At 37.8% G+C, this 144,179-nt stretch overlaps 2 protein-coding genes across 3 annotated transcripts; both read left to right on the top strand.

Moving 5' to 3' along the window:
* Positions 1-14,316: 14,316 nt before the first annotated feature.
* ehf (ets homologous factor) lies at positions 14,317-29,067 on the top strand. Of its 2 annotated transcripts, none has more exons than XM_022672163.2 (9): positions 14,317-14,410; positions 21,094-21,235; positions 22,718-22,984; positions 25,189-25,248; positions 25,366-25,422; positions 25,527-25,595; positions 27,679-27,723; positions 27,934-28,129; positions 28,232-29,067. In XM_022672163.2, the coding sequence occupies exons 2-9, from the start codon at positions 21,127-21,129 to the stop codon at positions 28,329-28,331; spliced, it is 903 nt and encodes a 300-aa protein (XP_022527884.1). In that variant the 5' UTR covers positions 14,317-14,410; positions 21,094-21,126; the 3' UTR covers positions 28,332-29,067. The 2 variants fall into 2 exon arrangements, with proteins under 2 accessions (XP_022527884.1, XP_007228212.1); XM_007228150.4 differs by having other exon boundaries at positions 14,318-14,410; positions 25,363-25,422.
* A 16,454-nt stretch (positions 29,068-45,521) lies between these two features.
* Positions 45,522-123,624, top strand: pdhx (pyruvate dehydrogenase complex component X). The gene is made up of 11 exons (XM_007228153.4): positions 45,522-45,823; positions 56,741-56,824; positions 65,329-65,429; positions 77,710-77,882; positions 84,991-85,089; positions 100,891-101,080; positions 104,334-104,481; positions 108,961-109,019; positions 113,231-113,389; positions 116,848-116,912; positions 120,113-123,624. The coding sequence occupies exons 1-11, from the start codon at positions 45,688-45,690 to the stop codon at positions 120,381-120,383; spliced, it is 1,485 nt and encodes a 494-aa protein (XP_007228215.3). The 5' UTR covers positions 45,522-45,687; the 3' UTR covers positions 120,384-123,624.
* Positions 123,625-144,179: the final 20,555 nt, after the last annotated feature.

Here is a 144,179-nt window from a genome sequence, read left to right as displayed (position 1 = left end):
TCTTTCATAATGTTCCACACTGTTTTTTTACAAGCATACATGTGTATGTAAAACAAACTTTACCTTGTACTTTAAAGTTTCCTCACACTCACACATCTTTTTACAAACGTGCTTCTTCTATGACACTGAGCAAATATTCCTTTGAAGCCCCTTTATTTGAGGAATCTATAACAGCTTTCATTTTTTTCAGTTTTTGAACAAATCTGCAGGGAGATATTTTCTACCCTATCAAAGGTAGATCTTAGAAGCTGGAGAATTTTCTATGTTCCTGCTTCTTTCAGTGTGGAAGTCTGGACTCTTGGGTGGTCAGTTTATTGTTTTGAGAGCACCCGCAGCTTCAGCAGTTTGATCTGAAAAATGTCTGTTTACTTTTCTCAGTGAGGGCTTCTTGATCAGCTCTACGTGATTTCAGACTCACAGAGTTGAGTTGTCTTCTCACAGTGGAAGAGCGGACAGAAACACCTGAGGAGTTTATGATCTGAGGCGAGAGTGGAGCTGTGTGTTTTTTTTTTTCGCCTTATTTCTCAGATATGAAAGCTACAGCAACTTGAGACCAATGAGAAAATATTTGCTATTTATCCTGTTTTATCTGCTGTTTCCCCGTCAGTAACCTGATTTCACAGCAATGTTCTTCTAATCATTTTGATATGCAATAAATGTGATCCAGTAATGGAACTTTTTTTATTATTTCTTAAGTGTATACAGTTGCAAGAAAAAGTATGTGAACCCTTTGGTATTACTTAGATTTCTGCATAAAGTGGTCAACAAATGTGTTCTGATCTTCATCTAAGTTACAACAATAGACAAACCCAGTCTGTATAAACTAATACCACTCAAATGATATGTTTGCATTGTTTTATTGAACACATGTTAACATGCACAGTGCAGGGTATGTGAACCCCTGAACCAGAGGTCACTAATAGACGGGTGTTGTCAGGGTCGCGGTCCCGCTGCTCCAGCTATTGAATTGGAACGCGGCCGAGAAAAACACGCTTATAAGGAGATAGGGAGCCCGAGAACGGACGGAAACTAAAGTCACGCCAAGCACAACAAAGATAGGGAAAGAATGCACACAAAATCTGGCCATAGAGGCATTTTTATTATTATTATATATTTTTTTTTTCACCATAGTTCAAACAACCTTACAGGATACAGTACTGAATCATAACACAAGTTAAAAATCGGTCCGGGCCTGTCGAAATGTTCTCTAACTGGACCATACTGAATTCTAATTAAATACCCCTGCCCTAGACCAATGACTTTTCCAAGAGCTAATTGGAGCCATGAGTCAGCCAACCTGGAGTCCAATCAATGTGATGAGATTGGATGTGTTGGTTAAAGCTGTCCTGCCCTATAAAGACACACACCAGTTTTGAGTTTGCTGTTTTTACAAAGAATTGCTTGATGTGAATCATGCCTCACACAAAAGATCAAGCTCTCAAAAGACCTACGTTCAATAATTGTTGACTTGCATGAAGCTGGAAAGGGTTACAAAAGTATCTCTAAAAGCCTTGATGTCCATGTGTCCACGGTAAGACAGACCCTCTACTAATGGAGAAAGTTCAGCACTGTTGCTACTCTCCCTGGGCGTGGTGGTCCTGTAAAGGTGACTGCAAGAGCACAGCGCAGAATGATCAATGAGGTGAGGAAGAAACCTAGAGTGCTGCATATTTGAAGTTTGCAAAAGAGCACCTGGATGTTCCACAGCACTACTGGCTAAATATACTGTGGACAGATGAAACAAAATTGTTGTTTGGAAGGAACACACAATGTGTTCCCTATGTGTGGAAAAAAAGCCACAGCATCATCAAAACCTCATCACAACTGTGAAATATGGTGGAGGGGGCATCATGGTTTGGGGCTGCTTTGCTGCTTCAGGACCTGGACGGATTGCCATCATCAACAAAAAAATTAATTCCCAAGTTCAGTAAAACCATGCAAAGATTTACATACTTGCAACTGTAAATGTGCCTTAGAAAAATGCTCCCTGTACAGATATTTGTATTAGAACTATTTAGTATTTCGTATTTCATGTTTAATTTCTTAATTAATCACTTGGTTTATAAACAATATAGAGTAAAAATAACATTGTCTAAGTAAACTAAACAGTGGTGGATCTGTTGTTTCTCCCATCCCATGAGAGCCAAAGTCAAACCCAGATAGCCAAAACTTTCACTGTGAACAGACAAATATGCAAATTAGTGCATACTAACATATATTGACATTTAACAACTTTTCAATCATGATTTAGCTACATTCCTCATTTTTTAAAAAGTTAGTAAAACATTATAAATTATTTCAAAAGTCATTCTATTGTGTGTCCTTGTGTGTGATTATGTACAGAATGTGACATAATACACAGATTTTATATATTTGGTATGTTCAGCATAAAATAGCACTTTCAGCATAGCCAATATATTTTTTCCATTTGCCACAATCTCTGGGCAAGACTTGTATGATCCACTCCTAAGGGATTATTATTTATTTTGTCTGCTTTATATAATACATCTTATATAGCTCAATTCACCCACCAAAATCATCTTACATGACTTATTTTGTCTAGTCAAACTCTAAACCACTGATTGCATTGCTTTATTTGACACCAATGGCTTTTTGAACAGGCAATGCAGTGGAAGGAGAACATCCCTGACCTCATATTGAGGCAAAGTGTTCTCTACCGATTCTGATAGGTGATTTAGTGTTTATACAACATCCTGACTCTGAATTGCTAAAGGAAATGAATCAAATCCTTATAGCCATGTTGTCACGTCCTGGCCCTGTCTCATGTCTCTGTGTGTTTTCCCCACGTGACCTGTGCTCCTCTGTGTCTCCTGTCTCAGTAGTTTTTCAACACGTGTCTCATTTGTAGCTCCGCCCTTTCCCAGGTGTTCATTGTTTCCTGTTTATATAAATAGTCTTCCTGTGGCACTTTGTCTTCGTCGGTCTTTGCACCTTCCCATGTTCTTTTGTCTCTCTCAGTGTTTCATTTGTTCTCTTAGCGTTTCTCTGTTCTCTGTTTTTTTGCATAGCCGTAGCCCTAGTCCCTTGTATATATCCGTGCTTTGTGTTTAGCTGTTTATTTCTAGTTTCCCTGTTATTCTCATGTATATTTTTCCCTAGCCCTGTTAGTTTATTTATAGTATATCTTGTTTGTTTAGGTTTATGTTCTTTTGTTTCACTGGTTTATTTTGGTTATTGGTTTTTGGTTTATCTTTGTTCCGTGTTTACTTGTCTCTTTGTTTATCTTTGTTATATATATTTATTACATTTCTTTCTCACCTGCACTTACGTCCGCCTCCACGTCCTCCCTGCACCTCATCATGACACATGTTTTAAAATTTAGTAGAAAGTCTGTCTAGTTTTTTTTTTTTTTTTCATTACAGTAACTGACAGTAGAGACAGGTACTGCAGCAAAAGCAAGATAAACAACAAATACCAAACCTTTTGTTAGTAAGTTTGCTTTACTTTTTAAATAATTACACCTAATTTAACCTTGCAAATGAGTCTACTACATTTTGTTTGTTCTACTATAATTCAGTATAATAATAACTAATGACTTTTTTCACTGCTTTGGCATTTCTGCCTGAATATTTTGGAGTTCTCTTTTGATTACTGAATAAAATCTAATGAAGTAATTTGCTACTTACTTTTGCTTAAATCATATATGAAATTAAAAATAATTATTTAAAAAAAGAAACACCTCAGTTTTTGGCTACTCTACACATTACTGGTTATTACATATCCTACTGCTATATGTATAATACATATACTTCGTGTAGTGTAGTGGATAGGGATGCACTGAAATTTAATTTTTTGCCTAAAATGGCAATCATTCAAAATTTAACATTTGGCCAAAAGACTGAATAACAAATACCAAACCAATGTTTTTTTCAGGTTTTCATTCATTTAGCCACTTTTTTTTATGAAAAGGAAAAGCTATCATAAAACAATATATTAAAAATATATAATATAATATATATAATATATTAAAATATATTGAACACGGGACATTTGTAACATCCCTGCAGACATATTAACACAGTCCCATTTTATTTCAAATAAATGAGTTACTATTTGGTATAATTTATTCTGTCTTTTTTTTTCAGTTTTTGACCCTGTTTGGATGAAAATTTCAGTTGCCAAATATTCAGTGCATGCCTAGTAATAAGTTCCAACAAAATATGCCCCATGGCAGACCACACTGCACGAATATAACTCTGTGGAAAGGTTTATAATGCTGCATGCTCCCTGTGTAACATAATTCAGATGTAAATCACTCTGGATAAGAGCATCATACATATACAGGTATACAGGTACCCTTTTTCTTGTGTGTGTGTGTGTTTGCAGGATATGTTTTCTGTGTGTATTTGTGTGTGTGTGTGTGTATACCTGTGTCTGGGTTATATCTGTGTGTTTGTGCTTCTTGTAATCCTGTAATCCACACAGTATGGGTTCCAGGTAGGTTGTCCTTGCTGTAAGTCTGCGCGCTCTCTTGCCTGCGTTTCCCCCGGCACTGTGCCCGTCTGTTTGCCTCTGCACCTCAGGCCGTCTGCCTGTACCGCAGCAGAGGAGAGTGTTCTGATTCGGGGCTGGTGGAGGGCAGGGGACGAGCTGGAACACAGTGCCCAGCCACAAGGGCTTCATCTGGGCCATTGCCTGCAGGCTGCTGGGCTTCTACCAGATAAAAGACTTATGGCTCTTCTGAGAGCTGTGTTCATTTAAACGCAAAGGGCTGGAGGCACCACAGAGAGGCCAGCCTCATAAAACCGCATTCACAGTCCACAGAGACCACGACTTCACTTTAATTAGAAGCCTATACTATGCTATACTCTTCCTACAAATCTACAAGACTGGAATCAAATCAGTTGTTTTTACATGGATTGTGCAGGGGTTGGACAATAAAACTAAAACACCTGGTTTTAGACCACAATAATTTATTATTGTGTTGAGGGGCAGATTGAATTCTGCGTGATTTGATCAGCCGTGGTTTTATGTTTTTTTGGATACAATCCGGGTTAGCACCCGAACATCCCTTTCAGACAGCTTCCTCTTACAGCGTCCACAGTTAATCCTGTTGGATGTGGTTCATCCTTCTTGGTGGTATAAGGACATTACCTACCGTAATACCGTGGCTCTTGATACATCACAAAGACTTGCTGCTGTCTTGGTCACAGATGCGCCAGCAAGACGTGCACCAACAATTTGTCCTCTTTTGAACTCTAGTATGTCACCCATAATGTTGCGTGCATTGCAATATTTTGAGCAAAACTGAGCTCTTACCCTGCTAATTGAACCTTCACACTCTGCTCTTACTGGTGCAATGTGCAATTAATGAAGATTGGCCACCAGGCTGCTCCAGTTTAGCCATGAAACCTCCCACACTAAAATGACAGGTGTTTCAGTTTCATTGTCCAACCCCTGTAGTTCTATCTTTCACAGTGACTGTAGTCCTTACAGACTGTAGTTCTTCTGTTTCTCTAGATACTTATACTATCCTCCTGTCACACCTGCCCATGTGCTCCATGTGAAGCACATGGCTCTGTTTTGTGTTTGGCCTTGTGTCCGCCTTAGCCCCACTATGTCATCTGTAACCCCTTTTGTCTCATTTAACCTCTCCTCCTTGTTACTTTCCTAGGTGTTCCTTGTCTGTGCCTGTTTATAAATACCCAATGTTCTAGCCTTTGTATTTTGACCCTTTCTTAGTAGACCTAGTCTTTTGTTTGATTTCTCTTTGTTTAATCCTCTATCCTGCTGTTTTGTGTAAGTTTAGTTTCTGGTTTGTTTTCTTTAGTTTATGTTTCTTTGTTTGATTATTCTGCTTGTTTGTTTATTAGTCTCATGGTCAATCCTTTGTTTTATAGTAATTATTTCAGTAGCCTTAGTGTTTGTATCATAGACTGTGTATAGCTGGACAGAGCATCGTCTCTCAAAAGTGTAGCCACCACAGGTGGGGCACCCCCTGCTGTTCGGTTGCAGAAAGCTGTGTAACCCCACCCATCCCCATAGGTTTCAATGGCAAAACAGACAACTTTCAATCACGTTTTTTTCCAATATTATGTAATTCTACCTCTATTATTTAAATGCAACAGCTAGTGTAACCTCTGCTTATATTGTAATTTTTTTATATCCCCACAGAATTTGTTTTTTTTTTTATGTTATTCAGCTCTATTCAAAAAGGTGTGGTTATTGTAAAAGGGCTGGGTTACACCTAGCCGGGGTGGGACCAATGACTGTATGGGTGGGACCATAGACTGTGTGAGCTCTGTGGAGGCAGCTCTCAGGGGCGGGGTTATTTAAATGAGTAGGCTGTCTCTCCACAGTCTTTCTCCCTCCTCTGGTCTCTACTGCGCAGACTCGGGTATCAGGATCGCCAACACGGCAGAAGATTTTGGCTTCGTTTTCATTGAATGAATGGGAACGGCAACACGGCGTCCATCTTTTTTTACAGTCTCTGCTTTGTATTGCTTCCCTAGTGTTTGTTCTTTTTTTTATTATATAAAATATGGAAAATAAACGAGACCTGCATTTGCATCCTGCCTCCACTGTGTTACATAAAGCACGGCCAACTGAGGATGCAGCAAGTCGACTTTTGGCAATAGAGGTGCAACAGGAGTTTTTAAGAAGCCTAGTCTCCTAGTTACAAGATGGTCAACCACTCTTATTACCCTCCTTGATGTGAACCCCCCCAGTAAGTATGATGGTGAACATGGCACTTGCAAGGCCTTTATTATGCAGTGCTCCATCTACTTTAAACATTTGTTGGGCCCTAATCCTCCAGATCTTATAAAGGAAAGACACGAGACAGACACAGGCTAAGGTGTGACATCTCCTTTTACTCTGTTCTTCAATGGTCAGGACCACCGCAGGACATTTTCATCGTTTATGTTTATGCATCAAAACACTCTTATTGCAGAGATAGATTATTTTATATATTGTTCCCAAGGGCCTAAAATCTCTGCAAAGTGATATAGATTATATTGTCCTTGTAACATATTTTTTGGCATGTTTTTTGCTTCATTTTCGAGATAAGTCTATCTGTTTCTCTACATACTTTTTTATTCTACTTTTACCCTGATCTTCAATAGACAGGACCACACAGGATAGAAAACAACAGATCAGCTTTTATTATTTGGGTAGTTGGTCATTAGTCCTAGTACTGCTGGAGGACTGATATAGTGGTAGTGTGTGTTAGCAGTGTGTGTTGTTCTGGTACAATGAAATCAGAAACAGAAGTGCTGCTGGAGTTTTTAAACACCACAAATAAAGAACTACAGTAGAAGATGACCAACACAAACTGTGCAGCAACAGATTCGGAGCTTCTGTCTCTGACTTTACATCTACAAGGTGGAGCAGCTACTGTAGGTAGGAGTGTCTAATGGACTGGATACATACAGTGAGTGGACACAGTGTTTAAAAACTCCAGCAGCACTGATGCTGCATCTGATCCACTCAAACCAGCACAACACATATTAACACCTCAAACACACCACCACCACCATGTCATCATGTCTCTGCAGTGCTCAGAATAATGACCCACCACCCAAACAAATATAGCTGCTCTGTGGTGGTCTATCCTGTGGGCAACTGACCATTGATGAACAAAGTAAAAGGAGGGTAAAAAAAAAAAAGTATGGACTTAGTAACAGATGGACTTGTCTAATAAAGTGCCAAAAATGGAGGTTTTTGTATGACATGGACAATATTCAGTACATGACTTTGAAGAGGTTTTAGCCTCTTAATAACATTATATAAAATAATTAATCTTTTATCTCGCCGTTTCGTGGTTGGTGTGAGTGCAGTGGATAACACCACTACCTGCTAGTGAGCTACCACATCATGTGGGAGACTTGGGTTCAATTGCAGGTCTGGGTGAGTATGCTGTGCTACACTAATAACAGTCCCTGGGAAAGACTCCTAACACTACATTGGTCTACCTCTGTAATAGGAATAACATTGTAAATCACATTGGATAAAAGTGTCAGCTAAACGCTATGAATGTAAAAATGTAATGATGTAATGTAATGTTTTCATTACAGCATTACAGCATTGTAAAGTGTTATTACAGTGTTATTACAGTGTTGTGAAGTGTTACTCAGATTAGGGCTGTACAATAGGAGAATTTTTGTGTGTTAAAACAAAATGTCAGATGCAGGTAAACATGAACACATTCATTTTTAAGAAAGTAGGTAATACATTGTGAGCTTTAACACCATCAACAATAAGCAATTAATAATATTTATTTGACTCCTTTGAGGATAACTTTTTTGAGAAACACAGAGATGTAAAACTTCTACTTTTTTGCATTAAAGTTGTTTGCATCTATTCTAATATTCAGGTTTTAGTGAGCAAATAAACACTTACTGCCCAAAAACTGGATTTTGTTTTTCACAGTATAAAAATATATATTCCAGTGTCCCTTTTGCTTGCTCTTTGCTCTTTTATTCCCTGTATCTTTTTATTCCTCATTCCGTTCCCTCGAACATGCTGTACGTTCTCTTCCCTCTGTCCATGCCTTTCTTTTACCCTGCACATCCTCTTCTTTTACTCCTTCTTTTTACTATCTCTTCTCCTTCACTTCTGATGTTGTCACCAGTTATTTATGTCAGTTCTTTTTTTACACTTGTAGCAGCAATTCAAATGCATGTGCCCCCAAAATACACAACCCTGCTCGCTCTCACAAAACATTTGCTTACTAGAACATTTTCAGAGGCGGGAACTTTCTGTAGGTTGGTGAGGTAAGAGTGCCACCAAGTGGGGGCGGGGAGAGGGGCAGGCCGGCAGGCTCCCGCTGTCCTCCCCGTGTGCTGTAGACATGGCCGGGGGGAGGTGGGCAGGTTTGTAGAGCAAGAAATCAGACACACAGAGCATTGCACTCAAGCATATGACCTCCCAGTTCAACTCGTGTAATTAGATATGATCATGTAATTACACAGAACTGTCGCAAGCAATATTCAACAAATAGACAGCCATAGAATACGCACACACACTCCTTCTCTCTCTCTCTCTCTCTCTCTCTATCCCACACACACACACACACACATAGAAATACACACACATACACACAAATACACTCACATATACACACAGAAAAAACCCTCATTTGGCATAAATCAGTCCTCTGTTGTTGTGCTCATTAGAGTAATTACATACCCATTGTTCTCTTGCAAAAAGAATGTAAAATTGTAATTTAGCCTGAGAAATTGTCATTTGTAGCTGTAATTGACCCTAATAAAATCATACCCCTCTCCTTCTCTCTCTCTCTCTTTCTCTTTCTTTCTTTCTCTCTCTCTCCAGCTTCCAAGCTCCCTCCTCATTGGATCATATGCTAATCAGCATGTGAAATATTAAAGATGACAGTCAGGAGAGTGGGGATGAGAGTGTAGGGAGTGAAGGGATAGCTGCAGAATGAAGGGATCGAGAGAATGAAGGGATTTGGCTACCATTATAGACCTGGGCGTTGTGTTGGTGCTCTTCAAGAGGGTTTCAAGCTTCAGGATTGGTGGATCTTCCATTCAGTCACAGGCTGCTGGCTCATATATGAGTATACAATATATTTTTACAGTAAAATTCATGTACACAAGACTTTCACACCTTAAAGGAGTAATCCAGCATTTTCCAACCTCACTCTGGCTCATCTGCAACTTCATAAGTCATAAATTACTGCAGGCAATACTTTGGATACCTCTGGGCTTAGAATATTACAGAACTCATATTGACTCCAAATCCACTTATAACACACTAATAGAAGCTAATGGGCCATTGCTGAATTCCATTTCTTTCGAAAACACCCAAAGCTCCACAGTAGTTCTGGGAACCTCTGCTTTTCTATTAAGAATGATTTTGTAGAAATTAGTATTTTTTTACTCCTGGGATTTTAGCACATGATTTACACATGCATTTCTGGACAAGCTGAGATATATAAAATCGTCACTGAATACTGTTTGGTTTCTTAGTTTTACACAGTTCTTTTAGTTCACAAAATATTAAGCTTAGGCTTAAAAAAAGCATAATTACTCAATGTATTAACCAACCTGGAGTCGCAATAACAAGACAGAATTCTCACTACTACAATTGAGGGTGCCACTTTAACATAAGACTACCTTTATAAAGGGTTTATGAATGGTTTATAAAGGAGATTATTAATGGTTATTAATTAGGCGGCAAATACTTTAAAACTCATTAATAAGCAGTTAATAAATAAATAAATAACAACATAGATAGAAATGACAACATTAAATTAATTGATCTTACTTTGTGTTTTCCATCAATTAGCATTAAACTTGTCATATTAATATATTTGTAAGTACGTTATTGTACTATTTACTATAAATTAAATGACTAAGCAAACAACGGATCCCTGTTGCCTTTTTAATTGATGTTTTGTACCTGCTTATCAATGGTTTTAAGACATTTACAACCTAATCAATAATACTTAATAATCTAGTTTATAAAGCATTTATAAAGCATTTATAAATGTAGTCTTATTTTAAAGCGGTACCCAATTGAGTGTATTATCAAAATGATTTAATGTAAATTTGCTACATAATGCTGCTTTAATGTATCAATTATTCAGGCAGGAATTTGAAGCTCTGACCACACTACTACATCCATTATTACTGATGTAATTGCAGGATTTCCGAAAGTGATATTTTTGTTTTATACGAATATTTATAGACAAACCTTAGCAACCTCCGCTGGCAAGTCAACAGCCATTTCTCAGTCTGTGTTCCTCTCTGTACTTGTGTTTTTGTGGACTCTGCAAATGTCATCAGTCTGTAACCAACTGGCTACATGTATTTATTTTAAATAATAAGGTTTGGCTTCCCTGGCACTAGGGGGACCTGTTTTTTTCTTATGCTTTGGCTACATATTTGGGAATTCTAGTGTGTAGAGAGAAAGAGAGAGAGAGAGTTGTTTGGATGAACACATTGTACTCTGTGCTGGTTCTGCCTGGGAGGAAACGTCTTGGTTTTATGCTTCTAGGGAGATTATTTATGGCTGTAAATCCCTGTGATGCTCAGGCCTGGTGTGAAGTTGAGTCTAATACAAAGACTCAGCAGCTTCTATCAGCAATCAGTTATTAGGAAGACTGCTAACCTGTCTCAAAAAAAAACTCCTAAAGACTCTGAATAGACTGGTGGGACTGCTCGAAGACACAAAGGACTACTTTTATTGTTTGATACCATGGTGTTGTACATTGTGTGTGTTTTTTTTTGTTTTTTTTTTTGGGGGGGGGGGGTGTTGGGTTGAATAAATGGGAATACTAGAAATACTAGACTGAGCTGATGTGATGTTTTTTTTTTTTTGTTTGTTTGTTTTTTTTTTTACAGTAAATATTATATATATTAGTAGCTAGGGCATACAATGAAAAAAATGATGAGTAAAATATTACCTAAAATGAGCATACAATATTACCTAATTACAATTACTTAATTTATACAATATTATTACATAACAAATTTTAGTTAAAACACATTCAAATATTTACATAATCACTGTCTCAACACATGGATGGCATGTAATACATTCCTTTAATATACTAATAAGAATGTATTACATGCCATCTATGTGTTGAGACAGTGTAATATGTGTGTTTTATCTAAAAATATTTACATTTTAGGAAACATAATATATCTTATATCATAAATTATTTAAGTAATATTGTATAAATTAAGTAATTGTAATTAGGTTCTATTGTATGCAGAAATTAAGTAAAGGTTATGAAAAGAAAGGATTGATTCAGCAAAAATAACTTAAGTAAAGTTTACTAAAAGAAAGGATTGACGGAAGTTCAGTTCACTTATTTACTCTATGTAACATGTAACAAGTCTAGAAACCGAGTTGAAGTTACTTAAATTTATCTGAAATTAAATTTACTAAAAAAAAGCAAATTCAGAAAGTTGCAAAACTTTTTAAAGTACATTTTACTCATCATTTTTTTCAGTGTAGGCAGGTCTCAATCCCCCCCCCCCCCCTTAGATTTATGTAAGTTTTTTTTTTTCTGGTTTCTTTTTTCAAATACTGTTCCATTCTAAAGTCTGAAAATAGAAATAGTCTCGAAAATAGATATAAAAACTAGACAAACTTAATGAAACTAAAGGTTTGGAGGACATGAAATGTTTGATTTATATTCAGGAAAATATTGATTTTTAAAATGAGGTTTAGGAAAGAGCCAATATTATGATTGTAATTAATTATATTTTTAAAGTTGCAGACTAACTTTTTAAAATTTTTTAACATAATTTCTAAACGTAGTTTGAAATGAGTGTGCTATATCAGCGAGAAAATTTACAAAAATGCTGGCCTCTTAAGAGGTTAAGTAAAAAAAAAAAAGCAAATTCACTTACAGTTTGTGTAGTGAAGGTGTGTGATCGTATAAATATAAATTAAAAGAAAAGAGGCTTAATAAGAGGCTTTTTTTTCTATTTTTAGTCAGTGAATTTCTCACCCCGTTGAACTGTTCTGTAGCTGTACTGAACACCGCGCCTCAGCAAGTTAACACGACAGTTTAATCCATTGATCAGAGCCGACTCTCAGCAATAGGAAGAGGAGGAGAGGAAGACCCCTGTGTGTACGGTCCTGATAATTGCGTTCGTTCACTGATGCAAATGAAGCAAAGTCAGACAGACTCAACCAGAGTGAACTCCCCTCCACGGAAACTGCGCTGCTCTTTTACCTATTAGCTGACTCAGTGCTTCACAGAGCCACTTCAATCAACAGCATAGCATCATTACCAACTCCCTCCAAGTACTGCTGAACACCCCCAACAACCCCCCCACCCGCCTGCCTGTCTGTCTGACTGCCTGACTACCAAGAGCCGGCATCAGAAGAAAGATCAAGAAAGTCGTCCATTTGTCGTTGGCATAATTGGACAAAACTAAAAATAGGACACGCTGTGCTTTTTTTGATCTTTGTGAGGGGAAAAGTGGGTGGAGGAGGGACTGGGTGTGTGTGATGTGTGTTGGACTGTTTGAAGTGAACATAGTTTGATACTGACTGATATGTGTCCCTCCTCTTTTTTAGTCTTAAATAATAAAAGTGGTACCTCCAACCTTCTCAGGTCTAATGACTAGAGTGTAGCACTTTTCTGGCTCTTTTTTTTTTCCTTCTAAAGTGTATTTCCTTTAGGGGATGCTAAAGGAGCACTGTGTTAGAAATTATGAACACCATGTGTAAATATACTATATCTGTATGATTGTCTATGGTTTGTTATTCTTACAAAAAACGGTTTATGAACAGAGAACTCATTTTCAGTTCCTTTTTTCCCATTATTATCCAGACAGGAAGGAACACATAAGGAATCATAAAGCAAATTTAAAAGTGCTGTTAACTTGTGTTTTCTGAGGCTTGTAACTCTGATAAACTTATCCTGTACAACAGAGGAAACTCTTGCTCTTCCTTTCCTGGGGTGGTCCTGCTGAGAGCCAGTTTCATCATATTTTTATTTTTATGTCCTTGCCACTGCACTTGAGAACATTTTCAAAGTTCTTAAATTATTTCTAGAATTTTGACTGGCCTTAATTTCTGAAAGTCATGTTATTCTTTATTTAGTTGAGTAGTTTTTGCCATACTATGGATTAAAACGTTACTCAAATAGAGCTACTCACTGTATATCAACTCTACCTCTTCACAACTTTACAACTGATGCTCTTAAACACATTAAGAGGCAAGAAATTTAAGTAATAAACTCTTGACAAGTTCAGCACAGCTGTTAACTGAAAACCTTTCCAGGTGACTCTACCTCATAAAAACGACTGAGAAAAATCAGGCCAAGAAACAGTGCAAAGCTGTCATCTAAGCAAGAATTGACTAATTCACATGAACAATCTAAAATATAAAACATATTCAGGTTTGTTTAACACTTATTTTTTATTCATATTTTTCTTCATAGTTTAAATGACGTTAGTATTAATCTACAATGCAAAAATAAAATAAAAAACACTGAATTTAAGGTGTGTACAAACTTAACTGGGACTGTAAATAAATGAACGATTCAACTTTACTAATATTGTGCATTCAGTGCTGAGTTCACGAGAGCGTGGGTGTCACTGTGTAGTGTAGGATTACAGATAAGCTAAAAAGATTACTATACTGAGGAAAAAGAGAGAGAGACACAGAGAGAAAGAGAGAGAGAGAGAGAGAGAGAGAGAGAGAGAGAGAGAGAGAGAGAGAGCAACAGGTATGTATTTTTTTTTCTTTTCCTGTTTAATATGCAAATACTCACCTGTCACAAATATCCAAACCAATCCTGCGAGGAGGAAGCAGAAAGTGTTAAATCCTCATTGGTGGAGAGGTTCTCACATTCTGCATTATAGATTCTTGAGAGCCAAAGTCACTCCAAAACACACGTTCAGGACACCTTACATCTCGCCAGACTCCACAGCACTGGGCCTGGACCTCAGCATCTCTGGTGAGTGCTACACGCTGCTGCAAAGGGTTCTCAGACTGATATATAAATGCTGTAGATGAAACATGTTTGCTTCCATTAGAAAAAAGAAAAATCTGAGAGATATATGAGATGTTTAAGATATATATGTGTAGAAAACTAACTCTTTTAAAGGTTTAAAGAAGTCAGTGCAAAAGTTCCTTTACACAACTTTACAAAAAATAGTTGTTTAAGGGAGCGAAAGTGCTGCTTTATATATATATGTCACAAATAACTATTTGTAACACAATTTATATTAGGAATCTGAGGGGAAAATATAATCAATTTCTAAATATTTTGACTCTGATATTTGCTCCTGTTGCATTATATTGTGCAACATGTTTGTAAAAAAGGAAAAACAATAACACGTAACAGTTCTGTATGAACTCCAGCTACAGTATGGATTTGTTCACCTGATTTACCATAGTGAAGCACAGATTAGATAAACTAGTGGTTGGATGATAACTCTAATTATTTGGTTTCTTAAAGAGAGCTTTGCAAATATGGTAAAGCTAACTCACTCAAAAAAAATTTAATCACAATACATTGTTTTTTTGTTATTTTATTGTTCATTTGTCTAATATAAGCTAATAAACAACTTATTTCCCAGATAAAAAGCTTTACATGTTATTCCCAGCTTCCTGAGTTCTGTAAACAACTAAAACGTTGAAATCCAAGCTGAACAGACCATGCTTTTTTCTTTTGTATCACTACAGCAGATCTGTTTCAGTTTCAATAAAGAATCTGAGCGTGTGGTTCTGAAAGAATGAGCATTTAGCAAAAGTCTCTTAGGCATAATTAGTTTTGTTCTGGTTGGATTGAAAGGATAATAATTCAGCTGCTGAAGCCTCACTGGGCCACATTTGAGAGTTATTCCGCAATAATTACTCAAAAGTGGAGCTAATTCTCAGGTTTGGTCCACTGTTCAAGTTCCATACAAGTAAGATGAATCCATTTCAGTTGTCTAACACTGCATAGAAATGAGGTGGAGAAAGCAATCAATGCATTTAATATTTGTGTTGATTTTAATAGTGAAGAGATTTGACTGTAATGGAGTTAAAAAAAAACTGCCTTCAGTGTTTTCTAATGGATCCAGCATCAGAAAGCAAAAACTTTCTTTAGACTTTTTTAAACAGTATAAAGATCAACATCTGTAGTTTTCGGAAAAAAGCAACTTTTTTTGGTCTCAGGTCAGAACCACTGTAACATGCACTATTCAGTAAAATATTCTGAAAAATTATAAAACCTACCTAAAATTATATCTTGGCATTCTTCTGATGAAATTAAATCTCTGTGACTGTTTGGAAAGAACAGTGAACAAACTGATGGGAAGCAACACACACTCAATATAATACAACATATTTAAGCAATTTCAGCATTTATTGTGTTATTAAAAAATGGCGGGAGAAGACACAAACAAACAAATCTTACAAAGTATTTTCTCTTCAGCTTATGTAATAATATTTTTACGTTGCCACAACTTTAAATGTATTGTTAACCTAATAGTAATGATGCAGAACTGAAAAACCTCTTTGAGTTTTGCTGATTTAGCTGAACTTTTGACTTAGTGATAGGCAGTATGACAGTATTATAATACACTGAATACTTTTCTGATCATATTGTAAATATGAAATACTGAATAGCTCTAGAAATATTGATATTGTACTTTAACAGCAGTCTGTAGATATAAAATAACGAAATAAATATTGCGTATTGTGAAAATGCTGATGAAAATGTTTTAATAAACGATTTGTTAGAATACTGCCTACTAACTATTGGTTTGATTAGATAAATTAAATTTACTCAAAAAAATGTTCTATAATCAGACACTTAATAATTAATGTTTAAAAGATCTGTTATTGTATTTGTATATTTTTTAAAGTGCATATTGTCGCTGTTCAACGAAAAAAAAACCTTTTTGTATTTTTTTCCTTTTCCACAAAAAATAAATCTCAAACTGTCCATTACATTGTGTCAAAATATCTTGATGATTGGACCAAAAGAAATTCTTCAAAATTACCAGAAAAAAATTTTTAATTGGAGATTTTTTACTTGACAGCACCAATATTTACTATACATGACTAACCTTAGGTTAACTGGAATACTGCATAAACTTTCTCTGCTTTTTGGGCCTTAAGTTTTATCAATATGTTTAAGTATTGTAACAATCAGGCAATGCTTTACATATATCCACTCAGCATCCTTCTCACTGGAAACAATTCATATTCCAGAGAATTCCCTTCCCCATCCATTAATAAGGCCATCACTGCAAAAACAAATCACAACAATGTGAGGAATATTTGTCTAGGTCATCAAATCTGAACATTGAATCCAGTTGCCAGTCCTGGATTTAGTTCTGAATGAATGTTAAGGGAACAGATACTGTAACTGATTGGCCACATCTACCAAGGATTACAAAGTCCAGATTTAAAGACTTTTGCTTGGAGTTTTAAGGATGTTGGCATTCCTGTGACTTACAGGTTTTCCAGCTAAAATGATTCAGCTGTTGTTTGCTTCACACAGTCGTGATTCAGGACTTCAGAATAATTGAGGATGAACAATTATTTTCGACAGTCGTACAGTGCAAAGTTTTTTTTTTTTTAAATAAGTGTGCACTTTAAAGTTCATAAAGTCATATCCACATGTACTTTTTTACATTCACAATTAAACACCAGTCAAATATTTGGATACACCTTCTAAATTATTGTTATTATATTTTTTCTTACATTGTAAATTAGTACTGAAGTCATCCAGACTATGAAGGAACACATAAGGAATCATGTGGTAAACTCATGTAGGAGCTTCGGTTTCTGAGGCTGGTGTAACAAAGCGAACTTTTAGAGCCCTATTTTAGTGATCCTTAGTGCACCAGCTAATTGCGTATCGCGCCACTGTATTTAGGGCGTGTCGGTGTGTCTTTGGTGTAACGTAAAAACAAGCCAATCAGTTTGTCACTTGCCATTCCCTTTAAGAGGCAGGTGTGCTCTGATTTTGGCGCATTCTTATCTTAACAGCGGGGCACTTCGTGCATCTCAGCAGAGAATACAGACCTGCGAGTTCACACTGTGAAAGTACTCCAGCAAGCAAAGAGCATTGTAAAGAGCATAGCAAAGAGCCATGCGTCACACCTTGCTCAGGGTGTATGATAGGGCCCATTATCTTCCTCCCCTAGAGTGGTACTGATGAGAGCCAGTTTCATCGAAAGGTTTTTGATGGTCTTTGTGACTGCACTTGAGGTTATTTTTAAACTTCTTCAATTTTTTCGGATTGACCTTCATCCTTAAAGGTTTTTTTTTTCTTTATTTTGAGTATTTCTTACTATATAATGGATATATATAAATAGAGCATTACTCAAACAGGGCTGTTCACTGTACTAATTCACTGGGCTACTACCATTTCTGCCTCTTCATAACACAGCACTCAAACACATTAAGAGGCAAGAAATTCAAGTTACTAACTTTTTACAAGACACAACTGTTAAGAAAGAAAAATGCCTAGAAAATTAAAAACTATCATGTTAGCAAGAGTTGCTACTTTGAAGAATCTAAAATATAAATATATTCTTGTTTCTTGTTTATATATACACTTTTTGTTCACTTAATAATTTCATATGTTTTTTTTTTTATTTAATTACATTTCATTTAAATTGCAATGTCGGGAATGTGAAAATAATAAAATAACACTGAATTTAAGGTGTGACCAAACTATTTTCTGGTACTTTATGTTAGTTAGGGACAGCATGAGTTAAAGAGAAGGACATGAAAACTGAGAAACTGAGAAATTGCTTTATTTAGGCTAAATTATCTCTACAGAGGAGTAGAGATGCTTAGGTGTGTCAGGCAATTCAATGGGCCTATAAGTGTAAACCTAAAAAAGTGTGGCCTAAAAAACTTAACTTAACTTTATGGGCTTTTTGAATGAATTCATTGGTATGTTTGGTGCAGTAAACGCAGTATCAAATCTAACTGGATCTAATTCTGTTCAGTGTTGTCAGAGCTCCAGTTCTATGGCCCTCTATAAAGTCATTATAGCCATGCGTGGTAATGATCAATAAACACTGAATATAGGTCAGATTAGGCCATAAATAGAGCGTCTGTTGTTTGAGTTGTAATTATAACGTCATTCCAGTCTACTGCTACAACATATAGGAATGCCAGTAGCAGTGCAGCAGGATCAGAGTTCAGCAAACTTTGATGATTTCCTGTGTAAAAGAACACACCTACTGATGGGTTGAGTCAGCTGTGTTTGACGAAGTTAATCAACAAACCGCAACTGCAAAAATTGCTCATTTTTATCATTGTATTAGTTGGTTCTTTTGTAAATACATTTTTGGATTCTGTGCATGGACAATATAACCTGGCTTCTGGACTTTTAGTTGTAAATCACTTTTTATCTGTTAACTGATTTATTTATCTTAATGTATTTATTTTAATTGATTTAATACGAAAACACGTTTTGATTCTATACTAGAACACATTTGGGTTCAATACAAGGACACTTTTTCTTTTTATACTAGGACTAGGAAAATGGTTTGTCATTATGTTTAATGATTCTGTCATTCTATTATTCATTACACGATTGTCACTATAGTAACACACTTTGTAATTTTTTTATAGAGGTTATTTATGCTCTTGTTCTATTGTGGGTCAAACTGTTTAATTAAAAAAAAACAGCAAAATATTAAATATAAAATAGTTTGGGGAGCATAAACCTGACAAAGAAGTGATGCCACAATACCCACTACGTTTGGTTCCTTTTACATTAAATAGAGTTTAATGAACTTTAAAAGGTTTTATTTTATAGTGAAGAAACTTTTAACCAGACAAAGATCCATCTAAACCCATAGAGTCCCTTCAAATTGTGTTAAAACAGTGAGACCTATTCCATTTTTTCTGCCTTAGACAAAAAACATTTGGGATTAATATTAAACAATGAATATCAAAAACGACAAAAGGTCAACATTTCAGCTTTCATTCCCAGGTATTTACATCTGTAACTGATACAAAGTATAGAAAATAGCACCTTTTGTCTGAACTCAGACCTTTTTCTTGTGAGCAAAAATATCAGAACACAAAATGACTGTGTGGTGTTTTTTTTTTGTTCTGGTGTGTCCTGGTACAGTGATTTTTCAAACAATAAATTGTGCTGTGTGAATGTCTATGTTCAGTTTTTGGGGACGGTTTGTGGAAGGATTTAGACCGGCCTAGCCAAGCACCAAACTTAAACCCTATAGAGCATGCATTTTACCTGCTAAAGAGGAGACTGAATGGATTAACCCCTCAAATTAAAGCCTGGAAAAGCATCACAAAAGAAGAATGCAAAAGTTTTTTGATGCCAGTGGGTCACAGGATTGATGCAGTTATTGCAGCCAAAGGAAATAAAAGAAATTAAAAGCAAAAATTAAGTTAAACAAATATTAAGTTGTATTCACTTTAACCCTTGTGTGGTGTTCATATTTTTGTTACTCGTTTACTTTGTTACTTGTATTTAATTCAGCAAAATTAAGCAATTTTACATTAAAATGCTTTACACATGCTTGCTTCACCTAAATTGCAAGCAATATAAACAGCTTACATGGTTAATATTTGCCCTTTACCTTTCTTATGTTACATTTCTTTCAAAAAGTGCTACTCTTTTTTTATTAGTTTTTTAATAAAATGTAAAAGAAAATGAATTAAACTCAAGATATGAGTAGAAAATTTGTTTAGTTTCAAATTTACAAATGAAGCAATGTTTATTAGCCCTTTATTAGCCCAAACATACTGTATGTAATATAAATGTGTGTGTGTGTGTGGGGGGGGGGGGGGGGGTGTACAGTGTGTGTTTATCGAAAATGTGTTTTGATATATGTTTTTCACAAAAAATGAGCCAATGCCAATGAGTTTGAGTTTTATATTATAAATATTTTTTTGTATCATTTGATGAAAAAATTTAAACGGGTCCCACAGACCCGAACACCACACAAGGGTTAATCTAATCTAAGTTTATCTGTTCTAATACTTTTGCTCACAAGAAAATTGTTTGGGTTCAGAAAAAATGGCTTCTAAGCTGCTATTTTTTTTTTAAATGTCAATCCCAAATGTTTTCAGTCTACAGCAGAATTAAAGAGATCTGATGACAATGATCTGATTGTTGCAATACTTTTGGAGGGGACTGTAAATCATTCTTGAAGCATTGATCTTAATAATTCTTGGCTAAAGGACGATTGAAGAACCCCTCTTATTAAATGCGGACTCATTTTAATAAAGAGTCCAGGCATCTGCATAGAAAATATATTCATGTATCTCTAACTGTTTCAGAGACAGTAGCTCATACATTAGACACAGGGAGGCTATGACTACAGCATTGACTGTGTTGTTAACTGAAGCTTAAGGTGAGCCTTTATTTATGCAAACCAACTGCCGCCATTCCTGTTCCAATGCGGTTTTGTGTGTGCGGCTGGGCAAGGCACGAAACACACCCACGCGCCTCGCTCTCCTGGTCCGTGTGCCTCGTTGGACATGGTATAATATACAGGTTCTCTTATCTTTAAATCATTGTGATGGGACGTGACACACAGCAGATGTGAGCTGGATATTTGACTAGCACGTTAAGTAGTGAGCGCAATCGGATTAACTGACCGTTCGTGCTGTGCGTAACGCATGCTTTGCTTTGCATTTGACCTGCAGTGACGTCCCTGACCGCACCTGTAGCTCTGGACCATGGTCCTTCATAGCGGCTGCAGCATGAGTGCCAGTACCATCCCTGCCAGTGTGAGTGCTGAGAACCAGCTGCCTGCCTCCTGGAGCCCCCACTACAACTGCCCAGATGGTACAGTCCATCCTCATCCTCACTCACACTCATTCACTTCTATGTCATTATACTGTACTTCCATATTATCTTTTAATAATGCATTCAAAAGCATAGAATATGCTGGATTTGCTTGATTCCTTGATCTGTACATCATTTTCTAACTTTCCAACTTTGATAACGAGTGCGAACTTTTGTCGAATAGCTCACCTCTGTTCACCCACAGCATTCTGGACTATAGTGTTTCTAGCTGATGTTCCCAACAGGCTTACAATGCAGCAATAGGAGCATTTCTCCTTTAAAGGTCTCCTTCTGCTAAAATCTACATTTTCGTGTACCTTTTGAAATACAATAGGTCTCTCTCAACTGTTCCTTAACCTCCATCGACTGCAGGAGCTAGAAAAAGAAAATCTTTTTAGAAACGAGTCGCTCAGGAAAAACACCTATGTCTATGTCAACCCTTAAATTAGTATTCAAGGCCTTAACCACCTTGGCCTTCCCACAGGCACAAGGCTTTTTAGCACTAATTAAAAGTGGATTTTTACTTTCTGGACCTGGACTACCCACATCTGTGTGTTTACATAGGATCTCCGGTGGATTTTGTGTTTTACAGGGACTCTAAGACTAGGTCAGTGGCTAAACTGCACAGTTGTTGTTGTCTGTTTTCCATTTAAGGTGGAATGGGAAATATAGCCAGATGTACTACTAGCGATTTGTTTATGCTTGTTATGAAGAAAATGGCCATAAAACATTGAAACTTCACATTAACCTATGGTAATATAGTGGTATCGTAATTTTTAAAAAGGAAAATATTTAAAATTGTGGTGTTTTTTGGTCTTTTCTTCCCAGTGATTCGCATAGCCCTCTATTTGTGTGTGACTCTAAAAAAAATCAGTTTAAAAGACCATGTAGCCCTAACATTTCACCCTACCACTTCAGCCTAACAAGAATCGGAATACCCTACCCCTAGGAATACATGTACAAAACTGAGGGCTATGGCCACGGGGTGAAATGGGATTGTGCCAACATATAAAGCACATTTGTAGCACCTTTATTAACAATCTGAATGTCAAGCATATTAGAAATTGATCAAATCATTCTAGATAATGGAAAAATTCTTTAAATTAAAGCAATTACTCCAAATAATTTTGTATATATCTGTCTATACTGTACAACTTCTGCTGTTACCATGTATAAAACAGTATGAATCATTAGTACAACCAGTGATTCCCAGTTGTATTGTGTTTCATGGTTTTCAGAACAGTTTAGACATTACAGAAACACTAGATGTTAGACATTATTTGCACTAGACAGCTCTGCTTCAGGTAATCTGTCACTATTTGCTCAGCTTGAAACACCCACATTATTAGAAAATGTAAATATAGATCAGGATCCTGCCCTGTGGTACTTTCAACCTTGGCCAATCACAAGTGTCTGAAAAGATTGATAAACATCAACCAGGCAAATAAAGTAAACCCACTCCTATTACCTTCTGTTTTCCAGTTTCCATGATGACGTCTGGCTACGCTGGACGACTATGGTCTCAGGACCTCCATCCACAGTACTGGTCCAAATATCAAGTGTGGGAGTGGCTTCAGCAGATGCTGGACATGCACCAGATAGATGCCACAGCCATACCCTTCAATAACTTTGATCTGGATGGGAGGCAGCTGTGTAGCATGACCTATCAGGACTTCACCCGCCTGACTGGATCCTTCGGGCCTATCCTCTACCAGAGTCTGACTGACCTCAGTCAGTCCAAGTGGACCGGTGAGATTAGCTTGTGAAGGCGTTCATGCACCAATGCTTATCTGAGACCATTTCTTTAATTGACACATGCCGCCACAGTGTTTAGAGATGGGAACAGATGGGTAGAGATGGGCCTAAACTAACACATAGTAAAATGTAGCATGGTTCGGTCCTTTCATTGGGAGATCATTGTCAATTTAATCCCTGGTGATGCCACAGCCACCCATATCTGGGAGTCCTTGAAAGAACAGTTTGCCTTATTCTCTATGGGTAGCTAGAATGGCCCTCTCTTTTTCCCACCAGTCAATATGGTGCTAGTCATACAGAATCAGACAGTTAGTGTTCTCCTCCAAGCGTGTTTAACTGTTTAGTGATATTGCTCACACATGCTAGCCTTCAGCCTCACAGTGCGTGCTGGTAGTGGATTTTCATTGGAAAAGACTCAATTGGGGAAAAAATTAGGGACAAAAGCATGATTTTGGATATTGTCTTGTATGTTTCCATAGTGATGTCATCTCTGAATTTTGATATGATTCAAACAGATATGTCTTCACCCTTATCAAGTCATTGCGAATGGGCTGAATATGTCATTACACATTTCTTCAACCAAATACAAATTAACCCAATCAGTTTGCACAGAAATCTTATTATGTAATAAGCCTTGGAGGGGTTAAAATTCCTCTTGTGTAAAAGTAACTTTTTTTCATTATATGGTTTTAATGAAGCTGTGTGTACAATTCCCAGAACTCGCATATACAACTCTGAAAAAAAAAATAAGAGATCACTTAAAAATGATGAGTTTCTTTCATTTTACCAAAAAACACCTCTGGAAAATAAGCAAGAGAAAGATGGATGATCACAAGCCATCAAACCAAGCTAAACTGCTTGAATTTTTGCACCAGGAGTGGCATAAAGTTATCAAAAGCAGTGTGTAAGACTGGTGGAGGAGAACATGCCATGGTGCATGAAAACTGTGATTAAAAACCAGGGTTCCACCAAATATTGATTTCAAAACATATACATATAAATAGCAAAATCAGAGAAACTGATTCAGAAACTGAAGTGGTCTCTTATTTTTTCCAGAGCTTTATATACTGTAGTTGTTTGTACAATTATAAGTCTGGTACTGCCTTCGCACAAGTGGGTTAGTTGTAATGTGCAAGTTATAACCAAGCTTCCACTTAAAATTGTTATTTTAGAAAAATAAATTATTGTTTAGTCTTTTTGTCATATTAGTAGTTTTTTAATAGGTATTTAAGTTGGAAAAGTTGTCTGGATTTAAACAACATAAAATGTACCTTTACCTTTAATTACTTTAATAGTGTTTACATTTTAGTTACATGCTGTATGAGACTAGCTTGAGATAAGTAATAAAAATGATACCCACAATGTAAAATGTCAAACACTTCTAGTATCACTTGTCACTTGTTCAGCTCATGTTTTATCTAACTTCTTCATTGTGCTGCCTTTATTTGAATCATTTTTTTTAATATAACAACCGACTTCATTCAGTCATGTAGATATGAAAATTATGATACTTTTCCTTGTAGAGAGTAAACTTTTCTGACCCCTAATAATTAAAGAGTTTATTCAGTCGGAGTTGGAGAACAGGACATACGTGTTTTGCTAGTTTGAAAGTTTATGTTGGTGGGGATGAAGGAAATCAATGCATGGCCATGAAACACAGAGTTGGTACAAATACTAAAAAAACAACTTCTGCTGATCAGGGAATTAAAAAAATAAATGTTCACACTGCAGAAAATCCATTGGCAAAAACTAGACAAAATATATGTAAATTGAGACATAAATGCTTAAATTAAGCATTAAAAAATCTGCCAATGGGGTGAACAAACTTTTCAGAACAATTTTTTTTTTTAATTAAGCAATCACAAAGTTTCAAAATGAGTGAAATAAGCTTAATCAAGCAAAAATTCTTTATTTTGTGGCTTACATTGTACACAAGAATCAATATAACTTGACTAGTTACTTTTTGTGCTTATTTTGAGTCTAAATTACTTTTAAAAAGGTGAAAATTCTAAGTGAGACTAAATAAGATCAGATTAAACAATCTCAGTAAAACAATCTTACACTTATGATGCTTGGTAAGACCTTAGTAAGAGAAAAAAAAAACGATTTATTGCCTTAAAACTAGTTCATTTCACTTGGTAAGAATAATGTGTTTGTTCTATTATTGTCTAAATGTTCTCTCCTTTAAACTTGGACAGGTCAGTATGGCTCTTCAGCAGATATGTTCACATCAGGGGATATTAAAACAGAATTAGATGGTGAGTTTTGAAGCTTTGCATTGCCTTTTGATTCATTCATTCATTCATTTGTTCATTTATTGTACGCCCTGTTATGTTGAGTATATAAAATAAGCATTAATTTTAATTTATTAGCAGATCTTCCTTGCACAATCTTGTCTTTCAAGGAGGAGCCCAGCTTTTACGCCACTTCAGGTAAGCTGAAATTAAACTTTACTTTTGCTTCAATTACGGGTATTATCAGGACTCCTCAGTGTAGCTGCCGTGCACTAATTGTCTGTACAATGGTTCTTTAACAGAGCTTTTTGACATTAAAACCCCATTTCAACCTTCTACCATGATGACCTCTCCAGCCCCCTCAAGTCCCGGTAAGAAACATAATCCTGTTCAAAACCAGCTTCAGCACGCTCCTCCGATGATACATCCAAACCAATTATACGCTCCACAGGTGCCGATCGTACCGTAGTGTGGATAAGTGAAAGCAGAGGAACTGTTGCCAGCTTACGCTTCTGTCTGAGGTCATTATTTAAGGCAGTGGTAATGAGGGCAAGGGAGACAGAGCAGTGCTGACTCTGGACCAGATTACACTCATTTATAAAGCCATCGCCAGCCTAAAGCACTTAAATCTAACACAAGATGTATAGACTGTCATTTAACTATATGGGTAGGCTCTATTATGAGCACCATGTCGAATCCCTTTTGAGTCATTTAGCTTTACTCAGAGACTAACCTATATTGGTGCTTCAAATGTACATGACTCATCCAATGAATCAGTTGGCTGCACATGAATAAAATATGTTATGAATAAAATATGTCTTACGTCTGACTTCCCACTAAAACAAATTAAAAACAGCATAGACCAGTATACCAACTTGGTCTCCAACATTGACAATCTTCTTAAGAAGTTTCCCAAATTTGTTCTTGAGAAAGGCTCTGACAAAAGGGACACACTGTAAAATAAACTACAGGCTTTTCCCAGTAAATTCTAATGTATTTTCCTTTATAGGAAGGCATCTCCAGAAAATAATCGTAAAATGACAAGAATGCACTTTTTTAAAACAGATTTTAGCTGGAAACTGCATGAAAATTAACTAAAACAAATTAATGCATTAGTAACCATGAACAAGACATGAGGTAATACATTAACAATGCTTAGGTCATGTTAATTAAACACAGAACAACAGCATTAATTAATGGTACTTTCACATGAAATGTTAAAGAACTAACATTACAAGTGAAGCATTTGTTAATAAACAGAGCGATAATAAATCATGTACTTTATTAATAGTATTAACTAATGTTATGTAAACAAGTAACAACTGCATCAGTTAATCTTCTTGTCATTTGCTACTATATTGCAGTTATGCATACGGTAATTGTTAAATATTTATTACCTACATATTAATTATAAATATAATTGACTGGGATGACACTTATGCAGTGGTAGTTAGTTACTTGTTTTATTTACTAATGTGTGTTAACTAATATAATATATATATATATATATATATATATATATATATATATATATACTGTATATATATATGTTTTTTTTTTCATTTTATTACATAATTAATAGTGTTGTTCCGTGTTTAATTAATTAATTACCTAAGCATTGTTAATGTATTACCTAATGTCTTGTTCATGAAAAATAATGCATTCATTAATGTTAGATAGTCAACCAAGTTTTCTGTGTTAAAAAAAAAATAGGAATATGTTTTAAAATGTTACAAATTTTGTTTTGTAATCTTGTAAATTCTTCTGTTAAAAAATAGTAAATTTTTATTAGATATGATCAATTTAAATAGTTGTGAAAATAAAGTGCTCCCATGATGCTTTGGGATTTTGAAAAGTCTAGGTGTAGGTCACATTCATGGGGCCATATTGTTCACCCTGCACAAGGCACATTGCAATGCTCATTATTATCTTACACCCTGTCAACAGTCTAGTTTCACACCTTGCGCCTGCATCCTATAAATAGCTACTGGCGTTCTGCAATCTTGGCAACTAAACACAGGTACACCACTGACTGAATACAACCTAGGCAGACATCAACCATCAAATGTTCATTGCTATCTTGGCAGCAAATTGTCAACACAGATGCATCCCCATCCCAGGATGAATGAGCGCTGAACACGTCCAGGTAGCTGCGCCCCTGAAAAAGCAATGCGACAAAGTCAGAGTGCGCCTAGCTCTTAGAAAGAATGGCAAGGCATACGCTGATTGGTTTATTTCACGTTACGCCCAAACATACCCACGATTAATTAAGAGAATTAGTACATGCCTTTTGCAAGTTTCGAGCTGCGCAAGGCATGCTTTTTCAAAGTGCATAATATGACTTCATGCTGGCTAAGAATTGCAATGCAGTAACTGTACATCCATACATTATGCTCATTATGTGTGTTTTTGATTGTCTTGACTGTAACCGTCACTCGTTTTCTGTCTCCTCAGACACCAAAAGGTCCCACAGTCGTTCCAACCAAGTCAAAAAACACAGTGAGTGAACACTTCTTATCTCTGTTTCAGTACATTTTAGGAGTTTATTTCCTTCACCCATTCCTGCAATGTATCACATTATCTCATGTTTCTATCATAAGACTAATCTTTACACCATCTCTGGGCAATGCTCGCTCACTCTACTATCTGATCTGTATCAGGTTCAAGCTATGTGTTCTCATCATTCCTGTTTTTTTTTTTCTTATTCAGACCCTCGTGGGACCCATCTGTGGGAGTTCATACGCGACATCTTGTTGAACCCAGAGAGGAACCCAGGCCTCATTAAGTGGGAGGACAGGTCCGAGGGGGTGTTTCGCTTTCTAAAGTCGGAGGCAGTAGCACAGCTCTGGGGCAAAAAGAAGAACAACAGCAGCATGACCTACGAGAAGCTCAGTCGAGCGATGAGGTGCATCAACCGTTCTTGGCCGTGTTTTCCTTACTGCTATAGATACACATTACTTTCAGTAGTACAGTACTAAAACAACCTGTTGTTCTTGTTGCAATGCAGGTATTACTACAAACGGGAGATTCTAGAGCGTGTAGACGGGCGCAGGCTGGTCTACAAGTTCGGAAGGAATGCTCGTGGTTGGAGAGAAACTGAGAAGTGAAGGAGTAAGAGCTGAAGATGAATGTTTGAAGATGTGAGAATCTGTGAAGACTTATTTATAGCATTATGGCCATTACAAAAAAACGTATGGCCTTCATCAGCTGTTTTTTTTTTTCTTTTTTGATGTTATCTTTGCTTTTTATTTGTTCTATATCTGCTTCCAAAAGGCTGGTATGATGCACTGACCTCACTGAAGTTTGAACGATATTGTTGTTTACCTGAAAATAGCTTTTTTATTATTATTATTAATTATTGCACTGTTTACAGGTCAGATTTGTGCACATAATTTTTTTTTCTGTACAACCATGAACCCACCATAAGGCATAATCTGCATTTGTAAATATTCAGCACTCTTTTACAGTATGTCGCACAACAGGCGTTCTATAGATAGAAGACTTAACACTGTATATATTTGCTTCACTAGTGATTTTTTTACACTTTCCAGCAATTAATGGCTTCCAGGTCTGAAATGACTTTTATTTAACCCACTAAAATAGATTTGCAGGAAAAACGAAGATTAAGATCAAGATTAAGAAATTAATGTAATTAACTTATGCAAAATATTTTGTTATCATTGTCATTGCCACTTCTGGCCCAGAATGCTCACTACTGCACTATGTATAATCATGTGACAAAAATAGGACACGCTATGAAAACCTGTTTGTTAACCTTTTTGAAAACATATGGACATTTAAGCCTCATTTTTAACAATATAGAGAGATGGAGGTAATATGACTTTAATATACTGTAATTATCAATAGTGTATTAAATTACCCATTTATTACTACATAAAATGTTTATGATTAGAATCAGATGTAGCACATTAGCTGCAAATTATTTAAATGTCATTAAAGAAGGTTTTTGGAGGATCCTGTCGTTTTAAAAAAATTAACTGAGCTTTTATTTTTTAATATTATTTTACATTTGCTATATAGAAGACTCTAAAAACACTGAACATAATTGCTTTACTAGTGAAGTAAACACAATTCAGCAATTAATGGCTTTCAAATCTGAAATGTCTTCGAATATTTTACAACTAAATATGTCCAGTTTAAAGCTTTTTGAACCGACTCAACTTTTCTAGATTAAAAATTCTTTTTAGACTGCTGTTTCCAGATTAAGAAATTGAAGCAACATTATGTAGAATTCTTACCTTAAAACCATGGCTGTCTCCTTGCCACTTCAGACCCAGAAAGATAACTGTTGAATTATGTATAGTCATGTGAAACAATTAACATTAAATGCTCATTTGAACGATGCTGAGAAAATGAGGTAACATAACTAAGCATTCAAAACTGAAGAAATGTCTTTTAAAACGATTTTATACCCCGTATTTAATTGAAATATGCTTGAAATATGAAATTGAATATAACACATTTTTTACTACTTCAAATCTCCACCATTAGAATTTAGATGTAGCACATCAGCTGCAAATGAGCACAACGTCATTAGAGAAGGATTTTGGAGGAGCCTGTCTTTTTTTAAAACCTTAAATATATATTATTGTTTGATATGCTCTTGATGTTTTTGCTTGTGATTACTTATTGCACTGTTTACAGGTCTGTGTACAGATTAATATATATTTTCTTTCATTTTCTGTACATTAGCTCCTGTTTTTGTAAATCTTTCGTACTCTTAAAAGTTGTGTGGTTGACAGGCTATAGATTGATAGAAAACCTAGAAAACACTAAAAATCTTTGCTTCACTAGAGAATTACATATGTTTCAGTGATTAATGGCTCTCAAGTCTGAAATGTCTTCCATTGTTTCCCAACTAAACAATCCCACTGGAACATATTTGCTGAGAAAGTTGCTAAAAACCACTGTCAACAACTATTTGGAATGCTGAATCAACACCAGGCAGATAAAGACAGATAGTGATTTATAAATGCCAGGCAATTGCAGAGTTTCCTTCTATCAAGAGTCAGTTTTACAAGCAGGAAAAAAAGAAATTAGATTCCAGGTAATGAGACAGATAAGATAAACATCCGTCTGCTGGTAGTGTGTTTATAGAATTTCAAGCACTTATTGTTGGTTAGAATAACACTATGAACCACAAATGCCAATCATTAAAAAAAAGAGTTTGTTGTATATAGTCTATAGATTGTTACAATGCTGAGGAGTCTGTTTGGGGCAGTAAATGAGTAATGTGTTAATATATCATGTTTTGAACGTGTATGTTATGATAATCTGTATAATAAAATGTCTTTTTCAACACACTAATGTTATCTGCTCATGGATTTACATATCAAATGTGTTGTGCCTAAAAATATGTCCTAAGCTGATGATTAAAACCTGTTTAAATGTGTTATAAGAGATTCAACCAGTCTGTGCACTTAAACCAACCATTTGATAGATCAAAATAAAATCATTACATCTTATTAAAGAAAGTGTTGAATCTTGTGCCATCGCTACCATTCGGCAGACAGACATATGTTAGGATAATGAAATCTACTAGAGGTCCTTTGTTTTTCAGTAGTTTAAATTTTTATCTTTAAATCACCTCACACATGTAAATTGATTTAAGTAGAAAATATGAAGAGGAAAATAATTATTATATATTATTATATATTATATCTAATTTTAGCACGTTACATTTTAACTTATATAAAGATTTCAGTGAATAATATTATGTAGCTATATTATTAATTTGTATTTATCATTAATTTTCCTATTCCTTTTCCTGTTCCTATCGTTTATCACTATAAATTATAAGGATATATACTTTAAAAAACTGTGGTCTTTAAAAAATGAGAAAATTAAAGAGATAACATAAGAAAAAAGGAAAATGGATATTTTAGCAATTCATATGAAAGTGAGTAAAGATGTAAGTAGCTCAAAAACGTTGAGAAAACTAAACAAAATTGAAGAAATGTCTTTTAAAACGATTTAATACCATATAATTAATAATAATATGTTTAATTACACATTTATGACTACTTAAAATCTCTAAAATTAGAATTCAGTTATTGCACAACAGCTGTAAATGATTACAACGTCATTCATTTATTACAAACTTTTTTTTATTATTTTATTGAACAATCTTTCTTTGGGTTCTCATTAAATGAGGTCATTGAATGATTAAAACGATAAAAAAAAGAATATTCTACCAAGAATGTATGAGAGTGAGTAGAAATGTAAGTAGCACAAAAATGTTGAGAAAAGGAGGTATCATAATTAAATCAAAACTGAAGAAATTATGTAATACCAGGTAGTTAAAGGTAATATGTTTAACTACACATGTATTACTACTTAAAATCTCTAAAATTAGAATTCAGATGTAGCACATCAGCTGCAAATAATTACAACGTCATTAGTTTATCACAAAAGTCTTAAAAATGTATTATTAAATGTTTCCTTTGAATGAGGTCATTGAAGGATTAAAACAAGAAAATAAGAAAACTGGATATTCTACCAAGAATATATGAGAGTGAGTGGAGATGTGAGTAGTTCTGCCCTTTTTGTTTTGCACTGCATTGTGGGACAGTTTGTGTGCTAATCATAACTACATAAAAAAAATCTGGATCTGAGTATGTATTGTGAATTCTTAAGTTATTAACTTTGACGTTGTTATCTACATTACAAACTTTACACCCAAATGTAATTATTGTTAGTATTTAGTACACAATGAATGAAGGTTGTACTACTGGTAAAGTTGCACAGGCTATAGGGGTTGAGTAGTATTCCAGTAGATACAGCCATGGGCGTGGTAGTGGGGGGAAAAGTGGACCTGACTACCCAGGGCCCGAGTAGGGAGAGGGGCCCATGAAAATCCTGATTTTTTTTTTCGCTCACTTTCCTTTGTTTACTGGCATGGATAGGGGCCCATTAACATAGAGGGTGTACAGGGCCCAGAATTTGCTGCTACGCCCCTGGATACAGCAAATACAGATCTATGGGTAAGATCACCCTAAACAGTCATTGCCCAGCAGTACAATGGAATTTAGATTAGATTAGATTAATTGACTGGTTTAACATGGCCGTAATTGTGAGTTTGATATGTATCAAACAGCCAAAATAGATTATTCAGCATTAGAAACTATAAAACAGGAAAAGTTTTTTATATATATTTTGGTTTGTTCTGTAGTTAAATAATATCTGAATTTGTCAGTTTTTATTCCAGTTTTCCTCTTTCGTTGGTATCAGTTTTAATCAAATGAAACAACATGGAGAAATAAACAGCAGCCAAGTAGCCAGAGGCCGTTAGCATCAGAGCACCTCTGCAATATTGAAAACAATCTGTGTTTAAAAAAACGCTGTATTCCATTAATAAACACACACCCACCAATAAATGCATTTGCACTCAGCTGTTAAAAGCAATTTGGCTAAATGATGACTGATTACAAATGATGTAAGCCTGGTAGTTATTAAGTCAGGAGCCCCACACACTTCTACTTATGGATACTGTTTTGCAAAAGGAAACATTGGTTTTACATTGATTAAAAAGTGCAATTAACTAAAACATATGTAATGTTTGGTCTGTCATAAATCGGACCTTTTTCTGGCAGATTTTCGTCATAACTCATTCAACCCTTTTGGGAATTCTAGTTTGAAAAAGGTACTAACTTTATTGGAGACAATGTTTTTCCAATCATCTGTTTCCCATATAGAATGAAAAAGGTGCTAAAGTGTGCAGCCATCTACTGTAGGCCTCTTTCTGCTTGTCTGATACACACATTTTTTTATATAGTAACTCAGGGCAGTGAGATGAAATCCACTGTTGTTTTGTCTTGCACTCGTTTATTTGTAGTTTTATTTTCATCACTTAATACTTTCATTCATGTTCTCCCCTACCTAATACCAGTCTCATGTTTATCTGACTGTTACCAAACTGCATGTGTTCCTTCATGGTATTTCCTCAAACTCTACTCCACAGTCATGTTGACCAATGCTCCTCCCATTCTGCATGCATCCCTTACAGCACTTTGTCCCTCATTTGAACTTATACAAGTGTCACAATACTTAACATCCTGAGAGCATCACATGAATGTGTGAACACTCTAAAAACAGAGGTACGATAACAGTTCTTTCTTGTACTCAAAGGTGCACTCTTCATAATTGTACCCTCAAAGGTATAATATTGGTCTTAACAGGGTCAGATTCGTCCCTTCTGAAGTACAAAGTCATTCCTAACAGCCATAAATACAGATTGTACCATTTAACCAGCCAAAAGGTACATTCAGTATTCTGTATCACTGTACTAATAAACAATATATATTTTAATTGCACATTTCTTATTTGAAAGCCAGGCAATTTTGGATTATCAATTTCTTGACACATATTCAGTTGATGATAATGTTTGTAATCTTTATAATCTTTACTGGTACAATAAACATGGGTACAAAAAAAAGACTTTCACTGAAAGGTACCTTTTTGTACCTCAATATACGGTACAGCCCCAGCGACAAGCTTTATACTCTATATGTACTATATATTTATTTATACTATAAGTTCAAATCTGTACTTATTTTTCTAAGTATGAATGAGGGCTCTTTGATCTGGATGTATTTAGAGAAAGTAAGATAAAACTAGTTTATTTTAAAAGTGTATTTTAGCTTCTGTTCAAGGTCTGTTCAAATGATTTTTACAATTCTAATGCTTCAATCAAATGTTTTAAGTTCTACATATAATAGCTGTGGCATGATGTATAATAGATACAGAAGAAAATGCTAAAATCTAAGTTATTAAAGTGATTATAGACTTCTTTTCTAATTTTTATCCTGTTTTCTCCCCAATTTACAAGGCCAATTTCCCAACTCGCTCATTAGGACTCCCCCTATCACTAGTAATGCCCCTTAACCAGAAGGGTGAAGACTAGCATGTGCCTCCTCCGATACATGTGAAGTCAGCCACCACTTCTTTTTGAACTGCTGCTGATGCAGCATTTCCGAGTAGCATCACAGTGCACTCCGAGGAAAGCGCAGCGACTCAGTTCTGATACATCAGCTCACAGATGCCTTATGCTGATCGACATCACCCTTTGGAGTGATGTGGGGAGAGAGCGCCATCCACCCAACCAGAGAGAGAAAAGCCAATTCTACACTTTCTCACAGCTGATGGCAAGCTACATGACCGGGATTCGAACCAGCGATCTCCCAATCATAGTGGGAGCGCCTCGGAGTCCAAACATATACATTATTTACAGTTATTTACTGAATTTGTCTGATTCAATCAGCATGTTTTTCTATATTCCTGAACTCCCTTTCATTTATTTTAGCCTGTACTGGTAGACTGTTTAAAACTAAACAATCAAAAAAACACAAAGAGAAACATTTCTGCAGATCATTTAGATTTTTGATTGTCAGTATAATTAGCCAAGCAAGCTGAAAGATAAAATCTGTCAGTGCAGCGTCAGAGACAAACGCTTTCTTTTCTCCTTGTCATCGGTGTTGTGCTGGCCAGCCTATGAGCTGTTCCCAGCTTTCAAGCGGAGATCAGTCCGAGCTGACTGATCTCTGATAAAGCCAAAAGCCAGCCAGTTAACTGTCCTCTGATGCGTGACATGGCCACCACGGCGGCACCTCTGGGCGATAGACAGCCTCTCGCTCTTGGATGCTGTCGGAGATAAGCCTCTCATCACGTTATGCCTCTGCCCACTGCTTTTTCCTCCTGTCCAGTTTTTCACAGGCAAATGCACCCCTCCCCCTTCCTCCATTCAGCCCTCCTCACCTCTGTCTCTCCCTGGATTAATAATGCCTTATCATCTTTCCATTCCAACTGTTAGCGCTGCATACTGAGATTGTTTTGAGTTGTTTTAATCTTTTTTTATCTTTATTCAGTGTCTACAGGTGGAGAATACAAGCATTTTTTATAAGTATTGTACTTTGCTTGTGTTTACTTTAACTTAAGAGTTTTTAGGACTTGTTCTGTACACTTGAAAAAATGAATCTCTACCTTCTACTATGCCAGCATTGGGTTTAATGGATTAAGCCCCACATTTAATTTTATAGTATCTGCTTTTCCATTTACATCTTTGGTATTTAACAGACATCATTATTCAGACTGATATACCAAAAAAAAAAGCTGTCTGAACTATTTCTGAACTATTTGAATATGATAGAATATTATTATAGAGATCCTTTAACCAGACACAAGGGTGATAAGGCTGATTAAAGGCTGATTAAAGTTAATTACAGGACGCTGCCATCAATTCACTGAATTCAAGCCAAAAAGAAAGACAATAGTTAGCACTGCCATTGTGTGATGCCATACAGCACAGGCAGTGGCATGTATATACAGTATACAGCTCTGGAAATATTTAATATTTCAGTTTCTGAATGAGTTTCTCTGATTTTGCTATTTATAGGTATATGTTTGAGTAAAACGAACATTGTTGGTTTATTCTATAAACTACAGACAACATTTCTCTCAAATTTCAAATAAAATAGTCATTTAGAGCATCTATTTGCAGAAAATCAGAAATGGCTAAAATAAAAAGATAATGATGCAAAGAAAACAAGTTTATATTTTTAAAGTTTTAAGAGTTCAGAAATTAATAGTTGGTGGAATAACCCTGCTTGTTTTCCATGGCTCTTTCATGGCATGTTCTCCTCCACTAGTCTTACAAACTGCTTTTGGATAACTTCATGCCACTATATATATATATATATATATATATATATATATATATATATATATATATATATATATATATATATATATACTCTTTATTTAGAACATGCACAAAAAGTAAGGACTTTTTTGTGTGCGTTTGGTATTTCTTTGTTTTAACAATGCAACTTGACAATAAATCTTTCACCATTGGAAAGCCTATTAATTTCCTTTTTTAAATGGTGACACATTTAAGCAGCTTTTTCATTGTGTCCATTCAAAAGTTGCCAAATTTTCTCTGCCATTTCCAAACAGCTTGTTGTGAGCTTCTGGTACACCCAGGTGCTGCCTGATTGGCACCTGATTGGCAGCAACCTGTGAGTATGTGCCCTGCTGCAGTGGTCAGTAGGTGTCTGCTCCAAATACAGGCATGGCACCTTTGATTGATCAGGATAGGACCCGTGTGATTGGGCAACTTCATCCCAAGAAGACGGCACCCCAAAAAGATTGTCAAACACCAAACTAGTCAATGGTAGAATAAGCTGTTTGGCATTGGCAAATATGACTTGACTTTTTTTTAAATGGGCCAAACATGCTCAGCTCTACCGCTCATCCAAAAATGCATGTACCTTACATATGTGGCCCATTTAAAAGATGATTGAACAGGCTTTCCAATGGTTTATTGCCAAGAAGAAGTACTGTTACAACAACTTTTTTGTGCTAGGATTTTATGGATATATATTTATATATTATTGTTTTTTGTCAGATTCTAACTCTTACATGATAACCCTCTCAAATGAAATGATATATGGTCAGGACCAGCATTAGCAGTTAGGCAAATCACTAGACATGACACAAGCTCGCTTTTGCTCTGAAGCATCCATCTGATTTTCCTAACTGGCCACATTCCCAAACATGCAAAAGAGAGGCTGGGGGGTGTGATAATGCTGGAACAGTAAAGCTGATGGGGCAATGTACTTTTGTATCTTCAGCAGAGATTTCTTCACTCAGACATGCTGGACCATCTCAGACAGTCCTGAGGAAAGAGTAACACTATACAGTACAGCCTAAATATCTGCTTGGAACTGTGGTTGAATTGCAGACATACTGCACTACAGTTGAATAAATCAGACACAATCATCCTGTCCTGTCACATACCAACACAGGCAGATCATCTGAGCCATGTACTTGCATTACTGTTGTCTAAACTGACTGGATAAAGAATGTTGACGTAGCAAAGGAACTGTTTTATGCTGTCTGATTATTGTTTAAAAAGTTATAAACACTCATTTTTAAAAAAAAGTCAGTGTGTCACTTGCCATTCCTATTAAGAGGCAGGTGAGCTCTGACTTTGGCACGTTCCTATCTTAACAGCAGAACACTTTGTTCATCTCAGCAGAGGATACTGACCTGCGGATCACACTGTGAAGGTAGGCCAGCAGCTCACTTAAGGGAACAGCAAAGTTATTATATTCTTTATTTTGTTTATTGTTGAGTTAAAAGTCAAGTTTGCACTCTGCACCTATAGAACTAGACTTTGACTGCTGTCAGGGTTTTAATCAGTCAGTGGCACAGCTGCGTTTTCCACCACCAAAATAGCAAGACGGCAGAAATTTACCTGAATACACCTCACTTCCAGACCACCACGCCCATTAGTGTACATTTTTTCTGATTAATGCTATGATGCTATATTGACGGCACGGGCACAAGGCATGAAAATAGACTGTTGACAAGGTGTATAATAGTTAAGAGCATCACACCGTGCCTTGTACAGTGTGTACAATAGGGCCCTTAGTCTTCATTATAGGCACTGGGACAGCCCAGCATTATGAAAACATGGTCCTTTCTGAATGCACACCCTTATTTGAGCTATTTCAGAAGACATGCTGATCCACATACTGCTGCCATCTCAAGAGCTCGCCTTGAAGACAGCTGAATCCCCAAACCTACTGAAAATGTATGTTTTGGACACCTCTGGACACACTATTTACAATCCTCGGCTACCTAAATCTATTCAAGATCTGTGTTAATATTTGAGCTGCATGGGATTGATGGATTAATGCAGGACACCCTTAGGAACCTCTACAACTGTCCATAATTTGCCCATATCTGTCTCGGTTTTTAGTCATTTATAAAGCCTGGTAAACTTCCCTCCAATAAATTGCCACTCTGGGTGCAGCTATTCTTGCAACCAGAAATGATAGAAAAAAGCATGAAAGTTCAAATGCTGCAGACACACATAGAGTCTATAAGTCAGACACACACACACACACAGAAATACAAAACGTTGGGGTGAGGGGTGGGAGGGCACACCATCTTAGCAAATGAGTCGAGGCAAATCTGCCTAACTGATGTCTACCATCAGGCACCTCAAAGGGTTTTTGACTGTGGGGTGCAGTGATAAGAGGCTATGATTCAATATCTGCAGAAAGAACACAATGGCTCCTCTGAACTCCAAGCAGCTAACAGGACGGCCATCTGCAATGTTGTCTTTACTGCTATCTCCCATCACTTCCCTGTTCTCACCACAGCATCTGATTGCATTGATGCCCTCTCCCTTAAGTGATAATTTTCTGGGAACAATGCACATCGTACATTCAAATGGGAGCCTAATGTGTTCCATGTTTTTACACACACCACGTAAGGTCAGTGGGGTCATATTTTATCTTTAACTTATAGACTTTAGTGCTTATTATTCTATGCTTAGCATCTATTTTTCTTAGAACTGGTTTCTCATTACTTTTTCTCTTAGTCAAGCCAAAAACACTATATCTCAAGAGAGCAATGGATTTTATCAATGCTTGATATCATTTCACATTTCACCATATGCATAATGCAAAGCCGAGAACTGCTATAATAAACTGTTAAGATAAGAGATAAGATAAGGGGGCACTGAGTGGTCCAGCAGGCTAAGCACTGCCACTAGGATAAAGAGATTGCTGGTTTAAATCCTGGTCATACAGCTTGCCACCAGCTGCCAGAGCCCTGAGAGAGCACAATTTGCCTTGCTCTCTCTGGGTGGGTAGATGGTGGTCTTTCCCCTTATTACTCCTAGGGTGATGTCCATCAGCACAAAGGGTCTGTGAGCTGATGTATCGGAACCGAGTCGCTGCGCTTTTCTCCATCAGAAAAATAGAGCACTTTCCTCCGAGAGCCCTGTAATGCTACATCTGCAGCAGTACGAAAAGAGGCGGTGGCTGACTTCACATGTGCCAGAGAATTGCATGTGCTAATCTTCTCCCTCCTTATGTTGTGACATCACTAGTGATGTGAGATATACAGTTTATGGGCAGCTGAAAGGGTTGGACAATGGGCCTAGCTAAATTGTGGAGAAAATAGAAGAAAATTTTAAATCAATCTTAAAAAGAAAGAGATAAGATAAGCCTTTATTAATCCCACAGTGAGAATATTTGCAATGTTACAGCAGAGGAGAAGACAGAACAGAAGTGTCAGGAAATTATACAAAAATATAAGATGGAATCTACATATATAAAACAATACAAAAGAAAACAAAAGAACGGCATTTTAATAAATAGATCTAGAAAAAGTAACATTAGAGGTTCTATGGTACCTCAGCATGTGTATCACATATGCTGACAATAAATATGTGTGACACATAGGTTGACAGTAAGTAAATAACAATAAATATTAGTATAACTGTTGATATTGCACATTTTGTTGGCAAACAGATTATGCTACACATTTGTATTATTATTATTTCGCTGTTTTATCATGTGGCCACATTATATTTTTGCTAACTAACTATTCTGCTCCTTTTCCAGCATATATTTTTATGTTATTATACTATTTTAAAGTCTATAATCAACCAAAACCAATGAAACAATTGTTCACATAAATAGATATATAAATGCACCATCCATAATGCAAAACATGCATTGGATGACTAAAAAATTCGATTAGTGAACAAAACTTGTAACTTACATTGGTAGAACAGAATTTACTGAGTTACATATGCAACGTAATTGAAAACAGTGCTATTCAGTGAATAAATAGTTTTTTTTTAATCTCAGAAAGTTCAAAATTTGTCAAATTGTCAGTAACTGCATACCTGGGGACTGTCTCACACATCAGAGCAGAGTTTTAACTTTAAACTTTGATCCTACTCTGAATCTAACACCCTTAAATCTCTAAGCATAGCACCAAGATGTTGTATTTCTTATGGAGTTGGTTGTGTGAAGTGAGGGGGTTATCCTGCTGGCAATCAATGATGTAAGTGTGCTTTCAATCATCTATCTTGCTGGTAGACACTGCCCCTCCTGCTTTGAAAAAGTTCGCTATTCCGCTTTGAGTGTATTAACGAGGTTCTTAGCATGGAATATTCTCTCACATGCAGGTTTCCTGACACTTAATAAATCAATGTCAGAAGCCAGTGGTTTTGCTCAGTGGTGCTGAGCTGTTAGAGTGAAGCGCAGCAGTGGTAGTAGCTATCTTTAACTTTGTCCAAACCAAAGTGTATAAGATATGGATACAATTTTAAAAAGATTCACCTCTTTCAAAGAGTTTTAAACTGTATATGTGTTTTTTATATGTTTATTGAAGTTCTAATATTTTAATCATGCATGGCATTCAGAATATTTCTTCCACATTAAAGCATCATTATTCATTAATTGGCATTTTTGTTCAGGGCCTTCCCCTTCTGTCAGGAAGTGTAATTCTTGCTTTGAATAAGGGCCATGCTTTACACATGCATTTCTGGACAAGCTGAGGAATGCAGTTAATGAATGCTGTCAGTGAAAGTGAAAGAAACATGTGGGAGGGGTTGTTAGAATAATGTTTCAGGGCTTTACACAAATATGACTTGGGTGACTTGACTTGAGACACAGTCCCCAGAATTATTATCATGTCAAAGTTAAGTAGCGCAGTTAGCAGCATGCTGTGCATGGAGTACCAATGACAGAGACACCTTTCTTCCTATATGAAAATTATACTGAAGCAATTATTACTTGTGAGAAAATACTTACAAAATGTGCATTGTGGTGCAGTCTCTTTTCAGAGTGGATTAATCCAGTAGTTTTAGCAAGAATTCTGTTGTGTTCTGTTTAGCTTGTGGTCTGTCGTGGTCTTGTTTAGCTTGCCAACTTTCTTTAGTTCTATTTCTGTGTGTATTTGGTTAGGCGATGTATAAGACTACATTTTTGTTTTTTAATTTCCCCATGTATGCAGTAGCTCTTGTATCAGAACCATTAGCAGCAGCATGGTTGCTCCGGTAACCAGCAAATGCTGTTATAGCTATAAAGAAATGTACTGGAACCTACCAGACACCCTATTATTAGAATGATATACAGTTTATCTGGCTTTACACAAATGTAGCACATTGAAGCAAATTGATGCCATTTATTATAATTATTTTTTCTTATTCTCACCCAGGACTATTATTGCTTTCCATTTAAAAGAAAAAAATATTAAGGACTGCTGCTTTAAGATAAAAATGCTACATTCTTTTGCTTTACCTGTTGCTGTCATCTATTGCATAGAAACAGAATCATCTAGATACGTAGATATGTTCTTTTATATTAATGTTCTTTTATACAAAAACCTGAATTTTTAAATACTTAACTTACTTCATTTCTCAAATCTGCTAACTGCCCTGCCACTATAATCAAGAGATCGCCGGTTCGAATTCTGTTCATGTAGCTTGCCATTTGCCACCGCAGTTGTGAGAGAGCACAATTGGCCTTGCTCTGTCTGGGTGGGTAGATGGCCCCTCTCACCCCACATCACTCCAAAGGGTGATGTGGATCAGTATGAGGTGTCTGTGAGCTGTTGTATCAGAACCGAGTCGCTGCACTTTTCTCCAAGTTTAATGTGATGCTACTCGGAAATGCTGAATCAGCAGTTTGAAAAGAGGTGGTGTCTGACTTCCCATGTATCGGAGGAGGTATGTGTTAGTCTTCACCCTTCTGGTGTTGGGACATCATTAGTGATAGGAGGAGTCCTAATGAGCGGGTCGGGTAATTGGCCTTAATTAATTGGCTGTAAATTGGGGAGAAAATGGAATAGAATAAAATGTAATCAATGAGCACTAGGTAGCAAGACAGCTCACTGGTTAAAGAGTTAAATAAAAATGTCAATATAACCTACAACAGTATCTGACAGTAGTGATTTGCCTCCTTTGGGTATAATCATAGTAAAGTTATATCAGGCTGCTGCCCAACACACAGCAGAGTATGGAGGACATGCTAATGCATTCATTATGAAAAGGCCTACCTGACAGACATATCAGGAATCTTATAATGAAGTGAATCACTGGCTCTTCAACAAACACGAGGAAGTAAAGGTTAGGCACTATTCCCTTTCATTCTCCACACAACTACATTTCTGAGTTTTAGCCCTAAGCTATGCTGTAGTTTCCTGTTATGGTCACATACCTTTGAGAGGGGTTTCCCCTTGTGGGCTAACCCCCCCCCCAATGCAAATAGCATGAAAGCTGCTTCCTGGAGCAAAATTAGATGTGTGGTTAATAAGATGTTTGTTTTTTAATATTATGCTGTTTTGTTTACCTGAGAAGAGGTAAAGGATGATTCAGTGTTTCATTATTAAAGGAAATACAGTTAAATAGAAAGTGTAAAATTATCTGTTAAACAGTTGAACTGAACATTAATCCAGATACTGTAACATATCGCCCCACCTAACTACAATGTAAAAGCCCCTATTTTTGTATTCTACATTGGAATTAATTCATATATTAGGTCAGTTAACTCTATGTAACACTCATCAGATTATTTGTTAACTTACATCCTGACACTCTCCCAAAAGTTTAAAGCAGTATCTATGGAAAACAGAGAAATATATGCGGCACTTTAACATTTTTAAAATTAAATGGAAATTGCAGGTACAAAATGGCAAAATTACAACCAACAAACAAGCAGTGGCACCCTCATAAAATGGTAGCATGCCACTGGAGGCCCTTATTTACTATTCAGCTCAACACTAGGAGGGTGAATAATGCTCTACCAGAGGAATCACCACAACTAAGTCCCGTCTATCCATCTATAAACCCATATAAATATAACACACATACATTATAACCCACTCAAACAACATACAGCAACATCCCCTGATAACCTCAAACAAAGAAGAAGGGTGGTGTAGCTTGTGCCCTTAATTTGTTATTTCTGACAAATAGCACCAACTGATAACAACAAGGGAGTCAATAATGTTTAAACTTCACTTTTACAATGCTTGGAAAGCATTTTGTAGATTGTTTTGTAGATTTAGAATCACTGAACACTTTATTAGGTACACATCTACACATTCTCATTCAGGTGGTGGTATATCATTGTGTTGAATGTATAACTAACTCAGTTTTTGCCCGTTAATGCCAAACCCACAATTTACCCATCGTCTAATGGCTATATCCAGCATAATGATGCATGATATCATAAAGCAGAAGTCATATAAAACCGGTTTTAGTTTTGTTCATGCTCTTCAGACTTATTGGATCCAAAAACATCTACGGGACATGGTATTTAAAACAGTTTTTGCTTAGTGTTCATAATAAAGTGGCATGAATAGTTACAGTGTAGAAAAAATCTTCTCAAAATAGTGTTTAGAACCATTTTAGCAAGTATATTTCTTTAAGAATATCAGTCAGTTTAAAAATACACAAACAAAGTAACAGGATTAACTTTAATACTTGTGTGCAAATCATTTGCAGTCAGTGACGGATGCAGCGTCTTACTGTAAAGCAGAATGTGCAGCTCTATTCACTTAAGAACTGATCCTGCTACTTTTATCAGCATTAATAAACCCTATTGATCCTGTTCTACTAACCATGTGCTATTCAGCTCATACAGACTTGTATTCATTATCATACTCATGCCAATCTTGGTTTGATCTGTTTACAGAATCTTGCTCCAGAAGTGGATTTTTAGATGATTTCTATCAGTATAACCAAGTTTTTTATTCTTGAGGGTTACCATTTTTTCCAGTTTATTTACTTATCACACTGGTTTAGTGTGTGGGAGTGTGTGGAAAGAAGAGAAACTGAAAGTAAACAAAGTAAGTTATACTGTATGTGCTTACCCATATTTCCCCCCCCAAGGCCTTTTTATGTATAAGTCATACTTTACCAACCTTATAATGAGTTTCTCTTATGTTGTTGAAAACAAAACATTAATGGCAAGCAGTCTATATATCATACATCTTTAAATGTGGTTATTTCATACTCCACTTGTGGCAAACTCTAGTCACAGTGTTACTTCATTTCATCAAAAATATTGACATTGTGTAATACATTTTGATTAGGAACCATGACTCAAGTGTGCTTTAAATAATGTTCTTAAACTATGTGGAATACAGCTTGTGACCTACAGTTTAAAATTTATTCAGTTAACAAACATGTGTTATACAAACCAGAGTATGTTTTACATATTTTATATTCTTCAAATGAAAGCTTTACACATCTTGGAATTCTCTCAGTCAGTTCTATGAGGTAGAGTCATCTGGAATGGCTTTCAGTTAACAGCTGTGCTGAACTTTTAGGGTGCCTTCATGTCTATGTCACCTTCTGGCGCTCGCCCTTTAGTTTCACTGTTTTATTCAGACCTGCAGGAGTCGTTAGCCACACTCTGATAATATTTCATATTCTCTGTTCTCCACACATCCAATCAAAACCAATACCATCTTTCTGCTTCCTCCGAGTTATTGACTGCCCACCTGTCTGACCTGTGTGATCAGCAGCCCAGCATCCAGTTTTCGCAACATGCCTCGGACTAGCTGCTCACCCTCCACTACTGATTACATTAAAGTTTACATGAACTCTAACTGCTTTCATCGCTGGTGTTGCTATACCCTTATATATTAGACCTGTGTGGATGTATAATGACTTTTTAATTTTTTTACTGGGGGTTCTGCATTGTATTTTCAATGTTTTTTTTTTTCTGATTCTCTGACCTGCGATCCCATTTCTGTAAAGCTGCTTAGTGACAACATCAGTTGTGCTATATAAAGTGCTATATAAACACATTTAATATAATTTGATTTGATTTAAACTTGTCAAGAGTTAACTGCTTGAATTTTCTGTTATATTAATGTGTTTGTGAGCATGAGAATTGTGTTGCGAAGAGGCAGAGTTGGTTTACAGTGAATAGCTCTATTTGAGTAATGTTTTAATCCACATTATGGCAAAAACTTAGTAAAGAAAGAAATGACTTTAAGAAAGTATTTCAATTTCAAAAACTTTGACCATACCCTTAAGTGAAGTTGCAAAGACATCACGCACAGTATGATGAAACTGGCCCTCATCAAGTCCACGTCAGGAAAGGAAGACCAAGTTGAGTTACCTCTGGTGAACAAGGTAAGTTTATCAGAGTTACCAGCCTCAAAAACCACAAGTTAACAGCTTCCCAGAGTATTTTGGTTTGTTTAACACTATTAAGTTATTATATAATTCCTTGTGTGTTCATTCAAAGTCTGTATTACTTAAATATTCATTTACAAAAATAAAAACATTGAATGAGGAGTACATTATTCGTTCTATACTCTACAGCAGTACAGCGCCTGCGCAGTCTCTACACTAGATGGCGCTGTTTACACAGCTCCATGGCTCCATCTCATTGCTTTTTTACTTCAAGGACACAAACTACTTATATTTTATTTAAACTACTTCTGTTATAAGTCGTTCTGTTTAAAATATGAGGTAAAAACGGATTCTTCTATTTTATTTACTATTTTATAATCAACTGCGGCCCCTCTAAATCGGAACAGGAGCTCTGTTCATGTAGTAGGAGCTGATTTCTCAGCAGGCAGAGATTTGAACACACTGCGCTGCTGGAGGACACAAACATGGCGGCCTCCTTGCGGCTGGGGCGTCAGACGGTTTTAACCGGGTTGAGGATTATTAAAGTTAAGAGGTGTCAGTGGAGCCCGCAGGTATGCGGGGGTTTGGTCAGGCAGCTGTTTCAGTCCCCGGCTGTTTTCGGTGAGTGTTTCCTCTGGTTCTGTCCTTTCTGCTGCTGAGTGAGAGCTGTGGTTAGCGGAAGGGCTAAAGCTAACGGTGGGGATATAAGCTAACAGCTACCTGTCAAAACTGAAGGTAACACAGGTTAACACAGGTCAGAAAAAGCCAGCTAGCCGTCCTGTTTAGGTGCGGGAATGTGTGTATTATAGCTACGTTTTAAAGAGTCGTTTAGTTAATACAGTTAATAGTAACAGTGCAGAAATGTGCTGCAGTTTGCTGGGCTGTGATGGGAGGTCATTTGTAGGAGCTCAGTAATACAGTAGGTTAGCTGTGTTAATTTAGCTAGTCTGTACAGTAGGCTGGTAACTACAGTAATCAGCTGTCCATCTGCTGCTACTGTTTAACTCAGGGCTGCACTCTATGCTGTGGTCAGTGGTCTCCAATTACTCCCTCTAATCAGCTACTGTCTTAAGGTATTTTAGGCTGTAACCGGTGGCTCACACAGGTGTTTAAAAAACCCTTAACAGGACAGGATTTTTGTACATTTTCTGCCTGACATTACACCACTAAATCTTGAAGAGTTTATTCAAGTGTTACATAAAAAAGCTTTCATGTTTGATAAGGAACGTTACTGAAATCGTAACTGTAATTGTAATAGAAAGTGTAGAAAAATAGTCAAGTAAATCTGCAGCTGTCAAAATATAATGAATAAAATTATAAAATTGGCCCCTTTCTGAATCCTGAATTCAAATAAAACAGTTCATGCCCTCCAAACATTTTGCGTCTATTTTCAAGCCTGCAGAATTTGGGTTGATTCCTGTTACTGCTCTGAAATTATTAAGTGGAGCAGAGAAAAAACAGGCAGCTTCTCCAAGTGTCCTGTAAGAGATTTACAAGGGCATAAGCCCTCAAATTTTCAGATTGTAAACAACTTATTTTACTGCAGAGAAAAAGGGTTTTGTATCACCTGTAAGTCAAGACACAGGTCAAGGCATTTTAATAGGTTAAGTACACACACAAAAACACAACATGTAACTAGCTTACCAGAACACTGGTTTATTTAGTTGAGTACTTCCTGCCATAATATGGATTAAAACATTCACTGTATACCAACTTTAACTCTTTACAACACAAATGATGCTCTCAAAGACATTAAGAGAGCAAAAAAATCAAGTAATTAACTCTTGATAAGTTCAGCACAGCTGTTAACTGAAAGATATTCCAGGTCACTCGACCTCATAAAGCTGACTGAGAAAATGTGCAAAGCTGTCATATAAGCAAGTGATGCTACTTTGCAGAATCTAAAATATAAAAAGGTTTCAGGTTTTATGGCACTTTTTTGTTTACCAAGTAATTCTATGTTTGGATCACTTCAGTAATAATCTGCAATGCAATGGAATGAAAGAATGAATGAATATAATAATAATAATCATAATAATAATAATAAATAATAATCATAATCATAACAAATAAATAATGAAAAAAACACTGAATTTAAGCTGTGTCCAACTGGTACTTTATGTACTTGACTTAAAGTAGAGATGTACCCAAGGTAAAATATTAGTCCTCCCTTTAGACCTCTGCTTAAGTAAAGGTACAGAATTGTTGCTTTGAAACTAAAAGTATCGATCTAATATGACTCTAATGTTCAAATATCATTTTTGATAATCACAATTTTCAATGCATTTGCTTAAGCAACTAATTTTAGATGAAAGCGCCAAGACTCAAGTGTCATGTTGGCCACACCAACCCTTTAATATAAATATACTGTAGAGTTAATCTGACACTGTTGTCTGTTAAAATACAACAAACAACAAAACACTGGAGTTACAAGTTGAATAAAATCTTGCTTCAAAAACAGGTTCACTGTTGAGTTGTCCTTTACCATACTGCATATACTGTATATTCTATTAATTCTATCTTTTAGCGTATATTAGCGTAGAAACTCCCAAAAAAGTTATATTTTTTATGCTGATGCTGAACTTTATACTGTCACTGGGTTAAAAACGAGTGTACTCTGATTGTAGGGTTGCAGCTAATGATTATTTTAATAGTTGACTCACATGTTCATTATTTTTTCAATTTCACAGTGATTATTTTTGTCATGTTTGACCCTTCTTCCTACATATGTTGTTAATATTGTCAATTTGATAATTCCTAGTTTTCACCAAAATAGACTAGACTTTGTGTAGATAAAATGACAAAATTCAAAATGCAAGCATGTGGATGCTTGTGGACAGTGCTTAAAGTGTTTGTGTTTGTGTGTGTGTGTGTGTGTGTGTGTGTGTGTGTGTGTGTGTGTGTGTGTGTGTGTGTGTGTGTGTGTGTGTGTGTGTGTGTGTGTGTGAGATAGTCCATTGTTGCATAATGTATAATTTGGAAAGTTGGTATCACAGTACTTGCTGTAAGATATGACAAAAGGTCAGACTATGCAAATGTTTGGTCTGTAGAAATCACGTCTCCCTCACATGCTTACCGATGAGTGATCTACGGTTGTGTTATCAAACTCTGACAAAGTATTTTTCATCTTTAATTTATGTCCTAAGGTTTGCTAATTAGGTGGTTCTTACATGACATATAAATAAATGAACACACACATTTTATATGTGTCAATTATCAAACATTTTCTAAGGATGCCAAGAGTGTGCAGCATCTACTGTTTAAGAGCATGCCTGGTAGCCTCTAGACCGTAATGGCCTGCTATGGATGTCAGGAGAGGTGATATGAGTCTGTAATGCTTTATGGAGTTCTGTAGTTTAGTTTCTGGTGTATGCAGTTCAGCAATAACAGTTCTATTTTAGAGGATAGTTTGAAATGTTAGAAAAGTATTTCAGTGGGTTTTACTCAGTTTAGCTTTTGGATTGGCTTTTGGCTTTTTTTTTTTTTTTAAGATTACTTAATCCAAACTACCAAAGGTGCAGCACCTTAAAATTGTTTCATGTGACTGATATCATATATAAGAATGCAATATGAACACTGTCCAATAACTCTGTTTGGATATCCACTAGGGGGCAGCAGAACACTACTGTGTGTTTATTAGGTGCCTTCAAATGCTAACACAAAGTGATACTGGAGGCTTAATTCTCTCAAAATTCTTATTATTTATAAAAACAAAAAATCTTTTTTGAAAAACTCTCATTAGCTACAAAGGGATTGTTTAGATATCCCTGGCTTAAATTGACCTCAGCTCTTTCGGAGGACAGTAACAGATTGTGCAAATTTAATCCATTTGCTTGGATAAGGACTCATCTACTTTAAAGATATTTATATTTATCAGATATCAAAAGATGTTACATAGACTGTTTGAAGTCTCTGGTACACTCGTTTCTTCTCCAAGGGTGGCAACATGTAGAACATCACAGATGACCAAACGTATCCTACTGGATTGCCTAGCATTCAGTGACTCCAGACTAAAAAGCTTCCCATTAAAAAAAAATAAATAAATATATATATATGTATTTTTTTTGTTTGTAACATAACACTGTCAGCAAAGTGACTGGAATTATTACTAATTTGAGACATTCACACCAAACTACAGTCATGACTATGATAATTGTGTAGACTGAAAACTGTGTTATTATGAATGTCTCTAGTAATTATCAGAATTATGCCATTTATATAGCCTCAGATGCATTATGCTGCTTTATGGCATTAAACAGTAGTATCATTTGTAGTGCAATAAATGTCAAACATATGCATGTTTTATTAGGAATCTTCTAATACCCTTATGATTATAGTTGTCTTGCCAAATGCATCACTGTTAGATGAAAATTGGGTAGAAAAAAGGTGTTCAGACAGTAGAGTATTCTGTGTAAGTACACAGAATAGTTTATACTAAACTGTGATTAATTAATATTATTAGATCACAATACAGTGTTCCAAAAAAAAAAAAAAGAGTCAAAACAATTTCGCAGTTAAGCGTAAAACTGTCATGAGCAATGGTGGTTTCCCTAGAATCACTTGACAGTTAAAACCATGGTTACTTGGGTTTATGTCATTTTTCAGCTAATGATCCACCTTAGAAAGTTAGTTAGCATTGCAGCTAAACCGCTTCAACCCAGCCAAGGCCAGCTTCTGTGACTGTTACCACTGAGGCTTTTAACCCAGCTAAGCCTGCCTGTTAGCAACGCAGCTAACCCAATTAAAACCAAGTCTAGTCGGTTCATGTGTCTGTTAGCATGGGAGCTAACCCAGTTGAAACCCAGTCGAGACAGTTGATGTGTCTGTTCGCATGGGATTCATCCCAGTTAAAACCAAGTCGAATTTGTTAATGTGCCTTTATCATTGGAGCTAACCCAGTTGAAACCAAGCCTAGTCACTGATGTGTCGGTTTCAACTGGGTTAGCTCCCATGCTAACTAAGTCAAGTCGGTTGATGTGTCAGTTAGCATGGGTGCTAACCCAGTTGAAACCAAGCCTAGTCGGTTTATGTGTCAGTTAGCATGGGAGCTAATCCAGTTAAAACCAAGTCTAGTTGTTTGATATGTCAGTTAGCATGGGAGCATGTGTCGGTTTCAACTGGGTTAGCTACCATGCTAACTAAGTTGGTTGATGGGTGTAGTAGCATGGCAGCAAACCCATGTGTCTGCTGTCTCTGTTATTAGTGTGATTGCAGTAATGCAATCACAGTATTGTTCTTCTTAAGTCTTATTCTTCTTCTTCTTCTTATTATTATTATTAGTGTGATTGCAGTAATGCAATCACAGTATTGTTCTTCTTAAGTCTTATTCTTATTATTATTATTCCACCTGTTTTTTGTCCGGTTAACTAGTGCCGCAGTTTTCGAAATATCGACTTCGTTCAAAAGAGAAAACGTGCGTCCATATCGGGAATGGTGGGCTTGTATACAGCTTTCCGATCGGACTTACGTTTTTCGTAAAAACTTCGTAAGTACGCGTTTTTTTGCCCATAGAAAATGAATGGGCAGAACTTTGCACGTCCGTGGACGTCGCAATTTTTGAAATACTAAGATGAAACCAATTGAGGACCTGTAGAACTTATTGAGCTCTTTCCGAAAATATGCGTTACGAAAAGTTACGACGTACGGATTTCGTACGAATGTCGTACGAAGTGGCCCCATTGGAATGAATGGGGCCAATCGGAGGACGGCAGCTAGATCGAAGGACAGGTAGCTAGAACTCCAGTACTGTGAGTGTATGGAGCAGCTATGGGATAAAACAGCATTAGGTCAAAAGTTTGGACACCCCGGCCCCCCAGTACTGTGTGTAATGGAGCCACGGGTCAAAAGTTTGGACACCCCGGCCCCCCAGTACTGTGTGTAATGGAGCCACGGGTCAAAAGTTTGGACACCCCCGAACGGCCAGAGCAACCTAGCGTGCATAGCTGATTGATGTATTTGCACGTTGCGTAGCAACGTGCAAACACCATTTAATCTAATTTATGCATATAAATCACCTAGCAACCACCTAGAAACACCATAGCAACCACCACAGATACCATAGCAACACCTTAGCAACCGCCTAACAACACCTTAGCAACCACCTAGCAACCACCTAGCAACACCTTAGCAACCTCCCCGGATACCATAGCAACACCTTAGCAACCGCCTAGCAACACCTTAGCAACCGCATAGCAACCACTTAGCAACACCTTAGCAACCACCCCGGATACCATAGCAACACCTTAGCAACCGCCTAGCAACCACCTAGCAACACCTTAGCAACCACCCCGGATACCATAGCAACACCTTAGCAACCGCCTAGCAACACCTTAGCAACCACCTAGCAACACCTTAGCAACCACCCCGGATACCATAGCAACACCTTAGCAACCGCCTAGCAACACCCTAGCAACCACCTAGCAACCACCTAGCAACACCTTAGCAACCACCCCGGATACCATAGCAACACCTTAGCAACCGCCTAGCAACACCTTAGCAACCACTTAGCAACCACCTAGCAACACCTTAGCAACCACCCTGGATACCATAGCAACACCTTAGCAACCGCCTAGCAACACCCTAGCAACCACCTAGCAACCACCTAGCAACACCTTAGCAACCACCCCGGATACCATAGCAACACCTTAGCAACCGCCTAGCAACACCCTAGCAACCACCTAGCAACCACCTAGCAACACCTTAGCAACCACCCCGGATACCATAGCAACACCTTAGCAACCGCCTAGCAACACTCTAGCAACCACCTAGCAACCACCTAGCAACACCTTAGCAACCACCCCGGATACCATAGCAACACCTTAGCAACCGCCTAGCAACACCTTAGCAACCACCTAGCAACCACTTAGCAACACCTTAGCAACCACCCCGGATACCATAGCAACACCTTAGCAACCGCCTAGCAACACCCTAGCAACCACCTAGCAACACCTTAGCAACCACCCCGGATACCATAGCAACACCTTAGCAACCGCCTAGCAACACCCTAGCAACCACCTAGCAACACCTTAGCAACCACCTAGCAACACCTTAGCAACCACCCTGGATACCATAGCAACACCTTAGCAACCACCTAGCAACACCTTAGCAACCACCCCGGATACCATAGCAACACCTTAGCAACCGCCTAGCAATCATCTAGCAACACCTTAGCAACCACCCCGGATACCATTGCAACACCTTAGCAACCACCTAGCAACACCTTAGCAACCACCTAGCAACCACTTAGCAACACCTTAGCAACCACCCTGGATACGATAGCAACACCTTAGCAACCACTTAGCAACACCTTAGCAACACCATAGCAGATACCAGCCAGCTCTGCAATCACACTCGCAGTTTCTGTAGGAACTGCAATCTAGTTCCACCTGTTTTTTGTCCGGTTAACTAGTGCCGCAGTTTTCGAAATATCGACTTCGTCCAAAAGAGAAAACGTGCGTCCTTATCGGGAATGGTGGGCTTGTATACAGCTTTCCGATCGGACTTACGTTTTTCGTAAAAACTTCGTAAGTACGCGTTTTTTTGCCCATTGAAAATGAATGGGCAGAACTTTGCACGCCCGTGGACGTCGCAATTTTTGAAATACGAAGATGAAACCAATTGAGGACCTGTAGAACTTATTGAGCTCTTTCCGAAAATATGCGTTACGAAAAGTTACGACGTACGGATTTCGTACGATTGTCGTACGAAGTGGCCCCATTGGAATGAATGGGGCCAATCGGAGGACGGCAGCTAGATCGAAGGACAGGTAGCTAGAACTCCAGTACTGTGTGTAATGGAGCAGCTATGGGATAAAACAGTATTAGGTCAAAAGTTTGGACACCCCGGCCCCCCAGTACTGTGTGTAATGGAGCCATGGGTCAAAAGTTTGGACACCCCGGCCCCCCAGTACTGTGTGTAATGGAGCCACGGGTCAAAAGTTTGGACACCCCCGAACGGCCAAAGCAACCTAGCGTGCATAGCTGATTGATGTATTTGCACGTTGCGTAGCAACGTGCAAACACCATTTAATCTAATTTATGCATATAAATCACCTAGCAACCACCTAGAAACACCATAGCAACCACCCCGGATACCATAGCAACACCTTAGCAACCGCCTAGCAACACCCTAGCAACCACCTAGCAACCACCTAGCAACACCTTAGCAACCATCCCGGATACCATAGCAACACCTTAGCAACTGCCTAGCAACACCCTAGCAACCACCTAGCAACCACCTAGCAACACCTTAGCAACCACCCCAGATACCATAGCAACACCTTAGCAACCGCCTAGCAACACCCTAGCAACCACCTAGCAACCACCTAGCAACACCTTAGCAACCACCCAAGATACCATAGCAACACCTTAGCAACCGCCTAGCAACACCCTAGCAACCACCTAGCAACCACCTAGCAACACCTTAGCAACCACCCCGGATACCATAGCAACACCTTAGCAACCACCCCGGATACCATAGCAACACCTTAGCAACCGCCTAGCAACACCTTAGCAACCACCTAGCAACCACCTAGCAACACCCTAGCAACCACCTAGCAACCACCTAGCAACACCTTAGCAACCATCCCGGATACCATAGCAACACCTTAGCAACCGCCTAGCAACACCCTAGCAACCACCTAGCAACCACCTAGCAACACCTTAGCAACCACCACAGATACCATAGCAACACCTTAGCAACCGCCTAGCAACACCCTAGCAACCACCTAGCAACCACCTAGCAACACCTTAGCAACCACCCAAGATACCATAGCAACACCTTAGCAACCGCCTAGCAACACCCTAGCAACCACCTAGCAACCACCTAGCAACACCTTAGCAACCACCCCGGATACCATAGCAACACCTTAGCAACCACCCCGGATACCATAGCAACACCTTAGCAACCGCCTAGCAACACCTTAGCAACCACCTAGCAACCACCTAACAACACCTTAGCAACCACCCCAAATACCATAGCAACACCTTAGCAACCGCCTAGCAACACCTTAGCAACCGCCTAGCAACACCTTAGCAACCACCTAGCAACCACCTAGCAACACCTTAGCAACCACCCCGGATACCATAGCAACACCTTAGCAACCGCCTAGCAACCACCTAGCAACCACCTAGCAACACCTTAGCAACCACCCCGGATACCATAGCAACACCTTAGCAACCACCTAGCAACACCTTAGCAACCACCTAGCAACACCATAGCAGATACCAGCCAGCACTGCAATCACACTCGCAGTTTCTGTATGAACTGCAATCTAGTTACATTAGATTTTTCCACACATTTAGTTTGTGCCTATATTCTTTTTTAGGCAAAAGAGTATTGTATTCTCTTCTTTTTGCTTCCTAGTTTTCTCCTGCATCTGTCAACTGTCAACACTACTTTAGTAGTGCTATTCATATAGACTCATATAGGAATTGTCTTTCATAGCAGTTGTTTTGTTTTCTGTTGCTATGTCATTCATAACTTAGTTTTGTATAAATAAAGAAGACAGCGAACAGTGAATGTCTAGGCCTATAGATCCTCAGTGGATATGGCCTAGTCTGAACTGTCTCTGTGATGGTCCCTAGGTCATGTGTGAGTAAGCGTGTGTGTAAGCGTGCAAGAGTTTGATGGGAAGGACAGGGGCATATGACGCATATAGTGCTTTGGGGATTTTACCAAATGCATGCTTGTTTTGTCAACTGAATAATGCTAAAGGAATGATAAATATTCTGAAGGAAAGAATTGTGCCTCTCTCCCTCAGGCTGCAGTGTGTGTTAGAAGCAAAGTGTGTATCTGCTCTTTTGTTAAGTTTTAGTTGTTGTAAAATCTGATTTCCAGTAAACTTACATTGTAAGATAGCCTCAGGCACAGGAATCCAATCTGATTCTAGGTGGGATATGGAATGAGGTAAAAAAGCAGGCCTACAAGTGGGAAGCAGTCTGTCTGTTTTTTTTTATTATTTAGAAAAATAAGAATACAAAGTATTGAAAATTCTTGGATTATTGTGTAGTGGCTTGCATGACAACTCTGGGCTACACCACTGGCTTAGGCTCACAGACTCTTGTTGTAGCATAGTTTTCAGACAAACTCTTAATACAGTATTTCCGACTGTTAGTCATATAGTGTTTCTTGTTGGCTTTCTAGAGTCTTACCAGCAAAAATACAATCTTTATCTGTATTTAGCTCCAGTTTGTAACAGCCAGTTGCATAGCAGCAGCTTTTAGCCTAGCACAGATACTTCCTGTTTATTTCCCCTTTGTTATGTGCTGAATTTGATCTCCATTGCTCTATCGCAGCTTTCCAAGATCCAGCAATTTTGTGCCTTTTGCCCAGCACACTTTATAAAGTGTGCTTACCCACTTGCCCCTGCAGAAAAATCGCTTTTTTCAGACTCAGAATAGCTCCACACCTCATTGGTAGAATCCAGAGAGCCCTGACATTTCATATGATGCATTAATAACTTAAAAAAGTACACAAGAAGCTTATTAAAAAACACTGTTTAGAACCCATAGCATAGCCTAACCTCTGGGCTACTTTGAGCCTGGATAACGGTGTGAAAAGCGATTTATCCGCAGAGGCAAGTGGACGCCCTGAAGCGCTGATTGTAAAGAGTGCTGGGGAAAAAGCACAAAATTACTGGATCTCGGAAAGCTGTGGAAGAGCGGAAGTGGGCTATTTAACAAAGGATAGTGCTCTTTATCATGTTTTACTACACCAAAAGTAAATTTTACACTGTAGTTCCCCTTTAAAGAGTGCCCAACGTTTGCATAAGTATGCATTATTTCATGCCTTTGAATAGTTATGAGTTATCTCTCCCCAAAAGGCAATTCTAATTATTCCTCTTTGTTAATTGAATGCACAATGGCCCGAGTGTTTGGGATGACCTCTTTATGACTGTGTGCGCTGATGTATGAGTGTCTAACACTCTGCAGTAATTGCTTATGAACTGGACTTCATAGATGTTCTTTGTCTCTTTAAGTTCTCCAGTGATGTCACTGGGTTTGTAAACAGTCCACTCTTGTGTTGTGTTCAGATTTAGACTGATCAGTATCATCACTGCTCGGGCAGATGAAGCATACACACACTTGCAAACACGCATTCTACCTCCAGCGCTCTGGTGCCCTTTGGTCTGTGTGATGGCAGCTGTGTGCTGGAGCATGAAGCCTGTGGCTCTGAGCTGGTGCTGCTCTCCCGCTGCCCTGCAGCGTGACACTGATGCATTCTGATTCTTTTATTGTCTGTGTGCATTTGCTGTGCACTTTGTGGTGGTCCCAGACATTTTTTCCCTCAGCCGAATCCACACGGTGCAGCGGCTGCAATGTTTCTAAGCGTAATTTAATAGCAATATCATTTCCCCTCCCTCAGCAGGAGACCAGATAATGTAAGAGGTTTGCCTGTTTTCACCTGGGACAGATTCTTCTATATCATTCCACCAAATGATCTTGTGCAGCCAAATGTGGAATATTAACCTAATTAAAATCTCGCCCTTTTCTTTGATGCGCTCTTCTAATGCTGTGTAATTCTGTGTCTCTCCTGTAGGGGCCGCTCCTATCAAGGTACAGATGCCAGCGCTCTCCCCTACCATGGAGGAGGGCAACATTGTGAAATGGCTGAAGAAGGAAGGTGAGAGTGAGCCACTGGCTCTTTGTTATACTGAATTACCAGTTACACTGTATATCCTAATATTTGTGGACACCACTGCTAATAAAAGCATTCAGCTTCTCTTAGATTCGCCCGTTGTTGACACTCATGTACACAGGGTGTGTATTCTTTGTAGAGGAGTATTTCCATTTAGGTATGGATGGTATGGTGAAAAATATTATATCGTGATTAGGCCTGTCACAAAAATTACATTATTATCAATTTATCGTACAATAAATGGACACACTCTCAATATTTTATTTATCAGAGAGAGTCCATTAATTTGAAAATGCATGTCAACTTAGTTTTCAAACGCAATATTTATTCGACTATTTCTTATATTCGGAGATAGTATAATACAGCACAAAATGATCTAGTCTGCCAGACCTAAACCACAATACACTTTTATTACTGTCCCCTCACAATAATACTGGGAAATTCCAGCATTGAAAAAATTATCATGATTTTAATTCGTTTTTAAGTGATTGACACCACTAATATAATTTACTTTTAACAATCTAATGCTGAGATTTCTTAAAAAGGACTCAAACACCAACTGTACTGAAAATGTACTGAACCAAAAGTGTGAACCGAACTATTAATTTTCTTTACTGTTACACCCCTACTTATTACATAAATGACAAATCACACTATTTACAGAGAAATGTTTGCTGACCTTGCCCAGAGTATCAGCCTTTCTTAAAAACACAGCAGTTCTATTTTATTTCATATTATAACTATTAGGATGATTCATTAATGTAGTATTTCAATACTCTATGCTTTGTTAAACTATATAATTATATTATAATATTTAATCATTATTTCAGCAGAATAAAATGGTCTTAAAATTATAATAAAATCCATTATCACAATAAATTCTAGGACAATGTATAGTACACTCAAAAATAGTTATTGATACAGGCCTAATTATGATATTTAAAGGTATTTTCTCAATGTGAGTTATTAATCACATTATTTTGACATGCAGGGAAAAATGCGAACAAATATTTAATTAAAATTGTCATATTGCCCACTCTAACAACCAGAAGAATAGGATTCTTTGGAGTAAATAAGCATGTACCTGTTGGCACTCCATGCCTAATGTCAGGTGTGAGCTAGAAGAGCGGAAAAAACGGCAATGAGCTGTGGAGTAATGGGGTTATGTGTTTTGGAATGATAATTGTCTATGGATGACTTTTTATCAAGAGCACTTGACTGCATTTAGTGACAAAAACATCCGTGTGGTTAGGGTGTTTGGTGATCTCCACCTCCCCCTCGCCACTCATCCCCAAAAGTATTGGATGGAGCACCATCATTCTTGAGAACTAAGGGTGTGCCATATCGTATCGTACGCAATAATACCCCCAACATTTTTGAATAACATGAAAGATATTATACCCTGAAACATCGTGCCACCCCTTGTTTTACTTTTTAAGTTCTCATTTCCCATTTATACATACTAGAGACAGATTATATCTGTGTTCAGTATCGTTTATTTTTCTCCAGTCCAGGTTAACATATTAAGATATTTGAAGTGCATTATTAGTATCATGTTACAAATCTGAAAAGAAGAAAAAAAAAAAAAAAAAAAAAAAAAAAATATATATATATATATATATATATATATATATATATATATATATATATATATATATATATCTCAGTTAGGGGTGTGCCATTGTATGCAAAAATAAAAAGTGTATTTTTGAAATTATTCCTTTTTAATTCAGTGTTTTGTCATATCGCCAAGAGTATTGTTATTGCGGAAATACCAACTGTGAGAACACAGTTCAACTTCTTCACAGCTCAACACTTGTGGGCCTTACTTCCCTCTAGCCCACACCTCCACACCTGGCATCAGGCATGGTGCCAAAAGGTTTGTGGTTTAACTGTCCTGTTCTATTGGCAGTACCTCCCTGCAGGGACTAGATAAGCTGTGTGTACATTTGCACACGGTATTCCTCATTTAACAACCATGTAAAAGTACTGATCTGAGTTCACCTCTCATCAGCTGTCTATTCGAATTCAGTAAAATCAAAAATTATACTGGATCAGTATTCTTAATGAGAAGTTATATATGGTCTATATATAATATAGACCATTGTCCGCAAAGGGGGCAACTTAAGTAACTGCATGTGTTCATTAGAATCTGTGTCCACACACATAATAAAAACATGTTTTTATGCAAGTGGTTCTTTTGTTGCACAAACCATTGAATGTGGACAATCCTGGACTTTGTGATCCTTGATGGGTGTAATACTGCATGACCAAACAATTGCATCAGCTGTTCCTATAATTTCCAGTGATTACAAAATTCAGATCTGGAAAATAGATTAAAGACCCATTCACCCACATGTACACACATATTTTAAAATGTCTTTAATCCATCAAACAAAGGTCAGCAAAACATAAGTACAGTACATTTTAAAATACAATTCTGGTTTTATTTTCCAAAATTTAAAAGCATGTTAACTTACTGATTTAACAGCGATGTGAACTAATACCTATGGCATTATTTATGTTTTGCATGAGTGCTTTTGTAGTTACATTAAATCATTGCTTTTAGTTACTATTAGGTAATATTTGCTTTTGAATAGATGGTAATGTAGATTTGGGTATGTGTAAATTTAAAGAAAACCAGTTCGATTTTAGACAGCATTTTACGCTGGTTTTGTTCATACAAAACTGTATTTATGTGTGTTGAATCTTCAGCTTTCTGTAAGGTCTTTATAATTAATGCTGACCTTCATTTGTCTCTGAATGGTTAAAACATTTTTTCAAAAGACTTGATTTCAAAATTGTGTTTCCTCATACCAGCAGATGCCCTGATTTTAAAGGATAAATAAATAAAACAGTACTGAACTGAATTCATTCATTGGTACAGAGATGGTATAGTGTTGTGCAATAGCTCCAGCCCTCAGTAATAAAAGCAATGAGGTGCACGGCCTTGCCCATTACTTGGTTTCATTATTATATTAGCGTGAGGTCAATTCGGCTGTGGTTATTACTGACGGAGCTCTATTTCAGCCAGTTACGGAAGATAATTTACTCCAGAGTTGTTGCTTGCCAGTCTAGTCAGATTGGTGAACATTAACATCACAAATCTTGTTGGAAATCACTTGCATTTCAATACTTCCTCAGGTAAGACTGTCGGACCGTACGCCTCCGCCTCCTCTCTCCTGCATTATTAAGACTTGAGACTCTCTACATCTCTACAGCGGGGTCTGTTGACCCATGTAGGCGATAACTGAGATCATCTTCAATTTGAGGGCAAACGACTCCACTCCAGATCACAGAGCAGCCGGGAAGCCCTTTGCAGCCCATTAGGCTTACAAGCAAGGCAGAGGGCTCCTTTCAATTAATCACACAGAGCTACAGACCCGCTCGAGCTGGGGCGCTAAGCTCTGTGTCATATATCACAGGCTTACCCCGGGCTGCTTACAGCATGGCTTAATGTGCCGGCATCTGCTTTTTTCCTCCCCCCCTCTTCTTCTTCTTCTTTGGCTCCAGTAAACAAGCACATACACAGAACAGCCAGTCAGCCATTGTGCATTTTTTTTTTTGCATGCGCACACACACACTCAAATAAGCTTAGTAGCAAGGTTTTTGCTTCAGTAAACAGTCGATATTAGAGGTGGCAGCAGCAGGCTTTGAGTTAAATGCAAAAAAGGTGAGAAAATAGATTTTTTTACTCCCGTTAATAGAGTCATACTGGACACAAATGCCAGTCAAACGATCTCGGAAGACCTTTTCCCCACTCTCCACATTGGATTTCTTTTTTTCCGCCAATTACTCCTCAGTTTTTGTCGTCTCCAGTTCCAGCCTTTTATCTGAATCCGGTCTATTGTACAGCTCTGAGTAATGGAAGTGAGAATGTTAAAGCAAGCATGTGCTTTCCTTGAAACAGGTCAGGGGCCAAGCCATCTTTTCAACCTGCTGCTCACACAACCTTGAACATGCACCTGGAAGAGGATACTGAGAGCCCAAATCTGTCTTTGTGTGCTGGCAGACCTCCACAATTCAGGCTAAGCTGTTCTTCCCACCACAGACAGCAAGTTTTTTGCTCTTGGACTGGGATCACGATGCAGCTTTTGCAGCTTTCGTAGCCACAGGGGTGTCCCACATTGGATTACTTTGAATTTAAAAGGAGGGCGTAATTTACAAGGGCTTTTAACGAATTAATGAGACCAAATTCTGAACAATATGTATTAAATAAAAAAAACATGTTAAATGCTTACCACCGTCCAATTTTAAAACACTCAGTTGTCTTTAATTTTGAAATGACATGAAATACCCATTACCAAATAGAATTTGTGGTATATTGCCTCACTAAAATTAGCTAACTTTACGCTGAAGCTCAGTGCTTACCTGTTCAACCGAAAATGTAGTTGAAAGTTCTGGATGCGACTTGTAGTCCTTCTGGGTTCTCACTGTCTCCAAAGAACAAAAGTATTGTCAATATCTCATATTTTACTGCTGCTTACACAACCTTAAATATACTCCTGAAAAACAATACTGAGAGCCCAAATCTGTCTTTGAGTGCTGGCAGACCTCCACAATTCAGGCTAAGCTGTTCTTCTCACCACAGACAACAATTTTTTTTTCTCTTGGACTAGGATCACGATGCAGCTTTTGCAGCTTTCGTAGCCACAGGGGTGTCCCACATTGGATTACTATGAATTTAAAAGAAGGGAGTAATTTACAAGGGTTTTTTGGGGTCGAGTAAACAAATTAATGAGACCAAATGCTGAACAATTTGTATTAAATACAAAAAAAAGCGTGTTAAATGCTTACCACAGTCCAGTTTTAAAACACTGAGTTGTCTTCAATTTTGAAATGACATGAAATACCCATTACCAAATAGAATTTGTGGTATATTGCCTCACTAAGATTAGCCAACCTTAGCAGAAGCTCAATGCTTACCTGTTCAACCAAACATCTGCCAGTTCTGGATGCGTCTTGTAGTCCATCTGGGCTCTAACTGTCTCCATAGAACAAAAGTATTGTCAAAATCTCATATTTTACTGCAGCTCACACAACCTTAAATATACTCCTAAAAAAAAGACAAAACTGAGAGCCCAAATCTGTCTTTGTGTGCTGGCAGACCTCCACAATTCGAGCTAAGCTGAGATCTTCCCACCACGGAGAAGGAGATTTTTTTTCTTTTGGACTCCCAGGATTGGCATTGTTTGCCATGTCCTAGGATCACTGTGCAGCTTTTGCAGCTTTCTTAGCCACAGGGGTGTCTCACATTGGATTACAAACATTTTAGGGCTTTATATTAAAAGGCTTTTGATGGTTAAGGAAGCGAGTGAATGAGAGCAAGTACTGATGTTTAAAGCTCATTCATACTCCATTTACATGAGCAAAAACAAAAGAAATACACCCTTTTACAGTCTCTCCTGAATGTTACTACACATCCTTTATGTTGGCATGGATATCAAGCAATACATCCACTGGTGGGCAGTTTAGATTAAAAGATTCTGGCAACAGCAAACATAACAATGGAGGAAGTTATGATATTGTACTTACTATAAAAATGATTAATCAGAATGTGTGTTTTTTTTTTTTTTTGCATGCTGTTTGTTGTGGATAGCTGTCTTTGTTACCTTGCTGTGTTGCTGTGCTAATATCTACTCTCTCTATGGGCAGAATGTGGCACTCTTACAAGGGGTATCCTGTTAATGGCCTTTATTCTGCTTCCTCCAATACATTGCTAAGCAGTTTTTCAATTTGGTAACAAATATTAAAAGCTTAAACAAGTTTCACTGTATCAACAAAATAATTAAGTCTATTAAAACTAGAGGGCACACATTCAACCAGCTGGCACCTCTTTACAGTTATTCTATTGCACAAATAAAACAATAAAGATTGCTGCTTGGCAGTTGCTAATTAAACCTAGAAGGGTTAATGGATCTGTGTCCTCCTCACATGTTTACACACAAACACATGCTTTGTGCTTTGTCTTGGATTGATGGGTTGACCCATGACTCTATGCTCCTCTCCTGATCTTCCCTTGCTCAGTAATGAGGAGTGTGCAGACGCTGCTACACAGAGTTAAAGACACACACGGGATGAAACTTCTGCCCTCAGTCTCATTCCTCTACCTCTTGTTCTTCCCCCATTTATTTCCCTTTCTTTTGTTCATTCTTCACCTTCACACCTTCTCTCATTCTCTCTCACACACACATTCTTCTGGTTTTGCTGCTCTCTCTTGCTGTCAATCAATACAAGACTATAAATGGAGTTAGATTGAATTCCAGCATCCCTAATGGAAAGGGAGAACGTCAATATAGGTAATCCCTTGTTTCAGACTGTTCTCTGTAAGCGTGTGTTGGCAGAGCTGGCTGAACTGATATTTCACAAGCCAGGCTTTAAGAGAAACTTGGTTTTGTGGCTCAGCATGGCCAAGTATCAGTAGCTCTTTAGTCAGGAAAGGGCCTATAAACTGCCACACTTTTGTTTTCCTATGATGTATAAAGGTAGAAGGCACTTTATATGGCACTACAACAAAAGCACACCCCTGTGCATCAACAAAAACAGACCCTGTTGCAACAAATTTGTATGCATTATTTCTAAAGTGCTTTAATAAGATCTACTGAAGATCTAAAGATGTTTGCTGTGAATTAAAACGGTCAATGTTAGGGCTGCACAATATTGGAAAAAAAATACATTGCAATTGTTCTTTTTTCGATGATATATATTGCGATATTAAACAATACACTGCACATGACATCACCAGCCCCACCCCCTTCCGCACGCCATCTCGCGTCTGGACTGATCAAGAGCTGAGTCAGCGCCGAGCACTCAAATCCAGAGGAAAACAGCAAAACAACAGTAATTGGGCATTTAAATGGCTTTTCAAAAGGTAAATAATAGCGTTTTTCTGGGACTAAAAGCATGAATTCAGCTGTAACTGGAAATATCTGCACAAAACTGTGCTGGACTGAGGTGCACAGCTTTCGACACATGCTCACGTTTTCAAGCATGTGCCCAACCATGTGGATGAAGGCCATGCGGTTACCTCGTGTTTACCCTCGTGCTTCTCAGGCAGCAGCAGCCTGTCTCTATAGACACAGTAGTTACTTCTTGTGTCAAGAATCAAAACATTGCAACATGACCTGTTTGATTTAATTGCCTTAAAAGTGACATCACACGTCCTGCAATGTGACTATTGTGCATGCGCACATTGCTATGACTATGCTGAAACAATATATCGTGCAGCCCTAGTCGATGCTCTATTTTTTTTTTTTTTTTGTTATTGCAGTGGAGGACGGTGTTATCCGTTATGGAAGAATAGCAGCTCTGTACTTTTTATGCCAAAGACATCACCCACTTTCTTATAGGCTCTTTAATCAAACTACATATAGCTCCTCCCCCTTCTTTTTCCTTCTTCTTTAGTATACAAACACTCACTTTCTTCTAAGAATAGAGCATGTGTGTGTATGCATGAATGTGTGTGATGGAGGAAAACACTCTCCTAATTGTGGTAGTTTTTCATTGATAATCAAATGGAAATGTATTCATGAGCGCTCCCAGCTCTGGAATCCAAATGGAGGTGGCGGTCCATTATGCTGCTGTATTTTAAATCCTGCTGTGCACAGCACATATGAAATGGGATCATGGAGGTGGGGTCGTGGCACTGAGGAACACCTTATGTATGAAGCCAGCCAGCTTTAACATAATGTTAAGATGGGATTCTGATAAAAAAAAAAATCTACATTTTATGTCATAAGCACATACTTGCTATTGAGTTTATTATCTGCTGCATTGTATTATTGAATGTTTCTGTGGTCATGGGTTTTCCACACTTTTGTACTTTTACAATGTGTCCACCAGTGTTCTGCTAACATCATTCTTTAATGATGCCATATAGGTCATCAGAGGACATCTCTGATAGGTAACCAAATGAGGTGTTATGGGATCTAACCACCCAGAACCTGAGCTTAACACAGTAGACAAAGAGTGTTTTGCACTACAGCCCTTCAGTTCCTGCATATTGAAAACTGAACAAGTTCAGCTGAACTAAAGGCACAACCCACATTATCATATTTCCAATACACATCTCTACTTTGACCCACCACAACCCTTTCCAGAAAGAAGCATGGTGTTCAGTTCACCATCAACCTGTTTTTAGGAGTGAATTCTGATTAAAATGTGGCAAAATGTTTAAGAGTAGCTTATAGGAATGCTGTTCTGTTATGTTCTTAAAAAGCCTTGTCTTTTTGTTTTTCAGATTAACTGAATTTCCTGTTGAATTTTTTTTTTTTTTTTTTTTCTTCAGTAGAGCTAATGTCCATGTTAATATAAGTTGCTTCATTTTGGGATTCACATGTTTTTATGGTTGAAGGGTTTGTGGAGTAACGTCATTTTTGAATGTAAAAAAGCAGACTAGAAATTATATTATAGGCATTTGTGATAAATTTCTTGAAATTTACTTCAGAGGTTCGATTTTTCATTTTAAATACATGTTTTTGTGTGAACAGGTGAGGCAGTGGCAGCTGGTGATGCTCTCTGTGAAATTGAGACCGACAAGGCTGTGGTTACCATGGAGTCCAATGACGATGGAGTCCTGGCTAAAATTCTGGTGAGGTTTCAGTGTGTGTATGAGTGTGTGTGTGTATAAGTGTGTGATTATGGATGCTCTGGAGTGAAAGCAGAAATGAGACGGTTGGTGAAAAGAGCTGATGAGAGACTGATTTTGCTGTATTGACTTTCCTCTCCTGAGGCCTCTCACCATCAGCTTTGCCCCTTAACTCATTTAGAAGCAGTTGTGGAAAATGTGTGTGTGGGTATGTGTGTGTGAGCATGTTTGTGTGTCTGTGTGTGAGTATGTGGTTGTGCGAGTGTTCTTTTCTTAATTGGAGCGACTCATTAAGATTGCTGTGAACCGCAGGAGCAGAAATAAGCCCCCCTCTAAAAAAGACAAGCTCATTCCTTTTCATGTTCAGTGCCTGAATACTTAATGCCATAGCAGGTCAGTCTGTGTCTCTTTCTCTCTTTCTCTCTCTCTCTCTCTCTCTCACTCTTCCTCCTTGTTTCATGTGTCGAGGAAAGCTCCTGAAGAAGCTGCATTCCTAGAAAAGAAAAGATGAAAGAGAATTGGCTCTTTGTTGTAAATTTTCTCCCTTTTGTCTTTCTCTAGTAGAAAGCCTTCCATCACCAGATAATAGAATTGTCAGCGCTTGTACCTCATTTCCATAATCCAGCGATCTCTCCAAGGAGTCTAGGAGGCTTCCCACGCTTAAAATGTTCCTTAATGAGCGTTTTGTTTCCTGCACATTTGCCTCGATTTTTGATTTAATAGTGAAATAGGATTGAGAGTAGTAATGGGGAATACCTTATGAATTAAGCAGGGTTTCCATCTGTGTGTGTATGTGCATATGTGCACATGTATTTGTGACTTTTAATGGTGTCAGTGGATGAACAGATTTCAGTGGATGTCAGTGGATGGTGTCAGATTTCTAAACTTTTCTGTTTATTCAAGTAGTCAAGATAAAACCAAACTACAATTTCTTAGATGAAATCCACTTAAGAAATCAGACGTGGAGAGCTGGGTTTTGATCAGTAATGGGGCTTATCAGCACATGTATACGCTAACTCTGATGCAAAAAAAAGATGCAACTGTTAGTTTATTGGCTGGTTGCAGAGTAGAAATTTTAACTTGCCTGAATATTCCTATTTTACGATTACTCAAGTGCATGTAAAAGCATTGGGCCTAATTTATCAAGCATCTTTGAATAAAAGTAATTAAACTAATCCTGGATCATAATGCTTACTCCAAGAAGTTTAATAGATATGGTGCATTTATCTGATTCCTAACAAAATATGTCTATACACACAAGAAGCTGTTAACCCTTTTGGTGTTTACAGGCTAAAATATCTCCAAACAAACAACTTTTTACAAAAAAAAAAACAGCTAATGTTACCTGCTTACTGCAGTTATAGATCGGTGATGTGTTGGTTATGTTGTGGTGGGTTTATGTTTAAGCTGTGGACCAGAACATTTCTGATACATTTTCTGATAAGTAAATAATGTCAATAGAACACCCAATATTGATATAGGATCTCATTGGTCCCATCTCTGAAATATAATCAAGAGGAAGATCAGGGTTTCCGCCACGTTCATTTCAGTGCGGCGGTCCGCCACGCCTTCGTTCTTCCCCGCCACCCTTCGTGAAAATTCGGAGCCCGGCGTTTTTCCCGCGCTTGATCAGCGTTGCCCCTTCGGGGGTGGAAATCGGTAGTTAGTCATGCAGTGCCAACATAACGCGCGCGCGAGAGAGAGAGTGTGAGTATAGGACACAGCGAGAGAGAGAGACTGAAACATAACGCGAGAGAGAGAGAGAGAGAGAGAGAGCGAGAGCGCGCCTGTAAATAGCGAGAGAGAGAGACTGAAACATAATGCGAGAGAGAGAGAGAGAGAGAGAGAGAGAGAGAGAGAGACTGAAACATAATGCGAGAGAGAGAGAGAGAGAGAGAGAGAGAGACTGAGAGAGAGACTGAGAGAGACTGAAACATAATGCGCGCGCGCGAGAGAGAGATGAATTAAACAGTGATTAAACAGCTTCAAATTACGCAGGTGTCCACTCAGGCTCACTCACCTGGTGGAGTGAAAATCACGCTATGTTTCTGTTTCTGGAGCTGTCATAAAGCAAGGATGTAGGGCCCTAGAATAGAGGCACCCTAGAACAGCTCTGTGATGCATTTGTTTTCACGGTCCAGTAAACATTTTATTGTAATTAAATTAAAGATTAAAGATATTATTTGTCTGTTTTAATAAGCACAATTTTTAATTAAATTCAATAATATTTTTTATTTTATTTACTCATTCTCACATTTAAAATACCTAATACAGATAAGAGCGAATAAATAATACATATATATTCTGTTGTGCCCTTTCTCCTCTGTTATGTATAATTTAACATTTTGTGTTGCACACTTTTACGTTTACCGTATCTGAAAAAAGAACAATAAGGATTTATTTTAAAGAAACCTACTTTTTGCAACTTTTTGTTTTAAGTGGGCATTTTTCAGTGACAGTTGGAAATAAAGAAAATAACTGGAAACATGTGTAATTGTGTTATATCGTGATACCATTAACGTGATATAAATTATCGGTTCCCAACCGGGGGGTCCTGCCACCGCACCTTCAAGGAAATCCTGGGGGAAACCCTGAAGATGAATGATCATAAGCCATCAAACCAAGCTGAACTGCTTGAATGTTTGCACCAAGAGTGGCATAAAGTATTCAAAAGCAGTGTGTAAGACTGGTGGAGGAGAACATGCCAAGATGCATGAAAACTGTGATTAAAAACCAGGGATATTCCTCTATAATTATGTGTAATTTGGGAGGAATGTTGTCTGTAGTTTATAGAATAACATATATTGTTGTTCTAACATATAGAACAGCAATGCTTATTTTACTTAAACATATAACTATAAATAGCAAAATCAGAGAAACTGATTCAGAAACTGAAGTGGTCTCTTCAATTGTGTCCAGAACTGTATATGCCTAGGCTGAAAAATCTTGCTTGTTAGAATGACCTCCTGAGGCCACATTTTTCAAGCATGAGAGTATTTTTTTTTATGTTTTTCTCTTCTATGCTCCTTTGTTTTCTATCTTTTTTTTTTAAATGATTGTTGATAAAATAGATGTGAGGAATTAGTCATAGCATGGTATTCCTGGATTAACGCAGTAGGACATTGGAAAAAAAAAAAAGGAAATAAAATCCATCTGGTCTCTCTATATGTATGGTGGCCTCAAATAGGTCTTTGAAGCATCACCGTTTTTGTCCCTGTAGAAGCATGTGCACCTTGAGTGGTCTGTAATAAAGTCCCATTATAAACATTGACCTACAGGCCGCTGAGTGCGTCCTGATTCCTCCCTCTTGCGCACATTTCACTTTCGTCTGTGAGGGAGTTTCCATGGCAACAGGCCAGGGGAATAGAGATTGGGGTGGGGGAAGTCGGAGGGCTTAGAAGCAGAAGAAATATGGCCTGAATTAGATAACCAGCGTGATCCTGTGGAGCACCTGCACCGGCCGCCTCGCTCAGTCACGCTGCACAGGCGTCTGTATGCATAAATATGTTTGTCTGTGTTCCACCCCCTCCCTCCTCAGGCTGCCTTCAGGAGTGTATTTATGGAGAGGTCGGGCTCAGCGGGGCCCCCTAATCGCCGTCCACACTGCTTATAGGTCTAAAGGTGTCCAGGGGAGCAGCAATACGGAGTCCAGTACACACATTATCCCCCATCTTCATCTGCAGCCGTATTCCACCTTGACCCCGGTGACTTCAATCTGAAAAGAGCCATCTGTTAAAGATTCAGTTTCACACGTAGGGAGGAAATATTGACGTGGATATTGACAGTGGTAGGGCTTTAAGCTGAAAGGTGGGATAGTGGAGTAATAGTAGATTGAGTTAAGGATGGTGTGAAGAGCTTAGAGATAAGCTTAATGTTAGAATAGCCAAAGAAATTCCAGTTGGCTTTGTTTGGGAGTGTGATTTCATTTTAAAATCATAGTATTAATATTTATTTTGTGTAGGCATCAGATCCTACAGATTGTATAATATATCTGTTTTTATTTTCCTCAAATTGTATGCATATAATAATGTATTTTTTTTTTGCAATGACAGTTTTCGTAGTATTTGGGGGGAAAAATGATATATTGTCTTGCTTACAGTATTGCAATGCAGCATAATATATTGAATCATAACCCATGCTTCATAGTACAGGAACTTGGTTCATGCCAATACTCTACCCTACCCTACATTTTTTTCCTCAGGCCACTAACTGGTTTATCTTCATAAAAGGAGACCTCTTATCTTCTGATTACATCCCATCTTCATTGTCACTATGCCTGTCATGATAGCTGTTATATTTTGGATTGTATTTTTTCCCAGAAATGATAGGAATAAACAAGGATAATAGAAGGATAATATAATAGCTTAATAAAGCAATGATGCCCTTTTACAAGAGCAATAATAATAATAATCAAAACACATATCTGATTATTTGCATTAAATAGCTATCCTCAGAGAGTGTTAGTGGTATTATATCTTTACAGTAGCTTTGGCTGATTCAGTCAGACACATAATAAAAAAAGTCAGATTGAGGTCAGTTTCTGTCAGAACATCAAACAGCAAAATGCCAAATAATCCAAGCTTGTTGTCTTGCATTGTAATACAAGCTGCTAATGGTTTAACTTGTCAGCTGTGTGAAAGACTACAGCAGCAGCAAAACTGTGCTGTTTTTGCAGTTAATCTTTGGTTCACAAATATGTGTTGTTAAAACATAAGACAGCACTAATCTATTATTATAATATTCTCCTATATGTTATACTGTATTATAATATATAGTAAGCTAACATCCCTAAGTGATGAACAGTGAGTCCCCCTCTCTTCCGTTGAGACACAAAATAAAGAAAACAACAATACAGAATTTAGGCATTGAGAATATGTATGACTATGGATCGATCGTTCTAGTGATTAAAGCAGTAAATCATCTCTGTCAAATGTCTAAATGCTTCACTCACCGATGCTTCGATGGACCACTCGCTGCTTCACCATGTGACTTCCGTTTCATTAGCTCAGCAAGACCCGGCTCCCTTCCACCGTGCCCCAGTTCGGTGCTTCCTGCCCTGGTTACGTGTGCCAGCCGCTCCCCTGCGCCCCATGCCATCCACCATCTGCGGCTCCTTTTCAATGGGACTACACTCTGTGCTGTTTTTACCTTCTGTGTCCAGAAACTTACTCATTGCTTCATTCAGAAATAAACAATTGTAGGTACTGAGCTTTCTTTAGAGAGAGAGAAAGAGAGAGAGAGAGAGTAGGCTGTATTGTTTGTTTGGCAAATGAAAATGCATTTAGAGCTTGAGGATATTTGGTAATTATGCTCATCAGAGACACGAATATTACTTTGGATTCTATTGCATCAATATATTGTAGTTATTTTTATTTATTGCTATTTAATTCATGTATTTATTTTGATTTGTTTAGTGCCAGGCAGTGCAGGAGGCTTTTTGGGGAATCTCATAAAAGATAACCAGGCTACCCTCAGTTTTTATTTATTTGTTTTTTTTTTTTCTTCCGTATAAAGAACAGCCCTGAGGTGTTGGGAGCCCCTCACACATTGTATGTCATATGAATTATTCACAGAAATCAGAGGCTTGCTGTGGTGCTTCTTGTAAATCTCCCAGAAGTCCTGCTGGATGCTATTCTGCCTGGTAACAAGCTCAGTGGTGTTTTGGTTCGATCGTGGCAATCCTCAGCCCTCTGCGTTTGACTGGATCGATACAGCTGCTGTCTTTTTATAGACTTTGAGTGAGAAAGCTAAATCTCCAAGTCTAAGTGTGTGTGTGTATATGTGTAAAGTATAGAGCTGTAAGGGGGGAGGGGTGTGTGTTTAGGGGTTTTGAATGCACAGGCCTGGGTTAAACACCATACTTATTTGTCTGTGTTTATTTTCACCAAATTGTCTTCATCATGTTTTTGCTTGTTCTGTAATAAGAAAAAAACCTGTCTGTTATTCTGTCTTGACATGAAATCTGCCTAGAGTGAATGACCTTTGTAACAGGTCAGTTTTAAAATGATAAAAATAAAGGCACACTTTGCACTTGTACAAACATTAAGAATAATGTGTACACAGACATGAAAAATGTAAATAGAGTAGTGATCATCCAGACAAATAAGCTGTGTCCTACATATACCTGCCTAACTGTGCTTAACTGTGTCTTTTTTCCTGAACATCTCATACAGCTCTGGAAAAAATTAAGAGACCACTTCAGTTTCTGAATCAGTTTATCTGATTTTGCTATTTATGGGTATATGTTGGAAAAAAAACTACACTGTTGTTTTATTCTATAAACTACGGACAACATTTATCCCAAATTCCAAATACAATATTGCCATTTAGAGCATTTATTTGCAGAACATAAGAAATGGCTGAAATAACAAAAAAGATGCAGTTTTAAGAGTTCAGAAATCAATATTTGGTGGAATAACCCTGGTTTTTAGGCACAGTTTTCGTGCATCTTGGCATGTTCTACTCCACCAGTCTTACACACTGCTTTTAGATAATTTTATGCCATTTCTGCTGCAAAAATTCAAGCTGTTTAGCTTGGTTTGATGGCTTGTGATCATTCATCTTCCTCTTGATTATATTCCAGAGCTTTTTAATTTGGTCAAATCAAAGAAACTCATAATTTTTAAGTGGTCTCATTTTTTTTCCAGAGCTTTATTTAAAAGTAAAAGACTTTTAAACATTGTTTTAAACCAACAACTTAAGCATAATGTGTCAGTGGTTAGAATATTTAATGTTGTTTTATAGCTATTGCTGTTATGGGTCACACCACATTATATTGTCACTTTAAATAACAGAAATAAACAGCAAAAAACAGTAATTGTGAAAAATTTCATTGTTTTATGCATTTAAATCTTTCTTTTTTCACTTCAAATTAAGCAGTCAGACAGAAATTATGGGCACCACGTCATTACCCAAAATACAAAAAATGAAAGCCCTATGATTGCTTTGAATGTAGTTACCTTGTTCATCCAAGTGATGGCAGTGTTGAGCTCTTCATTTCGCCCTCTGTCCAATTAAGGCAGTCTGGCCATCTGTAAGCGGAGGATAAAACACAGCGGAGAATAGCAGAGCAGCAGTTATAAATGAGGGAATGAGTGTTGTGCTGCCAGTAGCAGTGGAGTCGAGGCCTGCAGCTCATGGAAAGAATAAATTGTTAAGCCTATATAAATTCCTCATCCGCTGGTTTAATTGTTGTTTATTGTTGGTGATTTGTATGTGTGTGTCTGAGTGTGTTCTACCAACCTCCATGAAGGCTGTGGATTTTTCTTTTGTTTTTGCTGCTTCTGTTTATTTGCTGTTTCCTCTGCTTGCGCAATCCAAGGCTGGCTTGTTGCAAGTGCTTGCATGACTCCTGTACCACATGCATGAAGGTCAAACAAAAAGACAAAGGTCATGAAAGATTTTTTAAGCCATTTATTAATCGTTTTTTTGGCCAATTATTCTGTGATCCCAGTTTATACTAACTGTAAGAGGTATATGATAAGGTTTTTGATGGACACTCAAAAGGATTGTCTAACATTTTTGCCGTTATACTGGACAGTTCCTCAAAAGTTGTATATTAGGCTGGGCAGATGTTTGATATCAAATATATATTGTCATATATTGTCAATACGACTGTTTCCTGGGTAAACTACTCCAACACAGTCTAGCCGAGACAGTAATAATAGTGTAGTGTGGTTTAGGCCTACAGACTAGATTTAGATTAGACTTTGTTCTGTATTATAATAGTATGTGTTATAATACATATCTTATATTATTATATTATAGTAGTGTAATATCTATATTGTAATATACAGCTCTGGAAAAAAATAAGAGACCTCTTTTGTTTCTGAATCAATCTCTTTGATTTTGCTATTTATAGGTACATGTTTGAGTAAAATGAATATTGCTGTTTTATTCTATAAACTATGAACAACATTTCTCCCAAATTCCAAATAAAAATATCATTACATTACATTACATTACATTTGGCAGACGCTTTTGTCCAAAGCGACTTACAATATTGAAGTGCAAATAATAGAAGAGGTTAAGTACAAAAATAATAGAAGTTAAAAATAAAACATCTATAGATAGGGCCTTAAGGAGGTCAGAGGGAAATAATGGGATAGAGGAGTAGAGAAGAGGAAGAAGGAGATGAGGTTAGAATTAGTTTGTTAGAGGTGTTAGGAGAGTAAGTGCTCTTTGAAGAGCTCTGTCTTCAGGAGTTTCTTAAATATAGCGAGAGATTCTCCTGATCTGGTAGTGGAAGGTAGTTTGTTCCACCATTGGGGAACTCTGTATGAGAACAGTCTGGATTGCTTTGTGTGCAGGTAGGGAGGTAGCGTAAGCCTTCAGGAGCGAGTGCAGGTAGGAAGGAGCCTGTACTGTCATCACCTTGTAGGCGATTGTAAGCACTTTGTATTTGATGCGAGCAGCAACCGGTAGCCAGTGGAGCTCAATGAGCAGCGGAGTGACATGTGCCCGTTTTGGTTGGTTGAAGACCAAACGTGCTGCTGCATTCTGAATCATCTGTAGTGGTTTTACTACACAGGCCGGGAGGCCAGTTAGTACGGCATTGCAGTAGTCGAGGCGTGAGATTACCACAGCTTGTACCAGGAGTTGGGTGGCCTGTTGCGTCAGAAACGGTCGAATTTTTCCGATGTTGTAAAGCGCAAAGCGGCAGGATCGAGCAACTGAGGCCACATGGTGCGTGAAGAGAAGCTGGTCATCAACCATGACACCCAGGTTCCTAGCAACCTTTGTCGGTGAGAGAGAGAGAGTCGATGGTTATGGCAAAGTTGTGTTGAATAGAAGGTTTTGCTGGTATGACCAGAAGTTCAGTCTTTGAGAGGTTTAGTTGGAGGTGATGTTCCTTCATCTATGCGGATATGTCTGAGAGACACTGTGATATTCGTGCAGAGATTGAGTGATCATCTGGTGAGAACGACAGGTATAGCTGAGTGTCGTCAGCAAAGCAGTGGTAGGAAAAACCATGTGAGCGGATAACCCGACCTAGAGAGGTGGTGTATATTGAGAAGAGAAGAGGTCCCAGTACCGAACCCTGGGGAACCCCAGTGGGTAACGAGTGGGCTGGGGACAGCCGTCCTTGCCATGACACCCTGAACGAGCGCCCAGTGAGGTACGATCTGAACCATGACAGCGCATTGTCTGAGATCCCCATGCATCATTTAGAGCATGTATTTATAGAAAATTAGAAATGGCTGAAATAACAAAAAAGATGCAGAGCTACATATTTGATATCAGAAATACATATTTGATTAAATAACCTTGGTTTTTAATCCTCCACCAGTCTTACACACTGCTTTTGCACACTCATGGTGAAAAAAATTGAAGCAGTTCAGCTTGGTTTGATGGCTTGTAATCATCTGTCTTCCTCTTGATTATATTCCAGAGGTTTTTCAATTGGGTAAAATCAACGAAACAGAGCAACAGCACTTCTGGCTTTGTGACCATCTCCTATACATTAATTATTTTCAATTTTCAATGTAGCCTCAAATAATCAGCACATTTGCAATTCTGTGGCAAAATAGCAATGTTTTATAAATTGGCCTAAATCTGAGTCAAAATAGTAACTTAAAATACCCAGTAAATGTATTTAGATTTGTTTGGATGAACAAAACCAATAGAGAAAGCTTTGCCATATTCCAGACATAGTGCTGATATTTTCTTGTAAGTCCTGAAACTGGTACTGGATCATCTAATTCATCATTTAACCCCAGAACCAACTCTATTCACAGCCTTGACTGCATGTCTGGCAGTCTGTGATCTGAGCACAGGTAAAGTGTGTGCTGTGCTGTAGCATCTTTTCACTTTGGTAGAGCTGCAGCTCGTGAATTGAGTTGATGCGGTTTTTGACCTCCTGTGTGAAGTGTCTGGTCTTTCATTCAGAAGTAATCTGTGTTGACTGTGAAAGAACATGTATCAGTGTTTGATAGAAGGAGAAAGTGTATCTTTTGGCACTGTTAATAAAATGCAGGTTAAGGCAGGTGGCTGATGTGTCGTTATCCCAGCTGCTGCTGCTGCTGCTAGAAGGGAGTCAAATGGCTATGTGCACACAATAGCACAAACTAATGGGAGGAAATTGAATTGAGGATATGTGAGGTCTGCCTATGGTCAATTAGGTGGCGGCATTCAGTGTGAAGTCTGTCTCTCCTGGTTTGCTCAGTCAGTAGATCTTAAACAAAAAGGCAAAGATAGCAGAGAACAGCCAGTATATGGTCTTATTGACGTTATTGAGTAAGGACTGTTTCTGCTTTTCTGGTAATTTTATTCATTGGTCCCCAAGATGGTGGTGAGTCAAACAGTATGTTAAATGTAATTTTGCAAAAAAAAAAAAAAAATATATATATATATATATATATATATATATATATATATATATATATATATATATATATATTCTGTCTAGTAAGGACTAATTGTATTTGCTGGGCAGTATGTGGTTGGTTTTTAGTAAAGGGGGTTGCCACGATACACATGCGTGAACATTTATATGTGTTAGCAAAAGTAATGGGACATTGGTGAGCAAAAACTTATTTCTTATTACATTTTACTTTAGAATTTCAGTGGTACCACAAGAATTGGGGAAGTTGTACTAAAAAGATAAGCAAAAAAAAACAATTGGCTTTGCAGAAAAATGGCTGAGTGACTCAGGATATAGCCTAAACATGATCTCCCATGGAATGTCTTTTTCCAGGGAAGGGCTAAAATATAAGACCATTAAAGATAAGTGCTAAAATATGTAGAAATATAAACCCATATACAGCTCTGAAAAAAAATAAGAGACCACTTAGAACTGATTAGTTTCTTTGATTTTACCAAATTAAAAACCTCTGGAATATAATCAAGAGGAAGATGGATGATCACACGCCATCAAACCAAGCTGAACTGCTTGAATTTTTGCATTTTTGGAGTGGCATAAAGTTATCCAAAAGCAGTGTGTAAGACTGGTAAGGGAGAGCATGCCAAGATGCATGAAAACTGTGATTAATTTCTGAACTCTTTCTGAAATTTTGTCTGTAGTTTATAGAATAAAACAACAATGTTCACTTTAGTCAAACATATACCTATAACATGCGTTTATTACATGTAGACTGGACTACTGCAACTCGCTTTACTCTGCTTTACCAAGGAAATCTCTCCAGAAGCTGCAGTATGTTCAGAATTGTGCTGCCAGAATGTTGACCAATACCTCACTACGTGAACACATCACTCCTGTACTAAAGAAACTTCACTGGCTCCCTGTCCGAGTACGAATTGATTTTAAGACTCTTATTCTAACTTTTAAGGTGGTACATGGGACTGCTCCGGTCTATCTTTGTGATCTGGTGAAGTTTTACACTCCCTCACGCAATCTTCGCTCTGTTAGCCCTTGGACATTACAGGAGCCTATCTGTAAGCTCAAAAGGATAGGAGAGAGAGCATTTTCTTTTAGAGCGCCACGATTGTGGAATGCTCTCCCTGAGGTCATTAAAAGTGCTCCTACCTTGGACTGTTTTAAAAAATTACTTAAAACTCATCTTTTTTCTTTAACATTTAAGAGTGGTTAAGTGTTTTTGTTTATTTTGTTGTTGTTTATTTTACTACTTTTATGTAGCGCTTTGGGTCTTTAGAAAAGCGCATTATAAATGTAAAGTTATTATTATTATTATTATATTATAAATCGTTAAAACTGAAGTGGGCTTTTTTTTTACCCATAGCTGTATATATATATGAAAAATACTGATTTATAATAATGAGCTGTACGAAGAGTCAAAATCAATATTATGTCCCATCAGAACTGTTTAAATATCATCAGGAAATTACACAATATGAGTGTTGTCACTCTGTCAAAATAAATTAATATTTAATACTGCGGTACCTTATTGAGAATAATAGCATCTCCCTCAGTCATGATATTTACGGACCATAATATGTACATTATATTTATTTCTACTGGTGGTGTAAACCAACTACTCATTATTCCTACAATTCCTTTCTGTTGATTTCTTCTTTAAAACTGTAGCTTGTTTTCTGACGCCCAAACGTGTTGACAGTAGACAGTACCAAATGCATTGTATATTTTAAACACTTGCACGGTTGTCCTTCTAACTGCCTAGTTTCCTCCCAGGCACAGCTGTTTCCTGCAGTTTTCTTGTGAAAGAAGATATTTATCAGTTATTAAATGTGTGAGCAGCTTGTGAAAGGTGATAACAAAACCCATTAGAATTTAATGCACTTTTCAGAATTGATGAACGGATATATAATCTCTCTCTCTCTCTTTCTCTCTCTTTCTCTCACACAGATGGAGGAAGGTAGTAAGAGTGTGCGTTTGGGGACTCTCATTGCAGTGATGGTAGAAGAAGGGGAAGACTGGAAACAAGTGGAAATCCCTGCTCCATCTCCTGCTCCTCCCGCTGCTGCTCCAACCTCTACAACTCCTGTAGCCCCACCTCCTAGATCTGCAGAAGCTGGACAGTATGTACAAATGACAGACTTCTCACTTTTAAGACATTTGATCATAAAATGTACAGATTCTCATGTAAAGTGTTCCTGGTTCCCTGCATTTAGCCTTAAAATGTAAATATATTTTAAGCATCACCTTTACATTGTGCATCAATCTTAATAAAGAAAATATTCTCACTTCAACACATCTGTAGTTCAGGGAACCAAGTGTTATAAAAGACGGGAAGTACTTAAAATGAGGTTAGTCAGGTGAGAAGGGTCTCATAAAACTTTAAAGGCTTTTGTTATGGTCTAGTCTGACAGATTCCAGGCAAGAGTGGTAAAACACAACCAGTCACTCCAGATGTAGAATTTGCCCCTTTAAGTTCTGTCTCCAGTTGTAAATCCTGGTATAAGTTGATACATTTGGACTGCTCACATGGTGGACAGCTAGTTTGGGCTGCTACTTTTGTTTTTCCAAAGTATAATCATTGTAATTAATGATGATAAATTTGGAATCAGTAATGCGTCAATCAGTTTGACCCCAACTTCCACTGAGAATGGCTTGATCCGACCCAGCTAATAAATGTACTTCTTGTTAATTGAGCTAAACTACTAATTAAGCACAGTTTAATGTTATATATTTGCCATACAATATACTGCTACGAACAAACGCTGTCTCTACTGCTCCATGCTGTTTACATACTAAGAGCACAGTATGTAAACTGTGTACGATCACTGTAAACAGTACGATCACTGCTCACATCTGCGCTGCATGTGCCTTAAAAAACACAGAATCTTTTCGCTATTTTTACTTTTTTTGCACCAGGAGAGGCATAAAGTTCTCCAAAAGCAGTGTGTAAGACTGGTGGAGGAGAACATGCCAAGATGCATGAAGACTGTAGAGAAATGTTGTCCGTAGTTTATAGAATAAAACAACAATTATCATTTTACTTAAACATATAAATAGCAAAATCAAAGAAATTGATTCAGACACTGAAGTCAATCCGTTCGGGGCCGATACTGACGGGCGAGCGCACTCAATCTACTTACCGATCCATATTCCAGTCTGCAGCTTGAGCTGAACCCGCCGTAACGTTAACACAAAACACATCACTGATCTGGATTCCAGTTCCACACTTTACCCTAAACCCCCAGCAGCTTCAGTCTTCAGAGTAAATTCGATTATCTGGAGATTTTTCACTTTGGAAACGCTGAACAGCAGAACGGTACACTTAAATTCAGCATCCGAGGGGTGAACAGATTTAAGACCAGCAGTCTGTTAGCCTAGCTAGCACTGAACCGACAGCAGCTGCATTCTGGTGTTGTAAAGGAATATACTACAGACTGAAGTGAACTAGTCATAATCCACATATCCTATAAAACCACAGGATCTACAAACACTAACCAGCACAAACACACCCATCTGTTAATTAAAAAACAGTGATTAATTTATTTCGGAAATACAGTTAGCATCGCCAGTTAGCCGTTAGCCATCTCCATTAACATCTGCAGTCTATTAGCCTAAATAGCATCAGCCTGACAGATTGTGAATGTATTTACTTGACTGGAGACCAATAAACTTCTTACATTTTTTGTGTTAAACTTTAAAAAAAAATTATTTATCATTGCAGCAACCCCCTATTTCTTAATTCTTGATTCTATTCATTTTAAACTATGCCCCTAATCTTCCTCTACAGTGCTCTGGCACTCCTTAAAGCTGCTCTTCAGGAATCAGATCCCTATAAGATAGTTCTGTGTTTGGCAGGTTCAGTCTTGTGTCATTTGCCCTTGTTCATATACCAGATCTTCAGACTCATCCTGTGTGATGACTTTATTAACCCCCCCCCCCCACACACACACACACACACACACACACACACACACATGCTCAAGACATTCTTGGTCTTCTTTCCCATGTTAAGCTGGGTGGCTGCCTGGCATTCCTTACTCTCTTATGTTTATTGAACCTGATGACAGCTGCTTCACCTTTTATACCCATGGGTCTTTTACACCTTTGTCAGTTCCAGACAACTGCAGATCTTATATATATATATATATATATATATATATATATATATATATATATGTATATATATATATATATATATATATATATATATATGTACAAATCAAATGAGACCACAGTGCACAGTGGACAAAGACAGTAAGATTAATTTATCACTGGTTGCATTGCATATACCAGCTGTGAGGCATTTATATACCTGGCTCCAGTAATAACGATGTATGAGAGTCACTCCTGGGGTAGGGGTGAGTTCCCAGAGAGTGGCAGCCATCACAGAAGATAACCAGATAATTTGAGACAGATATGATGGCATGGTTTTCATGCATTATTAATTATTTCTTTAGAATGGCTTCAACCCACTGCCATCTGTGGTCTTCCCAGTTGAATCTGTCCAGCCCACATGACTGTCTGGATCTATAGTTTATGCCCTTCTTCTCTTGTCTTCTGATTCTGGACACATTATACATAATTCAGAATTTCGCCCACTGGGTCCTGTTAATGTCTCCCCTCCACATTGGACTGCAATACTATAGTTCCCAATGCCAGAGCCCTAATTCTGAGGGAATTGTCATGACTCCTGCTCAGAAAGAACCTTTTTGTTCAGTCTCCAGCAAGTCAATATTTCACATATAACCATGTAAGCCAAAATGTATATAATGCAAGAGAAACTCTTGATCAAGTGAGGTTCAAGTGAGTGTTTATCATGTTGGGGTTTGTATACTCCTTGTTAGTGTAGTCAGGTTAGTTTCACTGGTCACAGCTGCAGTTCAGTTTAGTACAGTTCTTTGTCTTGTCTTGCTTTGCCTCTCATTATTAAAAGTGTTTTAGTAAACTTCAGTGGCCATGTGTAATGTCCATGTGTGAACAAGCGCAATTGAATGCAGGTAAGGAGGGATTTCCCAATCAACTCTTTTTATTTCACTATAGTTTCATTTCCAACAAGGCATAGTTCAAAGCTATAGATTGGGACTATATCTCAAAAAACGTATTTATTGCTGCACAAGCAAAACCAAACTGCGTGATCTTGATTGCCTGGAACAGAACAGCAGAAAATAGGCTTTTACCTGCTGTTTTGTTTACTGCTTGTAGTTGCTGTGTCACATTTACTACAAGTCTCTGAGTTAAACTACACTAAAGCTCTTTTCTTACACAAAGTTTCCATTCCACCCTCTGTTCTGCTGTTGAAACATACATAATGTAGCTCCTGCTCTATTTAAGGTGGAATATAGATCAAGGGTCCTATTTTAGTGATCTATAGCGCTCCGGTCAAGTGCGTATCTTGCCACTGGGCATGTTGGTGTGTCTTTGGTATCGTGAGGGCGCAAAATTAATCATGGGTGTGTTTTGGTTGTAACGTGAATAAACCAATCAGTGTGTCTACTTTAAAAAGCAGGTGTTCTCTGATCTTAACAGCATGACGCTTTGTGTTTCTCAGCAGAACCACTGGCACATCCTGATTTTTAAGTCATTTTAGACAACTTTGAGAAGTATTTAATTTTATTTGCCATTTATTTAATTATCTTACTACAATATTAAAGTCGTGTAGATCATGGTCTATTGTAGTGGGAAATGATCAACCTACCTGTAACAGACTTGAGCCAAATCTGGATGGGATTAGTTTCTCAGGGGGACGTCTGTGAAATTTGTTTACACTTCTACTCAGTGATAAAACTCTTGCATCCGGACTGCAATTAAAAAAAGAAGGACCAGTAGGTTTTTAGGCTTTCTTGGTAACAAGACATCGCTTTCAGTAGCTCCTCCATTTCCACTCGCTGTTGAGTTTATGGGGATCTCTGTGGAAATGTGCATCCAAAGTGTAATTATGGTGTGTAGCAGTGGACAAATAGCTATTTTAGTAAACTCAACTCCGAACAGCCTGTTTTTTTTCAGAGTTCGTCTGAGAAAAACACGCACATGGTCGTTCCGGACAGAAATAAAATAACAGAGGACCCCCTTAAAAGAGAAAATTAACCAAGGACCCCCTGAGAAACGAATCCTGTCCGGATAAGTCTTTGGATTCAGTTCCTAACACTCAGTGACCCACAAAAATGTCCTTGGTCAAGACTCCTAACACTACATCCTCCTGCTTGTGTAACATGATTCAAATGTAACTCACTCTGAATAAAAGCGTCAGCCAAATGCTATCAATGTAAAAGAAAAGACAGATAATGATATTTTTTATTTGAAAGGCCGTTCTCTTGGCAGTGGAATGAAGAGGCAGTCATGATGGCAGGAATAAATTGCATGGGAGAAAGAGGTGTCGAGAGCCGCTAGCTTGAAATGGAAATGAAATGGAAGGTATGGCATTCAGAAAAGCTGAGAGCGGGAGCTATGAAATCACTTCTTTGGAAAATTAAATTGTCCTGTTATTTAAATTGCTGTAGCAGAAATCCTTTTTTGTCCTGCTCTTTTAGATTTCAATAAAAGTTATAAAAGCCTTGTGATCTAAGGCTTGTGTTAATTTGAGTGAGTCATGTCTTGAGTAAGTGTTCTTCTAAGCTAAAAAGCATATTTACTGAAAGTGCTGTGCAGGGACATGTGCATCCTCCAACTCTGAGTCAAACTCTATTTGTATGAGAGAGTTTGCAGTAGGGGTGTGCCATATCGTATCGTATCGTATCGTATGTAATAATATTGCGAACATTTTTCATGAATAAAATTATACCCTGTATTATATCATGGCATATTATCCACCCATAATTAGCACATCAGGGTTCTACTTTTTTGCTGTTTTTAGCAAAAGAAAAATTCACACTGTTCTCATTTCTCATTATACATCTACCAGAGACAGATTATATCTGTCCAGTATCATTTATTTTACTTTAATCCTGGATATATGGAGACATTTGGAGTGCATTATTAGTACCATAACATTCTGGGTGAACTTCTGTTACAACTCTGATACAATTTAGTTTTTCCCTTAGAGGTGTGCCATATGATATTGTATGCAATAATATTTCATTTTCATTTTGTTGCAGTAGTGTATTCTTAAAATTTATTTATTTTTTAAATTAAATATTTTTGCATATTGCCAAGAGTATTGTTATCTCAAAAATACCATGAAATATTGTGATAGTGTTTTAGGGCCGCACCTTTTTGAAGGCTGTGTATTTAATTTTTTAACAACCCAAATCTTCTATAAGATGCATTTTTCTGCAAATTCAGTTTTCCCCTCTTTTAACAGATTCCTTCCTCTGCAGACTTTGTCTTTATATCTGAAATCAGTTTTAAGCCTTAGTTCCACAATTACGCTAATGTTACGTCCTCCATATTGCAGAAATGATAGGACTTTACACTTGCTAATCTAATCTCTGTGTGCCAAATCCTTATACGTATCTGTTAAGATCTTAACTAGGAAAAAGTTAAAGTGTGTAATCTTTGTGCTCTTAAGAATTTTTTTGGAAAAACCCAACCCAGATTTGTAATGGCAGTGAGGAATTTCATCTGCCACTAAAGCCCGTAGTTTCTATTTTTATACAGGCGTAAATGAAGGTAAATTGTATAATGATGGCTGATTGCTTATGTGCACAGACACATTTTCCCTATTTGTGTCTGGTTGTTAATGTGGGGGATAGAAATGAAGTGGCTTAACAAGCCTGAAACATTCAGAATACTTGGATCATTGCACTGTATATTACTGCAGCTTGCCTAACCACCCCTACTGATAATATATTCACCGTTACCCCACCCTGTTTGGAGTAACAATTGCCATGTAATTGAAACCAGCACTTCATTGTTGCACCTTGATTTGTGCTTGTGTCATGATTAGAAAAATGCAGAGCTAAGGGTCTTACAGAGTTTTGGGTGATTGCTGCTTGATACTCACCCTGTAGTTTAAAAACACTTAATCCTGTGATTGAAGGAGCTATTTAGTGAATTGCTTCATTAAACACAATGATGCATTTAAGGTAAATTGTTCTTCTAAAACTGTAGCTTAAGGGGTGTTTTTTTATATTATTTAAACACACATCAATTATAATCTTTTTTTTTTATAACTCCCTAATGCCTTCTGTTTTTTTGCATACTTTATCACCCTGTTGTTCAGTGGTCAGTGGTGCTAGGCGGTGTCCAAAAATGCATATCATGACATTTCACGGTAGATCACTGTATTTTATTATTATTATTATTATAATTATTATTATTATTATTATTATTATTATTATTATTATTTATTTAGATTTTTTTTTGCTGGACATAGGTTTGTGACTTACTGTACAGAAAGAAGGACAAATCGTATGAAACATTAAGGATTTAAATAAAGGCTTTGATTACTGTTGGGTTTACTTTGTCCCGCAAAATTACATAATAAATGAAGAAATTGGATTTTATCATCAGAAAAACAGCTAAAGAATGTAAAAATAGACCTTAAAAAGAGATATTCCAACAACTTTAACATGGCTTCCTTTATACTAAATATTTAAAATAGTTCCATAAACACTATAAACATACCTAAAATACTCAGTGTTTAAGTATTCAAAAGAGATATTTCTCAAATGTTCTACTTCACAAGTAAAATGCAAGTTTAAGATCAATTTACAATGTTATTATTAAAGCCATTAGAGTCATTTAAGCATTTAACAATAGCTGTTCATCAGTTTATCACAATGCTCTTAATTCTCCAGTTAACAAATACACAAATGCATTCAGTTCAGCATGCATTAATAATATCCTTTAAGCTACAGTCTTAATATATTTAAAAGGGCTATAGTTACTCATATTGCAAGGAGCAGCAGCAAAAGCTCCAGGAGTTCTGTTCTCATGTTTCTCCAGGCAGGGCAGCGTGAGGCTCCACAGAACTGAGCTGCCGTTACTATAGTGAGTTAGCCTGTTATGCTAACTGGCTAGCGTTAACTAGTGAGTTCTGCTACTGTGTTTTTTTTTGGTGGCACTGTTCTACACAGCGCTCCACAGCGCCTCTAGCGGTATGGTGGTATGTCAAAAATGCATACCGGTTCTTAATTCACCTCCAGTATACCATATGTACTGGTATTATTTGGGAAGTGGTTTAAAAAAATTATTTCTATGTGTTTTGCATTTATCTTCTGCAGTATATAAATTTTCTATTTGTAGGCTAATCTATTTATATATGTGTGTGTGTTTGTGTTTTGTTCCCAGGTTGCGGTTAAGTCCTGCTGCACGGCACATACTGGACACACATGGCCTGGACCCTCATCTAGCCACAGCCACCGGCCCTCGTGGTCTCATCACTAAAGAGTGAGTTATGAGGACGCATCCTCCTGCCCACACAGAAAACAGACTCGAGGTCCGTGTCGACCCAATTGGAATATATCGTTGGTTGGTGTGAAGTATGAGAGCTTTTCCCGACGCCAATTGAGAGAGAGAGATGACGACGAAGGCTGTGTTTTTACTTGTGCTGGGTATAATGCAGTGGGGGCTGAGAGCGTGTTTCTAATGCACTCTTGCTGCCACTGGGGCCTGATGGAGCGCCTGCTGCACTCCCCAACCATCCCACTGGCCAGTTTCATTAGCAACATGCATTGCCATGACAACCCTGTCTCTCTGCTTCTCCTCCATAGAAACAGAGAGCATGGTGTGTGTGTGTGTGTGTCTGTGTGCGTTGAGTGGCAAAAGAGGTCAGGCAACTTCACCCACATTGTTATAACATAAGGTCATTTGAAGCTTTGAGTAAGCACGGCTTTAGAAAACCGAACTGAGCAGAACTGAGAACACAGCCAGTAGCCGAGTAGAGACCCCCCGACTCCCTAATATCCCCCCACATTTCTCACTGTGGGTGCTCTGAGCCTCCGCACGATCCAGCATGGGCTCCCTCAGCCGTTCACTAAAGCCCAGAGCGTGATCAATAGAGTCTGAGCTGAATATCAGTGTATAAATACACAGGCAGAAACAGCAGTTCATGGTCTGCTTGAGAAATGGGAGCAATTTAAGACTCACCGTGGTGTTCTGCCTCTGATAAGGGGTTTATATAAGCATGTACCTGCCAGTCTAATGCCATATTTTAACCCCCTCTCGTCATAAACACACGCCATTCTTTTGGCAGAAAAAGCTCTTCCTCTCTATTGTGCTGGTTTATCTGATAAGATTCAGCTCTGGGTGGGCACCACCCTCCCGCACCATCCCTCCCTCCCTGCTGCCAGGCGATTGCAAAGTGGGTATGTAAACAGGGCACATTACATGAGGATGAGATCACCCATCATTACGTAATCCCCTACGAAGAGTTAATAAGAGGAAGAGTGATGAGAAAAACGTACATACATTAATGGGATGGACTGATACAGCATGTTTGGTGTTTTTGCCATTATGTAGAAATTTTCATTTGGCATTTAACCTTCTTGTATAATGTTCATTATACTGTGTGTTTGACCTTTTCAGAATTATTAATTAGTTTTGGTTAGGGCTGGGCAATCAATCAAGAATTAATTGAAACTTATATTCTGAACCTCTGACTGAAAAAGTTTGCCAATGCCTGCTTTTTTTTATATACTGTCCACTTAATAACATACTACCATGTTTAGTCACTAGACTCCGCCCTGTCCAGTCTGTTAGAGGAGAACTCTAGTCTATCATTTATTAAATAAGTGTCCATTAATTTTAATCAAGGAAAATTATTTAGATAATAAATGCAGTGGATTAATATCAGTAGTTACATGTGGGTACATGTGATACCGTATTTTCTGGACTAATAAGGTGCACTGGATTACAAGGCACATTAAGTGGCACTAAGTAAGGATGCTTACTTCGCAGTGAACAAGGGTGTCGCCATGTTTTCCTTTTAATGTGGAAGCTGGGGTAAGCTTCTAAGTAAACAAAACTGTAATTCTTAAAAAAAAAATACAAATTATTTTAAAGTCAAACGAGCACTGGATATTAGTCTACACAGATTTCTTTCCTGAAAACTGTTTATTTGGTAAGTAAAGTGCTTCCATTTATTTACAGTAAGCTTAGAATTCCAGTATTTTGTCCAAGGGTGAGTGCTAGCCACAGTTAGCAGCATAGCCAGCTGCAGTTAGCAAGCGCTTAGACAGCCCTGGTTAGCAGCCTAGCTAGGCCCAGTTATCAGAGCTAGCCAGTCCCGATTAGCAGCGCTACCTAACCACGGTTAGCAGCGCTAACTACCTTATACTCTGTAATTCAGCAGAGTAGCTTTACTACTCCTTACAACCTGACCGGTAGAATTCATACATAATGCTCACTGGATCATAGGACGCACTGTAGATTTTTGGAAACACTAAAGAATTTTAGGTGTTTCCTCATAGTCCGAAAGATACGGTATATTGTTTTAGGGTAGAATTTAGTTGTTTGGTGATGCGGGGGAAACTGAATCTCTGTTTTAGCTCTGAACATCAGCATTATGTGAGAATCTGCATCTCTTGCTCCAGCATCCCTCTGTAGTCAGGAAGTGTTTCTCTTTTGAACTGCCGCTATATAAGGATTTGGTTCTCTCATGTTTGCACTCACAGCCAGCTTAGATAAGTTAGCTAACAGGCTAAACACCACAGCACAGACCATGCTCTATCTAAGTGGGGCTGAAAGCCTACACATTTAGAGCATAATACAGTATTTAGTAAATGGCTGTTCCATGCGGCAATGTAGCTCTAAACATGCTTTAAACATGCACTTTTGGACAAGCTGAGAGACAATAAACTGACAATAAAAGTATCTTCTCAGACCTTTGTGACTTTGACAAACTAGTCTAGACTGGGGGTGGGAAAATGTATCAATACCACAATATTTCTTATCAATTGATACGTGGCATCCAATATTCTTTTTTTTATTTTACCATAGGTGCTCTAAACTCCCTAAGACTCACCAATTTTGACTAAAGTGACTAATCATCTTGGTGGTGCTAGCCAAATAAATAGTGTATACCTGTGGTAAAAAGTAGTGGTGTTTTAAATTTTGTAAAACTGACACCAATAAATCCAAAACTCCTGGTATCTGCTTATTTATGAGTATTTTATGCTCTTCAGTAACACAGATGCTTTACGAAGTATTGTACAGAATTGTCTTGTGATATATCAAGTATTGCAGAATAAGAGTATTGTGACATAATAATCCATATAATCATTATTGTGGGCAGTATATAATTTATAATATCATATTGTGAGGTGCCATGTGATTCCCAACCCTATTTTAGACTCAAAAACACCACAAAACAGCAGCTTTCCCAACATATAACACACACAAAGGCCCAGGGACCATGTGCTTGCCTAGTGACTGTGCAGTAAAGCATTATTGCCCTATGCCAAACATTTAACTTCTATAGTGAGAACTCCTGCAGTAACATTGGCTTATCCCATGGGTTTCTCATCAGCACAGGGTGATTGAGTGTTTCCAGCCCTTAATAGTTAAAATGTTTATATTAGGGGAAGGTGAGCAGCTTTTAAAAGTGCTTCTAAGGCCAAAATAAACAGTTCAGAATTTAAAGGGCACCCCCGGCGTCTTTTTCGTTACTTATTTCATCAAGTAAGATCAAGAAACAAAATAAACGCCACTCAAAAACAATGAGAACCGCCACAGAGTTTAATGCCACTGACATGTCAAGGATATGTGTTGGCCAATGTAGATTACCCTTGGCATAATCTGCTCTCTCTTTGTGAGACCTTGTCTGGCTCAGATTTATACACTTTCATACACTTTCAGGTCAGATAGATAGTGTGTGTGGCATTAGATCATGCTGCAACATGTACTTTGTGTGGGCACACTGTGGTGGTTCATTCGGGTGTGGTACCTAGAAACTAAGTGTGCTTTTTATATATGACTTGCTGCTATTCATTTTTGAATGTGCAGTCATTAAGTCTAACTCACAGGTGTGCCACATGGTGCAGCCTTCTACTAAAAACTGTATTAAGCCCCACTTAGATAGAGCACAGTCTGTGATGAGGTGTTTAGCCTGTTAGCTAACTTCGCTAAGCCTAGTTGGATGGCTGTTAGTCTAAACACAAGAGAACCAATCACATCTAGCCTTTCTATCACTTCAACACCAGTTGCTTGACTTAACTCTCTGAGATATAGTCAATAGGTTATCGTCAATAATCCTGACAGTTAGTCTGCAGTAAGCTGCTTGATGCCCAAGTCATTTTAGACAAGTTGGTTCACTCAGCCGCCGTCTTTGCAGTGCTGCTAGGCAGTTATCTCAAATTGTGCAAGACCAGACACTTGATCTCTTTGAATGAGAAAAGACCAAAATGCTGGAAATCAAATGTGAATTAGTGTTTTTAAAAATTCTGTTAAAACCTCATGATCAATTAATAGATCTACCAGGCTTGCGTACATCTCCACAGTGAGTAGAGATTTCCCCTCTAGCACTCTGACTTCTCTGCTTATAGCATAACCAGCTAGTTAATTGGCTAATTTTAAGATTTAATCCATAAACAAAAAATCCCATTCATATTTCAATAAATGGCTAGTCTTCTCTATAACGTCTTTGCTCATACTCATTGGATCTGTAGTTGAGCTAGCTCAGTGAATGCTAGCTTATTGTGTGGGCTACAAAATCAACACACTACAGTTTTTTCCAACAGCAGATGCTCAGTCTGAGTCAGTCTCAGTCTAAACAGTTATAAATTGGGGAGTCAGTCAGCCAGATTTGAGTGTGTTCTGTTGTGAAGAGCATGTCATAATGCTATAAATGCATAATGCTTTAAAACTATACTAATATAAACCAGTGTTTTCAGTCTTTCCTGATTTGCAACTTTTTTTGATTGTCATACTCACAGTTAAAAATATTTTAAATCATTGGTGTGCACAAAGTTTGTGATCGAAGTAAACTCTGTACTTAATAGTAACTCTGTAATTAATAGTAGTAATAGTGGTAAAAGCAGTCGTAATAGTAGTAGTAGTAATAACAGTTCAAGTCATACTAACAGTAATACCAGCAGTAGCAGTAGTACTAGCAGTTGTAGTCATACTAATAGTAATACTAGTAGTATTATTAGCAATAGTAGTTGTAGTAATATCAGTGGTTTTAGTAGTAGTAGCAGTAGCTGCATAAGCTGTAGTAGTAGTTCTGGTATTAATAGTAGTATTTGTATGTTTGCAGGTACAATAGCCAAATAACCATTAATTATGTTTTAAGCAGATCTTGGTACCAGTACCACTTCAGGTTGAATGGATGTTCTCAGGCAGTGTTTAAAGAGTGTAGCTGGGTTCCTGACAGGCTAATACTTGCTTTCCCTGTGCTGTTTTTCTCCGATCATGCAAATAAAGAGCTGGCAATGGAATCTCAGTGTTGACATGAATCAAGACTTAATCAGCCATGCTTGTTGAATCTCCATCACAGTGAGAGTCCTTTCCCTGTGATGTGTCTAGGGCTGTATGTGTGTGTGTGTATGTGTGTGTGTCTGGTTGTCTGAGCAGTTATGGCCTACTGGCTGTGTGGTTTAATATTCCAGTCAGGTCTGGGCTTCAGTCGTGTGTGTATTTGTGTCAGCAGGAGTTTGTACATGGCTGGGATGAAAATACTGTATTTCAACCCTTCACCTCGTCTTTGTGAGAGAAATGTGGCAAGGTTGTTGCTGGTTCATTTCTCTCTGTGCTAGTGTTAAGACATTCAGATTCAGATTTCATTTAACGTCAGAATATGTTGTTTTGTTTATCCCCAGTTCGGTTGAGTCAGGATTTACTTATGCATTTATTATTTGCTGATCTTTGAACACATTATTTTTTAAGGAGATTTTTCTGGGCAGGTTTAAGATAATCCACCTGCATAATAAGATGGAAAGTCAATGAAAAAGGATTTTTAAAACCTCCACTAACACATTTCTTAAGCCCTGTGCACACCTGGCATTAACCAAGCATCCTGGGTTATCATAAGTGTACAGCACGTCCAGCAATTCAAATTGTGGTACAATGTGTCTCAAGGGTCATTTGAGTAAACCACATATGGAGGTGATCAGAGACACATATGACAACATTATTATTTTAGTGTGAACACCAAAGCGCCTCGATGTGTCTCCGAGATAACAACAAGAAAAACAACGAGAATACACCGACCGCTGTCCGACAGGGTTAGCTGAGCACGCTACAACAACATAGTTATAGATACAGGTGATATTCATGTCTTGTGCACGAACTAAACTAGCTGCTTTATTCCAGTTTAGGCTGCAAAGGAAACTCGAAGACTCTTAAGCCTTATCCGGACGAGATTCGTTTTTCTCAGGGGGTCCTGAGGTCATTTTTGAGGTCAATTTATTGGGGGCCCTCTGTGATTTTATTCCCATCCGGAACGACCATGTATGTGTTTTTCTCAGATGTCCTCAGAGAAAATTACAGGCTAAAATATCTACTGTTTTCACTGAACTAATTTTATTCCTGTCCGGACTCACATTTCTAAGTTTCGTCACCGCCACGCACCGTATTTACGCTTTGGACTTATTTCCACGGAGATCCATGTAAACACAACAGCGAGTAAAAATGGAGGAGCTACTGAACGAGATGTCACGTGACCAAGAAAGTCAAAAACCTCACTGGTCCTTCTGTTTTTTTTTTTTTTTTTTTTTTTTTTTTAACTGCAACCCGGATGCAAGAGTTTTATCACTTAGTAGAAGTGGGAAACAATTTTCACAGACGCCCCCCTGAGAAACTAATCTTGTCTGGATAGGGTTGGATTGTGATATTTTTTATGCAGTATATTAGTATAGCAGTCTTGTTTAAAGTATTGCAATATTTTGCACTAAATTGAATCATATATCTTATTATTATGCATTATTGTATTGGCAAGTTCTTGCCTAATTAAGGTAATGTTGATTTCTACATAAAAAAATGTTTTCATTTATTTCCTTAATGTATTTGTTTCTTTGTTTTTCTGTTTGTTTTCCTAAATGATTGATAGGTGATTGTTCTCTTGATAATACTGTGTGTATGTGTGTGTGTACTTACTGTGTGTATTCTCTGATTGCTCCCTGTGGGTCGGGGAATTCCACAATCTCGAACAATGTCAGACAATAATACCAACAAACAAGACGGAGAAGCGTGTGTCTGTGTGTGCCTCTGTGAGTGAGAGTAAATGGAAAGTCTGGGGGCAGGCGACTGACACTAAAAGGCCTGATTTATGGACTGAGAGTGAGTGGAGGTCTCGGGGCTCTGGGCTGTAACCGGAGAGCTGAGAGGTAGCAGTGTACTTGATACCTGAACAACACACACGTCCTTCTCACTCAACCATAAACCCCTGCCTGTTCTCCTCCCCCACCCTTCTCCCTTTCCCTTCTTTTTGAAGTGACTTACATGCCTTTCAGGATAAGGGCAAGTTATTGCAAATCATGGTTGCCATAATGCATAAGGGTTCTACTAAATCCCATAATCACCAGTAGGTCTTTGGTGAGCACAGATGGGTGATTCATTTTTCTGTGCACTGCAGGAGTCTCTGGTTTCAGTGCGTGTGATGTCTATAATGGTAATCCAGTGTATATTCTCATTTTATAACATTTATTAGTCGTGAACACAGAGCTGAGGAGTTTATAAACAAATACATGTCACCGGCTTGGTGAGACGAACTGGCAACACCTCTGCTGTTCAGAAGCTAAGAAGCACAACATAATGCAAATGTTTATGCTTTTTTATTGATTAATTCCCTATGGTTTTGATACAAGAAATCTTTGTTAAAAATAATTTAACTTAATTTATTAAAGTACTAATTATTAAATTATTATTAATCCTTTAATTATTTCTATTTGTGTTTGCAGTTTGGAAAGGTATGTTGTGAATTTAAAAATATAACATATCTAAAAAGGAAAATCAGTTGGTCGCTCATTATTAAGTGAAATCTTGTTTTCTCTTGTGTATTTTTTAATTACTCTTTAAGCAAACAAATATGTTTTATTCGATTACTCGATTAATCAAATCGATTTTTCAGTAGAGTACTCGATTACTAAAATAATCGATATCTGCTGCCCTAGTTGTTTAGGACTGTTTGAAAGAATTGCTATAATGCTTTTAAAGAAATGCTGTTTTCCTATCTCTTAATAAAAAGATTGTGTTATTGGCATGATGTCACACTTTGCAGTGCGGTTAGTAGAGTCCACCAGGGTTGTGGGCCTCTTTTAAATGGGACTGCTAAAAATGTCCACTTCTACACATAAAAATTGACCAAACAACATAGCACCTTCAGTGCAAATGTGTGTTTATTGGTGCTTTTGATGGAAAAAATGAGTCCATTTGACGAAAAAATGAAGAGAAAAAAAAAATCTAAAAAAAAAATAAAATAAAGTATATATATAATTTAGAGAGGTTCAACAACACCACAAATTGTTTTTTTTTTTTTTGTTTTTTTTTTGTTTTGTTTTTTTCAAAACACTTTAAATTTTTTAAAACTTTAAAACACTCTTAATCTTTACAGAAGCAGTGACAGAACGGGTCTGCCAGGCTTAGTTTTTCTGTTTTCTAACTCCCCAAAACATAAAATACCGTTCTGCCCCTGTTTAGTACTCACTATTTTAGTTATATGCTAGCTTGGCCATTTACAAAATGTTTAAATAATTCTTACTCTTACTGTAGGATTTTGCTAAGCAGAGACAGATACTTTGGACATAATCTTTCATACTTACATGGGGTAGCAGTTGTGGTTTCTGGCAGACAAAGGAATTACAAAATGGTTTAACCTGGTCTTTTATAGGCCCAGGACAAGTTGGAGCATGCCCAGTGTGGGCCAAGTGGCTTGACCTATCTAGAGGGGGAAAGAGTTTTCAGCTATTTTTGTTTTTATAATTTTTTTTTGTTATGATATGATTTTGTAAAACTCTGTTTAGAAAGATGTATTAATGCTGTACCCATCTTTTTAAAGTCTGAATGTGGCAGATATATTTGTGAAATATTTGTTTAAATATTTGGCTCCCCCCCCTCCACTCTAAAATGGTATGTCCTTCCTAAATTAACCACTAGGGGAAGCCTATATAAGGAGTCAGTCTTCCATGGCTGAGAGAGTGGAAATAAGTAGAAAGACAGTGATATTGTGGATCACTGCTTCTGTAAAGATTAAGAGAGTGTTTTTGAAAAAAAAAAAAAAAAAAACCACACAATTTGTGGTGTTGTTGAACCTCTCTAAATTATATATATACTTTATTTTATTTATTTTTTTTAAATATTTTTTTTTCTCTTCATTTTTTCATCAAATGGACTCATTTTTTTCCATCAAAAGCACCAATAAACACACATTTGCACTGAAGGTGCTATGTTGTTTGGTCAATTTTTATGTGTAGAAGTGGACATTTTTAGCAGTCCCATTTAAAAAGAGGCCCACAACCCTGGCGGACTCTACTACCCGCACTGCAAAGTGTGACACAATGTAGCATTTTTACCTTGAAATAACAGCTATAAGATCATGTTGATACTCCACTGACCTGTAATGAGCAGAGTACCTCTGCTGAATATACTGCAATCACTGCGACTTTGAGCTCGGCATGCCACAAAAAGCAAATTAATAACACTTGAAACAACACACTGCTCAGACAACCTGTGTTAAAAAAGTCATATTTGTGTAAAATATTGTAATAATGATCTACTGTCTCAATTCTGATGGCGGATGGCAAGGACGCAGCACCGCATTGCTTGTCTTCCAAAGCTCTTGCCTACACACAACTGTGTAATAATACAGACGTACAAGTGCTATGAATCAAGTACTCATAAGGGCCACTCACGAGCACACTTTAAATTAATTAAAACAATTTCGAGAACAGACACACTCAAATAACAAGTACATGGGTACAAGTGTGAGTAATGAGATAGGGCCTAAATCTAATGACGGTTAGCCACATTAGCCTAGCATTATCTTTGTAATCCTAAATTCACTGAATGTGTGAATCATGTGGAGCTGTGCTGCCAGGGCTAATGCCTTACCCATTTAATAGCTGGTGTTGTGTTTGAACATTCAGTGGCACTCAGATCAGATGAGATGAAATGTGATGAGACATGATGAGTGTTCCTGCATTTGTCCTCTGTAATTAAAAGAATAAGACATGCCTCAAGTCATGAGATCTTTGATAACTATCAGAGTCAATAAGCTGCTGTAATGGGATGTTAATCAGGTGTTCGTCACTTTCTGTTAATCACACATGAGAGGGACGCAATGAAACGTGTGAATTGTTAATAAAGAGCCTTGTTTGTTTCTCCACCTCAGATTAATATGTAAAACACTTGTGTAATGCTTTCGATCAGTAGCCCTTTTGTTGGTTGTGAAACCAGTTGTTCTGTGTAGTGTTAAGCATGGTTTTCAGATTACTCACTCACACCCTGTTCTCAGTGCATCTTCACATGTGTGGTCATCATCTGATTGTGTGTGGGTGTCGGCTATCTGAATTGACACTGATGCTTACTGACAGCTGCCTCATTGAGCAGTTCAGTTATGGCATAGTATTCCTGTGTGCTGTAATACTGGGACAACACTACTGTGATAAGGGGGTTTTACCAGACAGTGAAAGTGCAAGCTGTAAGGATGTTGAATGCCTGTTACGATCATCATCAACTAATCATGCAATATATGGAAATGATAGATATATAGTAAGTTTATAGTATGGTAAATTGGGTAAAATATAAGTTTGGTAATGATAATTTTTATGATTGGTCTTTATAAATCATGGGTTGTTGAGATCAGCAATTTCATTTAAATATATCATATAGCAGGAAGAACACAGTGATATGTGAGAAGTGAAATAAATTTTATAGGTTTTACAGAAAATGTGCAATAATTCAATATGCTGGCCCAACATTATGTGTCAATAATTAAATTAGACTGCAGAACTTCAGATCATTAATCATTTTACAGATTAAATGCTCAAAATGTGTTCCTGTGATTTAATGTGGAACAAATCAACACTGGAACTCAACAACAAAGACAAAGGGATGTTCTGATTGCTGGATGATTTCAAGAAAAATATATAGGAATATAAAGAAAAACATGAATGATTTGTCAAATAGGGCAGTGGTGGCTCAGTGATTGCATTTACTGTACAGGTGGGTTAAAATTCCATCTGTGCCTCTTCAGCACATCTGTGGTCACTCTGAACCCTTGACACATTTGTGAGTTTGGTACGGACCTAGAAATTGCATTATTTTGCTATTAAATTATCATTAAATCAGTGCCATAAAATAGTCTTAAAATGACAATCATGTGGTTTATTGCAATTAAAAACAGAACATTTTTTGTTAAAAAACAGTAATAGTTATGGTGACAGGCCTAATGCACGTAAAGTTAACAATGAGCTCACTAAGCACAAGACATGACCAGTCAATCCTAACTGGGTTCCCGTCCTAAAAACAAGACAGCTAGACTAAAGCTTTTCCGTCTATGATGATGGATTGCTATAAAAAAAGCTTATTTCCTTTGTCCAATATTTACAACAGAGCGGTTTATAATAAAACAAGCTCCCCGAATGGAGAAAAGGCAGTTGGCCGCTCTGTGTAAATGTTTATGCTTCTGAACAGTAGTTCAATTTGTGTAAGAGGTTAAAAGAGGTATTTCTGAGAGGGTGGTAGTATTTACATTCTGCACATTTTAGGGGAAGTGCTCCAGGGTGTTTGCTCTAGCACAAGTGTGTGTGTATATGCGTGGGTGGGTGTGTCTGAGAGTGGAGGAAACGGTTGAAAATGCTATGCTAGCTTTCCTTTCACCCCTTAGCCAGCAGCTTCAGTAACCCTGCAGAGACACACAGGAACATGTTTACATGAAGTGAACATGAATGTGTTTCCCTTTGGCTTAAAATCACACGAGCGACTAAAGGCTTCCTTTAAGGCGGTTACTGTATGTTTTCCTGTCTGTTGTAATATACTTTTTTATGGGCTTTAGCATGCACTCTACAGCAGCTCCTGTTTACATTACATATTGATCAGCTGGGACCTAGGAATAATCATCAGATTGATGTTTATTAATGTCATGAGTGTTATATAGATATATATATATTTATATTTAGATACAGTCAGACACCCTTAAACCCACTGTATTCATTAATGTCATGGGTTTTTCAGAATTCAGAATGTGTGGGTTGTTGGTATTCGTTGTTTATCATCAGTAGATGTCCAGGGTATTTCCATTAGCATGTGTGCAGAGGTGTGAGAGAGGTTGGAGGAAATGATAGAAAACAGCCTTTTGCTATCAAGACTCTGCTGTTTCAATCTGAAATAAGTGCTTCCCCCCCTCCCCCCACCCACGTAGTTCTGTATGTATTCACAACTTAACTGAGTCAAAGCAAAATGATGACTTGACTAAGTTGTGTTGAGCCAATATATATATCTTTACAGTGTATATATTATGATTGAGGTGTTTTTGTACATGAATGTTACAGTTGTTTGTTTTTGTAGTGACTAAAAATGTCATTGCAAAGACATACAATGATTAGAACAAGTGCATTTACACGTATTGATCACTTTTACATTTGTGCCAGCAAATCAGTATTAGTATTAGTAATTAGTAAAATCAGAAATTCAGTAATCCCCAAATATGTCCACACTCTTCACATATCTGATGTGTTTCTTTAATATCATTAGATATCATTAAGAGTTGGGTTAATGCCACATTAACTTTTCCAGTCATTACTTGTTAATGCATCATTATGAAGGGCTTCTGTAACTTTCTCTTGTCTTTCAAGAAAAATTATAATAGTTACTGTTTGAAATTGTCCACATTGAAATCCTTGTCAGATTCAAGTAACAACTGAGAGAGCTCATGAATCTCTATACAAAACTGCAACTTTCAAGTTCAGATTCAAAGTGAAAAAAACAATCGACAAGGGAGTGTTTATCCAATACTAAAAACTCCATCACATGAGTCATTTAGCTTTCTGACAGTTGCTGCTGTACTTTTGGTTGTGGTTAAATGCGGTCTGCACTGTTTGCTTTTTTGTGTGGTTAGTGGGTTTTTTTTTAGCTTCACTGTGGGCTGATGCTCACTTATACTGGTCTGTGCAATGAACTCTAGAGAGAGGTATCCAGTTAATGATGTTAAAAGTCTTTACTCTGCCTTCTACATGAGGCACATAAATTTTGTACATTTTAAAATGTAAGTTTGAGTTAGATACAGGCAAAAGGAGCATATTATAATACTGGCAACAGCTATGTGCAAGCATTTAGTGATTAAACAAGGAACTGCTGCTTTCTTTTTTTCTCTCAAGTTTTAAGTTATTAGCCCTGAAAGGTCACGTCAAGCATTGAAGCTCTTTTTATGTGAGCTAATGTATCTGCATTTTATTTATTTGAAATTTTGTACGAGTATGCTGGTGTTATCCCTCTCTACTATGCAAATCCAGGTGGATTTCATCCAGCGTTCTGCTTTATATACATGTTTATGTATTGGCTTGAACATCAGTAGAGATATACATTAAAAAATATATTCCCTGCAGTAAAAAAATAAATAAACTACAGCTAAACATGGTTGAGGCCTTCTGATGATCTGATATTCTGATGGTGTGTGATGTTCTAAAGCTCTGCAAAGTGGAGGATAAAGCGACTGTAGTTCTGTATCAGCAGAGCCACAAGAGAAGCCTCTTACCAAGAAGCTAGAAATGAGCACTCCAGCAACAAGAGTATATTCTGAAACACAAGGCAAAGTCTGCAGAGAAATGGTTTGAAAAGACATTTTGCTATGCCCTTTCAAGTTTCCAGTCTGAAATATAATAGAAGATCTCTGAATTGATTAATAGAAGGCAGTGCACAGCAAACAAACAGCCAAGCATTTCAAGTTCAGCTTCAGAGTTAGAACAGAAATGTCTGGAAGAATGAGTGAATATTACTGCTGAAAGATCCAGTAGCTTCTTAATAGGTAATTGAAGAGTTGGTTCTGAACAAAATAATACAGCACTGATTGTAAATTAGGCTTATTATTAAAATGAATAAACATTCAGCTTTTTACTGGTAGCTGCTTTTTTCTGCCACATTCAGCAGCATTTTTTTAAACACGTTTTCAGCTGTATCTCTAGGAGCAATCAGTGCTTTTGCTATCTTTTTGTATCATTTCCCATGTTTGTGCAAAGTAATGATCTCTTCTTTTGATTATTCTTTGTCTCTGTTTCTAAAATGCAGCTAAACATACAGCAATCAGACTGGATGCAATGGGATAAGTGTAATTCTAAAAATAAACCAACTTTATAGTTTATCATATTGATCTTATATTATGTCAGTAATTTTGCTATTACTGTATAAATATATATTCCTTCAAAGCAAAACAAATGTGGTTGTTAAGATAATATTCGTTGAAGTAAAGCAAAGGTTAATTAAAACCTTGGCATCATAGTATATACACATTACAATACAGCTAAAACACAATAAAAATATATATATAATCTTGGAAAAAAGCTGTGTATTGATTGGTACTGGCACCGTATGGGACTGAAATAAGTGCACATGATCATAAATGTTGAAATAAAGGCACAAACAATGGGGAAATTAATTTTAACAGCCCCTTTTCTGGGCAGTAATTGTTTTGTTGGCTTAATAAAACACTAATTTTAGAATACATACCAATTTGCGCCAATTAATGTCATGGTGTTTATAAACTGCGCACATAAGTATTATGAGTATTATTTATAATTATCGTTCATCACCTGGTTTGATAAATTATGAAATGCTTAATTACCGTATTTTTCGGACTATAAGGCGCACTTAAAAACTTTTAATTTTCACAAAAATTGACAGTGCGTCTTATAATACGGTGCGCCTTTTGTATGGATTTTACTCGTCAGGTTGTAAGGAGCAGTAAACACACACTCCGTGCAGCGTTATAGAGAGTTTCAGTGCTATACAGAGTCCAGAGCCGTGCAGCTCCGAGGCTGAGCAGCAATAGCATTAGCTAGATGCTAACCGCTAAGCTAGCTAGCTTATTCACTGAGATCAGTATTATCTAAATTTTACTCGTCAGGTTGTAAGGAGCAGTAAACACACACTCCGTGCAGCGTTATACAGAGTTTCAGTGCTATACAGAGTCCAGAGCCGTGCAGCTCCGAGGCTGGAGCAGCAAATAGCATTAGCTAGCTTATTCACTGTTCAGAGATCAGTATTATCTAAATTTTACCCGTCAGGTGTAAGGAGCAGTAAACACACACTCCGTGCAGAGCAGCAATAGCATTAGCTAGATGCTAACCGCTTAGCTAGCTAGCTTTTTCACTGTTCAGAGATCAGTATTTTCTAAATTTAGCACTTTTAATACTGCTGGAGCAGTATTATTAGAGTTAGATGCTAATCACTAAGCGTTCACCGTTCAGAGGTGAGTTATCGGCCTGTAAGTCTGTGCTGCTTTGCCTGGCTAGCATTAGCTAGATGCTAAGCGCTAACTCTCTCAGAGGTGAGTTTTATCAGCCTGTAATCTGCTTGTTTACAGTGTTAAAACAAGCTACGGGGGACGAATCGCTAGCTAATATCTCACTGTCTTACCAGAACACGCAGGATTACTCAGTGTAACGCTGTCGTTTAAGTTTGGGTTAACTTTACTAGTTTAGGTGACTAGCTAGCGTGCTAGCGGATAGCTATGCTAACGCTGGTGCAGCAAGCCTTAGTGGACATCTGGAAATCTAAGCTTACTGTAAATAAACTGAAGCACGTTACTCACCCAAATAAACAGTTTTCAGGAGAGGAATCTGTGTAGATTAATATCCAGCACTCGTTTGACTTTGAAAGAGCTAGATTTATATATACTGAGACGCTCCACCGGCAAGCGACCACCCCCGGTGGGGGAAGGGAAACATGGCGCCACCCCTGTTCACTTTGATATAGGCACCCTTTCTAGTGTCACTTAACGCGCCTTATAATGCGATGCGCCCTATGTATGGAAAAATAGCAGAAAATAGGCGTTCTTTGATAGTGCGTCTTATAATATGGTGCGCCTTATAGTCCGAAAAATACGGTAGGTAAAAATGCCTATATCTTCAAAAATGATAAATTATTATTTATTTGTACTGTCTTCATGTTTACCTGCATCTGTTCTAATGCAATCTGGAGCTTTTCCAGGCAAAAACACATTATTGCTAAGATAAAAGGGTTGAATGAAAAATAAATAATGTGCCTAAATTACTTTCTAGCACATCCTTGCTCATGTCTATCCCTTCTTCTTCTCTACAGGGATGCTCTAAACCTGCTGAAGAAGGGAGATGCTGCACGTCGAGCAGCTCCAGTATCTGCTCCTCCTCCTGCTGCCTCTGCTCCAGCTCCTGCAGCTCCTGCCACTGCCACCCCCGCTCCTACAGCTGCTCCTGCCTCAGGCCGCCCTCTCTATCCAGCCATATCAGTGCCCGGCAAGCCTGGCGCTCCAGTGAGTATCAGTCAAAAGTTTGGACACACCTTCTCATTCAATTATTTTATTTATTTATTCATTTATTTTTTTTATATGTATAATATATTGCCCAGCCCTACCCCACGTCCACATATTCCACTTCTGTGGGACTTGGCATAAGTCACGGGACACCACACTAGTGTTTTTAGTCCTTAAACTGTCTCGTGGTTAATAAATTTTAACATCAATAACATCGTGAATTATATTTTATGAGGAAAAATATATAATAAAATGAGATTTCCTCTTCAGAGTAGGTGAATTGTTCAGCAGACTCAGGGCTGTCACTGAAAGTATGTGTGGTAGCTGGAGTAATCTCCAGCGTGGGAACTGCTATTTCACTGTGGGGCAACATGATTTCTCTCATAGCCCTCACTGGTGCATAAAGAGATTGAACCAGACAAGCTCACCCTGTAGGTTCTGACTCACTTTTAACCAAAAGCACATGCCAGTGCCTTCTCCACCTTTTTTTCTTTCTCTCTCTTTCTCTTTTCTTTCTGTGCCATATGCTGCCACTACAAACCCATTCTGCTCTGTGGTTTCCCTGTGGGCAGCTGTAACGTTAATGCTCCAGCCCTAAAGCTTTTGAAAAAGACACGCCAAGAAGTTGTTTTTCAGTTTGATGAAGCACAGTTAAACCACAGCCTGTGAGGACAGTGGAGCAAAATACACAATTCTTGTACATTTAATTTGGGAAAAAATAAGTAAAGATGCTTTAAATGGTACTTTTGAGTGCTGCCATTGGAGAACGACTTTTAATGCATAAACATAAAGAACCATTTTTGTCAGTTTGTTATATAAATACTAGTGAACAGTCTAATTTTTTTGTCCTGGATGAAATATAGCACATACATTTGCAAACGAATATGTAAAATGAACATTGTTGTTTTATTCTATAAACTGCGGACATACTTTCTTCCAAATTCCAAATAAAAATATTGTCATTTAGAGCATTTGTTTGCAGAAAATAAGAAATGACTGAAATAACAAAAAATATGCAGAGCTTTTAGACCTCAAATAATGCAAAGAAAACAAATTTATATTCATATGAAGAGTTTAGAAATCAATATTTGGTGGAATAACCCTGGTTTTTAATCACAGTTTTCATGCACCTTGGCACATTCTCCTCCACCAGTCTTACACACTGCTTTTGAATAACTTTGTGCCACTCCTGGTGCAAAGATTGTATGGCTTGTGATCATCCATCTTCAAAGGAAAAATTAAGGAAAAATCAAAATCAAGGAAAAACATAATTATTAAGTGGGCTCTTTTTTTCCAGAGCTGTATATTATTGGTCTATGACACTGGCCAATCAGAGCTTCATTTTCATAACTGTAGACCACAAATGAGCATCACGCAGTGGCAAAACAGCTTAAAATGTTCAGAGCAGAAAAAAAGCACAAAACACAACAGTGACTTTATGTAACCATTTTTATTTGTGTCCTGGTCATTTCTAGTCTTTTCATGGCCAAAAAGATTTGCAAAATATAGCTTTCCAAACTAATGAGCACTCGTGTGAAGGAGAAAAAATTGAACAGAAGCAGAAAGCAGATAATGAGCAGAAAAACAGAAAGAACAGAAATACAAAAATATATAAAAGCTATGGAGCCTTGTAAAAGTTTCCATAGCTTTTATATATTTTTGTATTTCTGCTCTTTCTGTTTTTCTGCTCATTATCTGCTTTCTGCTTCTGTTCAATTTTTTCTCCTTCACACGAGTGCTCATTAGCTTGGAAAGCTATATTTTGCAAATCTTTTTGGCCATGAAAAGACTAGAAATTGTAAAAAGTTTGTAAAAGTTCAGTGATTTTAAAAAGTGCTTCCATTTTTTTTCTCTCTGACAAAAAGCATACTCATTTAAATTCAGTAACTCAGCACATAAAATCATATTATTATTTAAAAAGCTGCAAAACTATCCTGAGGATCTAGTCCACCAGGCACACCACACTACATTATTGTTATTATTATTATTGTTATTATTATTGTTGTTATTATTATTATTATTATTAGTCTCCCTCCTAAAATACATTGAAATACATTAATTTAAAAAACATTAAATCATTATTTTATTCATGTTTAAGTCATAGACTGTTGTGTGAGCAATTGCTTCTATTCCAAAAATCATACTCTGTTTGAAAGGACCTGAAGTGTGAATTGCCTGTGAAGACCTTTAAGAGGTCCTTTAAGTAAATATCATTCACTACACACGTCTCAATACATCTCTATTACAAACCATTTTAAACATCTTTATCTTTTATAGTGTAGCAAACCAACTTGTGCAAAATTGATTATTTTAAACATGAAACAGTTAATAGTTTCTAGTCACGAGTCAAGAAAACTGGTTTATCCTTGTTAATCAATCGGATTCCTTCTTTTGCAGTAATATTATAGATCAGACCAAACATCCTAAGCAAAGACAGAAAAGTGGAACATTTTATCTATGATTTAGAAGAGTTAGTAGAGTTGTAATCGTTTTACATTCTACAGGACGTTCTAAAGGATGCCCCACCCTTTGACGCCTGTAGGGAGGGGATTTTTGCATCTTTCATTTTTTGCAGCAGGTGCATAGTTTCATTTTAATATCTTTGAAAAGTTTCTTTATTTTAGTAATTAAGTTCAACATGTGAAACTTGAATATTTTATAGATGCATTACACACAGAGTGATCTATTTGTCTCTGCTGACAACTTTTATGGAGATACAGACTCCATTTTCCAGCAGGACTTTTTTGGGGTTTTCATTGGCTGTAAGCCATAATCATAAACAATAAAATAAATAAATGGTTAATATAGATCACTCTGTGTGTAATACATCTATATATAGTATGATTTTCACATTTGAACTGAATTACTGAAATAAAGTAACTTTTCAATTATATTCTTTTTTTAGGGGGGGGGTGCACTAGTAATGTAATTTTTTATCTAACGACAGAAAAAAAAATAATTGAAATGCAATGATGGTTTAAGCCATTTACTTTAAATACCTGAACTCTAGATCTTCTCTTACTCCCTCTTTTAGTCAGTAATTCAGAAAATGACTGACTGAAGTAGATCAATTGATGCTTTTAATAGCAGTAGTCTGGAATGACCTGTGTTCTTACCTCATCAAGATATTGCGTTTTCTCTTGAGTAAACCCGCCAGTCGATTGTTCACTGTTCAGCATTGATGTATTGAGGGTTTCTCTGAAACTGAATCTGCTTTTAGCTCTCTGTATTGACAGATGTGTCTGATTTTCAGGGCACCTTCACGGAGGTCCCGGCCTCCAATGTGCGCAGAGTCATCGCCCAGAGACTAACCCAGTCCAAAACCACCATCCCTCACGCATACGCTACAGTGGACTGTGACCTGGGGGCTGTCATGAAGCTTCGCAAGCAGCTTGCCAAAGGTGAGAGCATAGTGAATAGAGGAACACACAGCAGCGAGGACACGTTAGGGGAGGAGGGGGGGGAGATCCAATGTGCTAAAATGCCCCATATTAAGAAACCCTTAAGAACAGAGGATCGCCAATTTGAATCCTGAGTCATGCTTGGCTTGGCATCAGCAACCAGAGTCTGAGAGAGAGCACAATTGGTTATACACTCTCTTGATGGCACTGTCATCCCACATTACTCCTAGTGCCAAGTACAAGTACAGTGCCAAGCACAGGTATCTGTTAACTGATGTATTAAAGCTGGGGATCTGCCACTTTTCTCTAAGCAAAAAATGGGTAATTGACCTTCGAAAAAGCCAGTTAGAAACTAGTTTTAAAAAAGATTGACTCATATACAAATACAATACAATATGTTGAGATACAATAATATGCAATTTATGATAACTCAATTATAATGTGATCTCTAACATTTGAAAGTTAGTTTAAAAGCAAGCCTTGTAGTCTACCCTAACAAGTGTATGTAGAGCAGTGTTCATTTTGACTGGTGATTTTGACTTCGTTTTAGTCTTAGTCTTTTTGTATTTTATTAGTTTTAGTCTAGTTTTAGTCAATGAAAACAAACAACATTTTGGTCTATTTTTAGTCTAATGAATTTTAATGACCTGTAAATTTGGTGGGACAAATAAATCCACGTTTTTGTAATTACACACTTCCACTGCAGTACAGAGACTAGACTATACTTATATTACTTAACAAGTTTATTTAAAACTCATCCAATAACAGACCTGCATTACATGCTTTGCCTGCCTCCAGAAATGTGTTTAGTTTTCCATGGTAGTGCAGCTGAACTTATTCCATAAATCATGTTTATTCAGAAAGTGGGAGAGGAGGAGGGCTCAGGGGAACAGGTCATATTCTGTGTGGAGAGGCTGTGTTCTGATCACTGCTCAATATAATATAATATAATATAATTTATAATATATATATAATATAATTTTATTCTTTTAGTTTTTATTATTTGATGAAAAGAGTTAAATTCTAGCATAGAATTTCCAAGTATAATTTTTTAGTTAGCTATCGTCTCGTTTTCATAATGAAAAAATAGGTTCTCAACAAAGATTTTTCTTCATAGTTTTCGTTAACAAAATTAACACTGGTGTAGAGTGGTGGTTAAATACTGTCTCTGAGTGAGACACTGATGTTGTTTTTACCATCATTTTACCATTATTATTTTTATTGTTTTATGTGATTACTTTCTGCTTGTTCTGATGATTTTGTAGAAGTACAGAAGAATAAAACTGGGTTTATAATCACTGAGCTCATATTGGCATAAGTCAGCTTTGGAAGATAGCTGTGATAACCTTGTACGCAGTGGATACAGCAATGTTAGTAATGTGAACATCCTGTATATGGCTCATTTAAACGTACATTAAATTAATTAAAGATATGTTAATAGCCCATCAGTATCAACAATGATTCCATCCATATTTGTCTGCTCTTTAGTTTTAAAATGTGAAGTACATATTATAGGACAGCCTGAGCTAGCTTAGCTTTAGCAGCATCTCCATTTTGTCGTACTAAATTCAGCGTACTGAATTCAGTTTGTGGTGACGAAGCCCTTACCACACGCTTCTGATTGGCCACCATCCAGCAAAACTAAGAACAAAAAAATCTTAAAGTTTTGTCGGATGCTTCACCTGCATTCATGCAGCTCCTGCTCTCAGTCCTCTGGGCTTCATAAAAAAAAAAACACTGATAGAAAACTGTGCAAAAAATGCTTTTTCCTGACTAAACTTTTCTCTCCTCAATTGTAAAGAGCCACAGTTTGTTCACACGGTTCTTTTAATGGCCTTAACACCACATGCTGAAAATAACATTAACCACAGATTTGGGCAGGACTTCTCAGTGATGTACAAACCACACTTCTTGGGAGGGGTAGGTGGGTGTGTGAGTGTGTCGGTGTAGAAAGAAAAGCTCAGTTTGTAAAAACGTGCATTAACCTTTATCAAGAAGTAGCATATAGTAAAAAGTCACTGGACTTTCTTAGTAATATTATTCTAAGCCTTCAGTCTTTTAATATTTTGATACAGCTGGTACTTGTGCTAGAAGCATAAAGCTAAAAAAAATCACAATAAAAAAAACAATGTTTTGATTAACAGATAAGTTTTAATCTAAATGTCATTAATTAACAATAAAGTAACTTTGCTTGGTTCAGGTCTCCTCAGGGCAAGTTAGTTTATGTTGTTCCCTGCTGACTGTATCTCTGTGTCTCTTCTATCACATGATAGCTGAGAACAGAGGATGAGGGTTAGCACATGCTTCCTCTGTGATGTGTTGAGTCTGTCACCACATTTCTGATCTGCAGCTGCAAAATAAGTGAACACACTTTAATTCATTAAAAGATTTTGTGTTCCTTCCTCAGAAGATATGTGTGGTTTCATCAGTCTTAAATATTTATTAAAAACAAAAATTAACTTTTTACTTAAAACCATGTAGTGTTATGTTGTTTTATTAATATCGCCATAGCAATATAGATAATAATGACTTCAGGCAAAATACAAGACTCAGTTACTCATTTTTCCCACACATCCAATGAAATGAACGTCAGTTTATTCTCACGGCTGCCATGTGGTCTCTGGTCAGTTTCTATGAGTACAACATAAACAAGTGTTATTTAAGTATGTATTTAAGTCACAGCCTGTTATGGCAACAGCTGCAAAGGGACAGAAATATGTTGTATAGAAAAATGCAATATTGTATAGATGTGAATGTAAATAATACATTATGGGAAGTTAAGAGCTCAATCGGGAACGATCCAGTCTCTAGGATGTCTTGTAGCTCAATAATGATAGAGAGCTCTGTATATGACCTTTAACAAATTAGATTTTTTTTTTTTTTTAAACCTATTTTATATTTCTGGACGGTATAACCAAAAATATGTATCACTGTATTTGTTAAGATTCTGACTGTTTTATGGTATATTACAGTATTTTACTATTACTATTACTTAATTATATATATTTTTTTCATGACTGGGCTTTCTATAGATTTAATATAGGTTTTTAGACGTACTGTACTGTTAGGAGTACATAATATCAATATCAAACTAAGGCTTTGATTAGTATAGGTTTAGTTTGTTTAACAAAATTACACAATATATGAAGAAATCAGACTTTATTACCCAAAAAACAGCTGAAGAATGTAAACAATAGACCTTACAAAAGATACACTAAGGACTAACGCAGTTCAGTTCCTCTCTTTTTCTCTGAGTGAATAATTGTGAAAGCTTTGGTCATTTGCGGTTGTTTTTCTATTTCACTTGTATAAAAACACTCATACAGTGAGGAACAGCAGCAGGAGCTACTCAGAAAGTGCTGAGTAGCTTTTCTCTCCAGGCAGGACAGAGTGTGAGAAGCATTTGACTCTACAGAGCTGAGCTACAATCACTCCAGTGTATTGGCTTGTTATGCTAACTGGCTAGCATTAGTTAGCGAGCTGCATCATTGGGCTTCTTTGGTGGAACTGTTCTACGTAGTGCTCCGTAGTGCCTCTAGTGTTATGGTGGTATGTGAAAATGCATATATATGAAGGGAAAATTAAAACTGATATACCGGATGAACCAATATACTACCCAACACTACTAGCGCTGCTTAAAATGTAACTTAATTGCAAATCAAAATGGTCATGATTTTGATTCATCTTGTATACATTTGGTTATTAGATGTTTTTCATTTCTAAGCTCTTAATTTAGTAATAAAAAAAAATTTCATGCAAGTTTTTTTCTAAATGAAGAATCACTCTAGAATGCCAAAGCTCTACATTAACAGTAGTGTTATTTAAACATTTGAACTGGTTTAATTGTCATTTGAGTGTTTTGTACTTTATGTACTTCGTGGATACATGATTTTAATATAGTAACCATAATTGTATTTTGTGTTCAAATTGCACAGTTGTAATTTTCTTTTTTAATGGTCAAAAGTTAAACAAAAGTATTTGAATGCCTTTTTTACAGCTTTTGCTTGTGCATTCAATAATTATGTGCAATTTTTATGTATTTAAAGTTTGATAGTTTACTTAATAGTCTTTTAAATAATAAAAATGGTCATTTATAATCCTGCTTATAGTGTTCTCACCACATATTCAAATAGTAATGCTGTAATACCACTCATTTTCTCAGGCTTGCTTCCTGCATCTGAACTTGTAGTATTGTCCAATTGCAGAGCAGTTTTCCTTATTTATTAAAAAAAATAATAAAATAACAAATGATGAGATGAGCAAGACGTTGTTATATAAAGTATGCTACTGATTTATGCTCAGATTCACAGATTCATAACAACCATGACTTCAAAACAGAACAAAACAATTGTAAGACTCTGAATCGGTCACGTCTTACAGATACATGATGTTTTTAATAAGAGCTGTTTCTCAGCATATTAAAATAGCGAGTCACCTTGATTTAATATCAGTTTACAACATTCTTTTCTTTTATTTCAGAGGAGATCAAAGTATCTGTCAATGATTTCATCGTGAAAGCTGCAGCTGTTACGCTTAAAGTAAGTACTTAATATTTATCCTCCATTATTTCACTGTTTTTAATTAGCAGTGTAATTTATAATGGCTGTGTTGTGTGTTAAAAAATCACCAAAGTAAATTAAATTTGAATTACGTTACATGAAGTGTCATTAATAACTCACATTTACACATTTACAGGCATGCAATAACAATTTAACTGCTGTTGAATCATTTTTACTTACAGATGGATAGTAATAGTACAGCTTATGTTATTGCATACAGTACCAGTCAAAAGTTAGGACACATCTGAAATGTTGTGGTTTCAGCATTGTTGATTAATTACTAAGTATTAGTATAGTATTAATTAATACTAAGGCATGAAGAAAAACATATGGAATTAATTTGTGAACAAAAAAGTGTTAAACAAACCAAAATATGTTTAATATATTAAAGTAGGCGCATCTTGCTGAGATATCTTGGCATTTTTTCAGTCAGTCAAACTAATCAAGAGTTAATTAATTTGTCCTCTTAATGTGTTTGAGAGCATCAATTGAGTGGTGAGAAAAGTCTTTAGTAAGCACATTGTGACTGAGCTAATACTATATACAGTTTCAGTAAGTAAATGAAATGAAATGAGTTTATTGATATTTAATTATATGTGCAGCTGTGTAGTTACACATGAAGTCAGAGACCATCTCATTTGGGGTGTTGTTGACTGCACAGTGAAGATCATCAATTCTCTACAAGGGGTTATGTAACTTCTCAGATCTTATTACTTCATCGGTAGCTTGACCGCACAGAAATCACATCCATCAACTTCTCATGTAGTATCGTTTTTTTTTTTTATAAGAGATTATAAGAGACACTATAAGGAACTTCTAATTCAGCAGGTCTCGCCATTGGGTGGTGGTGGGGGATAGCTAACTAAGTTAAGTAAAGCTAAGTAAAACTGTAATAAAAAGAAGTCTTTCTTTTAAAGTCAATCGAGTGCCTGATGTTAATCTATCGATTTCTCTCCTGAAAACTGTTTATTTGGATGAGTAAAGCACTTCCATTTATCTACAGTAAACTTAGATTTGCAAATTTCTCCAGCACTAAGGCTGGAACATTAGCATTAGCGGCTAATCGCTAAGGCAACAGTGCAGAGGAACCCTGAGTGAGCCAAGGCGGTAGCTTATTTTAACACAGTAAACGAGCAAGCTATAGGCCAATGTACTCCCCTTCTTATGAATGACGAAAGAGCTAGCTCTGCGGTTAGCTGCTAATGCTAATGCTGCCCCAGCAGTGCTGGCCAGGGTTAGCAGCAGGCTACAGGCTGATAATACTCACCTCTGAACGGGGAAATGGCAGTTAGCAGCTAATGCTAATACTGCTCCAGCCCCGGTGCTGAAGAACTAAACTGAAACTCCTGTATAAAGCTGTACTTCAGTGGAGTGGCTTTGCTGCTCCTTACAACCTGACTGGTAAAATTCATACATAAAGCGCACTGGAGTTTTTTGGGAAAATTAAAAGGTTTAAATAATTTTAAGTGTGCCTTATAGTGCGAAAAATACGGTTTATTTTCTTCACAACCGTTCTGATTTCAGTGTCCTGTAGCTTCAGGCTTTCCCTTGGTTCCTCTCCGTCTGACTCGAATGCTCTCCATGTAGGTTCATCAAGTCCCTGCTTCATCACGTAGCCAGTGTTGATGACAGGCCTTTAAATAGAGACTATTTCAAGTTAGCTCCCTTCCCCTTTCTTTCCGTCTGTTACTGAGCAGGATGTGTGTCTCTGAAAAGACAGGCCTTTGAAAGGAAAGAAGGGAAAAGGAGGGTGAAAAAAGCACTAGTAATGTCTGATTGTCACATTATTGTCTACAGCTCCCTCCCGTCCTGCTTCTGCCGACATGCTCACTGATATGTGTCACAACACAAAGCGCTTAGCTGGGAGATGCCATTCACAGGAGCCGTATTTTCTCCTGTACAATAGTCTCTTAGCCTGTCAGCTGCTTCCTCTGAAATCGCAGACATGAAACAGCCAGTGACTCCACGTCCTCCGTTCGGGGTTAGTGGAAGAGGAAGATGCTAAAAGGCTGCATCCCTTAGGCTCAGATAAGTTGAGGTCAGGCTCCAGACACCAGACATATGCTAGTTCCGATTCTTAATGCGATAGCTTGGCTGAAAATCTAATTTATGCTATTTTACTCTTAGCTTACATGTCCTTAAGCAGGTTTGCTAATTTCTTTAGATGTGCCCTGGCACAACAAAGGTAATGGAATATGAGCTAACTTGAGCTAGCATGAGCTGATGGCCTCAAGCATACGGCATGTCTATAGCATCATATACTCATCTCAGAATATACTGAGCTCTGGCACACAGGATACATTCAAAGAGTAGGTAGAGAGAGCCCAACATTTTTCTTATCAAATACGATGATTATTTTATCCTGTTCACACTATTTTTCTAATGTGAGCAATATCAGACATTTGTCTGAACACTGAACATGCTCTTAAGCCAACATTAATTCACAAAGAAGCAATGCTTCACATGAAGTTTCGGTTTCCTCTTTTTTCACCAGCATCACAAAAATGTCAAGGAGTTCAAGAGGCTGACAGCAGGCTTTATCACAGAAAATGTGATCCATTTACCAGATACCTTTCCTTTACACTTTTTTTTTTCTTCTTAAGATAAAGGTCACAATAAAATTTTATTTTCACCAATAAAAGTTAAAGTCAGATTCAACATGTGTTTATTGTGACACAAACAGCATATCATATATTAGATAAAGAACAAAGAAAGACAAAAAACAATGTATGAGTCACACTCTCTACACGTGTCAGCAAATCAGAGTCAATCAAGGGGGGGACAAACAAGACAACAGTTACAATATCACTGCTCCTAAAAACTCTGCACTGCAGTTCCCACATTTCTATGCAAATGCATTGGCTACAGCATAACATGTACAGGTAGCACATGCTTGTGAAACATTTGTTTAACATGTTTAAATATTTGGACATTTTATCTTCTTTTAACAGTATTGAAAAATAAAGGTTATGTATAACTGAACACATAAAACTCTAAAAATGTTAATCCCAAGAGCAAACCGCAAGATGAGTAAAGAAGTCTCCAGCACAGCTAAAATGTCACACAGGACCTACAGATAGCTTTTGTCACAGTTGATGTCAAGATACAGCATCTAACGTGAGAAAGAGACAGCACATGTTTCGTTTTTTTAATGGGAGGAGTGCAAGGAGAAAATCATTACTGTCAAAAAACCATCAGGGCAAGACTCAGGATTCATCTGTCCAAACCACATTGTTCCCAAAGTCCTTCTGGTCTTTGTCAAGGTGTTCTCTGACAAACGTACCGTATTTTTCAGACAATTATGAGCAAATAAAATCCTTACGTTTTCCCGAAAATTGACAGTGCGCCTTTTAATCCAGTCCACCTTATTAATAGTATTAATTTTACCAGTAAGGTTGTAAGGAGCAGCAAAGCCACTCCGGTGAAGTACAGCTTTATAAGAGTGAGTTTTCAGTGAAGTCTCTCCAGAACTAAGGCTGGGTGCAGCAGTATTAGCATTAGCTGCTAACTGCAGTGCTAGCTCTTTTGCCATTCAGAGGTGAGTATATCGAGTGGCATTTGTGTCCCGCTAGTGCTGCAGTTAGCGGCTAATTCTAATGCTGGAGAAACTTCACTGAAAACTCACTCTAAGACAAAGTATTGGAAATCCAAGCCTACTGTAAATAGATGGAAGTGCTTTACTCACCCAAATAAACATTTTTAGTTTTTAGAAGAAAAATCTGTGTAGATTAACATCCAGCGCTCATTTAACTTTGAAAGATTTATTTATTTATTTATTTTTAAAATTTTGTTTACTTAGGCGCTTCCCTGTTAGAAGGGAAACATAACGATATCCTTGCTCACTTTAAATGAAACATCCTTCCTAGCGTCACTTTAAGTGCCTTATACCCCGGTGCGCCTTATGTATGAAAATAGACCAGAAAATATTTTTCATCTTATAGTCCTAAAAATATGATAAGTCTTGCCCTAAATGTTTTTTTTTTTAAACTGAACTCCTCACAATAAAAATCAAACACATGCAGTATCTTTACCTAATGGTAGCTTCTGGACACCAAACAGATCTAAACATCTCCCCTGGAAAAAGTTGAAAGTTGTGTAAATGTGATTTTTTAGCTAAACTGACCATAAGTTTGTCCATGTCCTTGCTATGTCTGTTTATTTACCTTACTTACTTTTTGCTGCATCTGCAGGAGATGCCAGAGGTCAACGTGACCTGGTCAGGTGAAGGACCCCAGGCCCTGGACTCCATCCACATCTCCATCGCCGTGGCAACCGACCGCGGCCTCATCACCCCCATCATCAAAGACGCGGCGGACAAAGGTGTGCAGGAGATTGCCGCCAACGCCAAGGTAACTGTTGCCATGGCAACGGCAGCATTTTGAACATTAATGAGGCACAACAAAAGGTCAGATCTGACTGCACGCTGACGTTTGAAACACCTGTGCTTGCCTTCAGGCTGCTTTGTCAAATGACTCGTGAAACCCTGCTGCCTTCTTCAGTGACTAATGTGTCTCAATTAACTTTGATAAAGTCACGCTTTCGTTTGCCAAGTTTACATGATGGCGCAGTAAGACTGCTGTGATTCTGTGCTGCAGGTGAAAGATCAGTGTGTCGGACTCATGGACCCATCAAAGCTTTTGGCACCTTTAACCAAAATAAACAGAATTTATTTTTTTCTCACATGTCAGAAATCCACAAGCCCTGATGTCATAATACCAGATTGCATTTGGTCATTATTAATGATACATTAGAAGCCTGACTTTACGTTAATAAGGTTCTGTGGTTAGTGAACATTCTCTCCGATGCACTATTCCAACAAGACAATGCTCATCCACATACTGCTGCAGTCTCAAGTGCTTGCCTTGAAGACACAGAAACTATGCCATGGCCATCTGTAAGGATTATTAAAGGACACCATTAGGAACCTCTACAGCACCATGCACAATTGTCTGGCATGTTGGGCTACACATAACTTACATGCTACTAATATATGTGTAGCCTTATTTATATATAGCTTTGGAAAAAATAAGAGACCACTAATAAATAGTGAGTTTCTTTGATTTTACCAAATTGAAAACCTCTGGAATATAATCAAGAGGAAGATGGATGATCACAAGCCATCAAACCAAGCTGAACTGCTTGATTTTTGCACCAGAAGTAGCAAAAAAGTTACCCAAAAGCAGTGTGTAAGACTGGTGGAGGAGATCGTGCCAAGATGCATGAAAACTGTGATTAAAACCAGGGTTATTCCACCAAATGTTGATTTCTGAACTCTGCATCTTGTTTTATTTCAGCCATTTCTCATTTTCAATATTTTTATTTGGAATTTGGTAAAAATGTTTTCCGTAGTTTATAAAATAAAAGAACAACATTTATTTTACTCAAACATTTACCTATAAATAGCAAAATCAGAGAAACTGATTCAGAAACTGAAGTGGTCTTTTCATTTTTTCCAGAGCTGTATATGACCAGGAGTTGACTTCCCAGTATAAAGTTTTAATCATTTATTGCTGCTGATAACATTTATCTACTTCCCAATTGTATTTTCATTCCAACACAGCTATGTTTGTCAAAGAGTATATGTGTTTAAGTTTAAGATCAGAATAAGATAAACCAAACAGATAATACACTAGGCAGCTCCAAATAAGCAATTGATGCTAACTCCAATCCTGTTTATCTGTCCTCTTCCTTATCAGTGGAAAAAAGATTGCTTGGCAAGTCATCCGTTTCTTATACTCAAATTTGCTGCCATGGTAAAAAGAGGGCATAAAATCGTCACGCTCCGCATTAAAGTTCAGTCTAGTAGGTGACCTCTCAGCTTATTTAGAAACTCTCCACTCGAGTGCTGGGGTGTTTTCTGTTTCTTGATGAGTAATGAACTCTTTTTGGATGCTGATATTGTTGTGTTACTAACAGTGATTTCACATCTACCTTGTCTGGACTTTTGAGAGTTTCCAGTTTGGTCCAGAACAAATTATCACGATTGGGAAATGTCAGTTTAAAAGAGGTTGTCTCAGTACAGAACTACTCAACTATAGTTTGGTTTGTCTGCTGAGAGATACACTTTTTTAGATTATTTAGACTTTTGAATAGCTAATAGGAAGTTGTTAACCCATACAAACTGCACAGATTAAAAAGAGCCAGTATAGTGCCAAAATCTGACTCCCCTGCAGTTTCTTCACGCAGCAGTAGTGTTGTAGTCAAGACCGCTAGAGCTGAGTCCGAGTCAAGACCAAGAATTTAAGTAGTCAAGTCTGTGTCAAGACTAAGACTGGGAAAAACCATGAACAGATTAAGATTTAAAAACAAAAATAACAATTAAATTTCCATTCATTTTCATTTTAAAATGTAAGAAAACAATCACAATTTGCCCTCAAACAGCTCATCACTAAGGTAAGCTAGCACTTCACTAATGGTAGGTCTCTCCCCGGTAGCATTATTAATTTAGCTAGCTCATCGCTAAGTTTAGCTAGCTCATTGCTGTCTTAAGTTCTCTTCCTTGTAACATTACTGTGTCATTTAGACCGGATTTGAGTAGTACTACAACACTACACAGCAGTATGAATGCAAGCACTATGGTGGTGATTCTTGTATCTACTGTAACTGTAGATTAGTCATCATTTATATACAGAAATAAAAGAAATCTGTTACACTTACTCTGCTGTGTGACATTTACATTTATGGCCCAAGGACTCCAAGGACAGCCAGACCTGGAATTAAACTGCAGCCTCCCACATGGTAGCTCACTGGCAGGCGGTGGTGTTATCCACTGTACCACACCAACCATTGCACATTTTGGCAATAAGGGTAAAAGTCTAACATAATGCTTGACCAAATATTCTACAAACTAATCAGTGTAAAGTATAAGGAAATGCAGCCTCCATAGTAATGACAAAATAACCTTTTGACTGCTCGCTAAATTATAATTATCTCTTTCCCACCAACATGGAACAGGCTCAGTTCTGGTTTGCACATCTTAAAAAAGTCAAAAGGTTCTTTCCCAGCTGGAACCAACAAATATTAGCTTCTTCAGTATGAACTGAGAGCAGTTGTGTGCAACTCCTGCTGTTGTTGACGTATCCTCGGGTTTAAACAAGCGTTGGCTGGATGAATGAAAAGCACCAAGGTTCTTATACGCCTGAACGGAACCAGTTCAAGAACTGAAAGTTCTTTTGGTAGAAAAGGGCCAAGTGTGAAACCAAAAGTATCTGGACCAAATGTCCAGTCTTATACATACAGTATAAGACAAACCTCAATATTATACTAAGTAAAAGCACGTTTTTAATGTTACGAGTTTAGAACTGATCACACACCTTTCAAGATAGTTGATACTTGGGTCTGCATACATTCATCATGTCAAATCATAGCTTCTTCATCTTAGATTATAATTATAATGTGCACTATTTGTACAAAGGTTTTAGGATAGAGCTTTCCACAAAAAAAAATTGCACACTATGCTGAGGATTTGATTGGGTTCAGCGACAAGAGCATTAGAGATATCAGGATTTTGGACAATCATCACCCCACCTTATCTTTAACTGAATGGAGCACCATCATTCCAAAGAACACAGTTCTACTGAGCTCTGGAGCTTTATTTACCTCTAGCACACATGTGGCACTGTGCCAATAGATTTATATTTTGTGTGTGTGTGCACTTGCTTATCTCTGTCATGAGTGCATCAAAAATAGCTAAATGCATTCATTAAAATGTCTGTCCACAAACATGTGGACATTTACTGTATGTGTGGGTTATACTCGTAATCATGTTCCTCCTCTTGTTCTTGTTTTCTCTCTTCTCTTCTCCCAGGCCTTGGCACAGAAAGCAAGAGCAGGAAAACTGCTACCAGAAGAATACCAGGGGGGATCCTTCAGGTAAACACCTCATTAACAGCTTAAAATGCCTTTTATTATCCCGCTTAATCCTTTACACCCTCAAAACCCAAATGAATGGCTGCAGGGTTCAGATTTGTCAATAACGCCTTCAAGTTTTTTGACTGTTGTCACAAACTTTCCACTTTTCATTTCCTCTCTTAGAGTTCCCTAGTGACAATAAACTGTTAAATAAACAGTAATGCTGCATGAACACTGGGCACTCCGCAGCCTGAGAGATGTTTAACACATGCATAAAAGCCTGCATATTTGATTTATCCCTCTCCTGACTGTGAGTGGAGTGCGTGTGTGAGATATTGAGGAAGATCATAAATTATGGTCATCAATTTAATCACTTCCACCCGAGTCACAGGCAGTCTTTTTTTTTTTTTATCATTAGAGACTTAATAGGGTCGCTTTGAAATAAATGGGATTTCTGAGGTAAAGATAGTCCAGAAATCCCAGTAGTAAGCGATCACTCATTGTCTTATTTCCGGGGGTTTTGTATCTCCTGCTTTGTTCTGGTTGTCCTACTGAGCCACATTAGAAAAGACTAATGTGTGCTAAGCACTAGCGCTGTTGTATACCTGTATTTGATGCAATAGCTTGAAATCAAATATTTAATCCTGGATTCCAAGTGGCTTAGCAAAAACCCAACACTGTGACTTGAGAACCACAAGTTCTTATGCTGGGTCATGCTGCTTTGCCATCAGCAGCCAGAATCCGAGAGAACACAACTGGCTATGCTCTCTCTGGGTGGGTGGATGGGTCGATAGGTGGGTGGATGGTGGGGCCTCATCAGCTAGTCAGCACATGTGTCTGTTGGCTGATGTATTAGAGCTGCGGATCCTTCCTCTGAGCACATTGTGGGCAGTTTGAAACGAGCGAGGTTGAGGCTGACTTCACATGTATCAGAGGAGACATGTTCTTTCCCTAACCCTGATAGTGTTGGGGGCATTAATGGGTTTAGCTAAATTAGTACAACAATTACACAGTTTACTTTGCTTATTAGAATTTGGGAAACCAATTGCCTTGAGAAAGTTAAGTAAATACCTTTTATTTTCAAGATATGTTAACTTTCAAGATATGTGTCTACTGCAGGGGCCGGCAATTAGTTTTGGCCGCAGACCAGATATTTTCCAAGCCATTACATGGCGGGCCACAAAAAAATAATAATTTTTTGGAAAGTAAAGCAGGTTAATCCAGGAAGAAAGGAAAAAATAAATAAATGAACACACCGCTCCTCACGCGGAGATCAAACCTGGGTCGTTAGGGTCCCAGTTCTTTAATCTACCGCTGCCCCGGCTAGTGAATTGAGATACAAGTGGGAAAAAATGCTTTATATTGAGAAAGGGAGCCCGAGAATGGGCGGAAAAACAAGAATGGGTGGAAACAAAAGTCACGCCGAGCGGGACAAAGAGACGGGAAGAGACGGCAATGTAAACTACAGTTTGCCAGAGAAGCATTTTATTATTATTTTTTTTCCATTATCTTTCATAATAGTTCAAACAACCTCATGGGCCAGATGTTTCACGCTTGGTCTGCTTATGGTTGACCTATGGTCTACTGTATAATGTCTACTATTCAGTTGAGTAATGACTTTAATAAGCATATTAACTCTGAATTATAAATTGTTGCAAACCATATTATATTTATTTATATTGGCTGAGAGGCGTTCTATGAGTGCCATTATCAGCCGGTAATGCACTGTAAACGAAGCTCTCCATGTATTACTCCGCCACATACAGGTAACCCAGCAACGATGCAGCGCTTACAAGCCAAACCGAGCAGCAATGGAACTATTTTAACTTTGAGTATTTATAATCAAACAGATCTTATTTTCTCATCTTCTTTAACTCAAAATATTTTCATAAACAGTGATAATTGAACTGTGGTATAATCACAATCATACACTCGAGGTTCGTACTATAACTTGTAATATTGCTCGTTACAGCACTTCCTCTTGTGTATTATTGCTTAATTATATAACAAAAATGAATACAACTATTGGTTACTGGCATCTCTGATTGGCATAATTCCCCACCACTCCTCACCATCAGTGTGTAGTCTTGTTGACAAGTGTTACCTTCTTTTGGCTATTTAGTTCATACACAAAAAAAGAATGAGAGGCTTGCCAGTAAATATTTTTATTAGTCCCAAAATATGACTAATAATTAAATTGTTGCATATTCAGACAAGGTTAGTTAGTGTTTTTGTTTATTAATACAGAATGAAATGGCCCTGCATCTTTCCAGACACTATTTCCACTATTGTCCAAAATGCAACATGCATTGTATTAAATGCAACTGATTACCCAAGGGAAGCCAAACTGCACCCTGATGTTGAGTTAGTGGTGCCCATTATGCAAATAAATGATGCCAGGAACCAATATGAAAAATTACATGGGTTAAAATAGTGCTACATTATTTAAGGTAAGTATACTGAGATACAGCTACAGAAATATCAATCAGAGAGTGTGAGTTACACAGTGTGAATTTGAAGTGTCCAGTGTTTAATGTCTGGAAAGTTCTTCCGTACCACTCCTCTATGCAAGCTCACTAAATCATTTGAAAGCTTGGAGTGTAGTTTACTCAAGTACATTTTATGCAAAATTAGAACTTTACTAACATTACAGGAATTAAAATCATTGGAATATTGTGAAATAATCAAAGTTCCCTATCGTTATTTAAGAAAGTAGCGATGTCACTTTTTACAGTACAGAAGAACAAATTGTGAAATACTGTGTACTGTGACACCATAATATCAAAACCATTATGTCATCAAAATCTCATACCATGCAGCCCTTTATTTGCTTTGGAAGCATCCAAATGAGTTAAGCTTCCTTAAGCATGAACTGAAGCGTGTTCTGTCTGTGGGCGGATGATTCTAAGAAGTGAAAGCAGTGCTTCTGTATTGCTTAAGCATTTTTTTTTCCAGTAAAGCATGGAAGTAGTCAATATATTTAGCCTTGAAGCAACCCTGAAATGCTGCTGTCTCATTTTGAAAGACTAGACAGAACTGTACAGAGTTACAACAGCAGCTTTAAGCAAGATACACTTCTGTTTGCTGAACATCCTTCTTTTGTGATGTCTCTAAGGAAAAGTGTATGAGTGGGGGGAAAAAATAAAGAGCTATCTTTTTGTAAATAAAAGATCTTGTATTTCTGTCTCCACTGAATTGTGGCTTTGTCTCTGCTCCTTTAGTATCTCCAACCTTGGCATGTTCGGCATCAGTGGCTTCAGCGCGGTCATCAACCCTCCACAGGCCTGTATCTTGGCGGTTGGCCGCTCCAGAGACGAGCTGACGCTGGCCCCAGAGGGCCCGGACGACTCGGGCCCTGTCCTTCGTACTCGGCAGCTTATGACGGTTACCCTGTCCAGCGACGGGCGGCTCGTGGACGACGAACTCGCATCCCGCTTCTTGGATAAATTTCGCGTTAATTTGGAGAAGCCCCAGCGCATGGCCCTGGCTTAGGATATGGAGGGAATTAGAGGGAAACAGAGAAATATATTGGACTGAGGGACTGTTACAAATGATGTAGAATAGAGTGATTTTCAGGGTTCAGCTGGGGGAAGAAAAAAAAAAACGATGGTCATGTTTCCTGTACCGGGATTTATTGCGTCCTCTCACTGGATATAAAGGTACATAAGTACATTGTGTGCTAGTTCTATGTCCCTTTTTTTGCTGAATGAAATGGTAAGTCGTAGGTGTGATGCTGTGGATAACAACGCTGCCTTCCCCGTGGCAGACTTGGGTTCAGTTCCCTGGCACATACACAACACTACACCAAGAAGGCTAGAGATATACCTGCTGGTAAATGTGCATTCGAATACCATATTTTTTGCACTATAAGGTGCACCGTATTATAAGGTGCACTACCAATGAACGTCTATTTTCTGGTCTATTTTCGCACATAAGGCGCACTGGATTATAATGTGCATTTTAAGAGACACTATAAGGAACTTCTTTAACTAATTTAGCAGGTCTCACCGTTGGATGGTGGTTGGGGAGTAACTAAGCTAAGTAAAGCTATGCTAAGTAAACAAAACTGTGTTCAAAAAAAAGTCAAACGAGCGCTAGATGTTAATCTACACAGATTTCTCTCCTAAAAACTGTTTATTTAGGTGAGTAAAGCGCTTTAGTTTATTTACAGTAAATTTAGATTCCCGAATTCCTCCAGCACTAAGGCTGGAGCATTAGCATTAGCGGCTAACCGCTAGGGGTTAGAGGCTAATGCCTCCCGATAGCACTACACTGAGGAACCCTGAGTGCTCCAGTAAGCAAGGGCGATATTAGCTAGCGGTTTGTCCCACATAGCTTGTTTCAACACAGTAAACATGTAGGCTGCAGTCTGATATACTTTCCCTCTGAACGATGAAAGAGCTAGCGCTTTTGCGGTTAGTGGCTAATGCTAATGCTGCTACAGCAGTGCTAGCCGTTCTTAGCTGCCGCCTACAGGCCAATAATACTTAGCTCTCAATGTGGGAAATAGCAGTTAGCAGCTAATGCTAATGCTACTCCAGTCTCGGTGATGGAGAACTAAACTAAAACTTGTATAACGCTGTACTTCAGCTAGCTAGCTAACTTTTCCTTTCCAACTTGGAAAATGGTGCAACAGATGACAGAAGCTGCAGCTCCAGCATTTAAGGTGAACTGGAAAAATTAAAGAAAATAAAAGCTCCCCATCACAGAGGAATTAAAAAATGCACATGAATAATTTCAGCAGCACAGTCTACCCCCTTTCTAAAGACATAAGATAAAGCCCTAAATTTAAGAATTTAACCAGCAGCTAGGTTGCTGAACTTTAGCACTCCACTGCTATATCTATATCTGTATCAGGTGTTTAAAGCCTTCTTAGAGGAGGATTTCACCCCTTCCTCTTATAACTCTGTTACACACAAAACAAAGGGGTAGAGGTACAAAAGAGAAATGGGATAGGGCCAAAGACTGAGCCACTCAACAGCTCTAAGTTGTTCGATGCAGCTGTATGATGTGTCCTTGCCACAGCTGCAAGTGGATGCGTCTTTTTGAAGCCTCCAGTATCATGTGCAGCACACAGGGAAGTACATAAACAGATACAGAAGTTGTTAATGTGAACACATGATCATACAGCAGCTATATCTCTAGCCTAAGAAGCTTTTGACCAATCTCCTAACCCTCATAACTCGAGTTCACACTAGCAGACGACAAGTCGCTGATGATCCCCCACGTCTCTCGTCTCGTGTGGGCGTGTTCAAGGCTACTCGGACTGTCACACGTGGGAGTAAACAAGCTTCTGAAAGAAAATGTCATGGCCACGGAAAATCTAATACTATAGATCAGTCTACTATTTTTCCTAAGAATGTGTATTTATTTATTTAACTAAATTGATGGTGAATTGAATAATGAAATTAAATAATTAGATGTGGAAAATAGAAACAGTGAATATGAGCCTCTCTTTTATGTTTAGCACAAGACAGTTGAAAGTACAGTTGATTCAGTGTTCTGTAAGCACTGATGATGTCCTTAATATGCTTTAAATATATACTGTATATACAGCTCTAAAAAAATTAAGATACCACTTAAAGTGAGGAGTTTCTTTGATTTTACCAAATTAAAAACCAAAAGCAGTGTGTAAGACTGGTGGAGGAGAACATCCCAGGATGCATGAACACTGTGATTAAAAACCAGGGTTATTCCACCAAATATTAATTATCTTAAAACTCTCTTAAAACTTTATGAATATGAACTCGTTTCCTTCACATTAATTGAGGTCTAAAAGTTATGCTTTTTTTTATTTTGTTATTTCAGCCATTTCTCATTTTCTGCAAATAACTGCTCTAAATGACAATATTTTTATTTGGAATTTGGGAGAAATGTTGTCTGTAGTTTATAGAATAAAACAACATGAACAAATGTTAATTTTACTCAAACATACACCTATAAATAGATATATGTTAAAAAACATCAGAGAAACTTATTCAGAAACTGAAGTGGTCTCTTAATTTTTCCAAGGCTGTATATTGTTGATATGATAAGATATTTTTTCACAAAACAGTAAAATATTATCATATTGTAAACCTCTAATACAAACACAAAATTCAGAGAGCAGAAACACGAACCTTGGACCTCTGTTTAAGTATGATTGGTCTAAAGAATTTGTTGGAGCTAATCGTTTAGTAGTATGTCACTTAGCATATCACCACACGTTAATTTGGTGAGAATTGAAGAAGAAAAAAATCACGAATTAATTTTACGCTTGTTACTAAATCTGAGCTACGAAACATACTCCCTTAGGAAAGGACTAGTGTTGCATGCTAGTGTGAACGCAAGCAAGGTGAGTACTTTCACCTACCTATGTCCCTGTGTAACATGGTTCGGATAGCAGTAGCTGGTATGGATAAGACCATCAAGAAGGTGCCATACGTGTAAATGTAAAAACACAAAAAGGGGGGAAAAAACACAAAGTAAAAGTTTTTTATGTACATTTGGACATATTTGAGTATTTATTGTGGCCAACAAGTTCACTGTATAGATTTAAAAAGGCACTTTTAAAACTAAAGGGGATTTCTGCCTTAAATGGTGGCCATTTTTTTCCTCGTTCATCTTCTCAAATCTTGTTTCTTGTAACTTTGTTTTCCCTAACGTACTCAAACGTGCTGAGAGCTCAAATCCATAAATCCTCTGGAGTGTCATAAAGCATACAGTCAAGCAAATAAAATCACGTCTGAACCAATATCATTGAGCTTTTTTTCTGCAATGCCATGGATGTGGGCCAGCAGTTCTACAGTATGTGCCAGTAGGCTGGCAGTGCCAGTCTGCCTCAGCATCCAGGCACAATGAAGCAGCAGGCTGGAGAATATTCTGTGCCGCTTTCCAACCTGTACTGTTGCTTTGGTTTCAGAGTGATGTGTGCTTTCTGTGATGAGGGGTGCACACAGAGAAAAGGCTTGGGGTGTGCGAGAATTGGTGGGGGGGAAGGGGGTTTCGTTGGTGTTCTGGAGGATGGCAGGTTCTTTGGTTTGTGTTTTTTTTAGGGGCTTTTCGCTCCTCACAGCTGCCTGCTAGAGGGTACCCACTGTTCCTCCATTTCGCCATGCACCCCTTCACTGTCTCCTAGTAACCGCTGGGATGGAAGGTGCACAGTAGAAGAAAAGAAGGGGGGGGGGGAGTGAGAGTAGGGGGGTTGAGGGACGCACAAATCCCTTCTCTGACAATAGAACCGGAGTTATAAGCACACTTCCACAATGGCCAGCCTTGAGGAGTTTGTCACTGGTGTTGTTGCAGCATGTCATTCATATTCACACATATTCTCAGCCCTCACCCATTTCCCCTTTACAGCGGCACCACGCCCTGCCACATCTCACGAAAAAAAAGAAGAAAAAAAAAACATCCTGCACTTCTGCACCTCACGTCTTGCCTTGCTGTTCTTTAAGACACTTTGAAAGACCTGTCATGATGTCCCCCCTCAACCAAATAAAGACGCCCAGATTTCACCATCTGGACAAAAAAAAAAAAGCCCCCTTTGCTCCGTAATTGCTGCTGCAATCATTTTTGGGTGTGAAGTGCGTCCATAGGCTCAGGTCTTTGTGCTTAGTTGGTACAGAGCTGATTGGTATGCTGATGAGCAGTCGGAATGCTTGGATACAGCAGGATGATTTCCCTGCGTGATGCGCACTCAATCAGATCAAGATCTAGCGAGATCTAGTTAAAGTGACCACCACCATGCAGAGAGCAGCAGCAGCAGATGTGTTGAAGTGCATTGCAGTAGCAGTCTTTACACTCTACACAAATAAACCTTCTTCTTTAATTGGTTCTGTTTTGAGAAATGCTGTAGAAGTACCACTTCTGTGTGTAAATCAATACATTTTCTTTTATTTTTTTTATGCCTAAACACACCCAAATTAACTCAATTCTGGGCTGATAATGAGCAGATTGGTTGGATCAGGTGTGTTGGGAGCAGTGGTGGAAGAGATCCTCCAGGAAAACACCAGTATGGATAAACACTTTCCTATGGGATATCTTGGGAACACTCACACCTGCATAAGTTTTAAGATGTTGTCTTGCGAGTGAGGTTGAACACTGGCCAGTGTGCTCATGGCAAGGCAAAAATAAATTAAGACAGTTTAAAAGAGGCATGATTGAGAGTAGGTGCGATATGGATGGGACATTTTTTTTGCAGAAGTTTTGCCAGTATTTAACATTCCTCTATCCACAGTGTTGTGTTTGTACCGGGAAAATATCATAAGACCTATCCGGTGAGGATTCGTTTCTTAGGGGGACATCTGTTAAAAAAAATCACTTCTTTTACACTTTTACACTGCAGTTGAAAAAAAAACAGTGAGTTCTTTGTCTTTCTGGGTCACATGACATCGCGTTCAGAAGCTCCTCCATTTCCACTTGCTGTTGTGCTTACATGGATCTCCGCGGAAACGAGCACCCAAAGTGTAATTACGGTGCGGTACGGTAATTACGGATACTAATATTTAATCGAAATTAAATTATTGGTATTGATAAAAAAAAAATTCAGGTACCCAAGGGGGGGTTCCCTTCTGGCAATGAACCATTTAAAGAAGCATTATTTTTAAGACTGTAGTAAATGATCATAATGTGAATGTTAAGGCTGGGTCACAGTGAATCCACTACCCATCCATTCATGACCTGATGTGAAACTGCAGTGTTAGACAGTGCCTGAAGGGACAGAGTGCAGAAATGTACTGAACCATTTTGATATATTGGCCTTCATTGTATTTTTTTCTTGGAAAGGACTGGAACAGCAATGTCATGAATTATGGATTTTGCCCTTGGTTACGAAGAGGAAGACTAAATGACCTTGTTAATTACCAATGAAGGAACGCTAATGGAATTAGGGAGTGATGTTAAAGAGCTCCGTCAAGTCGGAAAGTGTAAGATTCGGTAATTACATCGTTAGCCTCCCTGTCGTGAGGCCACTAATGCCGCGCTAGCGTTTTAATGCCAGACTAGCTTTCTAAGCAGGCTAGACGTTCAAGCCAGTGCTAAATCCGTTTAAATGAAATTGGGGAAAATCTTATGGAAAGCTTCCAAGGATAAAAGCCACATTAACACAGCAAAGCGGAATCTGACATTTTCCCTGCCCCCCAGCCTTGGTTTGACATTCTGTGCCTTGGGTAAGGCGGCATAGTGGGGCAGCGAGATCTCATTAAAAAAACAGTCGGAGGTGAGACTGTTGGAAAATCAAATTTGCCATTAGGAGTCTCTGTAGCTGTGTAATAATTCTGATAAAATTCTTCATGCTCTGCATCCAACAGACAGAAATTCTTGCCTAATGTCTGAGAGACAGCTGACTTCCACTTCAGCAGTATCATATATTTAAAAGGTACAGTCATAGTGTCACTTTGTTCTCATGCTCCCAGGAAGTGTGCTGGAGTCAAACTTCTCCTTTGTATTCATTATTCCAGATTCACGGAGAGGAGCGCTGAAATGACCCGCTGTCTTGCTCCAGTCCGTAGCAGTGTCACGGGAGTAAAGCTAACACATCATGCTGAGAATAAAAGGAAATAAACTTCCCCTGTTCGCACAGGGCCGAGCCTGTTGTCTCCCTGAGCTCACTTCAAGAGGGTAAGACAGAGGAACAGAGGCTCAGATTTCGACAGGATGAAGCTCTAGAGAGAAGTCCCAGCTTGTCCGCCGCTTCAAAGAACATTTATTCGCGTCATTGTCAGAAAACCGCTCCTACATCAGCGCCCATCGTTTTTGTTTTATTAATCCTTAAATCCTAGGTGTTTTCTAATGGGTATTTTGTTGCTGTCATGCAAAAAGCTTTTATCTCCATTAAAATTGCAGATTTACAGAAACAGAAAAAAAAACCTTCTCAACCTTCCTCTAGTGGTAATTTCATTTGAAATATTCTAGCTTGTTATAAAACAAAAACAAAATACACATACTAATACTAATATCACATACACACTTTCCTATGGGGCATATTGGGAACAACCACACCTGCATAAGTTTTGAGGTGTTATCTCGTGAGTGAGGTTAAACACTGGCCAGTGTGCTCATGGCAAGGTGACATGAATTAAGTTAGGGACTAATTTCTTTTGCATAAGTTTTGCAGGCATTTACCTTTCCTCTTTCCACAGTGTTGTGTTCCTACCAGAAATACATCATAAGCCCTATCCATTAATTTCTCAGGTGATCCTGAAGTCATTTTCTCTTTTATGGAGGGTCCTATGTGATTTTATTCCCATCTGGAACGACCATGTATATGTTTTTCTCAGACGTCCTCTGAGAAAATTACAGGCTGAATTATCTACTGTTTTGCGTTGAGCTCTGAATTTCGTCTCCTCACATTTAATAAAATAGCTATTTTTAAGGAATCCAATGAGGGGTTCCCTTTATAGCACTGAATCATATAAAGAAGCATTATGTTTAAGACTGTAGTAAATGATCATAATGTGAATGTTAAGGCTGGATTCCATTGAATCCACTACCCATCCATTCATGACCAAAAAACTCACTGGTCCTCCTGTTTTTTCAGTTGCTGCCCGGATGCAAGAGTTTTATCACTGAGTAGAAGTGTGTGATATTTTTCACATATGTCCCCCTGAGACACTAATCCGGTCCGTATAGGACTATAGAAGGCATTACAGCTCAGGAAACAAAGGGGGAAAAACGCTTAACCTTCTCAAACTGTTTGCTATTTATATCTTTTTGTCTGTAAACCCAGTAGTTACCTAGTAGTAATTACGAGGCAGTTGCCATTGCTGTGGTATCCCAGGTGGTTGTTGAGGTGTATCAGGTTATGGACTGGGTGTTGTTGCCATGGTGTCTCATGTGGTTGTATGATCTGCAGCCAAGAGGGTTGCACAAACCTTTGCACCCCATTCATTTTTATGCAGGAAATTACATTTAAGTCATTAGTTCAGAAATTTACACGTGTGTGTGTGTGTGTTTAGGATACAAACTTCTGGTATATATAGTTAAAGGAGGCATATTATGCCAAAGTATTTTTTGCACGCATTTGTATTTCCACTTGTGACCTAAACAAGGTGTAGTTTGAGTTCTTATTTCGTGGCTAATTTTTGACTGTACCACGTGCCAACAGGATATCTGTTTTTTTTTCTTGCAGTCAACATTTGCTCATTTCCTCTTGCACTGTATGTAACTATATATATATGTGTGTGTGTGTGTGTGTGTGTGTGTATGTGTTCATGGGTCATTAAATATATTAAATCATCAATAGTTTATAATAATATTCATCACTTTTAGTTGAAAATGACTAACAAAAGTTTGGTAACACAATATTTAAAGGGTACCTACATAGGGGCTACATAACACATTCACTATGCTTGTACTAAAAATATGACATTAGACATAAGATTAAATAAATGAGATTCCACTGAAATGACATACATAGGTGTTACATATTATATTTAAAACAAAGTAAATATGATTGATGAGAGCGAAACGGGTATTCAAGGCATGAAACAATTCAATTTAAATGTGTTTATATAGTGTTTTTTACAACAGATGTCGTCACAAAGCAGCTTTACAGAGAATAAGGATCCAAGCCTCTCTGAGTAAACACCACATAATGATGAATGAAGAATGATGAATGAAGTGCCAACAGTGGCAAAAGGAAAACTCCTTTACACTAAGAAGAAGCAACCTTCAGAGGAAGCAGGACACAGTAAGAGGAACCCATCCTCCTCCTCAACATTTCCAACACATAACATCTACTGAAGTCTGCTTAATGAAGGCGTCATAAATAGAAATTGTGTTACCTCTTTAGTTTGAGTAAGTCAGTCATAGAATTTACATTGCCGTAAAAAGTATTTGCCCCCCTACAGATTTCTTTTTTTTTTTATTATTCTTTTTTTTTTAAATCATACTTACATTTTTCAGATTATCAAACAAAACTCTGTCTCTGTGTGTTGAGGAGTCTGACTGCCTGGTGGATGAAGCTGTTGCAGAGTCTGGTAGTGGAGGCTCTGTGTGTTGAGGAGTCTGACTGCCGGGTGGAAGAAGCTGTTGCAGAGTCTGGTAGTGGAGGCTTGGATGGTCCTGTATCTTCTGCCGAATGGCATCAGAGCAAAGAGTGAGGGATGGGTGGGGTCGTCCACAATGCTGGTGGCTTTGTGGATGCAGTGTGTGGTGCAGATCTCTGAGATGGAGGGGAGAGAGACTCAATGTGAACACTGAGGAACCCTCTCCCATGAATTAACTGTAATTTCTGCTCTCTATTAGCAAATCCTGAAGGGGGAATATTTAGTTATCAGTTCATGACCTTCAGCTCAGGCGTACTTGGGTTCTGCAGCAGGACAATGATCCAAAAAGAACAACAGCAAGTCCATCTCACCCAAAAATTATCTACAGTAAATGAATGTTTTGGAGAGACCTAGTCAAAGTCTAATTGAGATGCTGTGGCATGATCTTGAACATTGTGTTCATGCTCAACCCTCCCCCCCAATATGGCTGAATTCAAACAATTCAGCAAAGAGGATTTGGCGCATAATTCCTCCTCACAGAAGTAAAAGATTTGTTTGCCAATTATCAGTTAGGCTTAATAGCAGTTACCAACTTATTAGGTTTAGGGGTCAAACACTTTTTTTTCCACATAGAGGCAGGTTGGTTTGGATCATTTTTTTCTGATATTAAAATGTGCTTAATAATCGAAAAAATATAAAAGTATGGTCTAAAAAAAAGGCGAAAACAAAAGAAATCTCTAGATGGCAATTACATTTTCATGCCACTGTATGTTATGTTGCGAGTAATATAAGAAATGTAATCTAGTCATAAATATGCAAATGTTGCTTTATAAACACATGATTATTCAATGCATATGAATGAGTTATGAAGCCTCTACGCAGCACGGTGTAACTTTTAACCCTTTAAAATGTTTGTCACATTTTTTTCTGCAGTAAAAATACTTACTCACATTTGAGGGCTTTGAAATCTCCTACAGGACACTTGGAGAAGCTGCCTGTTCTCTCTCTACTTCACCTAATAATTCCAGATCAGTTACAGAAACCTAAATTCTGCATGTTTGAAATAACTAAAGTTTTGGAGGACATGAACTGTTTGATTTGTATTCAGGAACATACTGATTTTAAAATGAAGTTCAGGAAAGAGGCAATCTTATTATTTTATTCATTATATTTTGAGCAGATTTACTATTTTCTATTACAATTACAATTATGCTTTTCAGTAAAGTTCCTTATCAAACATATGAAAGCTTTTTATTTGATGCTTGAATAGAAATCCTCAAGATTTAGTGGTGTAATATCAGGAAGAGAATTGACAAAAATCCTGGCCTGTTAAGGGGTTAAATAAAGTGTAACCAAATATTTGAAGACTTTTTAAAGTCAAACAGTTGTGATTTATCAGTTTCCATAGTCACACAGCTGTCTGGTACCGTTACTGGTACAGTGAGTGTTGTGAGTTTCCATTAGTCAGATGTGTGACACAAACACACAGATCCAGCTCACCGAACAGACAGTGACGACGACTGGAAGCTCAATCTAAACAGGACTCCTCTTCCCTGCCACTGCACCCAAACACAGGTTGGGCTCTCCACGTGTTTGTACAGCGCAAAGCCCCGGGCCATTCACCCAGCCTAGTCACGCTCTCCTGATGGGGCCGATTCATCCTGCCTTATTATCACCCCACTCACCCCACTCAGCTATGTTAATCAGCCCTGGAATCAAGAGCCTCTATTCACTCTGCTACTGGCTCCCAGTCATGATTCATAAACAATGGAGGTTGAGTCTTTCTGATCTCCACTCCTCTTCCGCTTGTAGCAACTGGAACCTATGTAGAAGAATGACGTTGGTAAAGATGGATGGGAGGAAAGAACTGATCAGAGAATGTAGGATGGATGTAGGGTGGCTGGCTCTGTATGTTTTTGGCTAAACTAAGAATAGAAAGATAAGCAGATAGAAAAAGGCAAGGGTTGGGTCATTGGATGGTGGATGGAATGATGCATTGATGCATCAATGAACAGAAAGAGGTAGCCAAAGTCATGGTGGGGAAAAAAGAATGATGTATGAATGATTTGACAGGAAAAGAAAATCACACAGACCCTCAGACTAAGAAATTCCCCGGACACATGGAATATATAAACATCACCACATATCCAGGAAGCTAAGTCCAGTCCAGTCTTGTCCTCTTCTTAGCATGTAATTACTAGCTTCAGATTGCACAATATACCACTGATCAGAATAATCTCAGAATAAAAAGAACTGATCTGTGACCATCCCTTTCCTTTTTACATACTGTCATAAACATTATTCTGTGGAAACATCCTCAACCCAAAACCTACTGCTGAACTTTATTCCAGCCCAAAACCTAATGCTAAACTTAACCTCAACCCAAAACCTAGTCTTAACCTTAACCTCAACCCAAAGCCTAGTCTTAACCTTCATCTCCACCCAAAACCTAGTCTTAACATTAACCTCTACTCAAAACCTACTGCTAAACTTAACCTCAACCCAAAGACTAGTCTTAACCTTAACCTCAACCCAAAACCTACTGCTAAACCTATCCTCAACCCAAAGAATAGTCTTAACCTCAACCCAAAACCTAATGCTAAACTTGACCTCCACCCAAAGCCTAGTCTTAACCTTAATCTCCACTCAAAACCTAATGCTAACCTCAACCTCCACCCAAAGACTAGTCTTAACCTTAACCTCTGTTCAAAACCTAATGCTAACCTCAACCTCAACCCAAAGACTAGTCTTAACCTCACCCTCAACCCACAGCCTAATGCTAAACCTTTAACTTAACCCACAACATAATGCTTACCTTTATCATAACCCAAATTCGAATACTAACCTTAACCTCAACCCAAAACTTAATGCCAATCTTAACCTCAACCCAAAACCTAATGCCAATCTTAACCTCAACCCAAAACCTAATGTCAATCTTAACCTCAACCCAAAACTTAATGTCAATCTTAACCTCAACCCAAAACCTAATGTCAATCTTAACCTCAACCCAAAACTTAATGCCAATCTAAACCTCAACCCAAAACCTAATGTCAATCTTAACCTCGACCCAAAACTTAATGCCAATCTTAACCTCAACCCAAAACCTAATGTCAATCTTAACCTCAACCCAAAACCTAATGCCAACCCTAACCTCAACCCAAAACCTAATGTCAATCTTAACCTCAACCCAAAACTTAATGCCAATCTTAACCTCAACCCAAAACCTAATGTCAATCTTAACCTCAACCCAAAACTTAATGCTAACCTCAACCTCAACCCAAAGACTAGTCTTAACCTCAACCTCAACCCACAACCTAATGCTAAACCTTTAACTTAACCCACAACATAATGCTTACCTTTATCATAACCCAAATTCGAATACTAACCTTAACCTCAACCCAAAACTTAATGCCAATCTTAACCTCAACCCAAAACCTAATGCCAATCTTAACCTCAACCCAAAACTTAATGCCAATCTAAACCTCAACCCAAAACCTAATGTCAATCTTAACCTCGACCCAAAACTTAATGCCAATCTTAACCTCAACCCAAAACCTAATGTCAATCTTAACCTCAACCCAAAACCTAATGCCAACCCTAACCTCAACCCAAAACCTAATGTCAATCTTAACCTCAACCCAAAACTTAATGCCAATCTTAACCTCAACCCAAAACCTAATGTCAATCTTAACCTCAACCCAAAACTTAATGCCAATCTTAACCTCAACCCAAAACCTAATGCCAACCTTAACCTCAACCCAAAACCTAATGCTAAACCTATCCTCAACCCAAAGAATAGTCTTAACCTCAACCCAAAACCTAATGCTAAACTTGACCTCCACCCAAAGCCTAGTCTTAACCTTAATCTCTGCTCAAAACCTAATGCTAACCTCAACCTCCACCCAAAGACTAGTCTTAACCTTAACCTCTGTTCAAAACCTAATGCTAACCTCAACCCAAAGACTAGTCTTAACCTTAATCTCCACTCAAAACCTAATGCTAACCTCAACCTCAACCCAAAGACTAGTCTTAACCTCAACCTCAACCCACAACCTAATGCTAAACCTTTAACTTAGCCCACAACATAATGCTTACCTTTATCATAGCCCAAATTCTAATACTAACCTTAACCTCAATCCAAAACTTAATGCCAATCTTAACCTCAACCCAAAACTTAATGTCAGTCTTAACCTCAACCCAAAACCTAATGTCAATCTTAACCTCAACCCAAAACTTAATGTCAATCTTAACCTCAACCCAAAACTTAATGTCAATCTTAACCTCAACCCAAAACCTAATGTCAATCTTAACCTCAACCCAAAACCTAATGTCAATCTTAACCTCAACCCAAAACCTAATGTCAATCTTAACCTCAACCCAAAACTTAATGTCAATCTTAACCTCAACCCAAAACTTAATGTCAATCTTAACCTCGACCCAAAACTTAATGCCAATCTTAACCTCAACCCAAAGCCTAGTCTTAACCTTAATCTCCACCCAAAACCTAGTCTTAACATTAACCTCTACTCAAAACCTACTGCTAAACTTAACCTCAACCCAAAGACTAGTCTTAACCTTAACCTCAACCCAAAACCTACTGCTAAACCTATCCTCAACCCAAAGAATAGTCTTAACCTCAACCCAAAACCTAATGCTAAACTTGACCTCCACCCAAAGCCTAGTCTTAACCTTAATCTCCACTCAAAACCTAATGCTAACCTCAACCTCCACCCAAAGACTAGTCTTAACCTTAACCTCTGTTCAAAACCTAATGCTAACCTCAACCTCAACCCAAAGACTAGTCTTAACCTCAACCTCAACCCACAACCTAATGCTAAACCTTTAACTTAACCCACAACATAATGCTTACCTTTATCATAACCCAAATTCGAATACTAACCTTAACCTCAACCCAAAACTTAATGCCAATCTTAACCTCAACCCAAAACCTAATGCCAATCTTAACCTCAACCCAAAACTTAATGTCAATCTTAACCTCAACCCAAAACTTAATGTCAATCTTAACCTCAACCCAAAACCTAATGCCAACCCTAACCTCAACCCAAAACCTAATGTCAATCTTAACCTCAACCCAAAACTTAATGCCAATCTTAACCTCAACCCAAAACCTAATGTCAATCTTAACCTCAACCCAAAACTTAATGCCAATCTTAACCTCAACCCAAAACCTAATGTCAATCTTAACCTCGACCCAAAACTTAATGCCAATCTTAACCTCAACCCAAAACCTAATGCCAATCTTAACCTCAACCCAAAACCTAATGTCAATCTTAACCTCAACCCAAAACTTAATGTCAATCTTAACCTCAACCCAAAACCTAATGTCAATCTTAACCTCAACCCAAAACTTAATGCCAATCTTAACCTCAACCCAAAACCTAATGTCAATCTTAACCTCAACCCAAAACTTAATGCCAATCTTAACCTCAACCCAAAACCTAATGTCAATCTTAACCTCAACCCAAAACTTAATGCCAATCTTAACCTCAACCCAAAACCTAATGCCAACCTTAACCTCAACCCAAAACCTAATGCTAAACCTATCCTCAACCCAAAGAATAGTCTTAACCTCAACCCAAAACCTAATGCTAAACTTGACCTCCACCCAAAGCCTAGTCTTAACCTTAATCTCTGCTCAAAACCTAATGCTAACCTCAACCTCCACCCAAAGACTAGTCTTAACCTTAACCTCTGTTCAAAACCTAATGCTAACCTCAACCCAAAGACTAGTCTTAACCTTAATCTCCACTCAAAACCTAATGCTAACCTCAACCTCAACCCAAAGACTAGTCTTAACCTCAACCTCAACCCACAACCTAATGCTAAACCTTTAACTTAGCCCACAACATAATGCTTACCTTTATCATAGCCCAAATTCTAATACTAACCCTAACCTCAATCCAAAACTTAATGCCAATCTTAACCTCAACCCAAAACTTAATGTCAATCTTAACCTCAACCCAAAACCTAATGTCAATCTTAACCTCAACCCAAAACTTAATGTCAATCTTAACCTCAACCCAAAACTTAATGTCAATCTTAACCTCAACCCAAAACCTAATGTCAATCTTAACCTCAACCCAAAACTTAATGTCAATCTTAACCTCGACCCAAAACCTAATGTCAATCTTAACCTCAACCCAAAACTTAATGTCAATCTTAACCTCAACCAAAAACTTAATGCCAATAAGGTTAGTATTATAATTTGGGCTATGATAAAGGTAAGCATTATGTTGTGGGCTAAGTTAAAGGTTTAGCATTAGGTTGTGGGTTGAGGTTGAGGTTAAGACTAGTCTTTGGGTTGAGGTTGAGGTTAGCATTAGGTTTTGAACAGAAGTTAAGGTTAAGACTAGTCTTTGGGTGGAGGTTGAGGTTAGCATTAGGTTTTGAGTGGTGATTAAGGTTAACCTCAACCCAAAGACTATTCTTAACCTTAACCTTCACTTAAAACATAATGCTAACCTTTACCTTAGCCCACAAACTAATGTTAAACTTAACTTTAGCCAACAACTTAATATTAACCTTTAACTTTAGCAAACAACTTAATGCTAACCTTTACCTTGGCACAAAATGTAATCCTAACCTTAATTTTAGCCCAACATCTAATCCTAATCCTAACTTTAGCCCAAAGTCTAATCCTAACCTTATCTTTAGCCCAAAATCTAATCTTAACTTTAACCTCCACTCAAAACCTGGCCCTAATCCTAAACCTGCCCATAAACTTAACCAAAATTGTAATCATAAACCTAACCATATGAACCTGATTACAGTTTTATTTAGAATCTATGGAGTGTATTCAGTTGCTTTAATGGTGCTACTTCACTGATAGGTTAGTGACGCTGTTCATTTCCATCTAAAACAGATCAATTGAAATAGTTATTCTAAGGAAGAGTATTTACTTATGTTAAATGTTAAATGAAGAAGAATGAAACCTGGTTAGTGGCATCAGTGGCATGACTGGTTTTGAGAGCAGAAGACTGAGGTCATGGTGTTTTTTTTTCAAGCCGCTGTGTTTCCGTGGTGGGAACAGGAAACCTCTGTTTCTACCACTAGCTACGTTCTGTCATCACATCATCTGGCAGTTAGGCTCAACACACTGATCGTTTAGCGGCTCCTCAGACAGCTCGTTTCTGAATGAAAAGATTCTGTATTCTATCACATGAGGTTCTTTAAACTGTGTTAATTAGCTGGTAAATGATTGTAGTTGCTAAAACTCTGAGGGAATTATCCAAGCAAGGTTTAGCATCTGTCAAAACATCTACATCCTCCTACATCCTGCCATTGCTTCTTACAACACTGTGTAGATGTTTTAGTACTGGAGCGATGAAGTGTTTCAAATATTATGTTGTTACAATCTTCCTGCAAACAGCCTTCAAGGTGTGCACCAGTATATATATATATATCAAAGTCAAAGTCAAAGTGGTTTTTATTGTCATTTCAGCTATATACAGAGTACACAGTGAAACGAAACAACGTTCCTCCAGGGACCATGGTGCAGATAAACACAGTGTAGACAGAACAATAGTGCAACAGTACAAAAGTGCAGACAGACAATACAACACAATACAGACAAAGAATAATAAATAACAAGACAGTGTGCAAATTATGCAGTGTGCAAAAAGTGTGCAAAAAAGACCAGTGAGGTAGTAATTACCTCTATTACACAGTGTGCAATAGAGTCCAGTGAGGTAGTAGGGTTTTTAGTGCTTTCCATTTTCTGGGGTAAGTGGGGTAAGAGTGTGTGCGCATGTACAGAAAAACCATCAGTTCAGTCTCTGCAGTTGAGGAGTCTGATGGCTTGGGGGTAGAAGCTGTTGCAGAATCTGGTCGTGCTGGACCGGATGCTGCGGTACCTTCTTCCCGAAGGCAGGAGGGAGAACAGTTCGTGTGAGGCATGGGTGGGGTCATTCACAATGCTGGTTGCTTTGCGGATGCTGCGGGTGGTGTAAATGTCCGTGATGGAGGGGAGAGAGACGCAGATGATCCTCTCAGCTGTCCTCACAATACGCTGGAGGGTCTTGCGGTCAGAGACGATGCAGGTCCCAAACCAGGCAGTGATGCAGCGGCTCAGGATGCTCTCAATGGTCCCTCTATAGAAGAGTGTGAGGATGGGTGGAGGGAGACAGGCCTTTCTCAGCTTCCGGAGGAAGTAGAGATGCTGCTGGGCTTTCTTGGCTGTAGAGCTGGTGTTCAGGGTCCAGGTGAGGTTATCTGCTAAGTGGACACCAAGGAACTTGGTGCTCTTAACAATCTCCACAGAGGACCCGTCGATGTTGAGTGGAGAGTGGGTGTGTTGTGCTCTCCTGAAGTCAACAACCATTTCCTTTGTCTTGTCCACATTCAGGTGAAGGTTGTTGACTGTACACCAGTCTGTCAGCCGCTGCACCTCCTCTCTGTATGCTGACTCGTCGCCTTTGGTGATGAGACCCAGCACGGTTGTATCATCGGCGAACTTGATAAAGCTGTTAGAACTGTGTTTTGCAGCACAGTCATGAGTCAGCAGGGTGAACAGCAGAGGACTCAGGACACTGCCCTGGGGGGCCCCAGTGTTCAGTGTGATGGTGCTGGAGGTGCTGCCCCCGAACCGGACTGACTGGGGTCTCCCCGTCAGAAAGTCCAGGATCCAGTTGCAGAGGGGGGTGTTGAGGCAGAGCGAGCTTAGCTTCCTGATGAGGTTCTGTGGGATGATGGTGTTGAATGCTGAACTGAAGTCTATAAACAGCATTCTGACGTAAGTGTCCTTCTTCTCCAGGTGGGTGAGGGAGAGATGAAGGGTGGTGGTGATGGCATCGTCCGTATATATATATATATATATATATATATATATATATATATATATATATAAATATATATATATATATATATATATATATATGTTATGATCCATCCCAGATGCCTTAAAGCCCAGAGAAGTCGACACCACTTCTGGACATGAATAACGTAATGCTTCTGTGTGGCACAGTAAAGTTTAAGTGGCATTTTTGTGAATGTACAGTAAATCCGTATTGACTTTTTTTGATGCAGTGGGGATGTCTAAGGACTGATAGGCTTGTGCACTTGCTCTTTACGAGACAACATTCTTGTAGAAACTCCTATGAGACACCTTAAATCTTTTAATGACAACATCCAAATCCCTTCCATTCTTTATTTGATAAAAATAGAATTATTTCCACAGTTCTCTCACACAATTTGTTACAAACTGGAGTTCTTCTATCATACTTTTCAAAGTCTCAGTCCTTTTCTCTATACTGCTTTTGTACTAAATAACGATACAGTCACATGTTAACATCACCTGTTTTGGGGCTCTGAGTGGTCCAGCGGTCTAAGACACTTCCACTAGGATAAGGAGATCGCCATTGGCTGCCGGAGCCCTGAGAGAGCACAATTGGCCTTGCTCTCTCTCTCTCTCTCTCTCTCTGTGTGAGTAGATAGCGCTCTCTCCGCACATCACTCCAAAGGGTGATGTCACTCAGCAAAGGGCATCTGTGAGCTGATGTATCAGAACCGAGTCGCTGCACTTTCCTCCGAGCGTGCTGTGATGCTACTTGGCAATGCTGCATCATCAGCAGTTCAAAAAGAAGTGGTGGCTGGCTTCACATGTACTGGAGGAGACATGTGCTAGTCTTCACCCTCCTTGTGTGTTGGGGCATCACTAGGGATAGGGGGAATCCTAATGAGTGGGTTGGGTAATAGGTCTTGTACATTTGGAGAAAAACATCACCTGTTTTATTCTTCATGACTTGCCCTGAGTTTCTCCATCCCAACTTGGATGTATGTTAAGAAATGAATCAAAGTTGCTCAGACAAACCATGAAATAATTATATTTGGTTCATACTGTCTGCTTTTTTTTCCCCATTTTTGAGGTTGTACTTTTGATTTTCATGTGGCCTTACCAGACAACCATGCAGGCTAGTTTGGTCTAAATGGGAAAAAGAACATCACTTTTAAAGAATGCAGAGGAAGTTCCATTAGTCTGCAAGACGTTTACCACAGGACGCACCGACCACCAGACGATATTAAGGCTCATATCCCATGAGTCATGCCAGAGACCATGCTGCTGGAAATCTCTGCTGCATGATTTACTGCTGAGTGAACGGTATAACGTGTAATTTTTGGATAAAGAGCTTGGCAACACTGATAAAACCTCCAGTGTGCTGTTAGAGCTGGTGCTGAGAAAATTGCACTATAATAGCTCTGAGCCTTTTTAAATGAATCTCAGTTTCCATTATTAATAAGCTACATATCATTTTACTAATTAAGAATCTGCATGATTAGTAGATCTTGGATAGTGCTGTTATCATTTCCATATCGTAACTGGGGCTGTTACTGCTGCTATTATTAGCATTTTTTTATGGGAGTGACAGTATGTTTATAATAGCATTTGTTGCACCTACATTATACTGTATGTCGTAAAGTTTGTGGACATCCCTTTTGAAAAAATGCATTCAGCTTCTTTTAGATGCACACGTTGCTGACAGAGGTGTGCAAATAAAAAGAAATACACACAGCTTGTCTAGAACAGGACTCTCTGGAGCAGATAAATAAACATGAATCTGTTGGCATCATGCTATGCTTAATGCCTGATGTGGGTTAGAGGGGTATAAAGCCCCCAGCACTAAGCTCAGTGGAGCAGTGGAATCCAATACTTGAAGATGAGGTGAGGCGATGATCGTTCAATATCCTGATATCTTTAATGCCCTTGAACACAATCAAATCTCCACTAAAGTGCTCAGATTTCTTGATTTCTGGAATGATGCCCCATCCAATACTTGAGTTAGAATGAGCTGGAAAGTTGGGAATGAATAGGGCTGTAGATCATCCAACATGCTGACCTAATTAACACTCTTGTCACTGAATACAATCAAGTAGAAAGACTTCAGAATAAACAATAAATAAACAAGTAGCGTTCCAATACTTTTGTCCATATAGTGTAACACTGAGTTTTTGAAAACGCATTATAACTTTCTCTTAAAAAGTTTTTTTTTTTTTTCAATGACAACCCAAAGAACTCATTGGATGCTTAAAAAGTTATTTTATATGATAAGATGATAAGCTAATCAGCAAAAGCAGCACAAATCTGAAATTTTAAATCTGCCATTCTATGTAAAACAATTTGAGAGCCTCAGAACATCATAATTGAGCCTTTTTTAAAATTTGCAAGATGAAAGAAACAAACAAATCTATAGTCTGGCGTTCCATCTGGCGATACATCTGGCAATTGTGCAGACAAAAGAAGTGTAGCAATCAGATTAAAACTTTTCTAGGAAACTATTTTATGCTGTTTGTGGGCGAGCATTATCCTGCAAAAAAAATCAAGTTAAAAGCCCTGCTATTAGAGACAACACATGTGGCCACCGGATTCATCACCACTCTGTAGTACTCCAGGTTTATGTTTTTTTTACGATGCCACTGCAAACTATGGATACAGTGGCTTGCTGAGGGACTGCCTTATCTGTTGAATTCTTCATATTGTATAGATGTTTTAGTCCATCTCCAGCATGTGACAGAGCAATTCCAAAGAAAAATGTCAGATTCTGCTATTCAAAGGTAAATGGTTTGCTCCTCACTGTAATCAGCAGTGGCCTTATTGGTAATAAAGCCATTTATAAAGTGACTCTACAATTGTCACATTCAACAGAACATTTAAAAGAAAAACATGAGTCACGCTGTTATTGTTCCTGATGTACAAAGGTGTACAAAAGCATGTTATACAAAGACATGTCCTCTATTATGTGAGTGCACCTGTGCGGGTACAGAACATTAAGATTAATGTTCTTCTGACTCTGGAAGAGAGTCTGATGGATAGTATATTATGTTTTTGATGTCTGAAGTATTTGGAATATTGCTAATTTGGAATATGACTGTTGTTTGTGTTGAAATCAAAATTTCTACATCTACAATACTGTTTAAATGTTTGAAATCACTTGTCTTCTATACATCCAAGCATCTATCTGTTCACCTGCTTCTGTTTGGTCAGAGTGGATCCAAAGCTCACACAGAATAATTTGGTGCAAGGAAGGAATACACCCTGAACACAGCACCAGTCCATTGCAGGGTACCACACACCAGACATGTATAAAAGTATTAGAGACCCAGACTTGAAAAGTTACTAGAGTAGAATTTAAAGAGTTCTTTATGATCCACAGATAAGTGAAAGTACTTAGGTATTCAACATGTTTTGTACTTAAGTATTCCAAGTAGTTTATTCTACAATGTGCTGCTCATATACTGAAAGTAAAAATACAGTATTGTGTGATGTAGTTATTTCAGAAAGCAGTTTCCAAAAGGAAAATAGGTGCAGCACGGTCATCTTATAAGTTCAGCTTGATTGCTTGAGGTGCTTATTAATGAGCAGCTTCATCAAACCCAGACAGTGTAGAGCATCTACCGCTCTGGCAGTAACAGGGTTCATACACATTTAAACCAATACATTTCCATGGCTTTTTCATGACTGGTCATGACCATACAATCATTAAAACATTATTGCAGACATGTACAATAAAACTAAAAATCAACTAAAACTATAATGATGAAAAAAAAATTAATCATTGTTGATACAAAATGTGTCATATCCTGAGAGCTGCATTGTTTAGGGCTATATTACTGAACTAACTCTGAGCTGATGTATTTGTAGCTGATGTAAAATAGCTTTTCTCAGTCATAAATGGAAACACACATTTGTATTTGTAATTTCCATGACTTTACCAAAACTTTCAGGGTATTTTTATTTTTCCCAAACGTATTTAGGCCTGGAAATTGCTTTTTTCCAAATGCCACGACTTTTCAAGGTTTTTCAAGACCGTACGAACCCTGCAGTAATAATGTGGGCTCGGAATGATTTGTAACATTTTTAGAATTGTGGCAAGTAACAATGCAGCACAGTGCAAAGCAGTATTAAACTCATCTAAAATATGTAGTGAAAAAAGTGGAAGTAGAAGTGAAATAATATTCTAGTACAGATACAGATACAGCATTTTAGTACTTGAGTACAGAAGTGAAGTATTACTACTTTGTTACTGTATATCTCTGCCACATATTAGCATTAGGGGTAGAACAAAATATCGACATTGTGATACTTTGTATATGTATTTTTATTTGCAATAAAAATGTTTATTGAAACATAGTCTTCATAGGACTCTCCCCCTAATTTAACTTACTAAAGTTACTTCTTCATTACTCCATGTGCTGGAGCTAATCAGATTAATAGGGTAAACCTGCAGTGAAGAAGATTTTGGTTGTTAAATTCTGTGAAACTGACACCAGTAAATCCATAATTCTTGGTATTTGCTCATTTAGACATATTTTACACTCTTCAGTAACACAAATTCTATGTTGTATTGGTTGGGTGTTACAAGTGGCTTTGAAACATTGTGCGAGATAAGAAGACTATCTATTCATTCTTATAGGAAGTACAGTATGTTGAGTACTCTAAGGTTTAAATATCTGATGAAAAGTTGCTTTTTACATGGTAATATCTTCTGGAAACTGCACACCACACAACACAGGCTACAGACTACAGCAAAGGCTGGACTAGTCTCTACAGCTACAGAACAGATTGGCAGCATTGTAGGAACCAATGTTATTCCCCTGGAGAGAGAAACTGGGACAGCCATTGTTCTCTGAGGTGTTCTGGCAATGGCCTGCTTGCTGCTTTTGCTCTATCAGACAGCAGCTTAGCAATGGAAATGCTGTGTAATATATACATCTGAGAGATAGAGATAGATCAAGAAAGAGAGCGAGAGAGAGAGAAGCCCCTGTTTTTTTTTTTTCTAAACGAATGTAAATATACAGTATATTTTTTAAAAGGGGTTGAATCTTTGGACGTAAGATTCTTAGAATATACGTATGTTGGGATATAACATTATTTACATGATATATAAAGTGTTACTCCATCATATCTCATTCATAAGCATTCTATTGCAGTGGCTCAACTTCATATAGATCTGTTTTATAAGATAAAAAAACATCACTCTGGCAATTCACACCTGTCTTTCTATTAGTCCTGATCATGTGTAAATGAACGTGATTACTATTTGAATTATATCCAAATTAGATTTAAACCACGGGCTTATACACATGGAAGTCAAATATGTGTGAAGGTGAAAACAAATAGCCATCGCTATGGCAATAGCAAACACAGTTGCAAAAACAGGAAGTAAGCAGATAGGGAAGGTGCTAGATGAGATTGCGTATGTGATGCAACTGCTAGTTGCTCATTACCACTGTTAATTTTACCTCACATTCAGGCCTGAGAAGAATCCGGACAGATATGTTTAATGTTGGTGAAGTGTGAGGTGTGAGGGGTAAGGGGTGAGAGGTTGGGCCCTTCCCCCAGGCAGAATATGGTTTGATTCCTGAGCCAGGAAGTACAGCACACTACATCAATAAAAGTCCTGCCTTATTAGATAGCATTATTAAGAGTTTGCAAAGTGCGGACCACACTTGAGAGAATTAATGGAAAGAAAAAGAAAAGGGGGGAACTCGAGAATTTTGGGTTTCCCCACCTTGAGGAATATGGTAGTAGATTGGATGAAGGGAGTTGCTGGGAAGGTGGTGGGTTTGCAAACTTTTGTCACGAAAGGTAGGTAGTTAGAGCTGGTTTTTATAGGGCGATTAGTTGATAAGGGGTGGAGTTAGAGCATGGTCCTTCTCCCAAACATTTGTTATTGCATAACTCCAATTAGCAACATTAAAGTCTTTTAAGGAGCTGAGCCTGAGAGCTGTTCTCCTCCAAGATCAAGAGTCCTAAAGCCTGGTCTACACCACAGGATTTTATAAATTGTAACCCATGTTGAAAATGAAAGACCCCCCCTCCCCAATATTTGATCAAATGTTTACTCAGTAAAGTCCAAATAGGGAGACTCCTTGAAGGTCCATATGGGATCTCTGGAGCTGAATGTAAGCAAGCTGCAAACATGGCAGATGACTGCAGAACCATTGCTTTGCTAGTTGGGAGTACGTCCTGCTCAGGAAAAGCCATGAAAAAGTCAAAATATACAGAAATATATTAAAACCATGCATAAAAAAGAACATATTTAACGTACACTGCCTGGCCAATAAAAAAGATTACACACTTTAATATTTTGTTGGACCACCTTTAGCTTTGATTGCAGAATGTATTCGCTGTGGCATTGTTTCAAAAAGCGTCACAAGTCACAAGATTTATTACATTCCAGTGTTGCATTCTTTTTTCACCAAGATCTTGCAGCAGCATTGATGATGGTAACAAAAATCCAGCTCAAGACCAGCTGGTCATCCAGAACGGTGGATTTTTTAGCATGGTGGCCAAGCGCTAAGATAA

This window comes from Astyanax mexicanus, chromosome 2 (assembly GCF_023375975.1).
Source record: "Astyanax mexicanus isolate ESR-SI-001 chromosome 2, AstMex3_surface, whole genome shotgun sequence".
NCBI classification, from domain to species: domain Eukaryota; kingdom Metazoa; phylum Chordata; class Actinopteri; order Characiformes; family Acestrorhamphidae; genus Astyanax; species Astyanax mexicanus.
Note: the sequence above shows the minus strand (reverse complement) of the source record. Positions and strands in the feature narration are given on the sequence as shown.

Bases quoted from the DNA above. Each gene is read 5' to 3' on its own strand.
- ehf (XM_007228150.4), top strand. From the start codon at position 21,127: ATGGTCCTTCATAGCGGCTGCAGCATGAGTGCCAGTACCATCCCTGCC. The intron at 25,596-27,678 runs GTAAGAAACATA...CTGTCTCCTCAG, and splicing joins TCCAGCCCCCTCAAGTCCCG to ACACCAAAAGGTCCCACAGT. The intron at 27,724-27,933 runs GTGAGTGAACAC...TTTCTTATTCAG, and splicing joins CAACCAAGTCAAAAAACACA to ACCCTCGTGGGACCCATCTG.
- pdhx (XM_007228153.4), top strand. From the start codon at position 45,688: ATGGCGGCCTCCTTGCGGCTGGGGCGTCAGACGGTTTTAACCGGGTTG. The intron at 45,824-56,740 runs GTGAGTGTTTCC...TCTCTCCTGTAG, and splicing joins TCAGTCCCCGGCTGTTTTCG to GGGCCGCTCCTATCAAGGTA. The intron at 116,913-120,112 runs GTAAACACCTCA...CTGCTCCTTTAG, and splicing joins TACCAGGGGGGATCCTTCAG to TATCTCCAACCTTGGCATGT.